The sequence below is a fragment of the Ochotona curzoniae genome, unplaced genomic scaffold (genome assembly GCF_017591425.1).
Source record: "Ochotona curzoniae isolate NIBS_2020 unplaced genomic scaffold, NIBS_Ocur_1.0 scaffold_4506, whole genome shotgun sequence".
Taxonomy (NCBI): domain Eukaryota; kingdom Metazoa; phylum Chordata; class Mammalia; order Lagomorpha; family Ochotonidae; genus Ochotona; species Ochotona curzoniae.
In genome coordinates this window covers 66,530,372-66,674,550 of record NW_024467119.1, presented here as the reverse complement: position 1 = coordinate 66,674,550, position 144,179 = coordinate 66,530,372, and the positions used below count along the sequence as shown (strand labels likewise).

Below are 144,179 nucleotides of genomic sequence, written 5' to 3'. Positions count from 1 at the left end.
AAATAATAAGTTATAGCAACAATTTACAATGTGTATACATTATACTATGTATTATAGTTAACCTAGAAATGACACAAAGTGTGTGGAAGGATGTGCGTAGGTTGTTAAATACTGCCATTTAATATAAGGGACTTGAACATTCAAGGAGTTTGATGTCTCTAAGGGATCCAGAATCAATCCCCCGTAGATTCCAGTGTATTCTCTGAACATTTATTTCTATACAAAAGATATTATAATATCTCTTCTAAAATATAGATAATGGGATAACTTCGAAGAATTTGCTTTGACTGATAGTTTGCCCTATTAAGACAATCGTATCAACTTTCAGGATTGTTATAAAATCTAGGAAAATATCCACAGCACATTCAAAATGGTATATATACTTCTTCAGTTTTATCAGGAATCAGTCCTTTATTTAAAGAATGTATTTATTTGAGAGGCAAATACATACATTAATATATTTTTGAAAGGCATGTATATATATACATACATATACACATATATATATATATAGAGAGAGAGAGAGATACAGAGACAGAGAGTAGAATGAGATAGATTTCCTACCTCCTAGCTCATGCTCCAAATGTGCGCAATAGCCAGGATGGAGTCAGTCTGACAGGAGCCAAAAACTCCATTCAAATCTCCCCTGTGGGTGGCAGAATAAGAAGCATTCAGATTGTCTGTAGGGAGCTGGATCAGAAGTGGGACAGTTGGGACTTGAAAAGGTGCTTTGATATGAGACAGTTGTGTGACAAACAGAGATGTAACGTGCTGTGCCGCAACACCAGTATTCCAAAAGAATTCTTTCTGACTAGGTGTGACTATGAATCAAATACTCTGCATGCAATTTAAACCCGTGCAATGACTGGAAAAGTTTTGCACCATGTAGTTTCTGGCTTTGTACAAATTATTTCCATTCGTGAGACCTGGTTTAAGCTCATACCTCTTGTTCCGGCTTGGCTCAGCTCCTGCTGTTGCAGGAACTTAGAGTTGATCAGCATACAGAATATCTCTCCGTGTCTGTCTTTCAGGCTTCCAAACAAAATAAATCCATTTTAAAAAGAAAAAGTTTCAGAAATGTCCTTTAGGATCATATTGGTTGATATGATACAGAAATTTCTGCATGCCCATGTTAGTATTCCATTTCATTTTTAATCATCTAGACCAAAAATTAAATCTTGAAATTACTTTTGGACCTCTGAAAATGTTATTGTCAAGATACTTAAATGGGCTGATAACACTTGCACTTGCAATTTTAAATGAAGGCAGCTTCTGAGGAGTCTCAGATTAAAATTCTGTTTCTTCATCCCATTAGGTTATGGGTGGAATACCAAAGTCAAAAGGACCTCTCTTTAAGTATGGGAATAAAATATTCCTCATCACACTGGTTTCTGTCATGGCTTATTTTTTATTTGCATTTTTGAATGTGTAATTTAAATAGTGATTACAGATAGACAGTTATGCAAATGTGTGTTGTATATTTGAAATGCATTTAAATGACTCCTATCTTTGAGGCATTTTAACAGAAACAATATCATTTCCCTGTTAGCCATAAATTGTCTTCCCTTATAATGGCATAAATAATAGCCACATTTAAAATAGGGAACAGTGATAGACTACTCATATTTAAGCTACAATTTGAGAAACAGATGCATATGAAATGAATTCTTTAAAACATGCCTACCAAGTTAAGGTCAGCTGCTTTTATTGTGATGTAAAAAATATCAAAGACAATGCTAGAATTAACACAGGAAGAGAAATTGGTATGCAGAGGATGTGCAGGGTAAATAATAATAACCAAATTACCTGTGATATAGGAGTGCTATGACAAGCGAATAAGGTAGAGTACATTAAAACACTTTGGAGAACACAAACTTCCATAGCTAAGCGTAATTACATTGTGTGTTACAATTTTATTTCTCTCTATTTAAATATAAATACTGACCCAATAATCTGTGCATGGCAGGAATTCTCATTTTTTAAAAAATCACCAACACATAAGAGGATTTTCTAAAAATGTCATGGGAACCTTACCGTTCTAATTATTCCCATTGAGTAGAATATAGTTTTCTAAAAATAGTTTTCTATAGAGCAATGCAGATTTTAGCAAATGGCAATAAGAACACTTTCTTCCCCAATGGGGGAAAATTCAAGTAAGACAAAGAAATAAAGGCATATTCCTGCTCAGGACCACGGCATAGTAAAAAGCAAGGCAAGAGTGGGGTTAGGCCTAGCAGTTCAGATGCTGATTAAGACAGCTCCATCCTATGCTGGAGTACTTGCTTCCATAGCACACCTGGCTTCCTAGTCTTTTGTGTTTTAGGAGATACACATGGGAGACAGTGGTGGTGGTTCAGGGATTTAGTTCCTATCACTTATATGCAAAACTTATATTGTGTTACTGACTCCAGGCTTGGTTTCCTATTTGTAGTTGTTTGGGCATTTAGGAAGTGAACTAACCAGTGAGAACTCTGTCTCCCTATCCTAGCTCTCTGTCAAGGAAAAGAGAGGAGAGGGGAGGGGAGGGGAGGGGAGGAAAGGGGAGGGGAGGGGAAGAGAAAGGAGGGGAGGAGAGGGGAGGAGAGGGGAGGGAAGGGAAGGGAAGGGAAGGGAAGGGAAGGGAAGGGAAGGGAAGGGAAGGGAAGGGAAGGGAAGGGAAGGGAAGGGAAGGGAAGGGAAGGGAAGGGAAGGGAAGAGAAAGGAAAGGAAAGGAAAGAAGAGGAATGGAATATAAAAGATCTACCCAGTAGTAGTTCCTGGGTCCTTTTCCTTTCCAAACTTTATTTCAACCTTTGAAAGTAAGTCAGTAGTACAGATATAAAAAAAAAAAAGTGCAAAAAGCAATCTCTTTCTGGTGATTATAAATGCCTGTTTGTGGCTTATTACTTATAAGTTTTTAACCTTTGTATTCAGGCAACAAACTTGGAATAAAAATTCAAAATCATATACTAGACATTAAGCCTTAGTTGTATGACATAACCAATATACATATAAGAGTGTATTTATATAACTAAAATATATGTAGTGTAGTGCGGCTGTGGTGTAGTGGGTAAGGCTGAGCCTGCAGTGCCACCATCCATATGCACCCTGGTTCGAGTCCTGGCTGCTTCATTTCTGATCTAGCTCCCAGCTTATAGCCTGGAAGAGCAGCACAAGATGACTTGAGGAGTGAGCTATCAAATGAAAGGTCTCTTTCTATCTGCCTTCTCTGTGATTCTGCCTTTTAAATGAAAATAAAATAGAATGAAATAAATCATTCAAAATTTTTATGTTTACATATACTTTTAAAAATATTGGTTCATAGAAGATTAGACATTTATTTCCTGTTTTATGGTGTGAACTCCCAATAACAATAATATAATTATAGATGAAGCATTTTGCTTATTGGATTATTAGAATTGTGAAAAAATAACATTCTTGCTTAAAAGATTTTGATTTTGCACCTGTAAATACTTTTATACCATAAAAAAATACTTAACACTTTAATTTACTCTGACAGATGGAAATCAAGGGTACATATGAAACCAAGAAACAGCCATAAAAACATCTGATTTTTCATTCTATCAGAACACAGGCCATATTCCAGTTTATGTCTTTGTAATTGATTTAGCAGATCTGACACTGAATAGCATATGCCAAAACCATTTTAACGAAGTGTGACCCATCCTGAGGTCACCGGGCAGCTTCAAAAGAGCTTTCAAATGTATTCCAAATTTTACAGCAACAACAAAATTTGACAATGTTATCTGCATATATATTAAATTAATTTTGTTATGTAATATCAAGGTTTAATCAAAGGGATATTTTTGTAATGAAAAGCAACATGTAAGAGACAAAAATCAAGGAATATTCATATTAGGAAATACTGCATCTTTATTACACTGTGTTAATGATTTTTGCATTTCATTAATGAAACAAAAATTGTTTTTCACTTTAAAATAAGGATGCATATAATTTACTTTAGCTCTGTAACATTCTGTAAGAAAAAAGTAAAGAAAGGTCAATCTCAGGAAAATAAGTGCAGTAGAGCCAACTGTAGATTTTCTTCTTACATTCCAGGGCTTGGATCTCCGCTCTGACATCCTCTTTGAAGGATAGTTTTCTTTAATATATTCTAAAAGAAATGATCAAGCTCATGTCAAGCACAAAACTGGCAGGATGAGACAGAACAACCCCAAAAAGGTAGTTGATGGATGCTGAGTATGGCATCTTATTCATTTAACTGTAAGAACGCAGTTCTGTCTATTTGTTAGCAAATTCCTTAGCAAGATAACTTCTGCATCTGTGTTAAAGTGGTTAGAAAGGAGGAGCTAACAATAATTTGATTGCCACTTTCCATATTTCTCTTCCATTGCAAAGAGCCATTAAAAGGAAAGAAATGTTTAAAGGCTCTTATTTGACTGACACTGGATAAGTAGCTGCATGCCTGCCAACACACAGCTGTGAGGCATCAGTACTGAGAGTATCCAGCAGATTAAATATTCAGTATTGCCCCAGATAAATTGTTTGTAATAAGTCCTTATTCACCACAGGCATCTTGGTCTATAATGTTGAATGGCTCTAAATATGCATTTTTAGCCTTGAGATTCATTTTTTAAAAATTTGTAAACTTATTATAAGGAGCACAGATTTTACGTATTTCACAGGTATAATTCTTTTTTAAAAAATATTTTATTTTAATTGGGAAGGTAGATCCACAGAGAGGAGAGACAGACAGAAAGAACTTCCATACACTGGTTTACTACTCAAGTGTCTGCAATGGCTCAAGCTGAGCCAACTTGAAACTAGGTACCAGGAGTTTCTTCTGTGTCACCCAAGCAGGTACAGGATCTGAAGGCTTTGGGTCATTCTCCACTTCATTTCCAGAGTAGTTTTAAATCTATAAAAAAATTCTGAAATATTAATATGCTCTTTTCTACAAAAATAAGGATAATGTTTATTGTAGAAATGTGCCATATAGCATGAATTGGGAAATTTTCAGAGTGGCATAGTATTTGCTAAATTTTATCAATAGGCTAGTGTTACAACACTTATTTTCAATGATAAAGTATCATTATGTTCATAGAGTGAATATAAAATATGACTAAATTAAATTACTCTTATGAATGATATTTTCTTATTCACTAAAAATACAAAGAATACTTCAGGTTTTATGTTTTATAGAATCTAAAACTAAGATTGTGTTGATCCCTTTCACAGATGAGAAAATTGAAACAAAAACAAAATAAACTGTTTAATATCCCAACATTATTTGGAACAGAATGTAAATAATTAGAGTTACTCTTCATCTACCACACTGATATTCTTGTACAAAAACTGTCCTAAAATCAATTAATATATATCAAATGCAAATCTAGTATCAGGAAAATGTTTTGTAGCCTCGTACTGAAAGTCTGTGTGATTTTTCATAGTCACTCTGATGTAAGTAAAATGGTTAGGGTTTTAATAAATATTTGGTTTCAAGGTACAATACTTTTTAAATTCCAAAGCAATTCCTCATTTGAACAGTATGAGCTCTTTGTATAATTGCTCCAAACTATGCTTCAGTTGTTACAGACCCAGCATACAATTTATTAATGGTTAGAAGGTACACTTTTGCTTTTGAACTTCTGAGCTGTAAAATCAGAAGAGAAAAGGGAGTACTTTGAGTTCAGGAAATATGCTTCATAATTTGGCAATAATTAATAGAGTTAGTAATTGAACTTGTAATTAAAATTTTGAAACACTCTTGTTTTGTTGCATGACAAACGTGCAAACAAAATTTAGTCATCTTTCCATAGGCATCCTTACATACTTACAACTTATGATAAATAAATGTAATAAACAACCGAGATTTCAGATAAGATTATTGCTTCCCTGGAATCCAAAACAGAGGAATTGATGTTCTTCTAAATATAATTTTTCAGGGAAAGAAAGAAAGAAATGAAGACTGTTTAGACTTACCAATGAAGAATATAAATTAAGAATAATGAAGAACTATATGAGCACAGATAGGTTAAAAAACTGAAAAAGGCTGGATAAACCTAAGCAAACTTACATAGATGAACCTTGAAACAAATGCATGAATACATACAATGCAATATGGTTTCCTGACCATTGTTCCAGAAAAAAGGTAAGTGGCAGTGGGACTCAGTGGTCAATGTGAAACAAGCAAGCCCGTGTCAGAGTGAGGATGAAACCGAATTTAGTGTGAAAAGAGATGAAAGGAGTAAAACTTCATGTGAGGAGAATTAGACCTTAAAAAGGTGTGTATTCCTCCTCTTGTGCATCAAGGTAGAGGTGCAGACAATAGTGTGATTTTACAAGCTCTGTAATTTAAACACTTTCTGTAACTGTAAAAATGTCAATAGTAACTTGGCTTCCTAAATGTTTAGCATTGACTAAATTCTTATATGATGTCAGGAATCAGGCACTTACATCTATAAGCTCTTCAGACATCAACATAACCCACTTGGGTAAGTTCTAATGTTCTTGTTATGAAGATAAAGTAGGCAGTTAAAAGCCAAGCACTTAAGTGAACATAGCAAGCACTCCAAAACGCCAGCAATTAGGATCATCTTAATGAGATGCTCTTTAAATTAAAGTGAACAGAACTTAATCAAGATCTAGTTACAGCATTGTTGGTAGTGATGTCATGAATGTCAAGAGAGTAAATGAACAGTTACAGGTGGAGTCATTTTAGTTCAAAACCCATTTTAGTATCCAGCAATCGCAATAGATTACCTTGTACATGTTGTGGTGCTTCATCTTTGCAGGCCAACTCTTTTCATTTGCTGCCTATCTTTCAGGGGGTGTCTCCTTGAGATCTATTATCTTATCGATATACTTTGAGAATAAGTTTCTCATGAACATACTTCTTTGTTTAGTCACCTAGTTCTGCTCAAGTTCACTACAACAAAATCCATTCAGTGTGGCAACTCTTCAGTTTCCAGCTAATTGCTAAAGAATGTCCACCCTTCACAGCAATTTGTTTCACTATGGCAAAGGTCACCAAAAAGTCTCACTCTTAGGGAGCTTTGGAAAGGTAGTTGGGCCCAAGTTTCTCCAGCTTGTTTAAGCAGATGCTGATTCTAAAGAATGGAGAATTAATTATTTTAGCTACAGCTGAAACTTGCCTTGACATCCCCCTTCTCTGTAAAATAGAGCCATTGGAGAAAAGCAAGACTTATATATTACTCAAATATGCCATTCATGAAGTGTTGCTCATGTCAATTGCAGTAAAAGGACAAAAGATCAATACGTTCTGCATGATGAGGAAATAGAACGATATTTTATGAGATTCCTGTTTTTTTTATTGAAGTTTAATTGTTACCTTCAAATCTCCAACTTTTCCTTGCTTTCAAACACTGTGTTTGTATATTGCAATTTAGACAATTAATGGATACAACTGGAAATTATTATTCTTGTGAAATACGCCACAGGCAAAAAAATCACATGTTTTCTCTGATCAATGGCAGTTAATACATGGAGTAATGCCCAAGCATAACCTATATGAAAGAAATTGAAACCTTGTTATTTCGATTATTGCTTGTAGCACTTGTCTATGCTCTTGTGAAACAGCACTCTCTCTATAATATGCTTATTGAACTCTTTGGAGGAACATTAAGCCTTTATTATAAAATAAATTTTAAATGCTATTGCTATAGGCAAATGATTGCTATTCCCTAGAAATATATATTTGGGAAAGGACCAGGGGCATTTGACAAAACTCTTTGAAAAATGAGAGAAGGATAGAACTGCCTTGCTGGTTCACTCTGTAGCTATCCATGGTAATGAGAGCCTGCTTAAATAGCGTTCTGGTCAAAGCAACAGGTGATGATCCAAGTACTCGGAATTCTGTACTTGTGTGATAAATGTGGATGAAACTCTTGGCCCCTGGCTTTGGTCTGGTCCAACCTTCCTCCAGTGGTCTTCTGAAGAGTGGACCAATGGTTGGAAAAGCTCTCTCTTTATAACTTTACCTTTCAAATAAACAAATGAATTTTTTTAAAAAAATGGAACTAAGTCGTACAGGCCTAAATCTGGGAATGGGAAACAGAATTTTGGTCTCTTCCATTGAAGGCCAAAGCTCACTTGAGTTATCCTATGTTTCCTCCCAGATTTAATAGCATGAAGTTGAAACTGGGGACCCGAGACAAGTATCAAGCCCATGCATTCCAGCTTGAGGCCAGAGTGTATTAATTGTATTAACTGTTAGGGTAAATAGCCACCTGTAAGACATATTTTAATGTTTCTTCTGATTGACTTGAAAGGCAAAAGAATAGTGAGAGACAGAGAGACAGAGACAGAGAGACAGCGAGCGACACAAAAAGAGAGAAAGAGAAAAATTCTATCTGCTAGTTCATTTCCTAAATACTTCCAAGAGTCATATCTGTGTCAGGTGAAAGCCAAGAGTCTGGAATTTCCTCTGAGTCTTCCATTTAGGTACCATAGGGTTTGAACACTGGTATATTAGCAGGAAACTGGATTGAAAGCGAAGCAGCTGAGTCTCGAACCAGCACTTTGATATAGGATGTGATAACGATGTCTACTCCCACAATGCAAGAACAATGCAAGCCTTCAACTATAAAATATTCTTGGAATTTATTTATGCTTTATATTTAATAAAACAGGTTTTTATTTTGGTATTTTTAAAAATCAGGATTGCATTGCAAATTTTCAGACATAACTGCTAATGATAATATGCTGATCTGAAGAAATTAAGGTGAAAATGCACGACTTGAGCTCTGGTACCTTTCAGATAGTGGAAGCAGGAGGAGTTAGATATAGATTTTGAAAAGTATTTATGAATCTAAAATAGCGTCAATAAAAATGCAAAAATAAAACATTGACTATGTTCCCACAACTTGACAAATCTCCTTGGCTAAGCTCCAAGTAATACTGTGTAAGCATGTATTGTTTAAGAAGATGCAAGATGTAAGTTGTTATGTCAGTAAAATGAGCCCCTCTAGGATCTGTTGAGGGCAGTTCGACTCTAAGTCTCGAAGTATTATTACTCATCCAGAATAATTTCTAATCTTAAATCATATGCAGAATGTTTTCTCCATTTTTTATCTTAACTTAAATGTTTTTCTCTGCTTCTATTGTTTTTCACGTCTGAGTTCTTTTGAAAGTGGCTCTTTGCTTTATTAGTCCACTTGGTAGTTTCTTTCCATACCTGACTTATATTTTGAGGGTATCCTGGCCATCCCTAAGCCATCAGCAGAAGTGATGCCTGACTTCTGTAAAGATAGCAAGGATATTTTGCTGCAAAGCTACTTTTGGAAGTTGAATGTATTATAAGGGACCTACTAGCATTTGTCTTCATGTAGAAGTTTTAGAAGGTAGAAACACTTTCTCACACATATTACAACTACTAATTTTTTTCCAGCCATCCAAGGGGAGAATATGAATACAGGTTTTAAGACTCATTGATGACAATCCGATTCTCCATAGAGGAAGATACAGTTCAGTATCGAGAATACAGACTTTGGAGGAACACACCTCCATGTTCCTCAAGTCACTCCATTTGGGAGTTAATAACCCTCTCCCAGATTGCTTAAACTCCCCCAGGCTTTGTTCCCTCATAGATAAAAGAAGAATGGTAATATATACCCAACAGCTTATCATGAGTATTAAATTGAACAGTATGATTAGCAGACTAAAACATCAATAATGTGAGGATTGTAAGGGGAGAAATTTTGTACCAAGTTACAGTGAGAAGCTCAGAAGTTCTTCCCATTTATATTTTCCAATCATATCTAGTTTTTCCCTATAATAATACAGAGATCAAGTATATGAGCCAAGAGCATACAAAAATAATCCTCTGACAACAGAGTGGTGGAGAGGAGCATGTATACAAGGCAATGTGCAAGAGAGTTATAATGAACTATGGGCCTCTTCTGCATCTACCTTATATGAAATAAAGTGAAAGTGTCAATATAAGTAAAGTTGTGATATCTCATATCTCTGTGGATCTGTTCTAGATAAGGGTGATACAACAATGAACAATGAGATAAAATATCCTGATTTCTTAGAGTTTATATAAGGGTTAAAGAGATAACAAAGAAAAGTGCGTACTTTATGACATGATTGAAAAGCCATGAATAAATCAATGAAAAATTAAGCAGAGAGCCATTGTCAGTGTTGTGTGGAGTAAAGACTATTTTATGCAGAGTGGCTAGGGAAGACCTTAGTGTTCACGACTTGAAAGTACGGAGTCAGGAGGGCTGGAGCAATGACTCCATTTGCCAATACTCTGCCTCAAGTGGCAGCATCCCATATGAGCACGTTTGTGTCCTTGCTGATCCACTTCCCATCCAGCTGCTTGCTGGTGACCTGGGAAAACAGCCAGGTGAGTACAGGGTCCAAAGGCTTGGCGCTATCCTCTGCTGTCTGCCCAGGTCACCACCAAGGAGCTGGAGGTGGCCCTTGGCTTCGGATTGGCTCAGCTCTAGTCTTTGTGGCCATTATGGGAGTGAACCACCAGGAGAAATATCTTTCTGTCTCTTCTCTCTGTAAATCTGCCTTTCCAATTAAAGTTAATAAATCCTAAGGAAAAAAAAGTAGGGAGTCAGCAAATTGTTGGGACTAATGCATTCTGGCAATCCCCAAGAACAGACTGACAGGCAGTGTAGGGACACTGTTTGAGGATTACTGGGGGAATTCCTAGGTTGTTTTAGTAGCTTCTGGTTGCACTTAGTGTCAGCTGATAAACCAGCGAGAAACCTGTTAGGATTTAGTATTTTATGTTCACTCTGGCATCTTCTGTATTGCTAGTTCTGAGTGATCTGTGAAGATTGGGAAGATAATTTGTTTAAAATATTAAAATGAGAAATTGAAAGATAAATACCACAAATTGTGGTGCCACCTTATATTTTGTGCTGCTGTAAGAAGAAGCTTGAGCTACCAGAGCCATGCTATAGCAGGCTAGGGGTCTGCATCCAGCATCCTATGTTGTGCAAGTTTGAGTCTCAACTACTAAACTTCTGATTCAGCTCCCTGTTTATGGCCTGGAATTACAGCAGAGGGCGTAATCCATGTGGAAGGCCTGGAGGAAGATCCAGCATCCTGCCTTTGGATAAGTTCAACTCTGGCTGTTGCAGCCATTTAGGGAGGTGAACCAATGGACAGACAATCTGTATCTTTGCCTCTCTCTCTCTGTAATTCCACCTTTCATATAACAATAAAAAAATGAATCTTAAAAAAAGAAGATGCTTGAGACTAACCAACTGTAAGAAAAAGAGATCAATGTCTTGCAATTTGAACTGGGCTGTCCATGGCCTATGGGCAAGAAAATGTCATCCCATGATGGAAGACAGATGGGCTACAAGGCACACATGAAATAGAGAAACAGATCAAACTTACAGCCTCAAGCACTTTCATAACTGTCATTAATTTGCTAATTAGACCCTCAGGACCTAAACACCTGCTTTTATGCCTCATCTCCCAACACTATTGTACTGAGGATTAGTATCCAGTGCAAGCTTTACTGATAGGGTGAACAAAGTGAAATCATAGCATTCTTTTGTAAAATCTCAAAAGTAAAGTCTTACAACATGAGAAATACATGATTCCCATCTTAATGGTCTCAAATTTTTAATTCATCCCAACACCAGGTCCAATTTCCAAAGTAGCTATAGGTGAATCAAACATGATTTATCCTGAGGCAAAGTCCCTCTGGATGTGACCCTATGAAATCAACCTCATTATCTAATTCCAAAATAAAATGGGCAGGCATAGAATATGCATTGCTATTCCAAAACAGAGACACAGTCAAGAAAATAGGGATAATTGATGTTAGTTAAGCCCAAAACTCAACCAGGAAGAGAATAAATCTCAACATTCCAGAATAGTCTATCTCAACTAGGTTGTGGGCTAGGCGGAACCCAATATTTCTTTCGTAGATTCTTATGTCTTACTTTAAAAGCATTTTAAGCACAGGTACCAATAAATTTATTTGAAAGGAGGGAAGATCTCTTCCAAGTTAATTGAAGATATTTCTTATTGTGCATTTAATTTACTGATATCCTATTTATCCTGTTCCTTCTTATATGCTGAATAATATCCTCTACATATGTCTATATGCTAATCCCTTAAATTTATGACTAATGCTTTATATACATGCTCCCCAACTTATAATAGGGTTCAATTCTGATAAATTCACGGTAAGTTGAAAAATGTCTTAGGTAATGCTTCTTCAAAATTTAATGCTCTGGACCTAGCGAACGTGATGGCTTAGTTGGAGTAACAAATATTTAGCCTCATGATCATGTGACTGGTTGGGAGCTGGAGCTTACTCTCCTTCTCAACACCGTGAGAAATTATTGTATGACATGTCGTCAGTCTGAGAAAAAAAATTCAAAATTTTGAATTTTTTGAAATAAAAAATTGAACAACTGCCAATTGAGTGCATATGCATTTGAGACTAGGAAATTATTTCTGTTTCATTGAGAAGACTCATAAAAGCATTTGAAGAGGGAAGCAGGACATCCGAGAAAGAACAAAGAAAGACTGTTGTCTCCTCAGACAATTATCAAGGCTCTTTTATCAACTCAATGTTAGGCACTGTGCTCAGTAATGTTTGTGCATTGTCATGTATTCATTAGCGCTTTATGCAAATTCATTAGCCTATGTTACAGATAGTGAAGACCTGAGCGAAGTGAATGTATTTGGTTTGTGCAATGTGGTGGAGAGAGCTGTTTAGAACTTTGGTTCCGGAGAGTGATAAATGGTCAAGAACTCACAAGGGAAATACAATCACAGTAGGACTGCTAATTCCAGCAGGAGAGAGTATGTGGAGAAACTGATGCAGGAATGTATTCACGTGAACAGGGTTGGTATGCGGGTACAGAAAAGTACTAACAGGCTAAGCATGTGTGTGAGCAGGGCTTGCTCAGAAAGTGAGCCAAGAGAGAAATGGTTACTTTGTAACCGTAACTCCTGGCTGTTCTCAACCATACCCTGGCTAAGGATTTGAGAAAAACAAACATTTGGATGACAGTTAAGTCTGTAAATAGAGGAGTGCTATGGAGTCAAGGGGACACCCCCATGTACAGAATGAAGATACCAGTTTTTAGCAAGAGTCGACAGCTGATTAGAAAGTCTACTGAGATGTGTAACTATTCTAAAAACATGAAATCTAAGCTACTTTCTCAAAGTAAACAAAGTGTGCTTTGAATACTTTCATGAGAACACAAATAACTCCGAACAACCAGTTTAGAAAAGCAAAGAAAGGTTTTCTAAATGTACCATGATTGATTTTCATGCAAAATACTCCTAAGAGGCTCAGGCTTGCTTCAGCCATTTGCATTTAGCATGGGTTTCTCAAATGAAATAGTTTTTTCAAATTTTTATAAAGAAACATAAAAATTTTGTTGAAAATGGATTACTGTTATGAATGAAGTAATTTAGTACAAAATGAAGTTTTCAGGAAAGTTAAAAAAATGGAAACCAAAACAAAAATATTGGCTTGCATAAGAAACGTATGATCAAATGATAACGTTTTTCTAATTTGTCGTTTTCTAAGTGCATCACTGAAAACACTCTCTTTGGAAGACTTCGCACGCCACAGATCGCCTTTCATCTTTTAAAACGACAAAAATGTTTTAGTCCTGTCAAAACCTTAAAAATGATTAGCTCCAATTTCTTTTTCTCATATTTTAAAAAAAAGGTGTCATACAAATAAGAGCTATTATAATTGGATGCTTTTCTCATGACACTTTTGATTTTTTGGGCAGTTATAAACAAATGTTGTAGGCCCTGCGGTTTATAAACAGCAGAGATTTTTTTTTCTCACAGTTCTGGAAACAGTGAACTCCAAGGTAAAGGGAAAGGCAGATCTGGTGTCGGGGGAATCTATTGCTTGGTTCATCGATTTAACCTTTTGGTGTCTCAAGTTGTGGAAAGGGCAAGGCAGCTCCCTGGGGCCTCTTTGAAAGAACATGTATCCTGTTCAGGAGCCTCCTGTCTCTCAAAGCCACACCCCATAATACCATCACACTGGTGATTAAGATTTCACTATAAGAAGTGTAGATATAGTTTCTGCCAAGTTGGTGTAGTGAGTTAAATTGGAGCCTACGGTGTAGGCATCTCATGGGGACTCCAGCTCCAGTTTCAGTTTGTGTTCCAGCTACTCTGCTTCCAATTCAGCTCTTGCTAATGCACCAGGAAGCCAAAGGAAGATGGTCCAAGTCCTGGGACCATGCACCTACATAGGAAACCAGAAGATGCTCTTGACTCCTGGCTTGGCCTAATTCCAGTTGTGTTCATTTAGGAATTGAGCAAGCTGAAAGACCTCTCTTCCTCTCTCTTTTTTTCTCAATATCAATAAACAAGGAAATAAATAAAATAAGAATAATTATTAGGGAAATAAGCATTCAGACTAGCTTCAAAAATCAAATTCCTTTCTTTCTTCCCTCCTGCTTCTTGCTTTCCATTTCCCTTTTCCTTTTTTCTTGTCTTTGTTCTTTCACTCTTCCCTCCTTTTTCTTAAGATGAAATTCAATGTGGTTGTAGTTTGTTAGAAAAACCTTTGTGACACAGTCATAATAAGAACTATCATTTCATTGGTATGATTAGCATCAATGTTTCAAAGCTATAACCTGCCCAGCCTACCATGATTATTATCAAGAAACCTAAGGCGCAGAAATGTGGTCAAATAATTATTTGTAGCAAACATGTTGAATACTGCAAAGAAAATGACAGCAGTCTGACTGGACAAGAGTAGAAGGAAATGCCCTTTATTCCAAATTGAAAACTCACTTCTAAAACCGAGAAGCTTGAGCAGTGTCAGTTTTTTTTTTTTAATATCAATTATATTAGACTAGGCAATCCTGAAATATAGCATAACTGCCTGGCTGTATCAAAATTTTGACCATCCTTTCTCTGAATCGTCTTATCATCTTGCCCATCTTTCTCAGCCTTCTCGCGAACAACTGTCAAGTCGTTTCCTCTTTAATTTCTTTTGCAAAATGTACGGCTTCCATATTCATTGACACTTTCTCAGAAAATGATGTAAGTTGTTGGTTAGCTCCAGGCTGACTGCTTTTTTTTGCTTCTTTCACAAGCTGTTGTACATTTGATCATTGGAATGTTGGAAAGGACAGACTGCTAGGTTTCAGTTTATTCATTTTCTTGGCAGCTTGACCAATTCATAATTTTAGCAGAAAGTAGAACAAATGTACACCACTGAGGTGTTTTGTCATTTCCAAGGCTACTTTAGGGACTCTCATCATTGAAAATTACGTCTCTACTTTTCCTGCTCAGTCCCTCCCTCCCAATCTCCAATAAACGTTCAATCCATTATATATTTGAGGTCACAACTACACCTGTGCTTCTGTGCTTTCTGTTATTGCTTGCCTGTTGGCAAACATCTTAAACGTTCCTTTCCCTCTGTCCTCACATTATAATATATCATATCTTGTAGTTTTTAATTTTTATCTCAGAAACTGATAAATACACATTCACAAGTTTGTATAGACTGATTAACACAATTAGTGAAGAGATTTCAGTTCCACTGCTTTTTACAAATATGGTGATTATGTGAAAGAACTTAAAACTTCTGAACTGTTTATTACAGTATATTTTATCTTTTGCTTCTGTATCTTCAAATTTTATCATTTTTCTAAATTTTTTTGTACAGTTATTCTTTTAAGACCATAATAGGGCCCAGCATAATGGCCTAGCTGCTGAAGTTCTCGTCTTGAATACACTGGGATCCCATATGGGCACCAGTTCTAATCCTGATAGCTCTGCTTCCTATCTAGCTCCTTACTTGTGGTTTAGTAAAGCAGTCGAGGACAGCCCAAAGCCTTGGGACCTTGCACCCACATGGCAGACCCACAAGAAGCTCCTGGCTCCTGGCTTCGGATTGGCTCAGCTCCAGCCACTGTGGCCACTTGGGGAGTGAACCATTGAATAAAAGATGTTCCTCTGTTTCTCTCCACCTCTCTGTATATCTGCCTTGCCAATAAAAATAAATAATATGTTTTTAAAATACTATAATAAAGAAAAAAAGAGAAACTGTTAGTTTATGTACTGGAAAATAATTTCTTTTAGGTGGAACATGAATTTTTTAGGATAAACACTATGCTGGGTTACTTGGCTTGTGGAATGATGTTTTTTCATTGTAGGAATAGGCTGACCAGGAGTGATGCAAAAGCAGACAGATGACTCTGGATGACAAAGAACAATTTGGCATTTCTCTAGGCGGTCCAAGAATGAGAGAGTAGGCAGCAACAAATGAGAAAGACCAGAAATTTAAGCAAAGGCATTATGTGTAGAAGAAGGGTGACCATGAAAGTCTCCTGTACCAAGAATGACTAAGAAACCATAAACACACAGGCCATGATTTGGATGTGGTTTGCCCCCAAAAGTTAACATGATGAGACTGGTTCCTGGTGTGGCTGAAACTTAGGTGGTGGTTAGTGGTTATTGGGGGGAAACTAGATCACGAGGACATCAGCCTAGTGAGGGGATTAACATTCCTCTCAAAGGAATGGTTTAGTTCCCCTGAGAGCACTTTGTTGCAGACAAGTAAGCCAAGCCCCCTGGTTTGTCTTGCTTGCTTGCTTGTTCACACAAGTGTCCCTTCTGCATTTGGCTGTTCTTCTGGCACATTAAAGTGCAACTAGGAGGATGACACCATCTTGTGTGGACCCTGCAACTACTAGAATCCAAATAAGCATGCAGTGGACTAATACAACCAATATATTTAATTTTTAACCTTAAATTGTTCTTGTGTTGTTCATGAGTGCAATCTCTCCTTTTCCACTCCTATTGCCAACCCCAAAGTCTCAGTAGTTTGTTGGGTACATGTAAATATATGACATTGAGAGGTTGGTTTTGGTTGTGCATTTAAAGGTTGGAGGCAGTGTCATTTGAGTGAAGAGATGAGTAAGCTCAGAACACAGGCAGGAACCAAGGGCACGGTGCTAATAGCCAAAATGCAGAGCCAACACCAACTGGTAGAAATCTTGGTGCCACTGGCTGTCCCCTCCACCTCTATCTCCCGTGCAAGAAGTGAGGGATGTCAGCTCTATGGAGCACATTTTGCAACCAGGGACTAGCATTTTCATTGCAGCATAATCTATCTTTATGAAGGAACACAAAGAATATCTCATGGTTTCTACTTTAGATTGTTGCATTTTTGAATGTGGATAGGCAAAGGAGATAAGAGCTCAACGAAGGATAAAAGGGGAGAAGAGAAAGAAAATAGAAACAGAGATGAAAAGTGTGTCAAGTTTCTCCTTTTATAGCTTATGAACTTTCCGCAGGTGCCCTCTCATGTCTTTCTTTCCATCTGATCCTTTGCATTGCCCCTCAGGTCCTTTGATTTCTTCCAGCTTTTCGTCCTTTTACTATCACTTTTTTCCTGTCCCTGAAAGAGAACAGATAACGATATTAGTCAAATACAAGAATTTATGGCAAAGGTATCTTTGAATCAGCAGTGACGGCCTTTGCATTACAAAGGGAAATAACTATTTGTGATGATTCATCATTCTCCACATTTAAAATGGAATAAAATATATTTACCTAAATATGGAGACCAAGGATGGGGTCCTTAATAAAGAGTTGATCAGGACATTGGAAGGAAGGAAGTAGGAGGGAACAAAAAGCTAATATGTCACCAAGGAATATGCTGTTGGTTTGGAGGGGAAAGCAGTATTGGATGGCAGTGGCAGCTGGAGGAGCAGTTAGTGAAAACTGCAATGTTCTTGTGCTTGCTCAGGACCACCAATGCTAACATTCAGATTTACTATTTACTCATTAATATGGTAAAATTTTTAGTTGCTTCTTCCTTACTTCACTGTACACTTCAAGAAGACAGATTGCCAGGCATGTAACTCCTATTTATTATTATTATATGTTGAACCTCTTTATGATAGTCTTTCATACATTCTACCCTCATGTAGTGACTGACACATGCTAGTTATGTTTGCTTGATGAAGAAAAAAATTTGCAGTATCTGTTCTGATTGAAGGACCAGTTGTCAGGTTGATATGACTTTATCATTTATATATCTTTAAAGGATGTTCATGAGCAAGGAAAATCTGCTTAGCAAAGTTAATTCGCATAATAATATCATGAACAGATTCAAAGCATAAACTTATTTCCACAAAGCACATTGCTTTGATTGTAGAATTTTTTAGACTTCTTGTAGATGCCTGCTGTAGAGAGTTCATTGTTTTAATAGACATTATTTGTAGTGAACCTTGGTCCTGAATTTCTTTCCTTTATTAAAAGATATATTTACTTTAATAAACTTATTTATTTGAAAGGGAAAATGACAGAAAGTGTCAGAAGAAAAAAGGGGGGGAAAGAGATCCTTCATTCATTTGTTCACACCCAAAATACCAGTGGCAGCCTGGGCTTGATTATGCCCAGGAGCGGAAAGCCAGGACTCCTATGTGACTGGTGGTAACCCAAGTACTTGGAACAGCACGTGCTGCCTCTCAGGCTCATTAGTGAGAAACTGGGTAAGAAGCACAGACCAGGATTCAAGCCATAGGATATGAACGTTAAACAGTGTTTTAATCCATGAGGCTCTAATAACTGACTCTCCAATTCATTTTTTTATACAGTACATTATTAAACTTAACTAGGTTTTAACTCAGAGCTTACAGCTGTGTGTAATAGATAAGGTTATGAATTGAGTTATATTACACACCAGAAGAATCTCCAACTCACCTCTTTTTACAAAATCTTTTTATTTTTGGTCTTACTGCCTTTGGAAAATTCCTTTATGAAGCACTTTGCCAGAACCAAGGGTGAAGTTAGGGCCTCTAGAAATTATTCCACTGAATGTTGGCATAAATAATTATTGAAGATACACTGTCAGTAGTAATAAAGGGTGTATCCTTTGGGAGATTATGAGATTTCCTGGCTTTAGAAAAGAAGTAGTGGAAATCCAAGCTGAAACTTGCTTATTGTTCTATTGTGATGACTCAGTATCATATTTGCAATCAAGCTTCACAAGTGTTAGGAGTTTTAATTTTTGAAATAGAAATATCCTAAGATATTTCAGAAGCGGGTAGAATTCATTTTTACACTTGTATTTATTTTTTCCTTGGTTCTATAAATTCATTTGTTTCTTGAGATTATATATCTTGTTTAGAAGTCATATTACAAAATAAAGATTTTAGTCATTCTATTTAATCTAGGTATTTTGGAATGCTCAGTTGTGAAAGGTTTTGGCTTTTTAGGTTCAACATGGCCTTAAGGACCTATTGCAAGGAGCACTTACAACTATTTCTTGACAGGGGATAAAGACGTGTATTATCCTCTTGTATGTCAGGAGTTAAGCTCAGCTGAGTGTAATGGTTACAGGCAAAATTGAACCCAGATAATTATCCCAAGACTTCCAGAGACTTCTTCGCTAATGTACATTATGGAGGGTTAGTGCTCAGTGGAAATTTACTGAGGTTTGAGATATGAGACTAGTTTGAATGAATGGCTCCATTCAATTGTATTGGTAAATAATCCAAATTTGTAGTTGAAAATAGAAAATAATGTGTCAAGCACAGGTTGTCCAACAAGGGTTAGCATATGTTATTGCCCCATGCTTTCTTGAACTCACACTTTATTTTTGCTCTGAAGAAAGGAACTATTGAGGACCTCAGGGTAGCCTTTTGCTTTTGGGCCCCTCCAGAATGGCCTGGACAGAGGTAACCGTGTTGGTACATTCCTATCTGCTTTATTCTTTCACTATGTATGGAAGAATACAAATGATATGCAAAAATTACGTTGTGTACTTTTAAACTTTACATGAATATATTCATACTGTTTATATCCTTCTGCCACTAGTTTTTGTCACTTAACCAAATATTTTTGAGATGTTAATACGTGCATATTTAGTTCATACATTTTACCAGTAAGAATAAGTTATGACTTACCCATTCCCCTGGGAGTTTTCCTCTTGAGGAACATTACTGTAATGGAACTTGTATGCTTTGGGCACTTGTAAGCATACAAGTTTGGGCACTTGTTTAAGCATTACTTAAAACAAACACATAGAAAACGTAGTAAAACTCTAAGAAATATTAGTAAGCTATATTGAACAATGCATTTACTTGATCAAATAACCTAATCAAGCCCAGTTGGAGAAAAAGATAATTTAATAGTTGAAATACTAATGTAATCCATTAATTATGCAATCACATGCAATCTAGGTGTATAAATATAAAATTTCAAAGTTATACCCTGAAATATACAGATGTAAAAATTTTAATTTTCTAATATTTTCAATTTTCTGTAAAGGATGCTGAAATTATAAATTTTGTATCTTTTATTCTTAATGCATTATATGTAAGAATGCATTTGAAGAGCACCTTTGCTAATGCATATTTTTCAATTTATTATTTAATCCCAATAGAAGTTTAAAAAATTTTAAATGAATAAACAATGTCACAGAAGACATTATAAGCATGAAGTCCAATAGAACCTATAAATAAACTACTTTCCAAAAATTTACCTGATATTGTCATTTCCAATCATCTGTAAAAATTTTATATTTTTATCATGCTTCTGGCCAATGGAAGTCCTAATTCTCTCATTTCTTACTTCTGAATTTTAAGATGTATTACATATCCTAGAGTGTAGCTCACTGGGGTTAACGTGTGTCTTAGAAGAATGTGTCTTTTACTCTGGTTCCGTCTTACATGAGGGTACAAGAGGAAAGCAGATGAGGTTCACTGTTCTTATGTAGCTGTGAGGTAGTATAACTAGTAATGAAATGTGGACTGCACGCTATTCAGATGGATGCACAAATCTGACCTGGAAAAAGTGATATTCACATACACAAATCATAGTGTTTATGCAGAATTCTTTAGCGTTATTTATGTCAAGCTCTGGAAAGATGTCTTGCTAATAGAAAGGCTGGGAGAATTCACTCATCGTGTTCGTATGTCATGGTCAGCCGTTGGTGAACGTGAACTGGATCTTTGTGTTGTATAGATTGCACTTGCTCCTTTTATACACTCTAACATAGTTAAATGCAATTTGATTTTCACAAGAAATGGTGATCTTCCAGTTAATGTTTATTATCCACAGTTGTCAGTAAGTGGTTTTGTAACAAATATGGTCACTAGTTCATATTTTCTGTCAATTTAGTTTTCTATGAATAATCTAATTAAATGCTTTGTCCTTTCCCTCCTGAGTTGTTGCTTTTCTTATATATTTGCATATGTATCTTTTACAATTGGGCTTTGAGATTTCCTCCCATGTAAAGCTAATATGATGTCTCAGCTACTTCTGATTTATATGTCTATACTGATTTTAAATGTATGCAAAGGTTTTCACAAATACTTGATTATATTTCGCCTGGCTCTAAGCTGTTTATAAAAACGAAACAAAACAAGAAAAAAAGGGAGAAAAATTGTGCTCTTAGGTTGTCCCTCTACTCCACACCCTGCGCCTGTTCCTTACCCTCTTCCTCCGTCTGCTCTCCTTCCCTACTACAAATCAGACGAGCTACAACAAACAGGCCAAGGCGTGTACGTAGTTTGCTGGATAAGATTTCTTCTATTCCTCAATCTTTGTTCAGGGAGCAAGACATGAACTGATGAATGGGTATTAATTACGTGTATAGTTCACCTAAATTAATTGATGGCGTCACCAGTTTTTATACACTTTTTCTAGGGCACTAGGTACCCAGACTTTTTAAAATGCAGACATCAGTATGAAGCGGTGATCATAGCTCCAGCCTTGGTCACTGTAAGGATGGGAAGCCAGTATCTTGCCAAGCCTGGTTAGCATTTGTAACCATTTTCTATTTGTACAAACTTTGTAAATATGTTTTAAAAAGTGTAATATTTTGTACAAGATACACTGGAGAACAAAGGGAATGCAAGACTTTCCCACCTGGCGTCATCTGAGTTAATTTTGTGGGGTGCAGCTGCCCATCCTGGCTCTTCCAGCCAGGGCTGCCCTGGCTTCCTGCACACTGGGGGACTGGCGGGGACAGATGGTCCTCTGGGGATTTTTGCTGTATAAACTTGTTAAAAAAAAATTCGTTGATGACCTTGCAAAAAAAAAAATATATAATCAAGTTTTTGTTAGGTGATATTAGAAAAACTTATCAGGTGAAGGAGCAAACCTGGTAAATATCTGTCTTATTTTTACACTATTCAGATAATATAAAATATACTTCCATACATTTCTGTAAATTATTTTAAAAATGAGTATTCAATGGTCAGACTTTAATCTGCCTAAAATACTTTTATTTGTAGTATGAGGTTAAGATCTAATTTCAACGTTGCCAGCTATTCTAGTATCGTGTATTAAGTTGGTCACTCTCCATCATTTTGTAGGGCTTCCTGTCATAAACTACTGACTCCATATGCAAGCCTACCTCCAAAATATTTGTGGGAAAATAATAAAAAGGAAAGCTTTGGAAATATATGCATAGTTTTTCACAATATTTAAAAACCATGCCTTTGGAATAGCTGAATCTTTTAAAATACATTTTGTATCCTACTACACTGGCCTATTTGTTTTAGAATCAACATCACACTCTTTAATTATTATGTAAGAAGTCTTGATTTCCTTTCAGTTGTGTCCTTTCTTTATTATATTTTTCTACTGCTTTTTCCTATTCTTAGCTTTTTACATCATCATATACATTTGAAAATTAACTTCTCAGAGTTTTATGAAAGGCTGCTTTGATTGAGGTTTGATGTATCAATTCATTGAAATGACTACTGTCATCATTAAGACTAAGCTTTATCATCCAATGAAAGAATATTTATTTGTATTTAAAGATTTAAGCTAGATTTTTGAGGTCTTTCAATAAACAGCAATAGTTTACTGCATTTGAGTTATTTCTCCTACGCTTATTGTATGACACCATTTGTGAGTAAACCGCATATATCATAACATTTGCGTATACACATTTTCACATACATCTCTAAAGAATAATGACATTCCGGCTCGGTGGCCAGTGGTTAAGGTCCTCGCCTTGCACGCCCGGGATCCCATATGGGCGCCGGTTCTAATCCCAGCAGCCCCGCTTCCCTTCCAGCTCCCTGCCTGCAGTCGAGGATGGCCCAGAGCTTTGGGACCCTGCACCCACGTGGGAGACCCGGAAGAGGCTCCTGGCTTCAGATCAGCATAGCATCAGCCGTTGAGCTCACTTGGGGAGTGAATCATCGGATGGGAGATCTTCCTCTCTGTCTCTCCTCTCTGTATATCCGCCTTTCCAATAAAAAAATAATAAAAATAAATCTTTAAAAAAAAGAATAATGACATTCTCACAAGAAATTTAATAATTCCATCTGTAATCTAAAACCCAGATTTTATTTGTGTTTTTTTCAACTTTCTCAAATATATCTTTAAAAATCTAATGTTCAATAAAATTTCACAAACTTTTCCTTTAATCATCCACACTATTAATTGTATTTCAGCTAATTGACAATTCCAACCTGAAAAAAAAAAAAACACAGTAAAAACAACAAAAACCTAGAAAGCACAGCAAATGGGCTTTGTTTAAGTTCAGAGATCGATTGCATATTTTTGTCAGTATATTGGAATATTTTAAATGTCTGTATTTTTATTTTCTTTGTATTTTCCTTTGAATCAATTGTAATAAGTTATTGGTTCTTTTATTACCAATGGGTAAAACATATTTGAAAAGTAAAAAGAAAAAGTTTCAGACTTTGGATGTCTCTTAAGTTTTTTTTTTTAAGTTTTATTTATTTATTTATTATTTCTGAAAGATGGAGTGACAGAGAGGAATAGACCGAAAGACATCTGGATCTGGATTGTCATGAGTGGAGTCCTGGGGAGCTCCTGGATTCTGCTTGACCTAAAGCAGTCACTGAAGTCATTTGGAGGATGAATCAGCAAAGGGGAGATTCATTCTCTTGCTTTTTCAGAGTTTCTCACACTCTCTGCAACTCTGTCTTCCAAATAAAAAAAATGACTCTTTAAAAGAGAGAGAGGGGGAGAAATATATTCCATTTGCTATTTTACTCCCCAAATGGGACCATGCTGAAACCAGGAGTCAATAACTGGATTCCTGCTTCCTTTATGGGTGGCAGAGATCTAAGGATTTGGTCTGTCATCCAAAACCTGCTGTATGGGATGCATGCTCTCACGTGCCACAAAGCCAGACCAACCGCCCCACCCCCTGCACGTTTTTTGGAAAACTTAAGCCAGTTATTGAATAGATTTTCTCGTATTCTGGATTTTTCTGGTTGCTTCATCACTACCGGATCCAGTACAAACGTGTTTGAATGAATTTCCCATAGGTGGGATTGAGCTATTGGTTGTGTCAATAGATTTTGCTGTCGGTAATTATTATTTTTTCGCTCAATTCAAGTGATATAAAAATACATATGATCTTTAATTAAGTTGATTCCCAGGAGGTATGGAGGTACTTGTTGCAAAGACAATTTTTCATCTTTGAAAATGTGTAAGCCAGGTCAGGATGAATAACTAAAATATGTGAATATGCTTTTTCAATAAGGTCTTACCTGTTGGTTTTGAACTGGTGAGCCTTGTTTGAAGCAGTTATTACACTGAATTTTTTGATTTATTTATTTACTTATTATTGGAAAGTCAGATATACAGAGAGACAGAAAGATCTTCTGCCTGATGATTAACTCCCCAAGTAGCTGCAATCACCAGAGCTACGCCAATCCAAAGCCAGTGGCCTGGAGCCTCTTCCAGGTCTCCCACATGGGTACAGGGTTCCAAGGCTTTGGGCTGGCCATGACTGCTTTCCCAGGACAGAAGCAGGGAGCTGGATGAGAAGCAGGGTGGCTGGGATTAGACCCATATGGGATTCTGACATGTGCATGGCAAGAACTTCAGCTGCTAGGCTACTGCGCTGGGCCCTATGTTGATTCTTAAAATTAGATTTTCTAAGTTTTTCATTCCATTTGTATCTATCAGCTGTGAGTGATTCTTTAAAGAATCTAAAATTTCTTCTTTCCCCTTTTTGCCTTCCCTCCTAAGTATACTACACTCACCAGTTTTTCTAAGTGTTTAAATCCTTGACAGTTATTATTTTATTTCTCAAATTATCCTGTTTGGCAAATAGATACTGCTTCAAAAAAAACTTCTCTTTTTGACAATAAAATTTCAATATTGAGCACATCCTTGATTTATAGAATTGCCTTAACCTAAATATTAGTACAAATTCTGGGAAGGATTTGTTAATATTACTTGTTCAGTTTTATTGATTTGCTTGTCGGCTATTGATTTGCAAGAAATGCTTATATTTAAAGAGACTAAAATTTCAACTGTGACTCTGATTTTTAAAAATTTTATTTTCCAGTTTTTTTTTTATGATTTCTGAAATTAGATAAACTTCATGCACACCAAACTCCAAGGAAATTTTGCCATTTTTTATTAATAGTATTTTCATAATTTCATTTTTAAATTCCTATCTTTTATCCACTTTGTTCCTATTGCAGGGTTTATATAATCAGTTAAAATTTATTTGCCAGACACCCACAATCCCGTGCTCCATGTCCCCACAAGCATGCACCTGGGTGGCCAGTGAGCTTTCCCAGGTGCCACTGGTGCCCCAGGCCACCTGACCAGGGCTCCTCAGGGCCCATCATCCCTGGGGCTCATGGACCTGGCACCCACCACACAGAGGGTTCAAGGGCCTTGACCAGGCATCCTGGGCCCCACTGGGCCTTCCCCTCTCCCCAGCCCTGAGGTTCATGGACTCAGCATTCACAGTGCGGCAGTTTCATTTTTTAGATTAAACAAACAAACAAACGAAACAAAAACAAAAAAATCTTATGTGTACCTAGAGAACTTCTTTTTACAGTTTCAAAGAAAATCGTTGCTGTGAATGATGTCCCAGTAGAGTGAGAGCCTCTTCTGACATCCATATCCATGTTGAGGTGTCAGCTGGAGTGTTGTTTGCGATGCTACTGAGACAATTTCCTGCTAGCACATCCTGGGAGGCAGCAGATACTGACTCAAATCTTTGTCCTCCGGCAACCAATCAGGGGGCCCCAGGTGGAGTTCCAGAAACCTGGCTATGACCTTACCTGCAAGCACCTGCTGTGGACATTTGGAGAGAGAATTTCTCCCTCTCTGTCTCTCAAAGCCTTTCAAGTAGATAGAAACAGCCAAGCATTCTACAGCAAGCAAACAAGAAAATTTCTCTTGGCACTTTTATGTGTATCATGTTCCACTTATAAAGAAGTGTGTGTGTAGTTCAGTGGTTAGCATCCTGCAGCTGTGTCGATCCCTAGCTCCAGCTCCAACTGCAGCTTCCTGATAACACAGGCCCTGGGAGGTAGCGATTACAGACACCTTGTGATTCCAAGGTGGGAGAGCTGGGGTGTGTTCCCTGCCCCACATCCAGCCTCAGACATTGAAGGCGATTTGTAGAGCGAGCTAGCAGATGGGAACATACTCTACCTATCCAGCTCTCTTTGGTCATATCTTAATGGACAGATTCAATCCATTAATTACATTTGAAAATAACTAAATTAAATTAGGAAAAGAGCAGCTCATAGCATTGGTGTTGTTAACGTAGCGTCTGGCCTACCTTTGTGCTTGATGAAAACATTTCTAAAAAACATTACCAATAATAAATATCTTGATAATTTTATCTTGTTTCAAAATGTTTGTTGTTGCTATTTCTAATAGCCTAACATCCTTTATTGTTTCATTTACTTTCTTATACATATATATAAATTTTGATTTTAAGAAGTGTTTACACTGAATTATTATCTCAAGAAAGTTAATTCGTTGCATTAGGGATTTTACTGGCATTTGATGCTTTTGATGTTTTTTTAGTGTAATTAACAATAATACAATGCGAATTTGCATTCTCTTTTTCAATTTTTCATGCTTAAATGCTTTTCCATTGTTGTTAAATTACAGAAGCCAGTTAGCGCATGAGTAATGTTAAATGGTGGTGGTGACAATAATGGATATCATTTTTTTTATCCTTGACTTTTCTGGCACTTAGGAATGCAAGAGGCTGTACAAGGAAGTGTATCTCTTTCCGTGTCTTACCCCAGTTCACCTGGGGTGAAAGTCTTAGTAGCTTCTATACAATAACCTGACAGAATCTGTCAAACTCTATTTACACATAGTGATGGGAGACCATGCACTGTTTGGTGAGTGAGTTGACTATGGATTCCTTTTATAGAGTCTGCATCCAGACTAGTTCCAGGTTAGTTATTGCAAGACCAGGCTCCCCTGCACAAGAGGAGAAATTGTAGGTAGGTGGTTTGCTAAAGAAGTGTATTTGTGAGTTCTGTTAGGAAGTGCAGGACACAGCCTGAGAAAAACCAACGTGAAGGCTCAGCCTGATGCTGCTGGAAGTGCTCTGAGGATAAAGCAAATCCTAGAGTTTGTCTCAGTGCTAGGTTGGTTGGACTTCCATGTCCTAAGACAGGAGACTCAGTAGCTAACAATCCATAAGAGCTATAAACTTGCAGGCATTTCCAATCCCTGCCTCTGTGGAAAAGGGGCTCCATTCCTTAGTTTAGGGATCGTACTTTGAGGAACGTGTAAGGTGTGCCCATTTAGAGCAAAATTACATGGTAGGAAATGCATACCCAGAAACAAGAAAAGTAATAGGGTGAAATGTAGCTAGAACATCAATAATTAGTTACAAAGCATTTCACTTCTTACTGATTTAGTAAATAGTGAGAGAAGTGAGTTGAATTTTCCAAAAATTATTGTGTATCAATGTGTTGTATTACACTGCCGTTGTTTTTCCCAAGTGGCTATCGTTATTCCATCTGTACCATCTTTGTCTTAAAGTTATCCATTTTAATTTCATATGTTTGCAAATATATTCTACCTGGATGTTGATATTTTAGAAAGCAATGTAAATTTCTTTTAATTGCAAATTGTAATCTATTTAAATGTACTGATAGTATTGATCTATTTCAACGCATTCCATGCCTTGTGTTGAACTTTTCCTTTTTTGCGTCCCCTTCTCCCAATACACACACCATTTCCCTGATTATAATTTGGAACAATCAAGGTTTTTTGTTCTATTTTGGTTACTGTGGGCTTTTGTTTATTTTAGATTCTTCTGATTTACAGATACACTTTTTCTTCCTTCCTCTGTTTTTATTCCTTTCCTTCCTGGTTTCCTTCTTCTCTCCTTCTCTCCCTCATCTGACCTTCTTTATCTCTCTCTCTTTTCTTTCTTCTTCCTCCCTTCTCTCTCCCCTTTTTTTCCAAGATACTAATACCAATGAATTCCAATGAATGCATGTGTCATACACTCAGCTTTGGTTTCCTATAATGAAACAGCAGAGGCAGTCCAACTTTATAGAGGGGGTTATTTAACTCAGCATTTTAAAGGTTGAAGGTCCATGACAAAGTGTCATAGCTCCAGCAGTGGAAATATCACCCAGTGAGTCAGACAGTAGAGAGGTGATCACAGGGCTCATACTCAGTCTCTCATAACATTTGATTTTCCTAAGAACTCATTTAGGTAACCAATGTTCTCTTCCGACGGCAACACACCAGTGACCTGGGGACCTTCCACTGTGCTCCATCTCTGCAAGTTTCTATCAGTTTCCACATCATCACCATAGGAAGAAAGCCTTTACTACCTGACACGTTGAGGAGACACTTGCAAACTGTATCTCCATCATAGCACTTCCTATTCTTAATTAAAGGAAACAGAAATATTACTTTTAGTGAGTTTTATTTTAAAAATCAGCATTTATTTGTTTTATTTTTTGAAAGTTAGAGAATGAGCGAGAGAGCGCGGTTTCTCATCCACTGTAACTCTAAATACCTGAAGGAGCTAGGGCTGAAACAAGCAAAAGCCAGGAGCCCAGAACTAAGTTGGGATTGGCCACATGGCTGGTAGGGATCCAAGTCCTTGAGTCATAATCTGGGGCTTCCAAGGATTCACACTAAGAGCAAAGAAGAGTTGAGAACACAGTAGGAACTTGAACCCAGCCATTCCATTATTGGATGCAGACATGTCAAGCCTTGATCCTGTGCTAAATGCCGTTGCAGACATTTTATATTTTGCATTACTTTATCTCAACTTTGTGAATAGATTGCCTAGTTTTTAAAACTTTTTTTTTTTAACAAGGAGCAAGGAATTGGCTTGAAAAATCAAGTTATTCTGTAAGTTTGATCACATGAGTAAGTGGTCATCTTAAAATATCCCCTGTATCTGGGCTGGATTCTTTTCCTTTCCATCTAGTTCTAGCACATTTTTCCTCTTACACTGATATTTCTGCTTTTTGGCCTATGTTACTCTATGGTTCTATACTGTAATTTCATAGTTCTTATTGTATGTAGTATATCGAGTTTCTGTTGTGAAGGCTTGCAACAGCTCTTTTGTTATCTCCAATTCACTCCTTTCACTTTCCTAACAAGGCTTCCTAACAGTATTGTTTCTATTAGTGGAAAATAGTCATTTTAAAATATGCTCAATATTTACTATTCAGTAATAAATCACAAGCTGATAATTTGGAATTATGAACTGAAAGTGCAACCCAAGATCAGGGTGCTCACACCTTGATGAGGGAGAGAGAAATTTGGTAGATACCCTTCAATGTAGTTATTATTATGATATTAATTTGAATGAGAGGCAAAAGAATGTTGTACATAGATGCTAAAACAACAGAATTTCAGGCAGAAGGAATAGTGACTTCAAAATGCCCAAAGGCTAAAAGATCAAACAGTGAGAATGCATGTAGAATTACTAGCAAGATAGAAAATGGATTGTCAGTTCCTGTGCATTTTCCACAGCCAGGATCAGCAAACCTTTTGTGAAAAGAGAAAGCTATTTTTTAATTCCACTTTGAAAACTATTTGGTTTCTTTTGCCACTACTCAACTCTGCCTTTGTGGTGTGTGAACTGCCAGAGAAAACATATAAATGAGTGGGCATAGTTGCAGTCTAATAAAACTTTATTTAAGAACACCTCAGCTGTAAGCCATTTCCATAACTTTGTATTTGTCTTATCATAATTGCAATCAAGGTATTACCAGACAAAGAATTGGCAAAGTATATTGGAGCTAAGAATTTTTGCATTTTTAAATGCTGTAATACAAACACAGGAAAAACACTGGGCAGAGACCAGGTATGGCTATAAATCTTAAAATATTTACTACCTGGCCTTTTACAGGAAATGGTTGCCAATTTCTGCACTAGACTCACCAAATGAGTTAGGCAGTTTTTCCTCTTTCTCTTTCATCCTCTGAAATAACTTCTCTTACCAAAAAAAAAAAAAAAAGGATAAGGGGGATATCTTTGACTCAGAACAGAAAATTAAATAATTTAGCTCACATTATGTAGTGCCACATTAGCTCACATTATGGTAGTGCCAACTTAATTTTTTGTAACATAATCCCTTTCCTGAAGAATCAGTTTCAGAGAATTAAAGTTCTAGCTCCATTTCAAGTATTGACAACCACCTGTGGTCATTGGTTATCACAGTGGGCAAACAGTTCTAGAAGTTTTATAATGATTTCTATTTAGCTCTACAACAGTGTAGTGTAGACAATGTACCTAAAAGGAAGCTAGGTAAGCTTATGCATTAAAACAAACAAACCAAAAACTTCATTATCCAGAGTCTCATAAGAATTAAAACACTAGAACTGTCTCAACATATCTTATTTATACATATTCCCTTTTCTCCATAAAGATTTTTGCAACATGGAAGGAGACATGTCCATCAGTTGTTTGGGAGTAACTTATTATTTTACATTTATTTTATTTATTTGAAAGGTTGAGTTACAGATTAAGAAGGTAGATCAAGTTAAAGGACGATCAAGTTAAAGGTTGAGTTACAGATCAAGAGGGAGAAAGAATGAAAGAGAGAGAGATTAAAAGGGAAAGGGAGACATAGAAAAAGAGAAAATGAATCTTCTGTCCTCTGGTTCACACCCCAAATAAAAGAAACAGCTGGGACTGGCCAGACCAGATCCAGGGATTGATCCAGGCCTCCCACATGGTTTCAGGATCCCAAGCATTTGTGCCATCTCATGCTGCTTCCCCAGGTGCATTAACAGTGAGCTGGGTTGGAAGTGGAACAATCGGATAAAAACTGAGTCTATATTAGATGCCAGTGTCCTAGGTAACAGCTCTACAGCTTGCAACTACGGAGAAAAGAGTATTTGAATCCTATTTAGCAATAGCCTAGCTTGGGACACATTGCTCCAGCCTGCAGTAAGAGCAATGATGATGATGATGACGATGATGATGATTTTGCCTAGACTGGTTTATCTGCCTGTATGGATGATTGCAATAAAAACGGTTATCAGAAAATGACAGCCAACAGAAAGCATCACATCTGTATCTGCTATTAAGAACTTTTAGCCCTGGCATATACCAGGTACCACATAAAATTTTTGAATAATGATGAATCACTTGATAAGAATTTTTAAAATAAGACTTAAGTAGAACGGAGAGTATAAATGCATTTACTTTGAATTCATTTTTATTATCTACATACTTTTGAAGGCCATCCAAATTCTCAGTTTACAAGTTTAGAACTGGTGATTATATAAAGTGTCCATTAACATTGAAACTAACACAACATTCTCTTTATAACTTCCATTTTCCCATTGAAATGGAGCAGAGGTATCCTGCTCTTGTATATGTAGCTGTTAATGAGCTGCATACGGTATTGTAGAATTTTGAATGTGACTCTCTATAACACTATCCTTTGACCATTATTCCAATTATAGCAACTTTTCCATAAAAACGTGTATTCTTTCATATTGCAAAAAAACAATGTTGTTTGATATTGAAAGAACATTTATTCTCTTTTAGGATTTATGTAAGTTCTTGTCAGAGGGCGTTTTAATCTTTACAGAGTGATTTAGTCATTTATAACAAAATTTGAAATTAAAGCCTGGAGTTTTATTGGAGACAGAATTTTCCTGAGTTTCCGAGGTTTCTATTTGACTCATTTTTCTTCAGAGAGGCTCACTTCCCCTTTCTGTGAAACAAAAGCTTCTTCTCTCCCCTTCTGTGCAATCAAGAGAACTCGGAGCATATTTTTCCTTTCACTTCATTTTTCTTTTTGTCTCTGGGAGTTTCAGCAATATTGAGTGCGACAAATCTTTCCATTTTTATTTTTCTGAAAGACATGACAGCTGAAAAGCAAAAGATTTATTTCATTCATAAAACCTTCGAATTTGCTATATCAAAACCAAATTCACATGTCTTAAATTACTCTTTTTTATTATTTAAAAAAATAAATCCTTTTAAAAAAATTATATGAAAATCAGGAGAGCGGAAAGGAGAGAAAGAGAGAGGGAGAGAAAGAGATTGTCCATCTCCTGGTTTACTTCTGATCGGCATAGCTACAGCCTTTGCAGCCGTTTGGGGAGTGAACCAGCCCACAGCAGATCTTTCTCTGTTTGTTTCCTTCTCTGTTTAAATCTGTCTTTCCACTAAAAATCAATAACTCTTAAAAAGTAAGCATTTTGATCTTAGCTTCAACTTTAATGCATTGTTAATGTATAAACATAATATAATAGGTCATGTAATTCAAAATAAATGCTTATGTATAGTTACCTGCTACAACTATTCTATGAATTCATTTTAGTGCTTTTGCTTTGTGCCTGTTGGTAAGTAATTGTAATCATTGCTTAGTTTTTAGAATGTTTCAGTAATTTGATGGAATATGTGTGAAGAGGAAATACCTTTCTTCTAGTTAGTTCAGGAAATCACCTAGTATGTCTATTTTTCCAGAGTCATTGTGAGTTTTCAATTTAACACACTCATCTGAGTGTGACTTTAAATACTGATTTACCATGACTCATCGGAAATAATTTTATCTTTAATGCTAGGTTGTTAGGTGTGTGTCAACAGGTAAAAGTGAAGAATCTTTCTGGTAATGTAAATATTAGATTCAACTGTTGCTAGGAAACTCAAAAGCAAAAAAGTGAAAATAAGAATGTTAAAAATTATGAAATCTCAATACCCTTGTTATAAACAATGCAGCTGTGAAGTTCTGTAAAGTATTTCCATAAGTGAGTTAAAGAGAAAAGAAACTCCTTAAAATGAAGGGATCATTTCCTGTTTCACTTTGTTTCCTGCTTGAAGAGCTTTTGTCCCTCACAGGAGTTGCTTTTAATCTTTGGGAAGGTCTGTTCTGAATTTACTCCTTTGGAATTGGTTAAGATCCCTTTTAAGTGTATGCTTTGTTTTCTAAAAAGCTTAGCTCAGTTGAGCAACCTGCTGCTACTGTTGAAAAAAAAAAAAAAAACCAAAAACACAAAACTGCTGAGTAATGCTAGAGTCTTCTCTTGTGGCTGATGCAAACCTGGAGAATTTGCATCATCATGAAGCTGGAGTAAGTTGGTGTGACAGCCAGGAGCTTAAATACAAGCCCATGAGGAAGCTGAGCTGGTTTGTAATGATAGGGCAGCAGCAATCGCAGCAACAACAGTGGTAGTGCAAGGACGTGGAGAACTGAGAGCGCCATGAACACACAGGTGTTCCTCAGTCGTAATTAGATAGTTGTGAAGGATAAAATACACCTGAGTTCTTACCTGTGCTCATAATAGCACTGAGGGAGAGACAGTTTGAAAGCCAAGAGGAGGAATCAGTCACACTGTAAGAGCCACTAAAGTTAAAAGTTTTTGTTTTCTTTCTCTTTGCGGTATTTTTCCCCTGGGTGTCACTACAATGGTCCGAAAACCTGGTGTGTCCACTATCTCCAAAGGGAATTATCTGCAGGGAAATGTGAGCGGGAGACTGCCTTCCATGGGCAGCAGTAAGGAACCCGCTGGGCAGGAGAAAGTGGTGCTCAAGAAGAAAATCACCTTACTGAGGGGAGTCTCCATCATCATTGGCACCGTCATCGGAGCGGGGATCTTCATCTCTCCCAAGGGCGTGCTCCGCAATACCGGCACCGTGGGCATGTCTCTGGTCGTCTGGACCGTCTGCGGGATCCTGTCCCTGTTCGGTGAGTGAGACTTCTGGGCTGGGAGGTGTGGCTGCGCGGCTGGAAAGTTTGCCGTCTGGGGAAAGTGCCGGCTAACTTTGAAGGAATAGCCAAGTCTGTTCCTCATTATCTGACTTGTACGTGGAGGTATGTGAGATGCCGCAAAGCCGTGCTCACTGCAGTCTTGGTCCTGAATTGCCCCAAATTGCTTCCTGCAGGCTACACTCTCTTTTCCTAACTCCGACTGTTTTCTGACTCTCCCCTGTGGTGATGAACTCAAAAGCAAACTTTGATGACCCAGGAAAATGCATGCATGCTTTCTACCTGGGCATTCGTGACTAGTTACCTCTGCTTTGGGCATTCAGGCAGCTGGCACTCTGCATGAGACACCTGTGAAGCAAAATGCGGAGTGGCCTCTTTAGACCCGGAACAGCAGTTCAGCACAAGCCAAAGTGACTGGATTAGCAAAAACAAATGGGGGCCAGTCTTTTCCTTCCTAGTTTTCTTAACACGCCTGCTTGTTAATTACTAATACTTTTTCTAAAGTCTTGCCCATAACTCAGTCGTTATCATCCCTGGGAACAAGGGAATGGCCTGAGCACGCGTCAAATGTTTTTCAACCTTTATCTCCTCTTAACATTTCTTGACTTCTGCAAGACAAGTTTTAAAACTACTTGTTAGCTTGCTGTGCTTGCCCAGATCTGTTTTCTTCATCTGTGTTTCCCATGGTTTCCGGAGACCCAAATAATTTGTCCATCTCTTTGCCAAGTTAATTTGGAAGGAAATGGTACAAGAAATATGATTACTATTTTTGAAAGATTTGGATCTCTTCTATTGATTATGAGTTATTGATAAGGAGGAAATAACTACTACTTAATGACACAGGCAAATTGTTAGAGGTTACCTGAGTTAGTTGGAAAGGTCACACAAACAAGAGCTATCAAAAATATTAAAGTTTGTTTATACAGTACAGTAGGAATGCCTACAATTATTTGCTCATCTCTGGAAATGTTTGTTTTGATTTTGAAATTCACTTTAAGTTACTGGCCTTTTTCTTATCTTTATGTGTAAGGATCGATTCTTGGTCCTACAGGTGCCAGTCCATTCACTCTTTCTATTTGAGTTTTGTGATGCTTTTATGCACTGGTTTGGGCAATCATCTAGAGCATCAAGCTTCTAGGTATTTTGAGTAAAACATGTTAAAACAGTCAAGAGGATTTTTCTAGGTTTTTAAGAGGAGTTTTTGGTATTATTCATGTGAAGGGTTTGTGTTTCATAAAATGTTTAGTAATGTTTGTGTGTCATTGTTTTCCAAGTGTATTCTTCATCCTTATACAACACTGTGCAGTAGTGTTACAACAAACTCTTACAGAAGTCTTAGCGATGGTTAGAACTGAGATAGCTCTATCATATATAGTTGTAGATAACCAGAGAGAACATTAATTGTTCATCATCATAATGACTGTTCCCTCAGCCTTTAATCTTCCTACAGCACTTGAATTGTCCAGAATCAATCATTATCTAATCATAAAAACCACAACCGGTTTCCTGGACTTTGCATTCTTACAACATGTACGCTGCTTCCACAACATGATTACATGTTTGCACATACTAAAATTTATTCATATGTGATCATCTAGAGTACTCTGAGTGTTGAACTAGCTAACGTGACATTGACTTCAGCTATGAAAATATGTGCATTAGTCTTTCACCTTGTGCTGGAGCTCGGAGGAAACAGAGGAGTGCAGTTAAGGTTACATGTGAGTTGGTATTCTTTGAGCATTAATTGCAGGGAGTGTACTCTTGTATTAATCTACTTCTCTGTATTTGCACTACGTTTGTCACTTAAAGTACTAGGAGCTTTATGATAGGAGCACCTCCCTAACGGGAAGCAAAGCAGAGTGTATGGAACATATTTTTATTTCCCTTAAAACCCTAGGACTCTGGAATTAAAAGTAAATAATCTATATACAAACAAACCCTAATTTAAGATTTTTGACTTGTGATTTTATAGTGGTGTATAATACTAATAATAATAATTCATCATTCACTAAATCACCTGCACTATTCAAAACTTTATTATAAAACAGAATTCATATGGATGATGTTGCCCAGCTCTAGGGTATTGCAAGTATTCTGAGCACATTTCAGTTAAACTGGGCCAAACTGATGTTCAGCAGATTAAGTGGACTAAATATATTCAGAAATTCATTATGTTTTTAATTACCATGATTCATCAGTATATAAACCCTTTATAAGTAGAGGAGTATCTCCAGTGGATTTACAAGTGAGAACCTAAACTATGTGTGGTGGAGAGTAGGTTTAGGCTGTGATCTTAGAGTCTGTTTTTCATTTATTTTCTACTTGAAAATTTGTTCTGAGAATGATGTTCCTGTTGTACTAGGTTAAGGACTCAAAAAGCGATAGTAAGATTCACCGAGTATTCAGATTTTGTTATTGTTAGGCAGTTTTACCAAAAGCATAACTGATTTGATTACTGACATTTGTCTGTTCTTTGAGTCTCTCATGAAACTAAGGCAAAAGTTTTGAGTTACATTTGAGTATGTAGCCATATAGATAACACTTTTCATAGAATGTTATGTTGCATTATTATAATCAATTGCTCAAATTGATAGAAATGGCTATAATCCATGCTGTCCCATTCTGAACTCCAACGGAAGTAAAGTAAAAATTGGATTCTCCATTTCACAGGAGATGAAATTGAGGTTTTAAAAATATATCTTTAAAGGTTATTTGTTAGAAAAAGTTACAGAGAGTGAGAGAGAGAAAAAGAGAGACAGACAGCGAGAGACGGAAACAGTGAGAGATTTTCATCCATTGGCATACTCTCCAAATGGCCACAACAGCCAGAGTCAAGTATGGCTGAATTTCTAAACCCGGAGCTTCTTCTGGATTGCCCGATGCCTGTGAGGGCCCACGTACTTGGACCTTCTTCTGTTGCTTTTCCAGGCCGTTTACTGGGAGATGGATCTGAAAAGCGGTAGTCAGAACTTGCAATAGTGCTCATATGGGGTGTCAGAGTCACACGTGGTACTTTAACCCAGTGGCTCACAAAGCTGGCCCCAAAACTGAAGTTTTAAGAGATAACATTTCTTGACCAATTGCACTGAAAGTTGAAGCCTAAATGTTTTTGTCTACAAGTGATTTTACCTCCTATACTTAGCTATACATTGTAGCATCTCTTTTTTTCTTAATTTTTATTTTTCATGATATAAATTTATAGGCTCGGGGATTTCCCCTTCCACCTTCTCCATTTCCCCTTCTACTCATTGTTTTCCCTGTTTTATTGCAATATTGTATTCTCTCAGCAATAGTCACTAGTCTATCATTCTGTTAGTGAAGTGTATCATGACATTGTGGGTATTGACAATGGTAGAAAGTTCTGCATCCTACTGTCCAAATATTTAAAAACATGTATATATACGTGTGTGTGTGTGTAGTTGTATGTGTGTGTATAGTTAGATAAGCGTGTGTGTGAGTATTCATCTAGAGGAACTGTATATGAAAAACTAGTTTGCCAAGAAGTGCAAAGTGCAGTATGCATGTCTACTCCCAAATGAAAGATGGATTCCCAATGAAATTGTTAAATATATCTTGGCAATAAAAGTTCTTTTCATTTGTAAAAGTATGTTCCTTCAACCACCCAGAGTATATACTTCAAAAACATGAAAATGACCTCTTCTAGAAACAAACAAGGCAGTCAGTTTGATTTCTATGATAGAGCGTATAATCTACAAATCAGTTCATAGGGTTCACGTCTTTCAGGATTACATCTTAAAATCCGTTTTTCTTTCTCTTTTTAAAAAATTTTCACTTGCCATAGAAATATTGTTAGAAGGATTCTCAGTGAGATCAGCTTGAGCTAACTATCTTTATGTGACATCGTGTTCTTCACAAGTCAGTGTTATTAATATCTACCTTCCAGTTTTCTCTGGTTCAACTCAAAGTTTTGAAATATATGACTATTTTAGAAGTTTGTCATTATTATTTTAAATAAGCTTTTGTTGCCCAAATACAATGAATTAGACCTCTAAGAGAGGAATTTAGAAGAGGAATTTGGTGGGTTTCAGCAAATGCAAAATGGTTATTTGTCTTGAAATAAGGACTCCATTCAGCCCAAAGGAAGTAAATGTAACTCGGGCAACATTTTCACTGCTTTTCGATGCAACTTCTGGGTAGCTTAAAATATGTATTAAATGTGTACTTTTTATTATAAATATTTCACAGGAGCCTTGTCCTATGCTGAACTGGGAACAAGTATAAAGAAATCTGGTGGTCATTACACATATATTCTGGAAGTCTTTGGTCCATTACTAGCTTTTGTGCGAGTTTGGGTCGAACTGCTCATAATACGGTAAGAGCACAGATAGAAAAATATTGAGAAAAAAGAAACCTATTTGTTATACCTTTGTGAAACATCTTGGTTGTCTTTAACAAGTTAGAAGCATGTACATCATGTGACTATGCTGTAAACAAAATATTTCAAGATTTAAAATCTGTTATAACACACACTTTTCTAAGCTAACATTTTTAAACTGAATTTGTCACTGGCAGCACTCCATATTGATACTAAAATTTTAAGGTTCTGCTTTTCTTTAATCTTCAATTACTTTTTTTGCCATTTTTAGGAAAGATGCTTACTTGGAAGGACGTGAAACATCAAAAATATTCCTTGATAAACTATATTTTTTGACTGATCCAACAGAATTAAATATGCTAGTTTTTTTTTGATCATAGGTTATATAATCTGGTTATTCATTCTATTGGATGCTTAAGAAATTTATATACCTAACAATTTGGTGTTTCATTTCCATGATAGTCCCACATTTTATAAAATATCAAATTTATATCCCATGAATGACTCAGTTCCTCATCTTAAACAAATCAATGGACTACAGTTGTGAAAACCTTGTTGACGTTATTGTAAACACGTGTTCCCTTCCTGATTGTCTTGGCATGAAATAGTGCAAAGTCACTCTGAATAGCATATTTCTTTCAACTTCATGCGGAGCCTGTGATGTTGGATGAGTGAGGTACTCTACCACAGCTCTGTAGGCTAACTAATTCTACCAAGTCTGAACTGTACACTTTTGCTGGCAGTTTGATAGAAACAAGCATGACAACTTGTGCTTTCTGTAAACTTCTCAGCATCACAAAGTTAATGGAAGGATGGAATTACAAAATAATGCAGGTTTTCCACGAATCTTTTGAAGGCTGCTTCTACAAAGCTCAGCATTCAAATGAGCTTTTATTCTGTTACTTACAGGTGGCAAACACTGAACTAATAAGTTTACCCATTGAACTCATCATAAATTTTATGGTAACTCTTTTCATGAGAAAGAACTTCTAATTTTTTAAAATTATTTTTCTTATACTATAATTTTATGTGGCAGTAGCAACATATCAATTTTTAAAGATTCACTATTTTAAAAAAATTTATTGGAAAGTCAGATATACAGAGAGGAGGAGGAAGGACAGTGAGAAAGATCTTCTATCCACTGATTTACTCCCTAAGTGGCAACAATGGCTAGAGCTAATGGCTCTAGCTGCTAGGCTTACCACATAGGCCCTGGAACTTCCAATGATAAACAATGCTGAATTGTTTAAACTCTTTTTTGAAATAATAATGAAAGATTTTTTTCTTTCTGTAAAATTCTTCATATTGGGATGTACTTCTGCTCCTTCTGCATTGTTTGATTCTTACATAATTCTCAGTGTTCAATTTTAATCCTGTCTTTTCCAATGTGAATTTCCTTGTTATTTTAGCCTATATATTTCTTTATTTTTGAAAAATTATCTCTGCACATTTATGTTGATAGGATCCTTTGTATTCTTAAAATCTGGATGTCTGAATTCCATTTCTCTTGAAAAATTAGAAGCAGTTTAATGCTTTGAGAGTAGGTCTAATAATTTTGTAAACATCTTAGACAACTGGCAGTGTATATTGTTATAAAAAGTAGTAGAGTTATCATTGAGTAAGTGAAAGTTCAGTTATATTTCGAGTACACCATGTTCAATATCCAGATGAGTGAGCTGCTTACGAACAGGACATCTTATCACACTCCTGAGCGTTAGAGCCTCGTGTGCTGAATTCAGCTTCTTCCATCTATTACGTATGGAAGTTTACCTAATTGCTTTATGTTATTATGAGCTTGATCATGCCGTTTGCAGTAGCACAGATGTGGTGCTCACTGATTAATTTATCCATTCAATAAAGTGCTACTGAATGTGAATGGCAAGGCAAACAAATCTAAATTGGAATGAGTCACAATTCCTGTTCAAATAACTGATAATCACATACTACCTTAACGCCAATAAAACTGCCTCATGATATGGCATTAGATTTGTATGTTTTTGTGTGTGTTAATACAGGATATTGCCTGCACATATTCTAAAAGCTTTTAAAAAGTCTTTATTTACACCTCTGTCATGACAGACTGTGCTGCTTATTTGGTTTTTGAAATAATGCAGAAGAACAAATTACTTGAAAAGAGATATGACATTGAAGTACTTCAACTTTTCTATTACCAACACCTATGAAAACTACTTCCCACTAAAATTTTATCACCAAATTAAGTCAAAGTTTCCAGAAACAATGTGTTAAGCCTATTTCAAGGGAAGACAAACTACCAATCAGGGCATAGCAAAGAGGAGATTCTTAACTTAAACTCACCATTCACTGTATATTCAATATGTATTGGATTTTTCCAATATGTAAGTCTGCACTAACCAATGGGGATATAACCATGGTTAAGTTGGGCACAGTCTTGTACCCCTGGAGTTCAGGATTCATTGGAACAAATAGTTATCAGTGAAAACATCACATCAGTGTGTGTAAAATTGTCCCTGTGATAAGTTCTGTAAACAGAAGTCTGTCAAATTCAGTCACAGTATACTCTTGCAGATCTGACCCACCAGGCCTTACCTGGGAAAAGGGACATGGAACCAAGACTTCAAGCTTTTAAAATAGTCAATGAGTTGAAAAAGCTTTGGGCAGAAAGGACTCCCATTCTTCCTATGGGAGGAAGCTGATTAAAAATATAGGGAGTACTTAGGACAAGACTTGAATGTGATGCAAAGGTCTTTCATATTCTGAGCATGATACGAAAGTGCCATGATGGTATAATCAGATTACAGTTTGTGCATCAAAGACTTTATAAATGGTGGAAAACAGGAAAAGCAGTCTTGTTTGGATAGGAGAAAGAAGAAAATCAAGAACTGAATGTCACAAGCCAAGACTGGCAACACGTGATGGTGGTTGGTTTTCTGATAATCTAGGAATTCAGCACACGGCATTAGGGAACATAAGAAAGCAGAAAAGCTGAAAAGGAGGTTTGTCATAGAGGCTGAGATGATGCCATGGATTTGCTTGCTTGTGTAAGGAACATACATTCATGTATCCATACATTTAAAATGCCAGAGGATAATGTTTTCATAAAAACACTTGAATAAGTAATTTAAGAGTTTATTCCCTGTGTTGCAGTTTACATGAAATTGTAAGAGTATTGTTAGTTGAAATTTATACTTTGCATCACAGTACTTTTTTAGAATTAAGAAAAATCACTTGTATTTGAGTTTTTATCTATACAGAAAACAAAGCATCAAGTATTTGGTTATATATCTTCCAGGGACACCTATCAAAAGCATTATGTTTTGTGTTATTTTCTAGACCACACCCTGACTCATTCTATCTGTGCCATTAATAAGTTTGTACCGTGGCTGGAGTTTAATGGTTGACTTGTTGAAAAAGAAGATAGCTTCTAATAAGGCCCAGCTTTGTCAGTACCTTCTGTAATCAACCAGATTTTTGATGAGAAAAAAGATCACATACAGTAGGAGAGGGGCAAAATTGATAGTATCGAGCCCTGCTTCTAGAACTATGTAAAGTTTAAAATGTAGCTACCAATTTTATAGGCAATATTTTGGAAGAAATGTCTATGGCAACCTAAACAAATATCGTGCTTTGAATATTACGAATTTTTATGCTTAAGGTGTCCCATATGCTATATAATAATACTTCAAAGTAGAAAAAGTTCAATAAAAATGTTTTTTTTAAATTTTTATCTTTCTATAGTTTACCTAAGTGTAAATAAACGCATTATTTTTTAGCCCTGCTGCAACTGCTGTGATATCCCTGGCATTTGGACGCTACATTCTGGAACCATTTTTTATTCACTGTGAAATTCCTGAACTTGCAATCAAGCTGATTACAGCTGTGGGAATAAGTGAGTATTACAGAGAAAAAAAATCAAAAAGAAAATAAATGACCGAAAATAAAATTCAATTTTTTTCATGGTTGTTTTGCTCCCCACCTTGCATTATTTTGTTTGTAATTCCTAAGTTGTGTTGGAAATTAAGGAGTACACAGATCTCTGATATTGCATTTCATGCCAGGTTTGCATTGAATCATCACATATATTGAGTACTATTTTTTAAAAGCAGGTAAAAAAATGACCTTATAAGTAAACATTATGGGTATTGTATGTACACAAGGATTTTGAAAGATGAAAACCCAGTTATTTTATGAGTTTTTGAATTGGAAATTATCCTACCTCTCAATAAGTTGAAATGTAAGTCATACTTCATTATAGAGCTGTGTTAATGTAGTCGGGGTATATCTTGTGTTCGTATGTTTTATATTATTTGCTCCTGTTACTCAGTGTTACAGTTTCAGCTCTCTATTGCTGCTCATGATTTAAATTCTCTTTTAAGATTTGATTGTTAGTAGTATTTTTCAACTAGAACTTTTTTATGATTTCCAAATTAGAAAATTGTTCACTTCTCAATCAATGAGAGTGGATATGAGGAACTGGGAAAATAAAAAGAACATGCACAAAGTGACGTAAGTGACAAAAGGACAAGTAAAACTCTAATTTTCTATAAGATTCTGAATAACAAACCCTTGAGTATGATGGGAAATGATAACACAATTCTTGGTGCTACTTAAATTACTGATTTTGAAATCAGTATGATCATATTTGATTAAGTTTTAACTGTTCATTAATGGAAAAGAATGAAGACATGGCCAACCTGTATGCTAATGGAGTTTTTGTCATGCACACCTTGTGTGTTTCAACAGGGAAATTAAGATAGACAGACTTTTGACCATAATAAGAAGAGTGATACTTTGTAGGCAGGCATCAGAAAACACACAAGATATCTCTGGTTCCAATAAATGTAGTTCATTCATCCCGGACTTCCCACATAACCACCAAATTTGTGCGTATAATATTCTTTCAGTGAAACCTCCTGAAAGTCAAAGAAAAATCCTGGAAATATATTTGAGTTTTAAAGAGGTGAGGTGTACTTAATTCATCTTGCCCTTGACACACCTTACAGAGCTGAGATTTTGAGGCATATCACTTAACTTTTCTTTTACATCTCATTATTCTTACTGTCAACCATGCTAGTTTATAAGATATTATGCAGACTGGATGATATTAAATGAGATTATACACACACACTCACTCAACGCTTTGAGTAATACCAAGAAGTTTTTAAGGTGCACTAGAAATGATAGCTGTTTATAGCTGTGTATGAAAATAATTGAGGGTCTGTAAGACTAGGAACTATGCATATTCACTGCTTTCTTTCTAGGCCATTTCACACCTCCTGATGCATTGCTTATTCTCAACAAATATTTGTTCACTGACTGATCCTATTATACAGTATATAAAAATGTAAAATCTTTTTCTCTGGCAGAAATGTGTGTATTTTACTTATACTTTAAGCTCAGAAGACTGGGATGTCTTCATTTTTTTTAAATATCAGGGAAATGTAGTAAAATGAAATACAGCTTGCTTGATATGATGTTCATATCTGACACCATGCATTTTTGTGGGCGGGACCATTTAGCATAATTGTTTATAGCGCAGGGTCTGGAGGCAAAGAAACAGATTGAAACAATGTCACAGCTTCTTAAATGTGTAATCATGAGATAGTTAACAAACTTCTTTAAGCTTTGTTTTTACTTATTGGTCAAATATCTCTGTAAAGAAAATTTGTCTTTAATGGCTGTGGCAAAGTAAAATTAATTCTGAAGTTTTAAAACCTTTGATAGAATACTTTGCCCATGGAAAGTTGTTGATAAATCTGGTTGTGCTGAATCTGGGCTAACATTTTTATATGCATCATAGTCTTTTCCCTTGAATGATTGATGTAGAATTTACTGAAATGATCATATTTTGAAAAAAAAATTAAAAAAAGGTTAGAGGTAGTATGTTTCAGAGCTGTGTAAGTCAATAAATGATCTTTGTTCAGAAGTTTAAATGAGGTGAACAATATGGCTCAACAGGTTAAGTCTCTATGTGTGACACCTGCCCGCACAACTCCCCTAATCAGAGTCTACTCCAATCTCAATCCAGCTTCCCGCTGCTGTACATGACAAAGCTGTGGAGGATGGCTTGTGTACATGGACCCCTACCATACACATGGGAGACTCAGAAATAGTTGGGCTCCTGGCTGCAGCCTGGCCCAGCCCCTGTCGTTGCATCCATTTGGATGTGAACCACCAGATGGAAGATCTGTCTCTTCTTCTCTCTTCTTTCCCCTGTCACTCTGCCTTTCAGATATGTAGCCTCTTAAAAATAAAACTGTAACTAGAAGACTTAAAATCAATGTGATGAAATCCTTTTAAAGATGGCACTTTGTTCTTATTTATCCCAATTTTATAAACTTCTAAAGAGAAAGCTTCTGTTCCAGAAGATGCAGTGGAAACACTTCAAACTAAAACTTTAACATAGCTATGAAAAAAGGTAAGTATGTTGGGGTTTACAAAATGCATATAGTACAGATTGGAGTGGATTAAGCAACAAAGAGTCCAAGTAAATGCTAGTTGAACCTTCAACATTTCCTGCTGTTTGCTGCTAGTTGTAGATTAATTTAAAAATTGGATGCTCCTTTCACAAGCTTGGCATTCTGAGAAGCAAATGTTTTTCCACAATCAGAATCATTGAAAGAGAACACTGAATATCCTATAACTCAGTGGGAGCAGTGTCAGTTGCTGGCCTAATTGGGAAAGCCAGACTTCTCCCAGTAAAAATTAACTTTGAGGGACCAGTAGGAGGTAGAGATTGAGAGCAAGGAGAAGAAATGTATCTAGGGGCAAATTTCTGACATCCTTCTTCCAAGTAAGGACAGGTGACTTTTCCCCTTGTTAAGGGTGAAGGGCTCCTACAAGGTAGAAAATTGAGTTTAATTGCATGAATAGCTTCCCTATGCTCTCTAAGAAATAGTTAGTGGTAGTTGAAAATCTCCAGTTAACTGTAGAAAAAGAATTTTGAAGTTGCTGAAGCATTAACCAACCATGTGAGGAACAATATGGGGTGTGGGAGAGGGGGTTGATCGACTGCTAGTTTGCCTCAGTTAAAAGAAAAATTCTACTTCCTTTTTGTCAGAATAATAAAGATGAAAAGTTTTTGCTTACTCAAAATCTTGTTGTGATAAACAAGTCAGGCGATAGAGCTTTATTTTCATGCTTGGCTGCTTTTTTATAGCCCTATACTAATCTTACTCCCTCTAACTTCTAAATAAGTCCACGAGTTTCCATTGCCATTGTAGTTTTCCATGTGCTGTACCATAGGTTCGGTATTTTGAATATTTAATCTATTTTTCTCATCACCTAAAGCTAGTCTCATACACTAGAATGTTAGAATATCCTCATAGAAATATGTTCTTTATGATATGAAATCTAGGCTCAGATTCATCTCTAACAAACTCTAAATCTCAATTGCCATGCTAACCTATTTTACAAACACGAGTTAGGAGCACGTCACTGCTTCTCAGGCCTGGTGGGAATAATTGTGAGTAGCAAACAAAATCATGTTTGGTTGTGCATTATGAGAAATAGATTGGTCAGTTCTCCAAATGTACTACGGTATTTTGCATTTCCGTACTTCATTCTCTCATCTTCATTAAACTACAGAAAATAATTTCTAGAACTAACTCTGCGCTGGTATTTCAAAGAAGCACAAGCATTGGCTCACTTTAAATATTCTGAAGTCGACTATATCTATATCTCTTTCACTAAAACTAAATGAACAATTCTTGGGCAGAAATCCCACCTAGGACAATGCTGAGCCTTTGCAGTGAGGAACAGTCATACGAAGTTTTAAAAAAAAGTGATGCCAATGAGATCGTAGATACTAAAGCTACTTCCTCCTTGTCTTACCTGTGAGCTAATGCTGGAAGTGTGAGCCCTAATATTGAACTATCTGGCTCTCAGCCTGTCTTCACGCTTACTGCTTATGTGAACAAAAACAAGGTAAATAATGTGCTGATTATCAGTTGCTTATCTGACAACCTAGGCCAGCAGTAGCAAACTGACAGGGGGATTAAATAACACCATCAGTGTCAGATCTTTACACTACATTGCCCATAAAATAATCATTTAGATTTCTTTAATTTTCATTACCAATATCAACAGATTAGTCGCAGACTGACTTTCTGCTTTCTAAAGGCATTCGTTGCTGCGCATCACTTCTGAAGTTAATGCATCCTCAGCATGAGTGCTTGCTAGCTCGTTAAGGCACAAGGAGAAGCAGGCAGCTGTTACAAGGTGGTGGCACCCACATGATCTCACCGCGGAGCATGCATGGGTAACATCCATTCATTTGATTAGTTCAAAGTAGTGAGAATCCCCAAAGAACCTGAATCTGCTAGAAAACCCTAAGGATCTGAACTGTGTAGTTTCTTCCAAACCAGAGCCCTGAATTGTGGAGAGTGCAGAAAGGAACATTTGCCAATGTAAAAATCACACTGTCAATCTTAAATGTTCCACAAAATATAGCTTCCGTCAAATATGTGTTTCTAATCTCCAAGATTTATAAGTGCCACTTTCGTTGCTATAATTGATTCTTAGGAAACTAACTAAAAAAATAAAAACTGCTTATCTCTAAAACATTTTTTAAAGATTTATTTATTTTTATTGGGAAGGCAGATATACAGAGAGGAGGAGAGACAGAGACGAAGATCTTCCATCTGATGATTCACTCCCCAAGTCAGTGCAATGGCCAATGCTATGCCGATCCGAAGACAGGATCCAGGAATTTCTTCTGGGTCTCCCACATGGATACAGGGTCCCAAAGCTCTGGGCTGTCCTCAACTGCTTTCCCAGACCACAAGCAGGGAGCTGGATGGGAAGTGGAACTGCCGGGATTAGAAACCAGCGCCCATTTGGGATCCCGGCGTGTTCAAGGTGAGGACTCTAGCTGCAAGGCCATGCCACCTGGCCCCTATCTCTAAATTTTAATTTAATATATTTTAAAAAAGATTTATTTTATTTTTACTGGAAAGTCAGATATACAGAGACAGGGAGACAGGGAGACTTTTTGTCTGATGATTCACTCCACAAGCGGCCACAAAGGCTGGAGCTGAGCCCATCCAAAGCTAGAAGCCAGGAGTTTCTTCTGGGTTTCCCACATGGGTGCAGGGTCCCAAGGCTTTGGGCCGTCCTCTACTGCTTTCCCAGACCACAAGCAGGAAGCTGGATGGGAAGCAAAGCAGCCGGGAATAGAACTGACACCGATATGGGGTCCCTGCACTTGCAAGGTGAGGGATCTAGCCGCCAGGCTACTGTGCCAGGTTCTAATTTGACATATTTAAAGAAGCAGAAAACCATGGAATAATTATTTTCTCATTGTGGAATTAACAATTATTGCTCAAAGGATGTAAAGTGAGAATCAAAGCAGTCTCGGATTGCTTCAGTATCAGCATGTGGGTAGACAGCAGATAGAAAGAAGACAGTATTTGTTTCAGAAGCCCCGAAAACTCTTGCATTTAGTGAGTCCCAAATCCCTTTTCAATATTGTTGGATAAGCAACATGTGTAGTCTTAAATATCACTGTAAAGACACATGATGAAACAGCAGTTCCAGCCACTTGAGAGCTGCTGCTGTGCATCGGTGCTGGCTGCCTGGTTGCTTGTTAAGCTATACCTGCAGGGTCATAGAATCCCTCTCAGCTGGAATTTGGTGTAACAAATAATGAGTGCGATGTCTGGATGCTCAGATAAAGCAGGATTTTGAGAAACCTTTGAGAAAAATCAGTCTGATCCAGAATTTTTGTTTCAGCTTTCTGAGAGGAAAGTGAGACGATCAGGTCATAACATTTGCTGGGTCGTGTCTTCCAATTCTCTAAGACTTTGCAATATATAAAGGAAAGATCCTAATGCTCACGTTTTTTAAATTTCAATATATATATAGTTAGCTGTTCCAATAAAAGTCTCTGCATCTCTCCTTTTCCTCTCCCTTCTTTTCTTGCTATCTTCTTCTGCCCCTGCTTGCCCTTCTCTCTTCCTTTCTATCCTCTGCCTTCCCACCGACTCACCTACTTTTTGCTTTTCTATCTTATTTTTTCTCATTGCTCTCTCTATAACAAATCTTTGCTATTGTCAGAACTTTCAAAAGTAGAGATTGCTTTGGGTTTTAAAAGCTCTATTTGGATGTAAACAATGCTCTTTTATTCCTAGTGAGAACATGAGATGATGTTTTTCACTTTCCTGTCAAAGTTGAACCTCCTTAATTAAAAAAAATAATTATTTTTCAGGATGTGTCATTTATCATAGTCTTTTGCATACAAACCGGAGTCACTGGGTAATGAAGAGTGCAGCAGAGTTGCCCTAAATTATTTTCAACACAAAGTGCTTTGGACTGGGGAGAGATAATAATTTTGTTTTATTTTTCATTCTTGATAAGTAGCAAACGTTGTTGTTGACAATGGACCTATCTGCTTTTCATGTTGTTTTCGCCTCTCCGTTAGGTCATGAAGCTTTTGACTGCCTAATAGTTTCCACCATGATTTATTCAAAATATTTCTAATTAGTAACCCTTCATTTGCCTTCACACGAGATCTTCTGGCCCTTTAGTTTTGCATCTTTGGCCTTTGTGAAATTTTCTATATTGCTTTGTTTATTTTTGAAACCATCAGCATATGGTGGCATATTTGACAAATAAAATCATGTTACTTTAAAGTATATTATGTGAGGATATGCATATATTTTGTGAAATGATGGATACAATCAATTTAGTTAACATATTCACTGCTTCATTTAATTAGCTTACCTAAATTTTGTTTATAAGACAATTCAAGCAAATTTCAAGTATGTGATTCACTTAACATATTTTCTACAATTATGATGTCATACAATAAAATGAATGAAAGAGGAAAAGAATTCCATATTGCCAATAATATCATTACAATACTATATATTCACTGTAAAATTTACCTAAATAGAACAGAAACATAAATATAAAAAGTGGAAAGTTGATATTCTGTCATCCATAGACATTTGATTTGATGGACTTTTATATCGTTACTCTTTCTCTCTTTGTGTCCATCTGTGCTGGTGCCATCCATGCATCCATGCATCCATGCATCCATCTATCCATCTATCCATCTCTGTAATCTGTTATATTGATCAGTAATATGTTGTGAACGTAATAATTATTTTGCTGCATTTTCATTTTAAATGTCTGTATGTGATTTATTAAAAGGGTAGATCTTAATCAAGTTTCCTTAAGGGGTATTGGTACATTTAAAATTTTTTCTATTTTGTTTTATGAGTTCCTAACATTTATCTACTTTAGAAGGAATAATCGGGGAAGGAGAGAGAGAGCTGGAGAGAGAAATTTTCCATCTGCTGGATCACTCTCTGTCATGCCCTCACCAGTCAGAGCTGGATCGGTGTGAGGGATCTGGAGCACAATCTGGGTCTCTTCCATGGATGGCAGGAAAGCAGCCACCCGAGTCATCGCCACTTACTCCAGAGTTTGTGCCTCCACAGGAAGTTGAAATAAAGGGTGGGACTGAGACTGGAATCCAGGCATTCTGTTATGGAATGCAGGCATTTCAAGGAATGGAAAGGCCCACCCCTGTGCTGGTTTTTAAATGGCAAAATGAGCTAGTGATTTTATCAGGCAATGGAAATAATGACAGCTGTTACTACAGCATGTAGGGAAAACCTAAGATTGCAATTTGAATTATAAAAATTCTGTGTTTAGTTTCATGTGCTGAGAAATATTTTTTATATAATTTTAATATTTGGAGAAAATAACTCCTTATAGAAAAATAAATATTGTGGGTAATATCTACATTGTCAGGAATGTGATAGCATGTTTTTTGGTGTAGTTGCATGTTTGGGATGTAGTTAAGCATAAGGTTTTGGGAAAGGCACAAGATTGTAATCGGCTATCTAGAATAGGCTCAGTCATACCAGGAGAAAGAAGAGGAAAATCTTACAATATCACTATACTCTTTCATGCCTTTTTTTTTTTAGAGGATTCAGTTCATTCCATCATTCAACAAAATGTGTCAATTGCCTACTTAGTATGATTTAGATACTAGCAATATATAAATGAATAACCTTTGTCCTAGTCTCAAGGTTTTCATGGTGCACAAGACAGGGAGGGTGAGTAATAATTACTGCTTGGGAAACTGTAGACAGTCTAATTAACTGTACACTTGTAGGGTAGACTAAAAGTCACCCTTTGATGTACTCATTAGGAAACCGGGAAGAAAACTAACAAGAAAAGTGCTGGGTAAGGTTAGATCTGAAGATGGAAAATAAAATCCCTGCCAACTTTCCTCTTTGTTTCATGTCTTGAGAGCGGTTCATACAACGTGTCCTATTATTGAGGTGCCATATCAAGCTAATGTGTCAAACTCAATCATCAGCTTGTATAGTATCTTAGCTTCAGGATTTGTTGAAGATAGATTTGTGACTGTTAGAGTACTACAAAACACAATCATTCCACTGCCATCTACAAGGATCACAAGAGAAATTCTCACTGCCTAGGAGCTTCATCCAAGCTTCTCAAACTGAATGGCCATGAGCATCACCAGGATGTTTTGTTGAAGTGAAATTTTCATTCATTAGGTCTGGGTCAGGGCCTGTGATTCTGTATTTCTAAGTGCTAATGATGCTGGCTCATAGACTGTGCTTGTTTGACCAGGACACAAGATGTCCTCATGTCTAGGAGAATTTGCCTTTGTAACTTCTTCTGTTTGTTTGCAGCTGCAGTGATGGTCCTAAATAGCATGAGTGTCAGCTGGAGTGCCCGGATCCAGATTTTTCTAACCTTTTGCAAGCTCACAGCAATTCTGATAATTATAGTCCCTGGAGTTATGCAGTTAATTAAAGGTATGGACTGAAAAGTAAATGATTTTTAAAACACGTATCTGCTTTTGGTCTCTTTCAACATTAACTTTTGCTTGTACTAGCAGAATCCTTAATTAGTCTCTGCTTGTAGAATTTAAACTCTACTGTCATCTAATTGATATGGAAGGCTGCTACATTAGGGATGATTTGGTATTTATAGTTGAATGGCAGCAAAGTGTTTAAGACTGGGCCAAACAACAAAATAAGGCAGTAGTGAATTCTCTTGGTAGAAAGTGTTGGAGTGAAAATTCAAACTGGGAAAAAAAATCTATCATTTGGTTTTAGCTAAAAAAAATTGTCCTTTTATTTCTACCTTAATGAATGTATTTTAAGTAGTATATCTTGAAACTCTTGCTAAAAGATGACCATTTCTATATTGTATGGTTATTATTTCTTTTATCTAGAGGATAGTATTCCTCTTTTAAGCTTTATTATATATTTTTTGCAAAGGAATATTTATGGAGAGAAGAAGAGACAGAGAATGATCCTCAATGCGCTGGTTCACTTTCCACTTGGCCACAACAGGCCTGGAACTGAGCCCATACAAAGCCGGGAGCCAGGTGCTTCTTCCAGTTCTTCCACGTGGGTGGAGGGTTCCAAGGATTTGGACTAGCCTCCACTGCTTTCCCAGGCCACTAGCAGGGAGTTGGTTGGAAAGTCGAGCAGCCAGGACACAAACAGGTGGCAAATGTGATCACAGAGCTTGCAGCTAGCATTATTAGAACTGAAGTGAGTAAGGGGGTAGTATTCTTAAGTACTACATAATATAATACAAGAGTTGTAAAGTAAAGTAGTTGCAATAAATAAAAATAATTGTAAAAAATGGGAATTCTATTATAGTATTTTTTTAAAGATTTATTTTTATTATTATTTTTTTTATTGGAAAGGCGGATATACAGAGAGGTGAGACAGAGAGGAAGATCTTCCGTCCAATGATTCACTCCCCAAGTGAGCACAACGGCCAATGCTATGCCTATCTGAAGCCAGGAGCCTCTTCCGGGTCTCCCATGCGGGTGCAGGGTCCCAAAGCTTTGGGCTGTCCTCGACTGCTTTCCCGGGCCACAGGCAGGGAGCTGGAAGGGAAGCGGGGCTGCTGGGATAGAACCGGCGCCCATATGGGATCCTGAGTGGGCAAGGCGAGGACCTTAACCACTGCGTCACTGCACCACCGCGCCGGGCCCTCATATAGTATTTTTAAAGTAGCATTTCTTTTCCTATAGGAATATAACATTAGTTGGAATTATTGAACTTACAGAGTATACTGTTGAATGAAAAGAAATTGTAGGGTGATTTTTTTTTAAAGGATTTTAATTGTTTTAGGGAAGAAGACACATGTAATTATTTGGCATAGAAAGAGATCCACATGAGTGACTCAGTTGGAAATAGGCACTACAGTAGGATATGGGAAAGTGAGAAGAAATTGTAAAGGCATGATGTATAGCTCTTGTTAAGTATCAGTGTTTCATTGACAGTGTCTGTTCCAACTAAAGGAATTTATAGGGAAATTTAATGACGTTGCGTGAGAAGAATTACACATGGCAAAAGGAAATGCCAAAGATCAGCCTAGTAATCACCATTGGTAGAGGCAGTAAGCAATAACAAACACTGAAAGATCATTGTCTCTGTAGCTGGGGAGAGGGAGCAGCTGTGGTCCATTTAATAAACCTTGGGGGAGATGTTAGGGGGCTTTCATCCAACCCAGCAACCTCAACCAGCTCAGAGAAAGCGCAATGGTTTGGAACACTAGAGCTCCCTTTGAAGGAGAGACCTGAGTTTGCTCTTTTAATTCGTCTTGGCTTCCACTGAACTGGCTGGCTTGCATTCTATCTTGTTCACGAGGAATGCTGGCAAAATAATTTATCTTAATAGTGCTTTCTTTTCTGGACTCACTATTTTGTCTTCCATAGAGAATTTCTAAGAATTTTAAGTGTAGAAACTTCTGACTCACTGGCTGTTCTTAATCCTAGTTTAGATTTCAAAAATTTTGATGTCCTATTTTTTGGAAACAGAAAATGCTTTCTACTTTTCTTCTTTCCTTGCTTCTACCTTTCTCTCTCCCTCTTCTTTTTCTTTTCTTTCCTTTTTTTCTTCTTTTTTCTTTCCTTTTCTCTTGTTTAAAGTAATACGACTCATAGGTGGCATCACAGACTAGAGTCAATTTTTACCACTTATTTATTATGTGTGTGAGTCAGGGTTTGGCTGCCCAACTGCTACTGTCATAAAAATTCCTTGAGAAGAGAGGTCATGATACATCTCCTGGATTTTTTGGCATTATAATAACATGATAATTAGCATTCATAATATCAGTGCTTAATGTGACCAGGATTCTCCACAGATCTCAATCAAGAGAAAAATTCCCTGAGAATCTTAGTATATTTAAAATGAGTTGTAACATTCTCAAGAGCTTTTTCATGGTTGTATTTACTGTATTACTGCAAGAATCATGATTTCCCTGGAGTATTTGGAGTGACGTTGTAGACGCCTGCATCGGAATACCTGCACCTGAGTCTCGGCTCCAGTTTCAGTCCCAGCTTCCTGCTGAGGCGTACTGGAGGCAGCGGGCATTGGGATTCCTGCCACCCACATGGGCGCCCTGAACTTAGTTCTGAGCTTCTGGCTTTGGTCCCAGTGAGCTGCTGTGGGCATTTGGGTAATGAATCAACACACGGAAGATCTCTCTTGCTCTCTCCTTCTGCCTTCCAAAGAAATACAAATATTTTTAAAAATTCCTTAGATTCTATTGAAATAACAGATATCTCACATTAGTCTAAAACTCTGGAAAGAGATGCTGCAGATACAAATTGTGCGTTTATTCCACTCTAATCAGAGAGTGAAAATAGTTATGTGCTATGTATTTACTTAGAGAATGTGATGAACTTTCTTTGAGCATTAAGACTTTAATCTACATAAGTCCTCTGATACACAGCCAAAATATTCAATTTTGAAATAAAAACCCGTTTTTTTCTTTCTTTTTTTTTTTTGCCATGTGATCTAAATGTCACTTTTGAAGAGCTGTTCTTGTGGCCACTTTTTTTTTTTAAAGATTTATTTATTTTTATTGGAAAGGCAGATATACAGAGAGGAGGAGAGACAGAAAGGAAGATCTCCCATCTGCTGATTCACTCCCTACGCATCTGCAATGGCTGGAGCTGAGTCAATCCGAAACCAGGAGCCAGGAGCTTCTTCCTGGTCTCCCACACAGGTGCAAGATCCCAAAGCTTTGGGCTTTCCTCCACTGCTTTCCCAGGCCACAAGCAGGGAACTAGATGGGAAGCAGGGCTTCTGGGATTAGAACTGGTATCCATATGGGATCCTGGTGCATGCAAGGTGAGGATTTCAGCCACTAGGCTACTTCACTGGTCACTGTTGAACAAGTTTCACTTCTTGATTATTTATGTTTGGACTCTGATCCTTTTAGGCCAAAGAGATCACGGGTCATGATTAAAGATTCTTAAAAAAAATTATCTCAATTTCAACATTTATATTTTCTTTCTGTAAGGATACAGAGTGTTTTTAGCAAATATGACATTTCTAACTTTATTATACCTTTTTAAGTAAAATTGTGATGATGTGTTTGTCAGAGTATAGAGTGAGAGTCTTTCTGTCCTCCATGTAATTCCCTAGATGGTTTCAATGGCTAGGGCTGGGCCAGGCTGAGGTCAGAAGTCAGGAATTTCATTAGGTCTTCCACATGGGTAGCAGGGGCCCGGACACCTGAGTCGTAGTCCTCTGCTTTGCCCTGCATTAGAAGGAGACTGGATCAGAAGTGAAGCTTCTAAGACATAAAGCAGTTGGCAACGTTGCCCCATAGCTTCAGATTTAAGGGTTCCATCACGCTCCCCAAATTTGCAGTTTACAGAAAATCTTTTAGTTTTAAAGATTTGTTTATGTGTTCATGGTGGCAATAGGGGGAAAAAAGCTTACTTATGTATTTGAAAGTCAATCTTAAACATAGAGAGGAAGAGGGTGAAGAGGAGGAGAGAGGGACAAAGAGAGATATGGAGAGAGGGAGAGAGAGAAAGAGAGAGAAAAGTATTTTTCCATTTGCTGGCTTAACCCCTGTGGTGGCAAAGACTGGGCTGGGACAGGCTGAGGCCAGGAGCTAGGAGTTTCTTCCAGGTCTCCCACACGTGTGGTAGAAATCTAAATACTTGTGATGCTTGCTGCAGTTTCCCGATGCTCACTAGCAGGGAGCTGAATTGGGAGTAGTGAAGCTACCATATGGGATAGAGCTATTGCAGGCAACAGCTTTACCCCTTGAAAGAGAGATGTGAAATAACATTTGTGGTGGCTAACACAATTTTGAGACTCCTTCTATAGAGTGGATATAGTATTAATAGATAATGTTGACATTGAATAAAACAATAAATCAAAACTAAAATGTTAATTTCCTGTCATTCCCTCTCATCCCTGTTTATGATTAAAGCATAAAAACAATAGTTATTTCTTTGGGTATCTCTAAAATGTTTCAATTGTAACTGCAGGTCAAACACAGCACTTTAAAGATGCCTTTTCAGGGAGAGATGCGAGTCTTATGGGGCTGCCCCTGGCTTTTTACTATGGAATGTATGCATATGCTGGCTGGTAAGTTCCTATGTTCAATTGGGCTCATTTGTATGCCTCATTAATTTCTTCCAGTTCTTTAAGTATAAAGCAGGTACAAATGTAGAGCCACCATCCATTGTCAGATACTTTACTCGAAAATGAGAAATAAGGTTTAACTTATTCCATGAGGCTAATTATGCACACATGACTTAGGACCAGCAACCCAGGTTTTTCCAGTGGTAGGTATAGAAACATTTTGCATTTTGAAAGGACTTGATAAGGTCTCAAAAATATTGACCACATCTAAAACCCAGATAAGCATCAGAGATGATTAAAAATTAAAGGCTTTGGATGTATTTCTTTTATGACATATGTATTTAAGGTGTTCGTTCACTCTGTAGATTGAGGCATTAGAACTCTGTTTACACTTTACCACATTCAGATACTTGAATAGAAATAATCATTTCCTGACTAAATTTTATAGACCTAATAAGATTTCATTGAAGTGACTGTGGTAAGGAAGCCTACCAGATTCAGAAGTTTGATTCAAGCATCAAAATCATTGAAGTAAGATGAACATGAATTTAAAAAAAAGATTAACATGAATTGTTTTGGAATAAATAATGACAATATTTCTTTTAATTACTTATGAAACTTCAGCTGGAAGAATGTTGTATGAGCCTCAGCATAATATCAGTAAACTATAATAGCTCAAGACTTATGCAAATATACTTTCAATACGGAAATATAATTCATGTTTTTCTTTCTAAAGTTTTTAGGCACTTCCAATCACTGTATGGAACATAAAGATGTACTTCATAATAAATGGAATGTGCACCTATTAATCTCATAGAATTGAGAAAATATAGCATCAGAAAAAACCTAGGAGGTTATGGGAACTTAACATTTTAACATGGCTTTGAAATGAAATATGTTTGAAAGCTGTTAGAAATGTGTGGCTCAAAGGAGACGATTGAAACATGTTTATATATTCCCAGAATATTTTGTTAGCCATTGTGTGTAAGCATTAGTTTTGAACCACTTAGTACTTTGAAGTCTTTTTGCTTCTGTCCAAAGCACAATGTGGTGCTGGACAGAGAAAAGAACCAAGTGCGATTACAGGGTGAGACACAGAATCAACTCCTCTGCGGCTGTTCAGTGGGAATCAGAGCTGCAGGCCCTGGGACAGCAGCCAAGCTGCAGGAGGGTCACTGGGAAACGCAGAGCAAAGTGGGAGGCAGCAAAAGCTTTAAGCGACAGCCAAACCTGGGGAGCCCAGTAATATTCATCTCAGGAATGTGGTATGTGCAGATAGTCACAAGGGAGATTTGATTAATTCTGTTGAATGAAGTCTCGTTTGCCTGCAAGTGCCATACATCTGTTCCCACGGAATCTTAAAATAATTTTAACCTCCTCAGTCCTCTGCTGCTCGGCACTGAATATTCAGGTCACTTGTTTTATTAAAGTAGAACAAGCTGGCTCCACTTCCGTTGGCTTTTGAGGACTGATAGATTTCTTGGAGCATGAAGAATACTCATTTTGAATTCTCTTACCAAGTTTTATTGATGCCGAACTCCAAATGTTATTCTGCTTACAAGTTAAAAGGAGTTTTTATGAACCTTTATTTATACATTTATCCTTATATTCCTTCAGTATAATCCCTACTTTAAGAATCAGGAAACCATTGGTTTTCTTATATTGAAAGTTCAATCACAATTTTGGAGCTTATGTCCGATATTTTAGTGGAAGGTTATTGGATACAACTGACTTTTGTAGAAGTCAGAAAAGTAGGTGTGATTTCAGAACAGGTTGTTGTACTACCTGAATGCAGCTCTGTGAAGAAGAGGAAATAATCTCGTTGCTAATCTATGGTCATTGGTTTTAGAAAAAAAAAAACTGTGTTTAGAAAAGGTAGTCAGTTGCTTTGGAGTTCCAGAAAAGATATTATCTGGCTGTAAGTTAAACAAGAAGGACGATAAAGAATTCCCAAGGAAAGGAGCGTTTATTCACTTTCTTAATGTTATCTTTGTTTTTCTGACCACGTTCTCTTTCACCGTTTAACTGAAAGATGGGACTTTAGAATTATAAATGGAGGCTTGCAAAAGTACCTACATTCCCAGAGCTGCTGGGGACAAAATTTAACAAAATGATAATAGCAGTAATAATAATAATAATAATAATAAATGCAGAGTCTTTGCTAATGATATTACAGCTGTGAGGCAGAGCAGCTCATCAGAACTTACTGCCTGGCCAGTTTGCCTGTAAGTGAAAGTGGCAAGACCACGGTTGTCCTGGAGACCAAGCCCAGGAGCCATTCAACTCCTCAGAAAAAGACACCAGCAAGCCTTGGGAATAGAGAAAGTTTTTGGCTCTGAGGAGCACAGAACCTTTCTAGAATGATGAAAGCTCCTTCACTGAAACATGATTAAGGGGAAAGAAATCATTAACAAAGCCAGGTCACAGAGTGTGTCAGGACAACTTTCATATTATCACCAGTGTCTGCATTAAGAGAAATCCATTCACCATTCCCCCACTGGCCCTAGGGAGCACAACCAATTTCAGCCCCTTATACTGATCCAAAGCTAAATATTGCTTGGAGAGATTTTCATTTATTTATTTATTTATTTATTTGAACTGTGTGATAGAAAATAGTTTTTTAGTGGTTTTTTTCCCCCTCCCTTTTTAAATCCTATCCTCAATGGATTTTGTCTTTCTAAAGCACCTGCTGGGATTATTTTGCACCATTGTGTCGAATCTAATATAAAGAATAAGCTTCTTTTAAAAATAAGTCACATAGTCTGGTATTGGAATGCATTGCCAGCATCCCGGTACCTTTTGTGTACAATCATGGAAAAGCTGGAACAATAGAGCCTGTGGCCATTCTCCAGAGGCCTTGAGGAGTTGTAAACCAAAGACAGTACTATGGACTCATTGCTAGAGACTAGAAGATCATAAAGGTGTATTTCCCACAGGATCTGAATGTTTGGACTAAAATAAAAAGCTTTCTCCTTCCTCTCCCCCACCCAGCCCCAAACCCTTTCCTTTGCACTGTTCTCTGGAGCAAAGGGAAATATTTGAAATTGTGTCCTTTCTTCATGCACATATTTCCTTTCTTGCTTTAACGTTGTTGGAAAGGAACAGTTTCTAAATGAACACTTATGAAAGAACTGGCTATTTTGGAGATGAGAAGCATAGAAGTACAAGGAGTCTTCAATCAGTTCACACACACACACACACACGCACATAAAACACATGATAAAATGATCCTGGATTATATTTAGTTATTTTTTGCACCAAAATGCGTATCTTTTAATTTGATTTATTATGCAAACTTACTGAAGCACCCTCATATTTCTTAGTATGTGTGATTTTTTAAAAATTTCTTCCAGTATTTCCCATTATCTCAGAGTTATAACAAATTTCTCTCACAGTGCATATTCCAGATAAAAATAATGGTTGTCGCCTGCTCTCCTTGTATAACCACAACCTCTGTTTTTAGAAACTTTAGTTTCTAGTCATTAAAAAAAATCATTGTCTGCTAACATTTTAGATATCTTTATTGGTATTGTGTTCCAATTTTATTCAAATGTTTTGCCCAAATCACAGTGCTTAAAATTATGGCCACCTTCACCTTCAGCATCAATTGCACGTTTGTGAATTCAGATGAGGTTTTTATGAAGACAGGAAGACAGGTTTCCTTATCTGAGTCTGAGGATGTGACATGCTTTAATATCTTATGATTTTATGGATTAACATTCCACCCATTTTGTTAAACTGTGGAGAAGTTATTCCCATACAACTACTCCCTGTGAATCTATATAAAAGGTTATGCTACCTTCTAGAAAATAGTTATACAAACACATATATATATATATACATTGAAATTTACTATGTTAGAATTCCCAAAATAGGTGAAATGAGGAGGTTGTAAGGTCTTTGTTTTTATGTATTTAGCTCTTGCTCATGATGTTTGTTAGTTTTCTCATTTTTATGAGTGGAGTATCTGCAAATGTGTTTTGAAGATCAAGTCATCCTCAATGTTTCACATTATGGAAACTTAAGAGAAAATTACAGGGATCTTAAAAGAAGCTTCAGTGGATCCTTAAATTTGAACAAAGTTGAGGCTGCCAGACGGGACTGGTATAGCAACAAAATGAAAGATAAGCTTCTGATTTTTTCTGTTATTTTGATTTTAGGACAATATTTGCAATCCCATGGAATTTGAGGCTTAGAATGCGTCTTGTCACATAAAATGTCCAATAAAGTGCTCCATATAAAGGACATGTTGAAAATTTCTGGAGCTTTTATTGCCAAATTGTGGTTTAATGAATAACAAAGTACCTGCATATACAAGAAAAAAACACAGAAATGATAACATTTTTATTTATGACATGAAGTTACTTGGGCTATACTCTAGAAAAAAAAATCCTTCAAAGAATGAGGTGCAAAGCCAAAACTCATTACATTTTAAAAATGTTATACTGTTTGAGTTGTCAAATCACAGTATATGTATTTTTGACTCATAAATAAAATGCGAAATAATTAAATCAAACTAACTGATACACACACATATGTGTCAGCTCAAATATTTCTTGCTCTTCCTGGCAAGAACATTCAAAATGTATCTTTTTAGCAATTTTGAAAAGTACAATGCAATATTTTTATGCTGTTTTGCTTCCTATTTGTATACTGTGTTTATAGCTAGGAAGCCATTAACAGTTTCCTAAAGCTGAGAAATGCTGCTGGCACACTGTAGGCTTTGATTGAGTTGGTTCTGCTACTAAAATTTGAATGCTCAAGAAACATGGATCACTCTGCATTTACATTTTTGTTCCCACTTCCTTGGCCGTATTTGTCCCAGAGAATTCCAACTTGTTGCTTGTATTCCTGGCACGACCCCTCCCACACAGTTCTGTGCTTACACTTTTATGTGGACAAATGTGTGGACTTTTAGTTCCTTGAGGAGAGTCTATGGACTTATTATTCTCATAGTCCATGTGTCTGACACACGGTAAGCATCCGCCAACTGTGGTTTAATGTGACAATGATTGGTGGGGGTTTGGATTGTTGAAGACTTTCATCACACTGAAAGTTTTAAATGAAATTTTCATGATTTTGAATTGAATTTTAACTACTTAAAATTTGTAATTTTGTACTTCCATAATAAAATATACTAATAGTCTGTGATTCATTTTATATTTTTAGGTTTTATCTAAATTTTGTTACTGAAGAAGTAGAAAACCCAGAGAAGTAAGTAGCCACACTTACTCAGTAATTTTTGCAAAAAATATTTATGATACACAGTTGAAAAAGTAGATCTAAAGAAGGAATTCAGTATGGGGTATTCAAATGTAATGTCATTATAATTATTCACTACTGCAGTGAAAACTATCCGGTATGCTGTAAAACATATAGACCTGTTATTTATATAGTCCATGTTTATTACTAAAGTGCTGATAACCAGAAAGCAGAAAAAAATAGTCATGTTTTAGTCCAACTTTCATGTATACACATGTATGTAAAGCTTAGCCTGGGATCCTATAAATGTAGGTGAAACAATTAGTTTAATGTTTCTGATAAATTATTTTTTCATAACTAATTCAAGTATCGATATAATCTATAAGTAGTTAGTCCTAAGAACCTAAAAATATTCACAGAATATTCTGCAACTTGTATGTTTTTGCAGTTAAATCATTTTGCTTTTTTTCCCCGTAAAGAATAATTTGCTAATTGGATTATTTGATTATATTTTCATAACATTTCTGAGATATATTAACTTAGAAAATTAAATTATTTTAATTTATGCCTAAACAAAATGCTTGATTTTGTAAAGAAAAGTAATGTGATAGGACAGAATATGAAGAAGTATAGAATAAAAGAAATTATAAAGCTATTTAATCCAATTCACTTTTATTGAGAATCTTCTGTATTCTAACAATTGTGCTGGCAGCATCTTACATGATAAACAAAGTTTGTCTTCAATTATTTTGGTGTCTAGTCAATGAGTTCAATGTATAAACAAATAAATATAACATTGTAATTAAACTATTGTTGGTTATACACTTTAGCAAAAAAGAAAGGAGAAGATGTTTTAATCCTATTTAAGGACATAGTGCTAAAATAGTGTTTCAAATGAAATGTTTTGGGGGACAGTGAGAAGGAAGGACAGAAAAGGGGAGAAAAGGAGAGAGAAAAGGAACAGTCCAAAAGAACATGAAGTAATGTAAACTACCTGGACATCAGAGGTGAATGCCTGACTCTCGACACTTCAAAGTAAAATAGACTAAGACATTCTGGCCACAGGTGTACTGGAAAACACTCAGCTGATTAGATTTGGTTAAGTACCAGCTTGTCGGGGTTTAGAATACACAAGCCAGCAACTATTTAAAATGATGTCTTAGTGTCTGATGCAATAGTTATTCAAATTGACATGCAATATAATATGTGAAAATGTGTTTGCAGTTGGAATTATAGGTAGAGAACAAATATTTGCTAGGAACTAGTGCTGTTACAAGTTTTTTAAATTATTGTTATTACTTGGAGATGATCTAGATCCATAACATTTGTTATCATTTATTATATGTTACACCAGTAGTGTAGATATATTTTTGTGTTAGTACTGTTGAACAATTTAAGCATAGTAACTGTGTTATATCATTATAGCCCAACCTGAATTTCTGGTGTATGCTAGCAGAGTGACATGTGAATCACAGATTATTTTCCGTGCCTGTCTCCCTTTCCTAAATTGAGGGTCGTAGTTTTGCACACTAATATGGTCACAATGATTCAGGGTTTAAAAATGTTGAGAATTTAAAAATATGATGGTGATGGATTGACTCAGTGATTTTTATCTGTAGTTAACAAATTTCCTTATCTCAAAAAGGAAAAATAATAATAGCAACACATAGCTGAAACGGATTGTATTAAACCAATAAGTATAAAATACTTATAGCCATTATTGTCACTTTCTATTTGGTTACTGTTACCTCTATTATATCCAAGGCAAAATGTTACTTATAATTGGTGTTTTCTAGGTTTCAGTATCCTAGGCAATTATCTTTTCAGGGCTATAGGAAGAAATCTGAGTATTTATTAGAGATATTGAAGCCTACATTCTTAAGTCTTCAGTGCTGAAGTTAATGTGTACTTACGATCTCTTTCATTTTTGTATATGGACTTTATTGAAGTTTTGTATCTGGAGAAAATAATGCTTCATTTTAAATATAAGAAGCATTACATGTAAGAGCTTTATAATAATATAAATGTAATTATTGATAGTAACATTATTACTTGTGATATTGGATGAAAAATGTTTAATTTTTAAAAATATTGATTCTGCACACTTCACTAAATATATCTGTGGTACATGAGTACAGCATATCATTTAAAATCCTAAAGTAAGAAACTTCTCAGGAAAGCTTACGACTCTCTAGGCTTTTGAGATCAATGTCATAAGTGACTGCTAATACATTGGGTGTAGAAAGAAATCTCTGATGTATTTTTGTTCTTTCACTGTAGATATTCAAATATTTAATTCTTCCATGGGGGGATACTGTGTAAAATGCCAACACATTTATCTCTTCAAAATTAAAATATGCAAAAGCCACAAAAACTCGTCCATGTAAAAGTTAATATTATTATGCACATTTTAATCAAAGAAAAGTTAGGGCTTTGAGCAATTTCATCAATGTCTTAAGTTTTTTCAATGCCAATTTATTTAATGTTGACCATCACCCAGGCTAATTCCAAGCTGAATTTTATTTGCTAAATACAAAGAATGCTTTAGGAAATTTTAAGGATTGAATATCAAGAACAAATGGCAAAATTATGTGGCTCTATTTTAGATGTATGGTTTGTATTATTCTGTAGGTAGGCATGCCTCCAAAATACAGAGTTTCAAAATACCTTCAATACATGGGAGAGTAATGATGATTGCGTTTTCTTTGTGATGTGCCAAGAAAAAAAATCTATTTTCCAATCAGTCACAGGTGTATATGTCTAGGTGTGCTCTAACATGCAACTTGCTGGCAGCTGGTGAAATGATTGTTGGACAAACATACAGTATCTTTTACTGTCCTCATCCACTTAAGCAATACAAATTTCTAAAATTGTGACCTAATCAGAAAGGTGGATATTAATTTGGATAGTAGAAAATAACAAGGTGACCTACAATATGTAAAAAACAAACAGTAAATGTTTTCATCATCTTGTTGACTACTGCTCACATGCAATTTCAGGTTTATAAATGTCTGTTTACTTATTTGAAAGTCAGAACTCCAGAGTGGGAGAGACAGAGTTATCTTCTATCCACTGGCTAACTCTCAGATGGCTGCAGTGGCCAGGATTGGGCCAGATGAAGTCAGAGCCAGGAGCATCCTCCAGAACTCTCATGTGGGTCGAAGCAGCACTTTCTCTTACTTTTTCCTGGCCATCAACAGACACCTGGAGCAGAAGTGGAGCAAGAGGGACACAAAATAGTGCCCCGATGAGATCCTGGCATCGGAGGCAGGAACTTTGCCCAGTATGCCATAACATCAGCCCCCATATACTTTCATTGAAAAAAAAAACTTTCATACTACCTAAAGATACTCTGAAAAATAATTTGATCTGCTAACATAATCACAGGTTATAGAACAGATCCTTAAATGTAACAAATCAGAGACAAACGTACACAATTTCTGCTGAAGTGGTTACATTAATAATGTTAAGAAATTTAAACATGATCCTTCTTATAATGTTTTCTTTTCCAAAAATCATTTTGGATATCTGGAAGAAGCAACTTTCCAATTCGTTAATTTATACTGAACATTTATAGTAACGTAAGAAAATTGTGTTTGATAAGCATTCATCATATGGCAGCTGAATCCATTTCTTAACATATTAAAGAAAGAATAGTATGGTTAGGATTAAGTGTTTAAATTTTTGGACCATGAAGGTGATAGACTCTGAAAGGCCTGAATTTAAAATGTTATTTTCTTTTGTGTAGTTATAATGGCTGATAACATATGCATTTCTTTTAGAACTCAAAAGTTATTTTTTGCAAATAAAATGGGTGTTGCCTTGTGACATTACTTTTGTGGGAACTGTGCAATCTGTCATTGTTTAAAAAGTTCTACAGTGCAAAGAACCTATCATTGAGATGTATAATGTTTGTAATCCTGTGCTTAGATTGATAAATCATGTCTTGTGTTGATGAAAGCCAAGAAATGAATTGCTTTGCTTTGACCTTGAAGGTCTGAGATTAGTCAGTTTGTCTATTAGATTTGTTCCAGTGTTCTTCTCACTTCATTTATTCCTTCTGTTCAAAAGAGTTGGAAATAGTAGACTTACACAAAGTCAGTAAGGCTTGATATCATCAGTCATCTTTGAGAACAGGCTATCAACATGCTCTGAATCATCAACTTTAATAGAAGGTTTAAATAATCAGAGTGTCATCATTAATTAATACTCTTCCAGCCTCCAATTTATATTAATTGATGCCTCAAAGTCATGACACTGAGTATCAATGATAACTTAGAAGAGAAACTGGGTTTAGGAAAAATACTTGGAGATTTCCAAGGAAATGTGATTGATTGGACTGGTCCATATATGGCCCCAAATAATGAGGTGATTTGCATTCAGTTCAGGCATTGTAGTCTTATATATTCTCAGTATATTTGTGTGTGTATGTTTTAATTAGGTAAATTTATACTTATTCAAATTTTAAAATAACTGAATGAGTTAAGTGCATCATCTTTTTAAGGTTAATTTTTTTTTTGCCTTTCAGTTTTTTTTTTTTTAATAATCTTACTTAGGTGATTAGGGTAGAAAGGGACAAGGACTACAGGAAAGTGGGTAAAACCATTGTTTCCAAACTAATATATTCATTTTCCCCCTATATCTGGGGTTAGGGGTAAAACAAAGGGAGAAACCGCACCCAGCCTCCCACCCATCCCATGTCCCTGATGTGAGGCATGCTCCAAGGATCCTGCTCAAGTAAATTTGATAGAGCAACAGGTTTGAATTGCTGCCAATCTCGCCATTCTAAACAGGATGAAATCTATTCAGAATCCACTTGCTGACATAGTCTCTTCGTGGTTGTGGCTCTGAGACCAGCAGTTCAGTTGGACAGATCTCCAAAGAAACTTTGAGGTGATCCCAGACTGATTCTTGTGTGTGCTTGACAGTACAGGGTCCGGCACCATCCTTTGCCACAATCAGCTTATGCACATGCTGGTCATTGCAATTGCTGGGTCAGTTCTGTTTCCAGCCCTGTCTTCCATTTGAACCAATGGGTATTGTAGTCCAGTCTGATCCTTCCCACTTCATACTCGGTCCTTATGCAAACCAGCAGGAGCTGCTATCTAGGAGGGTAAACTCCCCATAACTCCCACAGGCCTGCCCCTACCCTAGTTCCCATGCTTGCCACTATGTACCACAGACTTGTTCAGTCTGTCCCATATCCCATTTAGCTCTCATACATGTCAGTGGGCAATGAAGCCTAGTTCAACCAAACCAGCAATACTATCCAGCCCACACACATGCTGGAATGTGCATTTGTGTCTATCCACTCCTGCCCCTGTCCTGGTTTTTGTGCTCTACAGTGGCAGTGGTAACCCAAGAGGGAGGTGCCCACTATGTCCCTCCTAGGCCATTCCCACTCCTGGATTATGCACTCTCCAGGTGGTTCTGGGGTTTAACTTGACAGATTTAGCCCCCAGTGCCAGCCTCTGCCAGCTGATGCTACTACAAAGCCCAACTAATCCTGACACACTCTCATTTTTGCTTGCACCATTCAGAACAGTAAGCCCAGCCTGGTTTTTCCTGATCTAGGTCACATGAGACCCACAGGTGTTGTAGCCCTGTCTGGTCTGATCTGCCTCCATTCCAACTCACACTTTCCAGTGAGAGTGGTTGTCCAGCAGGGGAGCCCACATTCTCCCTGCCGGCTTTGCCCCCTTCCTCCCTGGTTTTCACATGTGCTGTTTGTGTGCTGAGGACACATCTGGTATGGATCACCTTACCTTGGCATTTTGTAATGTGCATTGATTTGTGCTGTGACCGAACCTGGCCTGACCCACACTCTATTCTGGTGCTTGGATTTGCCAGCCAGGGTGGTCTCTTGATGCTTCCTCAGGGGCCTTAGTTGAGGGGATAATGCCCTGGGGGTGTTATTTGAATGATGATTGTATAAGGGGTGACACATTCTATCTGTCCTCACAGGGGCCCTTCCTTGGACTCTCTGTGTAAGTTCTATGGCTTGTTGGTTGTCCATGTCTACCTCAGAGTGTCCATGGTCTCAGGTGCTTTCCCCAGAGCTTGGCCGAAGTGTTGTGCCACTAGCATTTCTGTCTGCTCTTTGAAGATGTGCTTGAGGTCTTTTGTTAGATTTAGAGGAGCCAGTTGTCTTTCATGTGCCTCTGGGCATGTTTTTGATCCTTCCTGTGGAGTCAGGAACTAGTTAGCGCAGTCCCACAATATATGCTGTGGCTAAACCACCATCTGTGGGGTGCTCGTGAGATCGGGGAATCTGTCAATTTTAGGTACTCCTGCAGATCAGGAGGCCCACCTCTGACCAGGTCACTCTACTGGCCCACCCCCAGGCCTGTTTCTCTTGCTGTTGGGCAAGTGTTGCATCTTAGTCAGGACCACTGCCTGCCGTATTTCACATACATATATGTGGGTGTGTCACCTGGTTGGGGTTGAGGTGCTACCGCAGCACTGCCAACAGGCTGGTCCCTAGCCCCAGATGCTGTGAGTACCAGTGGGTACAATGGGCAGACCCCCAGCACCATCTCCCACTCGTACCAGCAGCCACTGTGGCCCAGTTGGGGAGATGCCTAACCTTCTACTGGGTCATTTTCTAGACCCAGCTCTCACTTGTGCCAGTGGGTGCTGTAGCCCAGCCTGGCCTGCCTGCAGACATAGTATATGTGGTTTAATTCTTTGTTGACTGTGAACTCATTATTATACTGTTTAATGAACCCTATTGTTTATAAAATATATAATAATGTTCATATGTTCTGAAGTTCAGTGGGAAAAAACAGCAGAATCTTCCCCAAATGTATTTAGTGAAATGCATAACAAACCATGGATGAACAATTTAAAGTCTTTTATCTTGCTTCTTAATATATAGCGATGTAGCTTTTCATGAGAGAAATTTTCCTCTTTACATGGGTTATAGTGTTCTAACTTATGAGATGTTAGAAAATAGTATTGGAAACGTCTTCAAAAGTTTATGGACAATGATTATTGAAAAGAATAGATTTCAGTAACGATTTGCACCACAATACAAATTCCTTTAATTCAATTTTTTCTATAAGCTTCTTGAAGCTCCCTTATATAATGCCTTGATTTCAACTAGACACTGAAAAATTGGTGGAAAATTCAGTTGAAACATACACATGCTCAGGTGCAAAAAAAAAGAAAAGGAATCCTCGTAGGATTTTTAAATGTTCATAGAAAATGTGAATTATCAATAAACTCTGCATGGCTTATGACAAAATTTTTCACCAAAAAACAAATTTTAATTTGATTTTCCATGAAGTTTTTGAAGTATACTTGTATGTGCCAATTAAAGAAATAGTATATTTTGTGAATGTTTTATTGTAAGGTAATATTGTCCTTGTTATTAAAACATTTACAGTTTCTGTTACATTCAACTAACATTTATTCTTAAATTATAAAAATGTTTCATAGGACCATATCTCGATGTAAAATCTATGCAGGAAAATCTTGATTATTAAACACTCAATTTATTAAAGTATTTGCTAAATGAATATCTTTACAAATGATGTCTCTTAATAGAATTAAGTTTTGAAGTTTATTTTACATTCAATAAAGATCTTTCCTTTGACAAAATGTATCATCTCTACTAAATGACAAGAAGGCATCATTTGAATTGTCTTAAAATGTGGTACTGTTTTTCTTAAATTGTTGAAAATTAATATCTAAATTTAATAATTTCAGTTTATGTTCTTCAGGGAATATACATACATTTTGCTGGATCATTTCTTAAATATGTTTTGCCCTAGGTTGGTAATTATCCTTGTTGATCCAGTTAAGCAGACAAAGCTAGTGTCTGATGATTCTTTATTCAGAGAACAAGGCCACCAAGCTGCTCTTCCCTATTTGCACTCAGTCTAAATTTTCTCACTAATGGAACATGTGGTTGGTGTTCCTTGAGATCAAGATTCTTGCATTTCTCTGTCTCACATTTGCATAAAAATACACATGGCCCAGACAATTTGCTCATGTAAGGCTGAAGTGTCAAGTAAGCAGTGCAGAAATCATAGGATTACTTACATTTTATCATGAGCTAATCAAAGAACATAAATATTAATCCTCCAAGTGCTTTGTGGAAGCCAGTTAGCTTTTATTTTTTCCCTTTCTTGAATTTTAAAGATTCTTACTGTTTATGAAATGAAAGTTGAAGGGCAGTGCTTTTGAATGCTTTACTTCCTTTCCATGTTAATTGTTTCTAACTTCTAATTTTAGTCTTCTGAAGTTTATCTTTTGATTTTTAGAATAATAAGCTCATTTTTTAGCAACAATAGCAGTGGTTGATTTAAGTTTATCAAAAATTTCTGTTCCTTTTAGCCAAAAATGATAGACCAAAAGCAGCATGATATACAGAAAGCATTACAGAATTTTAAAATTAGAAATGACCTTGGAGATTATTTTACACTGTAACTTTCTTATTAATGCACAATTCTCTGTAATGCTTTTCAACAGCATGATTCAGCTGAGAAAAGAATAGCAACTGGCTATAATATCGTTCAACTGAGTTGGTAGTATTTTTGCTTTGCTTATGCTGAATATCAATCTGCTAGTTGCCATGACCATTTCAAACAAAAAGAAGTTGTTGCTTAGGTCGCATGTGTAAGGTTGCTTAAATATCTTGATTATAACACGTATGTACAACTCATGTGAGGAATTAAATAATTCTCAGCAGGAGTTAGAGGGTGCTTGTGGCAGAGTGGGATAAGTCACCTTTTGGAATGTCTGTGTGCCTGTTTGAGTCCAGTTGCCTGCTCATGTGCGAGCTTATATATCCATTATCACCTGATGGGAAGTATTTTCCATTATTGGGAGCAATAGCCAGTCATCAGTGTGTCTCTTAACTCTGAGATCACATTTTTGGAGTTGCCTTAAACCATATTCTTGTGACCCTCATGTCTTTTTAGAGGTACATATTTAAAAGTTAGAGGAGTGTATCTAAAATGTGATCTATAAATACATTTTACATTCTAGGTTATATTTGGTGAAAAACTTTTTAAGCCACTAATACCTATCTATGGCCTGCTGCAGGGCCAATGTGTAACATTCTCAGCGACACGTGTCATGTCACATTGCTGTTCATTATGGGCAAAATGAGGATATATCTGGGTCATTGTGTTTACATGTATTATGCATTAAAATTCTTTTAATAATTTTGTTCTAGTTACACTCAGATATTGATCCAGCCTATTGATCTTAGGAAAATGAGCAATATTTGAATTTGAATTGCCAGAAGCAAAATTGTATTGTCAATATAAACATCTAAAGTGAACTAAATGAAGTTGAAGATGAGATTTTCTTCTCTCTTATGAATTATAGAAATAATTGCCTACTGAGTTTTGAAAACTGTGCTGCTTCAGGAAATCATAATTCTAATCCTGTCTCTTGCCAGCTAGCTGTTTGACCTTCAACAGACCTCTAGATTGCTTCTGATTCTTTGTTTACCCCTTTTAAATTGAGGGTAATAATCCCTATATTGCGGTTCTCATGAGTTGTACATATAAAATGCATGAAATTCAAACCTGTTAATCAGCTTGACGAGTAATGTACAAATACCATCTGCAACCAAAACCTGTATTCTTCAAAGATTAGAATATTTCATAAACTTTGAAAAAAATAGAAGATTAACATAACTGTTTTATGAACAATGGGTCTAGAAATCAGCTTGAAAAGTTGCTCTCCATCATGATCGAAGTACTCAATTATTAATCGTCAAAAGGGCCGGATGATTATGGGAATTGCTCTTTATTTTATAGCATCTAACTTTGCTCAGTCACCAATATGCTCATGCAACACAAGCAGAATGAAATTTTTTGGCTGATGTTTTTCTCTTGTGAACACAATTTATGTATGCTGATATATATGTATATCTGTAGAGTCTGTCATCCTGTTGGCTGACTGCATCTGGATAATGGATGAGCTGTTTGCCCTTTTTTTGCAGGCACCTATTTTTAGGTTCACTGTCTTTATGAGATGCCTTTATGAAATCTGACAAACAAGATCTTGATCTGAGTGACTGATGTTACATAGCTCAACATTTTATTTTTACGTTCCCCCTAAAAGGCACTATTGAGTTGGTATTGAACAGGGGAATATAAGTACACATTCACACTCAGATGGCTTTTATGAATTATTGCCCAATTTCAAAGCATTGATTTTATTTAAAATACAAATGATATATGTTGAATCATGGGGTAGAGATAGCACTGAGTTGGTATTTTTGGTGAATGCCAATATCTTTGATAAGTTAATTGTTTCTTATCCTTGCTCTGTTGCTAAAGTTGGGCAAGATTCCAGATCATGTGGCAGGAATTCTGACATACAGCATCGTAATTTCACACTCTATGGGCCCAAAGATATGGATTAACTACTTATAGGAAACAGATGAGTCAACATACTGTGCGTTTGTTGTCATTTAAAAACTAAAATGACAATGTTTATCCTCTATTTCAATGGAAGAGAGAGTGGTATTGAGCAAACGGGAAGATGAATCTTTTAAATTCTGTATTCCTTTTTTTGTAACTGAATTTCAAACTTCATTCGCATTTCCTTAACTTTCACTGACTCTGTTCCAACAATTCAGGCTACTAAGTTCTCTTTAGAATCAGGCCTCCTTAGTTTCTTCTTGACTGTGAGACTTTTTCTAAACTCTTTGCCCTGGATCTCTTTGACATTTTGAGGGGTTTTGCTCAGGTGTTTTGTAAATGTTCCTCTTTGGGGATTTGTCTGATATTCCTTCTTGCTTATATTACACATATGTTTTCATGGAAAAGGTCACAGAATTGAAGTGCCATTTTCATCACCATTGAATGTGGTCACTAATATGTTTCCTTTTGTTTTTCTTCCTGAAGGCAAGTTATCAAACAAATGTAGAAGAATAATGGTACATTAGAATAATGGGGCTGCAAAAAAAGAAAAACTTCAAAAATTGTGTTTCTTGTGCACTGATGGATATAGACTAAAATTTTCTGAAGTGTTGAGATCAGAGAGTTTGGCTAGCCACTGAAATTCTCAAAGTAGAGATAACAAAATAACATTTATTCAAGAAATTCTAAATACTTTGGTTGAAAAATGAATTAGTCACCTAAATTTGACTCTGGATTTAAGATACCATGGTTCTATTCTTAGATTTGTGCATTCATAGGCAATCATGTATGGTGGCAAATATTGCTCTATGAGTCTATATTATTGGCGGGACTTAGGGGAGGTGTCACATCTAGCAAGATAAAGAAAATGCCTTAGATTTGGAGATGACGTAGAGGTTCGAGTTCAGGGATTGGAGATACTATTGATAGGAATATGTTAACCTCTTATTCATTTGTGTCAGCATAGGAGTCCCACTGAGGACATTGCTACCACAAGGTACAGTGCAGTTCACCCCGGTATTGAGGAGATGAATCTGAACTTGTAATCAAGTGGCTCAGGTTTCTCATTTTGACTTGAGATATCTAATTTTGTGAGCTTTTCTTTTTCAACCCCTCATTTATCAGCTACAAAAAACAAACAATAGAATAGCAATGCTGCGTTTCTTTTCTGTCAACATGTTTGCTGTTCATCTTTTAGATGTTCATTTCATAGATGATATGCAAATACTTCATTGGACAGGTAGGGGAAATCTTCCTACAAGCATGACCAAGAAGAAGAAAAGGAAACAGTTTAAGAAAAAAAAAATATCAAGTGTAGTTTAAGAAACAAGTATCAAAAACAGTTTAAGCAAAAGCAGTTCAACAAAAAGTGTCAAGGATGTTGATAAAGAAAAAATGAATCAGTGGCCCATATTGAGAGGTTAAATGGTGACTAGATTAGGCAGCGTCCCAGTATCCTGGAGTGTTTTGAAGAATGCTTAGAAATCCACATGAATAATTGGAAGTTTGGGTACCATGCAAGTGCTCCAAGCAAGATTGGAACTCAGTTACTATACTCAGGTTTTCAGTCTAATTCAGTGCAGTCACCTTGAAGTACAGGGTTTTCTGATTATGTGATTCCTAAGTGTTAGATGACAAATCCCTATGTCTGTTTAGTATTTTAATGGTTTTGAAGCCTTTCATGTCCAAAGGCTTTTACATTATGGTTCATTACTTTTCTTGACTGTATAAACATGTAAGGAATTGCCTTTGTAGTGAGCAATTTTCTCTGACAAATGTGCTGTGTAGAAGTATTCAACATTCCCGATGTCTCAGTAAGGATTGTATTGGCTTATTGATACTTCTGTGCAGTCTACACAAAGAAAGAAGAGATGTTTTGCTAACTTCCTCTCACCTGTGCTCATTAACATATTAAAGATGTTTTAGTGGGACAGGTGTTGCGGAGTAGCAGGCTTAGTTACCATTTAGGATATCCACATGGCATTTTGAGTCCTGGTTACTTCCCTTCTGATCTAGCTTCATATAATGCACCCTGGGAGAAAAAGGATGCTTGCTTGAGTGGATGAGGCACCCACAGGGACACTGAAGAGTAGTTCCAGGCTTGTTGCTTTGGCCCTGTTCTGCCCTGCTTAGCCTCTGTGGAGGGAACTGGTGGATGCCTATTTCTGTCTGACTCTTGCTCAGCTGGACATAGTGATTGTCAAAGTAGATGAAAATTAGCTTTTTAAAAAGTGGCTTACTTGGCAGTATGTGTACATTTTTATTCCCAATTCTGAAGTTGGTACTCTGCAGGGTTTTGTGAAAATAAGAAGTAATAATGCCTATGCTTATAGTATCACCCATTTAATGCTAGACTCTTTATGTTTTATTCTTGTTATTAAACAGTGTGTCATTAGCCTACTTTTAACATCGCAGAGGTGATCAGAGCATGAGGGCACGGTTTGTGAGCATATGTAACTGCTTTTTGTTTCGTTTTGTTTTTATTGTCTGAGTGTTCAAGTTGATATTCATTTTCACAAGGCAAAAGGCACCCTTGTTTACAGTGTTTTACCCTGGGAAACAGAAATTATCTCAATCACAAAGATAGCTGTTTCTAATCTGCTGACATTGGAGGTTGTTTTTACAAAAATACATAATATTTTTACAATTGGAATTCTGAGGAATCAGGCCCCTATGTTTTAAAAACCTTGAATGTTTTTCCTGGCTAGCTATTTACTGTTGTGTCATATTTTCTTTTATTCCATTTTTCTTGTGTTCTCTCTCTTAATATTATAGAAATGAAGCATATTTTTGTAGTATATATGCTGCTGAAATGAATGCATGAAATCGATTTTTTACAAAAGCTTGTCAGTAATGAAAAGCTGTGAATATAATGATCAAATACAAAGGCCACCGTTTCATATGTTAAGTAAGAGTATACAGAAAATAGTTTATGAAATTAAATTTATGGGATTGAACTTGAATATACCACAATATGTTAAAAAAACAGGTTTTTAATATATAGTAACATAACAAACTGAGAGTTTGTGGATTAGAGTGGATGATTTTATGAGCAAAATTGCTTCTGGAATCTGGACAATCATCCACGGCACTGTGCTTTTTCTATTATTTTATCTTACTTGATAAGGAATGAGAGAGAAAGAAAGAGGGGGAAATTGAGAGTGATGAGGGAGGGGTGGAGTGTGCGGCAGCTGCAGAGTGAGTGCCTGTTAGCTGGTTCATTCCCAAAGAAGCGAAACATCTGGAGCAGGGCCAGAACTGAAGCTAGAAGACAGCAACTTAATCCAGGTCTCCAACGGGGATTAAAATCTCAAAATTGTTTCGATTTCCATAATACTTGTGAGTAACATGTTCTTTTCTACCAATTTACATTCTTCTATCAACATATGACATGATCAAGTTCACTAAACAACTTATTGTCATAGTTAATAACTTTGAGAGAATCAATTATAAAGGCTCAGAAGAAGGGAGGTCACATTTTCCAAAATTTTCTTTATAATGGTGAAGAAACTGAAAAATTGGATTAATTCATCTGTATTTACAAGTTAATATTCTCATTCCTTTCTAGTACTCATTCCAAACATATATACGGGAGACAGCTATGCTAAGATTTTAGCAGTGAAAAAAAAATACATCTTGGAAAGGACCTTAATATCATATGAGAAAAGGACAAAACTATCTCAAAATATGTATAAAAAGCACTAACATTTGCTTATTGTCATCTTTCTAAAGTGGTTATTCACGCATATAATGAAAGGGAGATTTCAGCGAGTTGATTTAAGAAGTCTATTTCCAGTAGTTTACTGAAAGCCATTTGGTTGCAAGATTAAAACAGAAGCTTTATGGTTAGGAAATGCTGATATGTTAGGATATGATAAGGTGATAGTGTGATCTGTAACATCTTTATAGATATTCTGGCTCTCAGAAGAGGTCTGATATCTCTTTGGGGCAATGCTTAATATTTCTGTTATTGGTATTGTCAAACAATCATAATCTCACATCCTATTTTCTGGCCTGAGGCAGAAAAAGAGAAATTGATATAGAAAGCACGATGAACTTTTGTTTTCTGCCAGAAAAAATGACAAAACAAATGAGTGAGATGAATAGCCAGGGCAGGGCATGTTTTTGAGATAATGTTTTGTAGATGCTCAGGGCCTTCCAGAAGAAAGGTTAAATATGTTTTAATATATGTAAAGGCTTAGCTATTTGATCCTCAAGATGCACTGTCCTGTTGCCAAGGAGAAGTGATCAAGTGGCAGATACTGGGGAAAATCATCTGCAAGTTGAGCTCAGGAATGTCTCCCTCTGAGCCTGGCGGCTGTTTGTCAATACGCCAAGCCACCGCTGAACTCTGAACTGCAGCTGGGCGGAAAGCTTCAGTTCTGTACGTATGTGCTTTTCAAATCATTGAGTTTATGAGGCAGGTCTGTGACTGGACAGAGCAGGTATTTCCTGTTCTCTAGGCGAATGCTCCTGTTGTAGCTATTGCTATAGCAACACCTGCCTGGAATTCCTGCCCACTTCTGATCCCAGGGCAGGACGTCCTGACTGTATGGTTCTATATCTCTCCTAAGGAGCACGCCTTGTCCTTGTTTATTTCAGTTTTAAATGGCTCAGGAACAAATCCCCAACCAGTAGTTGTGATCCACTAAAGTACTTCAAAGGTTTGTGGCAAATGGAACTTAAAGATAGCAATCATTTCAGCGCAAAAATAGTTTTTCAATCCATGTGTAGTATTTTTATCTTTTTCATTGTATATGTATTTGAAAGAATCCTCCTGTGCATGGATTTCAAAAATTTCTGTGCCAAAATAAACATATTTAAGTCTATTTTCTTCTAACTTTTTGTAGTATCCTTATATTTAGCTAAATGCTGGAGAACAAAAATTCTATGTATTTGGTACCCAACTAAAAGTTAAACTTGATGATTTTTCTAGTGCTGACAACATCAATATGTATTTTCTTCTTTGCCTGAACTATAGTAGTCAAATTTTAAAGTCTCTGCAAGTTATGCAGAAAACACTTAAAAATCATATTTAAGCATGCAAGCATACCAAATAACAGTAGTCACACTTATCAGTTTGACCTCTTGCTTCCCTGTTGTGTGTTGTATGCATGCCATTGCTCAGGTAAATGTGCATACAGAGTTTTCCTCACAACTTTGGGCTCATGAGATGGATTTGCTTATCTGCTTACATAGGCCATGGCTTGATCTGTGTTGTAACTGCTGTATTTCTAGCAGCTTCATAATACCTGGAAATATGCGTGGACAGCTGGATTTGTTGTATCTCAATCTTGATTCTAATTCTTCCAATTCATATAACTCATTCATTTCATCTCATTGTATACATTTTTCATATTTCACTAAAGTCTTAATAAACACCATGTTTGGTGTTGGCATGGTATTTCTTTGTATGACTGTACCAATGTATATTCATTTGTTAGGCCTTGAAAATATTTTCAATTTTTTAATATATAATGCTGGTTTAAATTTCATGAATGTCTTTACGCAATCAATAATTTTCTTAAGTTATTATGAGAAAAGTACTGTGTTCTAAGGTCATGTTTTTTTTTAAATGTTTCTTTTTATGTTACCAAAAAGCTTTCCAAAGTGGGTATACCCTTGTCCTCTCCTAATAGCAGTGGTTGAAAATATCTACGAGCAACAAAAAAGCTGGTCAACTTAAAAACTACAGCTAACTGTATTTCTTTATGTATTCTTAATTCATTTGAAAAGGAGAGGGGGTGGGAAGGAGAGCTCCCATCATTTCACTTATGTCACAGATACTTGCAAAGACCAGGTTGAAAACAAGGCTGAAGCATGGGACCCCAGCTGGGTGGCAGGAACTCCATCACTTGAGCCACCATTGCTGAGACTGGAAGGAACCTGCAGTCAGGAGGCAGAGCTAGTTATCAAATCCAAATACTTCCATATGGGATGTAGAAATCTTAATCAGGATCTTAGGTGTGAGGGTATATATTCATGCCTCTCTATTATAAAAAAAATACATTCTTTGATCACCAGGAATGTTCAGCACTTCCCTCATGTTCGGTAGTAATACATGGTGGTCATTTTTTAAGCATGAGTGCTGGTGATGAGAAAAAAAATTGTTTTCTCACAGCATAAATCTTACATTGTTTATGACACGTTATCCCTAATTTTTCAAGTCATTCAGATTTTTCTTTTTGTGATTACAGCTTATGGGACTTTGAATTTGTAGTTAAATATAATACTTCTTAATCTTAGCACATTGTTTTTATCATGATACATTTTCTGCATTTCCTAGATCATTTTTAATTCATACATGTCTTTCGATTTGACTGATTATTTTTTCTTACCTTGCTTTGCGACGTGTAGGCTGTTGGCTCAACCAACCCTACCCCCCAATTTCTCAGTCTCAGCGCCATTGAACTGTTATATTATCACTTGGTTAATGAGATTCATACAATAAGTAAATGAAGTTATTCAATTTTAATACAATTTAGTCCAAGAATCTGTTTTACTTATGTTACAATTGTTGTATAAATTCACTATTTAAAGTTACTTATGCCCATTCTCTTACCTAGAAAGAAAGGTAACCTCAACTGTTACTATTTGTTTCTGAATAAACCAATATTAAGTACAACCTGCATTTCTAGTTTCTCCTCTTAGCTTTTCTAGAATATAAAGAGAATCCACGTAGTGCTTTGAAATGTAAAACTCAATTATTTTCAAATTATTTTGATAGTAATTTTCTTTTACAGTGAAAGCTCTCTGTGGCAGAGTTCTTTATGATGTAGAAATTAATTTTTATATGTACCATGGCTAATTATTAACATGGCTTCTTTTTTTAATTTTCAGATTCAAGAAATATTAACTAATTAAAGTAATGTCCCAAAGCCTTTTAAAAATACTTTTCTCTTTCTTTGGAATCATTTTTAACAAAATGACAAATGACAAAATTCCAACAAGTTAGTGGAAACATACAAAAATATGTCCTTATGGGCCTCTTGACTATTTAAACTGTATTGTAAGGGAATAAAATGCTAATAGATTTAGTATGTATATATATATACATATTCATACTTAATTAGTTAGATTTATGATCCTGAGAATTGATGATTATTACCTGTGATAACACAAAATAAACACATGTCCTTAGCAATATTTTGAGAGTTCAAAAAAATAGTAGGGTAATGAAATTAAAATATAAGGTTATTTACAACCAAAAAATGAAATTCACAACTATGCTTTATGAACTTTATGAAATGCAATCAAATGTGTTAGAAAGAATAAGATGACTTTTCCTTCCTGACATCTTCCTCTATTTGATCCAAATTACCCATAGGAAAATATTTGAGTCTTGTATTTCTGAGTCCCATATATGACTGCCACTTTTATATATGAGAATATCAATGTTAGCTTACTTCATGACTAGCCTTTGTTTTCCCTAGGGATTTTACATCACTTGATAGAATTTAAATTATGCATTAAAGCAAGACACAAAACACAGTTGCATTACTCTTTCATATTTCTTTGTCACTAAGGAAGTGTAATATTTTGGTGGGGCGTGTAAGCTGGTTGCTGGAGTCTGTTTAGCCATGCAGTCTGCTTAAGACAGTTCTTAGTGTTGACATTTCAGTCTGTGGTTCTTTGCTGTGGCTACTTCCTGTAGATTTGTTAGTCCAGATCCCTTGCGAGGGCCTGAGACTCTTCTGTTCCTGTTGACTCCCCATCGAGGGCTGCCAGCTGATTGCACTGCGCTGTTTACGTGTTTTATTGAGAAATATTCATGTGTGGCTGCTGTGTTTGATATTAAATTTGAGATGAACTTCAGGAGGTTTCCTGCTTTTTATTAAAAATGATTTTGGCTAGGGGCAGTGTTATCCTGTTCATAAATCAGGTGTTCTCAGAGATTTAATAATTTAGAATTCACATGAGGATTTTGTGGAATAAACATTTCCTTTCTCTGTTAGAGCCGCCTCTTAAGTTACTTTTTAATTTTTTTTCTCTTCATGGATCTCATCTATTTTTTAAATTCATATTTTGGGAGGTTTATACGGATTTATATCATGGCTGTGAAAAAGAATGTCAAAGGAAGAACCAAAATGATAGTTTTATTTTGTTGAGGTAGTATGATTTGATAAGTCTTGTGTCTTCCTATCACTGTGGGAACATACTTGTATTTGAATTGTCCATTTTTAATTCTGATTTCTATTTCCCCAAGTACTTATAACTCTCCCTGTTGTAGGGAACTATTTCTTTTAGAAATGTACATGACAGTGAAAGAAAATTAGCAGAAGCCAAAGGGTACATAACCCTGCCTATGACAGTGCTCTCCTCTGCATGGAGTTGTCCTTGAAGGTGAAAAGCAGTCCTGAGGGATCCTCTAAGACATGTCTGTACTACAGATCCAGGAGAAATACCTCCTCAGGGCTGCCTTTGAGTACTCAGTGGATAGTTATAGCGCCTTCGTAGGGCTCGGGGCGTTTGAATACATAAATAAACATATTTGAAAAGAACATCAGCAGCCGAAAGAAAAGTTTCTTTTTCCCAAATAACGAGTTGGGAATGGCAAGTACTTAGTTGGGAGGCCTGTCTAGGCAAAGAAGGAAGATTTCTGTGCGGGGGAGATTTTGACCAGGGCTATTTTGATACTGGGATATCTTTTTAAAGATTTGGGCTGGAGAAATATTGAAGGGAGAAAGTTCCTCATCCCTCATGGCTGGTCCTGTTGGATTTATATTCCAAGAAAGGATGGATTTTTGTGTGTGTGTGTGGCTGATGTCTTTGCCATTTTTTCTACAATAAATTCTAGCATATAGAAAACATTTTATAAATATTGGATAAATTAATAAATTTTATATGAAGGATGCAGATAGATACAATTGATATTATCTTTAATCATGTTCCCACAAATGACCTCTTGAAATTCAGATGATTTTTTTTTTTTGCAATAAAGGAGTATTATATTATTGTGATATATACACTAATTATTGTGATTTATGAAGGTACTCTGTGAGTATGTACAATCATTGATCCTATGGCCTTGGAGAGATCTGATTTGATCTACACAAAATCCTGTTTGTAGAACTTTGTGGTGGGGATAGACCTTTCATCCCTTAAACTATCTTCTGAAATGATCCCTTTTTTCCCAGCCAGGCTGACACTTTGATGTTCTAGTGATGGGTTGAGCTTTGAAGCACTGTCTTTCTGGTTGAGGAGAGGATCGCATCTTCAGAAGACAGGAGAGCGTATAATGTTAGCCTCTTATTCTCTCCTCTGAATGACAGAACAAAGAGAAGGAAGGAATTTCCCTAGGATGATCTGGTCTATGAGCAAGTGTTCAATCAAGCTTCCAAAGCATTTGGTTTTAAAAACTCTTGTGGATTAACTTTATTTGCAGTCCTTTTGCATAATAAGTTTTCAAGGGAATGAACTCTGTGCTTTGCTAATTCAAGATCCTCTTTAACCGGTGAGAAAATATAAGCTCAGATATACCCAGTGCCACTGACTAGACCCAGCCTTCAGACTGGAGTCGGAGACATTTTCATAATTCTATGAATTCAACTTAGAACAAATAGCAAAATAAAAACTCCCTGAAAAGATGGTGTCAGAAATGATCATTTACGTCATGTGGCAACTACAGGAATAAAGTTGAGGAAAAGTAGCTAAAGGAAGAAAAACTAAGGAAGGGGTGGCTGAATGTGGTTACAGCTTCAGCTTCCCCTGGGAGTTGCTTCCAGAGCTGTTAGGTGGCATGTTTGGGAAAAACAGCCCTAGAGAATTTGGCTTCTGAATTTATGGTGACTGTGGAAAGGCATTAGTAAATATGAATGAAGGCAGAAAAGATTGTTTTTCCGAAAGTTTAACTTGCGAGCTCAAAGAGAAAGGATCAAGCATTTTCATTTCTGCTGGGAATATGAATCTTTCTTTAGAAATGGACAGCCTGAGGAGAAGAGGGGGGACGTGCGGGAGGCTCTGCCATTCTCTGGGCCTTTGTAACCTTTTCAGAGGGCTGTCAACTCGTCCAGCTGGGAGTCTTCAACATCACTTTCTTGACATAGACGTATTATCTCTCTACACTGGCAGGGCACTCAGCCCATCAACTCTGTATTTTTTTTCCCTTTCCCTCACCTTTCTGTCTGTTTCCTTAAACTGTTGTCATGTCCTCTGTAACCCTGCCTGGGATTTGCCACTTTGACTGTAGCCAGCCAACAGTTCTTGGATACCTTGTCAACATCACAAGTTTCTCGCCAAGATTAGCTTTATTTGCAAAAAGTAATTTTTTTAATTACCCAAGAATACAAATGGGGATTTGTTGCAATGGAGAGCTATCTTCAACTTTATAGGATGAAACAGATACTTATATGTATACCTATATAATATTCATGTTAGGGTACGTTATACAGCTAATTCATACGTCTTCATAAACTATAGAAAGCCAACATAGGGTGCTGTTTGATAAATATGACTTTGAGGTCTGCAGGGATGACCTTAAAGTTGGCTTGAAATGTTGGAGTACACAATTTCTTTTATGTAATATTAATAATACATCAAAATAGTAAGAGACAACTGATTAACACAATAATGTCACCTAAAATTTTATTCATTCTACTCCCAGTTTGAAAGCTAGCTGTCTGCTTGACCATCAGACACTAAAGCAAAAATGATTCCCATTAATTAGATCTTCGTCGGCCATAAGTTTTGAAGAAAACTTTGGAGACAGAAATACTTGTTCATTTGTCATGACTGATGCCTTTCTGTTTACATGTTCCATTTCTTATCATACAACTATCAAAAATGAGCGTGGACCTGGCTTCTGCCTTTGTGGTACAAGTGTTATCAGTTCCTTGTAAGACACATGTTTGCAGCCTGAGGGAGAATGTCGGCTCTTATTCCCATGTAGCTTGCCAAAGTAGTGTGTTTAAGTTGCCTTGTTCTCAGCCTAAGAGTATATGTATTTAGCATTTTATGTCTTATGATGAGTCCTCGGGCAAGATAGGAGGCAATTTTGCTTTGATTTTTTTGTGTTGGTGGCAATTTTTAGAAACAGAGAAATTTTCTATTTCAAAATAATGAACAATGAGGTCTTTCTGTTTTGGGGGAAGTTTTAATAAAAATTCATAATTTATTTTTCTTTATTTTAGCTTTTCCAGATGATAATTCATTTTTATTTGTTATTATGATTTGGGATATTAATTAAATATCTTATGCCATACATCTGTCTCTTTTAAAACAACTATTATACTATAGAATAAATCTCAATGAAGATCCATTTTAGTTATTCTATATAGACTATCAGCCTCCCACAATTCCTTAAATAATGAGGCTTCTCATTTTTTATTAGTTAGGGAAATGCTAACTGCTACCATATGTAAGTCACAGCATTTAAATATAAATAGTTAAAAACTTTTTTCTGTAATTATTTTATTTTGATCATCTTTACATAGTTGATTAGGGCACAAAGGGTCAAGGGCTACAGGAAAATGGATAAAACCATTGTTTCCACATATTATTAATTTTTTTCTTTTTCTGGAGTAAGGGGATAGATAAAGGGAGAATTCCTCCCCAGCCTCCCAACCATTCCAGATCCCCGATGTGGGACATGCTCTGAGGGTCCCGCTCAACTGGTTTTGTTCAACAGTTCTGAATTGCTGCCAATTTTGTGATTTCAAGCACGATAAAATCTCTCCAGAATTCACTGGCTGACATAATTCACCTTAGAGTCTCCATTTACCCAGATTTTCACTGCCAACATATGGCTGGGGTAGATGATCGGTTTGTTCTATCCTTGGTCCTCTCTTGTGGTACCAGGTGTCCTCTGCAGACTCCAATGAGCTGCCATGCCCTCCATGTACACCTGGATATGCTGTCCACTGCTCCATCTGAGCTTCTGAGAAGGCCCAGGTCTGACACTTGCACTCAATGGTCAGACCATGGAACCTGAACTTCTCTTCATGATTGGGCTCTTACACCTACTGTTCTGGGTGTGCCAGGGATGCTAGGCCACAGCATCTAAGTCAAAGGCTTCTTGCTTAAATTGTGTAACAACAGTTCTTTGTTGGTGTGCCTTATTGGCTGGTAGACTTTTTCCCACTTTTTGATCTTGTGAGCTGGATTCCTTCCACAGTGTGGCTTTTTCTTGTAACAGATTCTTCACAACTGATCCCCATCAGGGAAATATAGTGACAGGTCACCTGCTTCTGAACCTATTTGGTCCCAAATGGACACATCGACTCCACAGGTCACATTGCTTACAGAGATAATAGACAGTCTCTCTGAGTAGTGACTTCAGTTGCAACTCATATTCTGGAAAGTGGAATACAAACTTTGGTAGGTAGTTAATAACCTCAGTTATAAATCCTAATTCTAAAAAATTCAAAAACACTGTTGGGATGGCTATTACAGAGCTTTTGGGAGTGAACCAGTAGCTTCAGGCTCTCTCTTTGTGTCTCTGTCTTTCAGCTTTTACATTTCAAAACCAAAATACTAACATAAGAGAGATATTTTATTAGCTCAGTATGGTTACAACTAACAGTAAGAGAAATGTCATTTAAACATACACGTTTCTTAAAGCACCATGACAAAATTAACAACTGAACAGCAATGCAAAATTTATGAATATTAAAATGTTTTATCTCCCTAATTATTTAATTGCCAGCATTTTTGCTTTTGAATACTAGAATCTGCCTAAAAATAGTTTTGTGCTTAAGCATGATAAATATAGAAGATTGTAATATATATGGGAGACATACTTTAAATCTTTAGAAAATGAGAATATATAAGATGCAAACAATGCAAATTTTTTGTTTGTGTGAAATGCAAGCAAATGAAAACTTATTCTTGAGCTCTGTTTTGCTGAATAATTTGGTTTAGTCATGAATTTATTCTAATGGTATGATAAAAATATCTATGGGATAAAAATGCTTATATTTATGTTTCTGATTGCTTATGTCCTTAGTTTTGAGGTATAAGATTCAATTTTAGTAATTTTTCTCTACAGTCTTAATTAAAAGTAATCCTATAAGCTGTTCTTTTCTGTTTTTTTCTGCAGTTTTCCCCCCTCCTTTATGCATTCCTGCACATTTTTCAAGTGCCTTCTGCAACCCTGTCATCTTAATCCAAGTCTGTGCATTTCTTCCATCTCTCTACAGATCTTGCTTCTATTTTTGTCCTTTGCTTCATAAGTGGAGAATTGCAAATCTAGACTAGACATTGTTGATACTGAAATTTGAAATGTTTCCTAAAAATGCCGATAGATATGGCATGAGTCAGTAAAAGGAACAGGACAGGATTTAGTGCTAGAAATGCATGGAATCGTTGTGCACATTCATGGGACAAAACACTTATGACCTCACTCTGTACAGCCTTAGCTTAGAATTATCACTGAGCAAAACCATGAACCATGAACTTTCAAGAATATTCACAAATAGGTTTATTAAATGTTTTCTTCCTTATGTACAAGTAATCTTTCTTTCTTTAAAAACCTATGCCTTCCCACCACTTACTATATTCAAATACATTTATTTTTTAATGCTCTTAATAACCCAATTCCTATTCATAAGGGAGCACTAGAGATTTAGTCAAATAACAATGAGGCCAACTCGTGGAGAATCCATAGGGAAATATGTATGACTCCAGTCACTCAAAGTCTAATTTTTTCAAGTCTAGGAAACTATCAAGAAAAGTTACTTGTAATTCAATCTCTGTTCGAAATGTCAGACATCATATAGCCAGACAGGACAGTTCCATGTCTTGGGTCTCTAGAGAGTCTAGTCTGAATAAGAGTTAGGAAAGTGTATAAAAAATGAATAGAGGAAATATGTGAATAAAAAAATATGGGATAGCTTTTTTTGAAATAGTCGGTTTTTTTTCCCCCTGCATTGTATTCCTGGAGATTGGAGGGTGTAATAAAATTAGCAGTAGTGGTAATAAACAGCAGTTCAGCAAAAAGCAAGTTGATGGATTTAAAAAAATTGGCAGAGATGTTTAAGTCACTGTAGGATCGTTTCTATAGCAAAGTGATCAAGGACTCCATGGGGTCACTATGAGGAAAATGTGAAACAAACATGATTCTAAAATAAATACTTGGAATCAAAAGATACTTAATATAATTATAAATACTTTATGTTGAGATTAATCATGGTTGGCTTCAATTATATAGAGCAAATAGTTCCTAGTTTGCCAGCAGAATAAAAAAATAATCCTTGAAAACCCCTGGTTTTTCTTTCATTTTTGCATTTCACAAAATAAGAAGTTTGTCTTGTGTTTGCCCTTCTTAATGTTTTCTTTTTTCTCCTCCCTCCTTTTTTTCTGTATGCCTAATATGTGTGTTAAAATATTGATGCTTTTTAAACAGAAAATGTGAAACATCAACTCTTTCCCATACAAGATTACAGCACAGAGGAATATGTTTAAACAGAATTGACTGAGATTGTGCCCAAATCCATTGTTCAAAAGTTTAGTTGCACTAGGATTTCTGATTTGTGTGGCCCCAGTGTGTAGAGCCAACACAGGGGATTGCATGAGACCTATTTTGGCTTTCCCAAGTCTCAGAAGATTTTGTTAGAGTTATAAAACAATCTTGGACTATTCTAAATTTAAGTAATTAGGAAATTACTCATGTGTTCTGAGTTTTAGAAATCCCTTTAACCTTCAGATTTCCTTGACTCTGGAGAATCAAGCCGGATTTATTCATTCTGTTGTCATAGCAGGACTCATTTTAACCAAAATGGAGCAATAGAAACAATAATCATTTTTCATGTTCTATCATAGAATTACAAAGCTCATTAGAAGAATGCGTCCCATGTTGCATTTTTGCAACTTTATTTTTAGTGACTCTTACATGCAAAGAGAAATGTGTTTGGCTTAGAATATGACACTCTGCAGCAATGAGTCTTCTGTTAAATATGTCATTTATATAGAATAGAACACATGTTTGTTGAGTGTCAGGATCTTGGCAACTTGTTTGTAGGCTTAAAGCAGGCATATTACAACAGTAAGTGCCCAGTGTGTGGAACTCTGACCTGGAAGAACTGAGTTCAAGTTCTAGTCTTTTCATTGCTTTTGTGGCCTTAGTTATGTGAGCTAACCTCTCTGATATTTGGTTTTCTTCTTTAGGAAATGAAGATATTATTTCCTATTTCAGTGAACTGTTGTGAATTTTGTTTGCTTGTTTGTTTAAATTCTATCTAATTTCACAAAGGAATAGCACGTATATATTTAAGATAGCTTAAAATGTATGTCAGAGACTTCTATTTAACAATTTCTCACAACGAAAACACTTATTCAACTTCAACATAGATTTGTTAACCATGCCAACTAAACATATTGTATATACGTATATATATAATATAAATTATTACATAGACATATCCCTATAGGAAGGAGTACACATTTGGTGTAGTGGTTAAGATGCCTTTTGGAATATTGATGTTTCTGATCTGAGTGTCTAGGTTTGAGTTCAGTCTGTAAATTCAAAATCTAACTTCCTACTGAGCTGTACTCTGGTAGGCGGCAGGTAACAGATCAATTAATTAGTTCCCTGCTAACCATGCTGCAAACCTGGAAGGAGTTTCTGGCTTCTGATTTTGGGCCGGATCAGCCCCAGCTGTTGCAGTCATTTGGGCAATGAAGCTGTGGATTGGAGATGTATTTATTTGAAAGGCATAGTAACACAGAGACACTGAGAGACAGAAGAAAGAGAGATAGAGAGAGAAAGAGAAAGTCAGTGCTTTGATTTGCCATCCACTCCCCCAAATGGACACTGTGGCTTGGCCTGGACATGGCTGAAGCCAGAAACCATGAATTCCACCTGGATTGCCCATGCTGTGGTAGGGGCCCTTGGGCCATCATCTGCTCTTTCCCGGATGCGTGAGCATAGGGCTGGGTGGGGAGCAGAGGCAGTGGCTCTGCTCTGGAACCTGAGTCCCTGTAGGAGATGCTGGCGATGTCACAAGAGGTGAGTTAACCCTCTGTGTCACAGCCGCAGCTCCCCACTCATGTTTTTGGTTGGAGATCATCTGCAACTATTAGAACATTCTGACTGATACAATTAGTTAATTGAAAACAACACAGATAATGGGAAAAATCTCTCAAGGGTTAAATAATTCTTTTCAATAACATTGTGTTCTGTTAGACAATCTGCCTGCGTAAACATTTGAGAAAGAGGAATTTACTGATGAGTCATTTTTGTTCAGCTGAAAGTCAAGGCTTTGTTTTGTCCTTAAGATTGCAAGATACCTCACGGTAACACAGAGGCTTTGAAACACTGGCGCTGAACTGGTTCTTTCCTCTAATTCCTTTTATTTTCCTGTGCCATTTATCTTAATCTTGGGTTCCTAACCATGCCTATCTGCTCTCTGCATCTAAAGCCTCCACAAAGATTGCTGTAGCATGGCCTAATAGCTTTTTATCAGCTCACCCAGTTGCTCTTATTTCTTGATGCTTGAAACCTAGGAGTTAACCATGCAGCGTGAAGCTCTTGTGAACCACTCAACTGTTCCCCTCTGTAAACGATGCAGTTTATGCCAGGGTTGCTGAGGGAGCCTCCCGCCCTCTTCCGTTTGTTGACAGAAGTCGAATGCAAGCACAAAAGCTAGTTGCTATTTTACTACACCTACGCAGATTCTCATGACTTAATTTTGCCCAATTAGAGAGAAATTACTGAGTATGTTGTGTGTCACCATGGTGAGACCTCTCATTTTGAAGTTTCTGTGATCCTCCCACCCATCTCAGATCCATGTAGTATATTTGCCTAATCGTAAAGGTGCTAATGACCTATTTCATCTTGACAAGCATACTTACTTGATATTTTCTATAAGCGTTATCTATATCTAGAATTTTTAAGAAGCTTTTTTTTTCTTAATGGGTATTAGAAATACCTATTTTCTGAACAGCAAAACTATGAGAAATATCACTTAATGCTAGAGTCATGTTATCCAGAAAAATGATTAGAATCATGACATAAGTTATTTCCCTCCTTTGTGGAATAAATACGTACAGCATACAGTCTTCACAGGAGCTTTATACCAAACGTTACATTCTGTAACTATGATTTGTCTAAGTTTAGGCATTCACATGCATATGTGACCGAAATGCCCTAATTTCAAAATAGGATTTATGTGCAAATGAATTCGGATTTTCAGTTCACCAGGTGTGTATTTTTTAACAACTATTTAAACTTTCACTTTATCTCCTCATTTGTAAAATGGTGCTGACATTTGTTCTACATTTTTAAATTTCATTTTTAAAGGGTTTCTTTTTATTGAAAAGTCAGATATACAGAGAGGAGGAGAGACAGAGAGGAAGATCTGTCTGATGATTCACTCCCCAAGTGGCCGCATTGACCAAGCTGAACCAATCTGAATCCAGGAGCCCGGATCCTCTTCTGGGCCTCCCACTCATATGGAGGGTCCCAAGGCTTTGGGCTGTCCTTGACTGCTTTCTCGGGCCACAAGCAGGGAGCTGGATGGGAAGCAAGGCTGCCAGGACAGAAATCGGCAGCCATATGAGGTACTGGTGCATGCAAGGAGAAGAGTTTAGCCTCTAGATTACTGCACTGGGCCCTAAATTTCTTTTATTTAAAAGAGAGAAAGAGAGAGAAAGAGAGAATATCTTGCATCCTCTGATTCACTCCAGACTGCCTGCAATAGCAAAGCTGGCTGGCATCTAGGCAACTAGGAGCAGGCCTCTCACGTGGGTTTGCCACATGGATAACTGGGACCCATGTATTTGAGCCACCATTTGGTGTCTCCCACAGTGTTCATTAGTGGGACTCTGTACTGGGAGTGGAGATAGGACTGCAACCTTGGCCCTTCTTTACAGGCTACAGGTGTTCAAGCAGCATCTTAGTGGCCACAGCCAACATCTGCTGGAGTGGCGATGCTTATTTCTTAGAGCTTTTCCAAAGACAAAATGAGACCAATATGGAAAATGCCTCCTAAAAAGTTGGACACATAGCAACTTACTAGCAGTGGTTGCTGTTGTTGATTTTGTCTCTAACAAAGTGAGAGAGAAGGGAATGTTGGCATTTTTACGATCCCTTCTGCCAAGATCCACTTAGGTAATCATCCTCAGCACAACCATGAGGTTTAGGCAAAGAGCAAGCAGGGAAGCCGTCATGGAAGAATTTGGTTGGAAGGCCCCATTCTAGGCTGTGAGGACCACAAACCAAATTCCTGTTTCTCTCCCCTGTTTTGCATCATTGTGCGATATAACAGTGCTCCCTATCCTGGATAGGTCAAACAGCTTCACTTAAGTTCATATTCAGTCCTCTAGTCTAATCCTTTTTATAAGAATATTTATGTATCTTAGTCATATACTTTCTAGGATCCCTGTGTTTCTTCCACTCGGGAAAGGGTGATGGTGGTGGTGGGGGGGGGGGGAAGGTTCCTCCTCTGGGAATATTATAAAAACTGAAGACATTCAAGTTCAAAAAGATACAGTGATGGATTGATTGATTGATTGCAAAACTGTACTTGCACTTTCCTGGTTTTCCTCTTGCCCTTTGGCATTTGCATAGAGCCTTTTTTTCAAGGAAACAGAATTTGTCTTTCATCTGCTTTCTGTCATTTACCCTTTTGTATTGAACTAGCCCCGTGACTTGCTTTGCTTCAATCCAGCATTTATCAATCACAAGTAGCAGTGCTTATTATGATGCTAGCAGGATGTCCCACGAGACCTTCTTCACACTAGAGCATCTGCTACTTTCCTATCAGGATGCTGGGATTTAGAGGTCAATGTGATTCCCCACCAAGGCTTAAGACTTTGGGGATCAGGGGAAGTGTCAAGCCCCACACAAAATAATGAATGGCAGCCTCTGACTGGCTGTGCTTGCCTGTTCTCAACGGGGGATGTTGCTGTTAGGCATAATGAGCTGGGACTTGGTGTTCTAAACACACTCGGCCTGGCAGTGAGGCGGTCTGTGCCTTTTTCTTTCCCCCTGGTTTTGAACTGTGTTTTCACCTTGGAAGAAATTATATTGAGGTCTTCATTAGTGGCACCCAGCAGGGTGAGGGCTCCGCGAAGGCTGATAAGCACGACGGCTGAAAACGGATCTGCCTCTGTGCAGGGTGTTGAAGGTTTAAGTTGCCTGAGCCTCAAAGAGTCTGAAGTGGCGATTATGTTAAGCAAGCAATGTGTATCGGTAACATGGAATCAAATTATTAGGGTCAGTAACTTCCTGGCTTTCCAAGTGCATTAAATGAAGATGTAATATTGCGTGTGTGCTGGGTACCTCTTGATGCTAAGTAATATCAGCACTGTTTGGTCATCTGTACTTCACAGCACATCACCTCTCATTTCATGGGATTATCTGTGCTGTTGCTTTATTAGATACTTATGATCTTGAGCTTCCTTTGAACTCACAGCAGGGTGATGCATAGTTGTGACTGTGAACACTCCTGTGCTTCTTCTATTTTACATACAAAAATATTATTGACTTCACTTAGAAAGGTAGAAGTATTCCACGACTCTGCTTCTTACTTGCTGATAAGGGAATCTCCTGGAGGGGAAAGCATTGAATGTGGGAAATGATTTTGAGACTAGCATTAGAAAAGTGTCAAGGTTCTCCATTGCTGTTAGGAAGTTATAAGAGGCTGCTGGCTTCTAAAGCACTGTTTTCCTGCTCAGCAATCTCAGAATCACAGCTTTCTGGGAGATGCAAAGCTGGCTGAAATGGAAACTGGATAGGGTTCAGCATTCTATGGTTTTCCAGATTTATTAATTTATCTGAAAGGCAGTTATTGATGGAGAAGGGATCAAAGACAGAGAAAGAGATAGAGGTGTTCCACCAGCGGTTCACTCTGCAAATGGCCACAATGTCTGGGTCTGGGCCAAGCCAAATCCAAAAGCCTGGAACTGCCTCTGAGTCTCACACATGGGTGGCAAAGAATCAAATATTTGAACCATTTTCTGATGCTTTCTCAGGACATTAGCAAGATGCTGAATCAGAAATGAAGTATCTGGGACTCAAACCAGCACTCATGTTGCATGCTGGCATTGCACATGGGGGCTTCTGCTGCTGACCCCAGCAGTGTTTTGACAAGGTTTCCAGGTGATGTTGATGAATGCTGAAGTTTGTGAAACATTGCTATGACGTGTATAGAGTACAAACAGGAAATAGCTCCGTGTGTTCCATGGAAGGAGCAGCAGAGTAAAAAGAAAAACCTGTTCCCAGGAACATTACAGAGGAATATGTGGAACTCCACCCTGGTGAGATGCTTGCCTAGACCCAACGGGGTCACTCATGATCGTGGATCCCATGTTGTAACCTGTGATTTTCTTTGGTGCCTGTGCTTTTGAATAGTATAGCTAATAAGTGATTTCTTTGTGCATTTCAGAAATGTCCCCCTTGCAATCTGCATATCCATGGCCATTGTCACCATTGGCTATGTGCTCACAAATGTGGCCTACTTTACAACCATCAGTGCTGAGGAGCTGTTGCTTTCAAAGGCAGTGGCGGTGGTAAGTCCAAGCTGGGAAAGTGCCAATTTGAATTTAGGTTAATGAGTTGATGCCGTGTTGTAGTAGTTCCCTCCAGCAGAAAGTGTTTTGAAATTCAGTAATCTTTTCTTGACCTGAATGAAAATGAATATTTTAAATATTTAGAGCATACCTTAGCATATTCCATTTTACCAATACAGCTAAAATCCTTACGTCTCCTTAATTTTAGTTTCTTGCACAGCATTTCCACATATTGATACTTGTTCCACATTTCATCCTTAAAACCCTGTCAAGATATGTAGGGAAGAAAACCTTATTGTTTTAACAGGTCTTAAGGGCAACTTGGTAGTTTCTGAATCTCAATGAATGTCTTTTCTGGTATGAAAATAACAATTTATTATGCATCCTTTCCTATTTATGGACTTGTCAAACAATCACTTCAAAGCCTTAAGGCATCACTTAAGAATATTCATGTGGATCTTACATTTACATGTTCATAGCCATGGACCATTTTGGATATTCTTTGAGGAAATGAATAAATTGAGGGACCACTCAGTTATTCTAAATTAAACAGTTCCTATGGTATTTTCTGGAATATTAAAGATGCTAGTGTATGTTTTTAACTCCACAGGGCATGGGTATGCATAGCTTTACAGCATTTTCTAGCATTTACTTGACTCAGGATTATCTTTGCTGCCATGGAGCACTTCTTAGGGCTGCTATTACAGGTCACAGACTTTTTGTTTTGCATTTAAAAAAATCACTTTCCATGATATGTTTTTCTAGGTATAGGGATTCCCCCCTCCATCTCTCTTATCTCCCTTCCTTATCCGCCTCTTTCTGCCACTGTCTCTCCCCATGTTATAACAGTAGGGAAGTCCTACAGTAATAATCACAAGTGCAACATTTTGCTATTTAAGTTTTTTATGGCATTATAGGCATAGGTAATGGTAGAAAAGTCTAGTATCCTGTTGTCAAGGTACATTTAATAGTTTCAATGGGAGTCTTCCTTTTACTCAGGTCCTTCCAGTATAGTAGTCTCCACTTTATAGTTCATCCATGAGAATGTATGTATATACATGTTTATATATATATGTATATATATATATATGTATTTGCATGAATGCTGCCATTTGTCAGAAAGGACATATGATATTTGTCCTTTTGGGATCGACTCTTTTCACTGAGCACAATGGTCTCTACTTGGGACAATTTTGTTGCAAATTGTAGAGTTTCATTTTTTTAAAAGATTTATTTTATTTTTTCACAAAGTCAAATACACAGAGAGGAGGAGAGACAGAGACGAAGATCTTCCATCCGATGAGTCACTCCCCAAGTGACCGCAATGGCCGGTGCTCTGCTGATCTGAAGCCAGAATCCTGGAACTTCCTCCAGATATCCCACATGGGTGCAGGGTCCCAAGGCTTTGGGCCATTCTTGACTGCTTTCCCAGGCCACCAGCAGGGAGCTGGATGGGAAGTGGAGCTGCCGGGATTAGAACCAGGGCCCATATGGGATCCTCGTGCATTCAAGGCGAGGACTTTAGCTGCTAGGCCACTGTGCTGGGCCCATGTTTCATTTTTTATGGCTGAGCTTTATTCCATGGAGTAGCTACATCTTAATTTCTTTATCCATTGCTCTTTCAACAAACATCTGGGCTATTTCCTTGTCTTTGTCGTTGTGGATTGTGCTGCTATAAATAAAGGGTTCTGGGTCACTTTCTCATATGCAGATTTCACTTTCTTTGGTTATGTTTCCATGAGTGAGATACTGGGTGATATGGTAGATTCATTGTCAGTTTTCTGAGTACCATCCATAATGACTTCCACAGTGGCTACACTGGCCTACACTTCCACCAACAGTGGAGTATGGTACCTTTTACCCCACATCCAGGCCAGAATATGTTGTTGGTAAATGTCTGAATGTAGGCCAATTTCGCTGGAGTTACATGACACTCTTATGTGGTCTTTTTTTTTTTTCTCATTTCCTTAAGTCAGAGAGCCTGAGCCTTTATCTGGAAACACTAGAGGCCAGGGATAGTCACAGCTATTCTGAAGAATAAAAAGTAAAGCTGAAGGAATCACAGTCCAGACCTGGAGACGCAGTACAGGGCAGTGGTCATTCAAACCATCTGGTGCTGGTCCAGAAACAGAGATCAATAGAACAGACTAAAAACACCACAAGTGAACTCACATATGTACAACCATGTAATGTTTGGCATGAGAACTGAAAATCATCCATGGAAACGTTTGATCTCTTCAACAAATGCTGTTGGTACATTTGCATGTACGTTTTAATTTGTATAAAAACTTAGCTAGTAAGAGAGCATTCACTCATGACCTGAGCAATGAATGTCCCATCACTGGATGTTAGTTCTTTTTAACATAGTGTTACCTCATATCAGCAGCATCCACTAAGAATAAGTTATCTCGTTTCATGTGAACCTCTGTGTGAGTTCGCTATGTTACAATAAGTCTGTCCACTGCTCTAAGTCACATCAGACGATCAAATGTAAGAAGCTTGTTGCTGTCAGGTCAGTCATTCTGTCTCTCCAGACAAAGGGCATCACTTACACCTCAGCCATAATGCATTGCATTGGTTATATACAGCAGCAGCCCCACCAAGGGCAGCCTCACAATCCCACATGCCTCAGACCATACTTTCTTCAGGGCATTCTGTAGAGTTGCCATGACAGAAAGAGGAATTTCAGAAGTTTTATCTCTTGCACTTTCTGTGGTTTGCTGGGCTTGTCTGTGCTATAACTTTTATATAGGAAACCACAGAAGAACTGATAGGACCCCGGGGGGGGGGGTTAGTGATTCTATACACAAGTGTGGTTAGTGTGATTTTGTTTGGGAAAAAAGATATCCAGAGCTACTCATGTATAAGATGTAAATGATTATATCATCAGTTGATTCATTTATCCCTTGACAGTGGATCGTTGCATGAAACAAGTGCCTATGAATACTTGCTGGTGTACATTTGTGCATCAGTCTAAAAATGGGATTTTCTCACTGAAGGGAAGGAAGGTGTTGTGCAGTAGCATTTCTGTCTGAGTGTCAAATGTTTGAATTGCAATTTTTCCGCTTACCAGGGTCAGAGATGATTCACATCATAGTTGATAAAGATTCAGAAAATGGATCATTGCTTTTTAAAAGCAGAGAGAAGATGTTTGTTTAGACCTTTGCCCATAGTTTTACAACAAGCACTGCTGTGGCACCTGCCTTTGATTATTGTCTGTGGACTCAGTCTGACCCTCACTGCAGAGAAGGAATATAAAATGTATAGGTATCAGCAGGCAAAGAGAAAGTCATAGAGCAAGTTTGAACTAAATTGTTTTCATTTTATTCCACTTTCTGCCAAAGTATTAATTTGCTTCTTCTTCTTCTTTTCCTTTTGCTAGACATTTTCTGAGCGGCTCCTGGGAAATTTCTCATTAGCAGTTCCGATCTTTGTGGCCCTCTCCTGCTTTGGTTCCATGAATGGTGGTGTGTTTGCTGTCTCGAGGTGAGAGAGTTCACAAAATTCCAGAAACACATTTCTGTTTTTTGAAATTGAATGTGATAAGGATAGCTTTAAAAAGAAAAGAAATAGTGTCTCCAAACCAGTTGCTTTTTAAAGGAACATGCAAGATTGTGGATGCATCCTGTTGCAAGTACCAACAGCTTAGTTTCCTGCGCCCATTAGAGGGCGCTGTGTGCCTCCTCCTAGCCTGTTTGGAAGCTGGGCAGGTGGCTTTTTGCTTTTAAATAGTGTTATCTACAGAGTATGGCAATAGCATTTATTTCTACTGACAAAACCTTTTGTTTCTCTAAGTTACTAAGAGACACTAGAAATCACCACCCACTAACTGTATTCCCTTTGTTTTGTTTGATGCGAAATTCTTTTTATTATAGTATAAGATTAAAACCTAGCCAAACCAATATGAATGCTATATGGGTATACACCTGTGTGTGGGGGGGGTGGAGCGTATGCTTGCTGGATTGAACTGATAACATGCATATATGTATATATTGATGGGATTTAAAACTAAATTTACCATCATCTATGTGTATGTAGGGCAATCTATGATTAGACAGATGCTGCTATTACTTCTTCTTAAAGGTTAATGTAATGGTAGATATTTTAAAGTGCAAAGTCACATTTTTTGTGGCATTATTTTATCTGAAAAGTGAAACCTAAGTAATCACTGAAATAGCGCCCAACCATGTGGTATGCAAAAGATGCTAATTTTCTCTGGGTTTTCTGCCTTTTCCCCTTTGAAATAATCAACGTTGCAGTCAACTCCACCCACATTTTTCTCCCATCAGGTTATTCTACGTCGCGTCTCGAGAGGGTCACCTTCCAGAAATCCTCTCCATGATCCATGTCCACAAGCACACTCCTCTGCCAGCTGTTATTGTTTTGGTAATGCATATTCACAAGTATATCCAGATGTAAGCGGGAATAATGAGTCAGTAAAGAAGAATTTGTAGCAGACTTCTAGACAAGGTGTTACTTTCTCATTCATGACCAAATCAGCACTCTAAGCGTATGTTTTTGTTACTTTCTTTACTCAGTATTTCTATTCAGTTATTAGAGGCTTGGAGGGTAGTGGGGAGGTGAGGGACAGTCACATCATTTCCCTTTTGCCTCTGTAGAAATCTATATGGACTCAGGAACATGATCAGCTGGATGCTGTCTGGTCATAGAGCCTCACAGAAAAGGCTGTAGTTATAAATTGCAGCTACCTACTTGTGCAAGTAGAGCTGGAAGCCACAGACAAGTTATCCATGTGCCATGGGTCCCTTGTAATGAAATGCATGCAGGCTATTCAAAGAATCAGTGAAATCCTAGGAATATAATGATTCTGTGATTAAAAGTGAAATGTTAGAGAGCAATCCTACAGAAGCAGAAATTAAAGCTTCAAAACTTAAATCTGAGTTGTAGAATTCTTACAAAGAACAGTGTTTGTGAAATGTGGGGACACAAAAGACTACAGAAGGTGTAAAGGTCCCCCGATACTCACTGGCAATGTTACATTGTATTCTTTCCTACGTTTGTGCACCATTTTTCTCTATGAGAATCTGCTGTCAGGAGAACTATATAATATCTTGAACATTTCTCTCCCATGCATTTAATTTGTTTCAGGAGGTTTCCTTGAAATTTCTTTTTAAAGTCCGCACACTCTCTGTGCAGATTTGGAAGTTAACGTCACTTGTGGGAACAGAATGCATTATTCCACGAAGAGGGCTTTCCTTTTAAGCCTCTATATCAGTCATGCTGTCCTTGGCAGTGTGCAGCTGCAGGGGCTTAGTCTGCTGATCTCCGCACTTCCCTCATCTCCACAATCTTCAGGGTCACACATGGCAAGCACGCGGGGAGAGCAAATGTGGGGGAAGAGAAGGTCACTGTTTAGCATTCAAAAACCGCCAGGGTCAGCTAGAAGTGGCCGTGTTTTGTGTGTGTAAAGAGCAGAGCTCTTCAGGAAGGTCTCAGAGTCTTCTGTATGTTTTTCGATGGTGTGCATTTTCCATTTTTATTACTAGTGACCTCCTAATCTCAGTCTCTGGGACTTTAAATTTTGAGTCATTGGATCCTGTCTTTTACTCTTTGAATACCTGTTCTGTTCTTCCGATTGCAAAAGGAACTGGGAAACAAAGCAGGGTGGTTCTTTTACAATTCCACTTGTAGGAAGGGTAACAGGGATGGTTCTCTCATAAGGTCACTTGCGTACTGGGGTTGTGAGAGCAGGATGGAGAAAATAGGCTAATGGAATGCGGACTCTAACCTCGGGGAGTTTTTCAGCATGAATCATCATACGAGAAAGATAATAAGTATGCAGTGTGGATGCTGTTGTTATCAATGCGCTCTCCTGTAATTCTCCCGTTATGTTTTTTCCCCCTTTTCTCTCCAGCATCCTTTAACAATGATCATGCTTTTCTCTGGAGATCTCAACAGTCTTCTGAATTTCCTCAGTTTTGCCAGGTGGCTTTTTATTGGGCTGGCAGTTGCAGGACTGATTTATCTGCGCTACAAACGCCCAGATATGCATCGTCCTTTCAAGGTAACCTCAGGCATCTTGATGAGTTTTCATAAATCTTATTCCTAATGCCCAGTCCTCCTTTTGTCATAACTGCATGATGGAGAGTTTGGGCAAGGGGTGGAATCCCATGGGATAAAATGTTTAACTCTTACAGGGAGTGCCTTCATACCGGATTTATTTTAACTTGGAAAATTCATCACATTTTTATGTGATTTACTGAACATTTGATGTCATATTTTTGAAAAGAGAAAGCATGTGAGGGATGTGAGGGATGTTGATACTGCATGAATGTGTCCAGTGACCTAATCCATTCAAAATGTGCAGAATGTCTGTATGCTGAGTAGTTTGATAAAGCCATGATAAGAGTGAGGCAGACATTTATTAATGAAAAGTTCTAAAGGATACTGTTTTACAAAATAGTCAATGTTAAACATTTAAATGTGATGTCTTGTTGCTTTGCTTTTTCTCTATATTATATACTTTAAAAGTAATTTATGTGTCATGTGTTTAAGAAATAAGTGCATAGGAAAGGCAAAGATCCATGAATGTATCACTTAGTAGAATGCCCATATGTAGAATATGCTCATCATCTCCTTCAGCCTTAGACATTCATGGATTGATTTGAGCTCACTGTTCATTTGCTTTTAAGAAATAGCTCAGATAAGGTTGTCAGTCATGTTGACAGAATTTGTTTCTAATTATATTCATTGCCTAATGCTGGTGGCATCTTCATTAGCGGTTGAATAGGAGTTGGCCTGTTTCATTGCTGTCAGTTCTGATTGTGACTCCCAACAGAAAATCGATGCATACTGAAAGGCTTTCACATGCAACAAGCAGCCAGTGCTCTTGATTCCACATGAAAGTGGATTCTAGTCACCATCACCAGAGCCAATCTATTAAAATCAAAAGCATAAATCATAATGGCATAAAGGTAGTAAAATAGCTCAAGGACAGCATCTCTAACGAAATGCCCTTTGTTATCCTTAGATTTTGTTCTGTCCAAAGATTTAAAAATAAATCAATTTACGTATAGGAGAGAGTGTTTAATGCATTCTCTGTGCCCCAGACCAGAGTCTTTGCTGAGGTAGGTTGGTGCCTGTCATCTGATCATGTGACTAAAGCCTGCCTGTTGTATAGATCTTGAACCCTCCTTCTATCTCTTGAATTAAGTTTGAAGTGACTTATTTCTGTTCCAGGTACCACTGTTCATCCCAGCTTTATTCTCATTCACCTGTCTCTTCATGGTGGCGCTTTCCCTTTATTCGGATCCGTTTAGTACAGGAATAGGTTTTGTCATCACTCTGACCGGCGTCCCTGCCTACTATCTCTTTATAATATGGGACAAGAAACCCAAGTGGTTTAGAAAAATGTCAGGTAAGATTTTTTTTTTTGATTCTTTAATCTTGTTTACTTTTTTCTAATCATTTGTTTAATCATTATTTGTTATAAACTTTTAATCTTTGTTTAGTTTTTCATCATTTAACCATTTATTTCTTTGAAAGAGAAACAGAAAGAGCAACAGAGAGATAGTTCTCATGGACTGCCCACAATAGTTGTAACTGAGCCAGGCCAAAGCCATGAGCCTGTAACTGAATCCAAGTCTCCCATGTGGGTGGCACCTATCCAACCACTTAAACGATCACCTGATACTTTCCAAGATTAACGCCTGCAGGAAGCTGAAATCCTAACCGTAGTGAGGACTTGAACAGTCAGCCTGACATGGGATGAATATAACAAGCTGTGTTTTAACCACTGTGACAAATGCCAGTCTCTGTTAAGTAAACCTTTTAAGTGGCTTCAGGAGCTTGTTAGAGACAATGATATGAAGCGGTCGCCATTGGGGAACAGCAGGTAAAGCTACAGCCTCCAAAGACAACATCCCGCATGAGCTCTGGTTCATGTTCTGACTGCTCCACTTGTGAGCCAGATCTCTGCTAATGGCCTGGAAAAAAAATGGATGACATCCCAAGGGCTTGGGCCACTGCCACCCATGTGAGAGCAGAAAGAAGCTCCTGGCTTCTAGTTTCATCCAGGCGCAATCCTGGATATTGCAGTCGGCTGGGGAATAAGCCAGTCTGTGGAAGATTCTTTTACTCTTTCTTCCTGTCTCTGTATTACTGATTTTCAACTAAATAAACACACAACTAACTAAATAAATAATTCTTCTTAATGAATAGAACATGCTGTAGAAAACACATGAGGTGCATATCAGTGACACATCTATTTTAAACTTTAAAAATGTAAGTGGCACCATTGCTAGTGTGAGTTCATTATTGCATTTTAATTGGTGCGGAGAGAAGAAAAAGCAGGAAAGATATTTAGGATACAAACATTTAATCTTCTCTGTATATGTAGTTGGGGCTATAATCACTTAAGATAATAGGTTTTTAAGAATTTAATTGGTAGTTCCATAGAAGAATTATTTGCTCTGCAATATCTTTTAAACTAGTTGTTTTCTTTCTGGTTTGGACAGTGTTTAGTGATTCTGTATCACAACATATAATTTGATGTGTGACAATGAGATTTCTTGTGAAGTTGAAAACATCTTGAATATCATGATTATAGCATTACCTTAATGGAAAATTAGAAAATGTAACATAGAAAGGTGTTAACAGTAGCCAAAATGATTGAAGAAGGAAGAGTAGCTCAATTTATGGTTAATTTCTATGTGTTTTCATGTGTATGGGCTTACTAGTGCACATGACACTCTACTGATATTGGATAAATGATTATCCCCACTCTATAGATATTGAGTTCTAGCTTCGGTGAATCCACATCACTTATTCCAAATCAAACAACTATGAACAGAAAAGTTGGAATTATCACTGGGGCAGCTTCCTATTTTAGAAAAACCATGCTAGGATAGACAAGACAGGGCTGAAGCTGCAGACAATCTGCTAGCTCCTGCAGCATTCCTCATGAGAATCCAAGCAGGTCTGAATACACCCTTCTCTGCAGTGTCTGAGACAATGGAAACAATACCAAGAAAAGGAAAAATGTTAAGGACTAAAATCCTGCAGGATTAGGTCAATTTAGGATGAAGGAGGAGAACATGAAGTCGATCTGCGGGCAGCAAAGATGCTTCTGGAAAGTCTGTGTTGAAAGCTTAATCTCTCTGGCCGGGAGTACCCTGCATCTGCTTCCGTCTATCACCACCACCATCTCAATCTTCAACAAGATTAAATGCAAAATTGAGAGTTTAAGAATTTGGAGCATTTAGTTTTGACTACACAGATCTCAAGCTGTAGCGGTAACATTGGAACACACAAGTGATAGAACTCTAAGTTGCATTCTTTCTAGCTTGGGGGTTCCTGGTAGAAAACAGAGGGAGAGAGAGAAAGAGAGGGAGAGAGAGAGAGAGAGAGAGAGATAGAGAGAGAATCAGATAACTCCTTGCTCTTGAACTTGGTAAGTTTAGATTACAATTTTTGTATTTCTCCTTTGTACTTAGTTCACCATAATTAATTAAAAAAAATCCTAGTTAAAAGTTCAGAGATTCCTGGTAAAATGTTTAATAAGTAATGCCAGTGTTGCTGAAAAATACACACACAATAAAAGTCATATATTCTGAATCTCTACTGCATTACACAAAATTATTTAGAAGGCGTCCTTTCATTAGATTTGCTTTCTATTTTTTAAAAGCTTCTAACTGCATATGATATCTTTATATATTATCCTGCCCTCTATACCCAGATTTCATTCCATAGGTAACAGCCTTATTCTATAAAGCATGTATTTTATCTGTGTCTTCTAAGATTTTCTGGGAAATGCATATTATGAAAATATTTTGCATGAGTTTCACAATACTTTTGCACCAAAAATAAACTTATTTTTAATTCCATTTTATGCATGCACAAACACATGCACAAACACACACACGAGTGCTCACATGTGCACAAGAAGAGAGAATCAGTCTTCCATTCATTGGCTTGCCCCCCAAATGGCTACACCAACAGGGAGCCAGGAATTCCATCTGGGTCACTCATGTGGGCAATATGTACCCAAGTACTATCTGCTCTCCTACCCCAAGAACACACTGATGGCCTCAACCAAATATTCAATCTTTGTTTCTTATTGGCTCACAATAGTCTGTATAGAACCTTTTTAGTTATGCTTTCTCAGTCATACACACTAAGTATAGAACCTTGTCTTAAGGAGAGGAAATGTTTCTAGAATTGCTTTATTCATTGATAATGTTTTTGATAGAAAAGCCATTCAACACCATGAAGTCTACATCCATTTCTGATTCTAGACAGAGGAAGTTCAAACTTTTGAGTACACCAGAAGATCAAGAGAAGTTTTGAAGAAACCAGCTGAATCTGATTTTGTAGCAAGACAAGGATAATGATGACAGTTCATTTCTCCATCCCACTTGTTTTGTTCTTTATGTTGGTAGACTCTGAAAGTTCTTTCCCTTCGGTGATATGTGAGCATGTTGGAACAGTAACTTCTCAGTGCATGGCAACAAGCGGTTTCCCTGCTTGATGCTTGTAGCCCATGAACATGCCATTTGAAATTATTTTATGATTTTTCTGCTTTTCATGATGTTTTGAACATCTCCAAGGCCTCCAAATTTAGTGCTAGCCATTTGTGAAACTAGCAGCAATGGAGTAGTCCCATAATGATTTTTTGGTTTTCAAAAATGCCATTAAATCTTACCAGGGAGCATGGCAATTCTGTCTGTCAACTGCCATCACTGTAACTCTTTATTTTTATAGCTGTCTAAAAAGTGAGTGGCAAAAAGCAACAATCCTTTACAATCTTGGTTGATTTTCCTCTTAGGTCCCATTCTTGTAGTAAAATAAAGAAAATTCATAATATTTATAGCTGCAGCAGCAAATATTTTCTTAGTCTTTGGCCCCAAATAAAGCGCTTGTACACAGATGTACAAAACACCAGAGGTCTGAACCCACCACCCCTCACCATTCTTCAGGGATGTCCTTTTTGATGGAAAGAAACTCACCATGAACTTGAAAGCCAAAGAGAGCCTCTACTTGGAGTGGTTTGTTTAGTAATTTTGTATCATATTCTTTTGTTCAGTAAAATTCCTTAGCTTTTATGTTCTCATTTATTTTACTCTCTATATGAGCAGATGAGCTCTGTGAAAATGACAGTCTATCAAAATGCATCTTACTGTGGCTGTGTTCCTGAAAAATGAAACGGCATTCAGAAAATGGTGTCAGGCTGCTTAGGTCTGTCATCCACAGAATGCTCAGAACTCAAGGAGCTGAGCTTTTCAGAATATTTTTCTGGCCACAAGATGCCAGTATTGAACCATTTTTTTGTGTGTGACTGCATTTCCAGGGTGTAAAGAAAGTGTGCTCTTAAGGGGATAGTCAGATTCGCAGAGAACTTTTGCCTGCCATCCATTTTGGTTATTTGTATTATCTATTTACTTACAGAACCACAAGTTTCTCATGTGAGAAAAAGGCATAGACACGTCTGCTGACATATGCCAACACACAGAAGAGGCAAACCTGGCAAACTCAGGCAAGGGCTAGCTCAGCTTTGCCAGAACTTGTAGAAGCTGTTTTACTTGTCGACCTATATCTTGCCAAACTGCCTTGCAGCTGAAAGTGAGTGGGGTGACTGGAAATTGGTGCCATGCACTTAGGGAGAGATATGGAGGGCAACCTTGTTAAGGAAAAAACTTTGAATTCAAAAAATGATCTGGGCCACACCAGCAGAATTACTATAATCCATCTTTTGATCAGTGACTTGGCAACATGAATCCTAAAAGCATATGCTGCAGATGGTGAATCAGAGTAACTTCGTTTATATCACTGAAACTTGGCTATTGCACTTGGCAAAAGTTTCACGAAGCCTATGGTATGGCATTTTCTGTAACTTCAGCTCACCTATAGTTCCTAGGGGCCTAGACTATCTTCACTCTATGGGTAGAATGAGATAATGCACAGGAAAATTTTGGGAAAAAATCCTGTTGTTCCCAAGATGGTTTTCCAGGCAGACTGATTTTGTATCGCTTCTCAAACTTTCCACTTGGGTGGTAGTTCTCATGGTGACAGGTGTGGTTGAGTAAAGCAGATTGTGTAAGTTTAGTTTTTATCTAAGTTGTTTCAGGAATAACTACTAAACATGAAAAGGAAAGCTAAAAACACTGCCATTGCCATTTGTTTCTGTACCTTACGTGGCTGAAAATCAGCAATGTAAACTCACTGGCTCACCTTTGTTTGAAGAAGTAATATCAGGGAATTTATCCACAAAGCTGAAAACCTTACACAGGGTATGAATGTAGGCTTGAAGATCAAATGTCACATGTTCTGCTACTTTCCAGGGCAAACAGGAAGCTTCCATATAGGCTTATCCGATCCTGTTGAACAGGCCTATCTGATTCCACTCCTGAAAAACCACCTAATCTGGACCAAGTTGTTGTGATTCCAACGCATACTCATTGCAAAAACCAACACTCTGTAGAAACCTTCATTTGTAATGATAGTTGTTAATCAACTGTTAAAACTATAGAAGACAGTGTAAGAAAGCAACGGACAAGACTATTCACCAGGGAGATTGAATGTAGAGGAAGAGCAAGAACTGGGAGTGTATGATGAGCAGCAGGGAGATTATTTGGCTTCTCTCTGCTGTTGCAGAGGACAAACTGGACTATAGGGAGGAGAATGGCAGAAGCAGGATGCAACATGGCCTTCATTGCTCCCCATCTGTTTGTGATGAATACAGTGTGACATGGAAGAGCAAGGTTTTTTTAAAAAAGTTAGAGTCAAAAAGCATAAAAATACACTTTTGGAAAAGGCTTTGTGTTAGGAGCGAAGCAACAGAGAAGAAGCAAAATGGGCCTTGTGCGGCTAAGCTTAGGAGGCTGCGGTAGGACCTCTTGTGGGAAGAAGGACTGCAGGTGACACGGCTTTAGCCCCACTGCTTTCCAAGTGGCCTTTGCTGATGCCTTGTCCATTGTGCTTTCTCAGTCTACCAGAGAGCCCTTGCCCTTTCTCTCCCAACAAGAGCTGCAACTGCCTGTTCATGGGTTGCTTACTTTTCTTTCCCGAATCTGTTCAGTATTACGAATTGAGCCATTGTAGACAAGGAGCCATTCAGCAGATGGAAGTTCTATCTCTCTGTTTCTCCTTGTTTTACTGTAACATTAACTTTCCAATACATAAATCACTCTCTAAAAAATATGTGGGATATAAATAGTGCTTTCACATTCTGATTTCATTTTTTGTTTGTTGGTTTGTTTTGGGTGAATTCCAAGTGGTGGGCTGGCTAATTCCTGTGATTGATCAATGTTCTGCTATTTGAGAAATCTCTATTGTCTTCTGTAGTTATTGTGCTAGTTACCTTCCCACTAACGGGGTATTGGGTTTCCTTTTTTTGCACATCCTTGCCAGCATTTGCTTGTTTCTGATGTATGGGTGATGACTGTTCTAACTGGGGTAGGGTGAAACCTCATTTTAGTTTTAATGTTTATTTCCCTGAAGGCGAATGATGCTGAGCATTTTTTTCATGTATCTGTTGGACATTTGCGTTTCATGCTCTGAAAAATTTCTGTCCATGTCCTTTGCTCATTTGCTAAGTGGATTGTTTTACTGTTGTTGAGATTCTTGTGCTTCTTAAATACTTTTGCATAGCAATCTGCATTTATTTTTGGATATTAATTCTTTATCAAATATATAGATCACAAATATTTTCTACCTTTCTGTCAGTTGCCTCTTGGTTGAGTAACACACAGCAAATTTGAGTCTGCATAGTGTGTTCTGATTTTTCTCTTAATTCCTGGGAAGGATTGTTTATAATCTCTTGGGTGTCAAGAGAATAAGCCAATTTTAAATTAAATAGCACTTTTTGGACACTTTTTATATCTTGGCTTTATTATCAAAATTATGTTTGGGCTTCTAGTCATGAATAAAAGTTTCTATTTGAATATAAAATATTCATGTGTTCTTCCTGAGAGGCTGTCAAGAGGAAGTTACAGAAGTGGCAAATAAACTAATCAAGTGTGATAGGAGTACAATGAAGTAAATAATTCTTGAAAGTACTCTTTGAGATACTCGAAATGTGTGGTTTCTGTATACAACCTAAAATAACTCATACTTACTGCTTTATGTATTTCTAATTTCCATCCATTTTTAATTTTTTTATTTTATTTCTTTGTAGACAAAATGACCAGAACATTACAGGTACTGCTGGAGGTTGTACCTGAAGAAGACTGCCACAAAGAATGATTTAATGCAGTTGAAATCTTGGCAATCTGCACATGTGTAAAGATACGACATGGGATAGTTGTTACATTTTATGAAAATCCAGAAAATTGAAAGTTGATAAGGATCTGAAAGATTCAGTTGTTTTATTCTTTTATGTTACTGTATCAAAACTAATGTCTAAGAAATTTTGTAATGACTCCACATAGTTATAGAAAACTAATAGACAACTGACTCATGAGTTCACTTAATTCTTAGGGTAAAAAAAAAAAGGTTAAGAGAATGACCAGTTACTTGAATGCTCATTTTCTGCATTATATCTTATTAAGCACCATCAATTTGAAGACTGAAATATTTTCTATATATATGAATTTATAAACATTTTATATATTATAGTAGACTATACTGGCAAGTGTTTTTCAAGACTTCTAAAAACAGTATGTACCATTATTATGACAAAGAGAGTAAAATAGATTTTTTTCACTGGAATTTCATTGCTGTCTTTTAGATCATCTTTTAAGTAATTATACCTAGAGCATTTTGAACAAAGAACAGCAACAGATGGAGTATGTTTTTCTTTATTACATTAAAAGAGAGCTTATGAGAAATGTAGCAGTTAGTTTTTAGTAAAAATTTTTAAGAATTTATTGTGTTAAGTATTTTTATATCATTATCAGGAAGTTTAGTGGTTATGTGCCATTTAGTTGGTTTGGTCATGAGAGTTGGTAATGCTTGTTAAAGCAAATGTAATTGTGATGTTAAATCCTTTTAATAGTACCACCTATGTCACTAATAATGTATCCTTGATGAATATATATGTATGATTGTGTATCTATATGTTTATATAATTATGGAAGCAACAAAGGAGAAATAATCAATGAGGGACATATCCAAAATGGCCAGCCCATGCTTATAATCATACCATCTACAGTAAATAACTCAAAATTCTTCTTAATCTCATAGATTACTTTTATATGGTGATGGGTTTTAATTATCTGTGCATTTTCTTTATATGTCTTACATGCTGCTAAAACATTTCTTTGGATAAAATTGTTCAAATTAATTAAGAAAAGGCATATATTTACATAAAAACTGAAGGAGAAATGTCATAGCTAAATAAGACTTATAATTGATGTTCCTAGAGATTTCCCATTTCCGTTCTAGGCCTTGTCAGTAATTTCCTCACTTTAATCATCACTCAACTCGCAAGAGATAACTGATATTAAGATTATTGCAAGAAGAAAAAATTCATAGATGTTTGTGTGATGACATGTACAGTGTACTACTGTACAATTTTTGAAGGACGCTAGCTTGGTGATGAAATATTTTACCTGCAATTTACATCTACCTAATTAAATGGTTAATCATAGCCATCTTTTAAAATTTTGTCAGTTCCAAATTGGAATTTTTAAAGTAATTGCACTGATTAAAATCACAAAGAATAGACATTGAGTTCAGGGACAATTACAAAAAAATTGAAATGGTGATTTATAATTTGAAGCAATTCCAATTTATTGATTTCAGTTTTGATCCTGATGACATTTAATATATACCATAAATTGATGATTTTCAGGACAAATTTGTTACTTTATAGCAATTTATTTTTAATAGACATAAGTATATTTGAAAAGCACAGAGAGTGAGAGAGATGTTTTATATGCTAATTCGTTTCTCAAATGAGTGCATCAGCCGAGTCTGCACCAGACTGAAACCAGAAGCCGGGAAAAACGCTTTGATTTCCCACATAGGTGCCAGGTATCCAAGCACTTGGACCAGCTTCTGCTGCTTTCCATTTGCGGTAGCAGGATCTGGTTCAGACATGAAGTAGCTAAGACTTGACCTAGGATGCTGGTGTTGCAAGTGATGGCTTAACCATCTGCACCATGACTCCTACCTGAACAGTTTGATTTTATTTTATTCTATTAATCTTATCTCATCCTACCATGCCTTATCTTATCTTACCTTATCTTGATTTGCTTTTAGGTCCAGGTTTTCAGAGTTTATCTCTAGTCTATTTAAAATATGCATTTTTAATTTCTCATCATCTGTATGTTGCTGGGGATATATATATATTAAAATTAATAAGGAAAAGCAGAGAAAAATAATTTTTGAAGAAATAAAATTTAAAAATGTATATCAGAGCACATGAGGTGTAGCAAAAACAATATTAAAAAGAACATTTATAATGTCTCCCTCCAATATCTCCTGTGTTTCATAGTAAAATAATCTATCAAGTGTAGAGTAGTCCAACTTTCAGCTCCTTACGTGGGTCATGACAGTGTTGGCATAGGCAATGGTAGAAAGTTTAATATTCTGTTGTCTAGGTATATTTAGAAGTTTCACTGGGGGTCTATTTTTATCTAATTGTAAAAATGCCTTCTGTCAATTTTCTTTGATTCCTGGCAATCCTGTCTCCGTTATATCCTTAGTTTGTGAGATGACAAGTGCGTGTTTCTTTATATAAGTTTTCATTTTGCATTCTCGATGGAGGTTGCCTTGTATTAGAGCAAACATTTAATATTTGTCCTTTTGGAACTGGCTCATTTCACTGAACAAAATGATTTCCAATTGGGACCAGTAGGTTGCAAATGGTAAAATTTCGTTCTTTTTAGTAGCTGAATATTTTTCCATAAAATAGATTATCATGGTTTCTTTATCCATTCCTCCTTTAATGGGTATCTAGATTGTTTCAATGTTTTTGTGATTTTTGATTGTGCTTTAATGATATAGGGGTATACATTGCTTTCTCATGTGTATGTATCAATTGTTTTGAATATACTTGCAGGGATGGGATTGCTGGGTTATTTGGTATTTGCCTGTGTAGTCTCCATACCAACATCCTTAGTGGCTGCACCAATTAGCAATCCCTCCAGCAGTGTAGTAGGGTTGTTTTGTGCCCATATCCTCGCCAGCGGGTGTTGGTAGTTTTCTGTATGTGTGCATTTTCACTGGGGTAAAATGAAACCTCATTGTGGTTTCTATTTGAATTTCTCTTATTGCTAGGGAACTTGAACTTTTTTTCATATATCTGTTAGCCATTTGAATATATTCCTTTGAAAAGTGTATTCTCATTTCCTTTGCCCATTTCTTAACTGGTTTGCTTGTTTTGTTGTTATTGTGTTTTTGGAATTCTTTATATATTCTGCATGTTAACCCCCTATCTGTAGTGTAATATGCAAAGATTTTCTCCCTCTCTGTTGGTTAATTTTCACTTTGTTGGTTATTTCATTTTCAAGCACAAATGAGAGCTTGCTGGATGTATTATTCTGGGTTGACAACTTTTTGTTTGTTTTAGGATCTGGAAAATGTCACTCCATTCTCATTCTCTTCTTGCTTGAAAGGTTTCTTCTGAGAAGTTGATAGTTGGTTTTCCTCTATATGCTATCTGATCATTATATATATAATCATATATATAATTGTTTCAGTATTCTTTGTGTTCAGTTGAGAAAAGCTTCTCAACGTTGTGTCTGGGTGAGGATCTTTTTGGGTTGAGTCTGTTTGGGGTTCTCTGCCCTTCCTGTATGTGGCTTCCCCTTATGTTCCCAATGTTTTGAAAGTTCTCTTTTACATTTGAATTGAATGCTTTCTGCATTCATACCTCTTTTCCCATTTCTTCAGAAAACTTAAGATTCTGATATTCTATTCTCTAATAGTGTCATTCAGTTCTTGGATCATTTCTTCACTTTATTCAGCTTCTCATCCGTGTGTCTTTTTATTTGCATGTCCTGGGATAGGTTATCTTTCAGTTTTGATATTCTTTCTTCTGCCTCATTTATTCTATTGGTGAGGTTTTCTGTGTTTTAATTTTGCCCGGTTGTATTCTTCAGTTCAGATGTTTCAGTTTGGTTCTGTTTTATAGCTTGCATCTTTATAGTTTGTTGTGATATATGCTTTAAGTTCGTTGAGTTTTTGCTTTTATTTCTCATCTGAAGAGTTTTATAATTTTTTGGGGGGGGGCATCCTCAATGTCTTAATCCTACAGCTCTAAGATTGGGATGATCTTTTGCTCCTTTTTTAGAGAAACACGATCTTACTCATTTTTATAACTTGCTCTACTGTTGCTCTTTCCCATGGCCTTTCAGATCTATGGATCTTCTTTCAAACAAATTTTTTTGTTTGAAAAAATTCTATGTTGTACTTATGGCTTCTGAATTTGTGGGTAGCGAAGCTTCAGCCTCAGTCTCTGCACTCTGTGCTGTCCTGGCTGTTTCCCTCATCTGCCTGGGCAGTGTCCCTCCTGTCTAGTGCTACCCACAGTCTGTGGAACAAGGGGGTTTGCAAATTTATTGCTAATGTCGCTGCTAAAATTGCTGTTCTGTTCTGAAAGTTCACTTTGCCAGTAGATTCCCATCTATAGTTACCTGGGATTGCTCAAGCATGCCACCAGGAGGTTCCTGCCACAGGTGTGCATACCCCTGCAGATCTCCATGCCCCAATATTGGGTATTGGGCCTTGACTGCTGGGTCTTAATGCTCACCCAGGCAAATTAGTTTGAGCTTTCCTTGTGTTTCACTCCAGGATTCATGCCCTTTGGATGTGGGATGGGTACTCTCTTCCTTCCCTGAGTGCTGCCCTTGTCCAGATCACCCTCCAGTAGCTCACTTCCCAATGGCTGGCTCACCAGCGGCATGTCTGCCATTCTCTGGGGTGTGATAGGTCAGGTGGGCCTATGAGCTTTAACTCAACCTTGCCTCCCCTCACCAGAGTTTTGTCCTAAGGCTTTTTGCCTTGCAGTGTCTCTTTTAGAGTAGGCAAGGGGCTTCCACTGGGAGCTCCCTTTGGGCTGGCTCCATATTCATCAGTCCTTTGTACAGTGGGTTGACCTCCCATAGCTCCCAGAGTTCCCTGGGTCCACTTTCCTCCTGGGCTGCTGGCTGCAACCTTGTGCGACTTCAACAGCTGTTCTTTACACATCTATGTGTCTCTTCATTGGTCTCCAAGGAGCTTCAGTCACGCAGGCTGACAACTTTCTTTTACCAGCTCCCCGTTCCACCTGACTTTATCTTAAGTCTCTCTTTGCACTTTTGGCTACACTTCCTACCTCGATTGGCCATCTTTCAACTCAGTATTCTCAAATTTTTGGTGCCTAAAAATAAATGCTCTACTTTTAGGTTGGTATAGATGCACAAAAATGTGAATCATGCCTTCAGAAACAGTTCACCAATTGTCTGTATATCATGAGATACCATCCTTGTCTATAATCTAATAACTATTAATTTGGTTTTGGTCTAATCTCCACTTTTTGAATTAATGATAACATTAGCTTTAATTTTGACATTATGTCTTTTTTTTTTTTTTAATTGTTGCTTACATTGTATTATGTAGTACAGTTTTATAGGCGCTGGGGATTCCCTCCACCCCTCCCATACCCATCCCCCCATGGTGGATTCCTCCACCTTGTTGCATAACCATAGATCAAGTTCAGTTGAGATTCATTGCTTGCAAACACATGCCTAGCATGAAGTTCAGCGTCTTATTGTCCAGATAAGTTCAGTGGCCTCTTGGGGAGACCTTCTATGGTCTGAAGATAGGTCTAACAGAGTAAAGATCCGGTCAGTTAAAAGCCCCAACAAGGCCTCAGTATCAATATACAACATTATGGAATTAATTGACATAGTATTGGGTAAACAATATGTTAAAAATAATGCAAGTTCCATTCTTCGAAACATCTGGGTTGAGACAGTATCAATGACAGGTTCAAAAAATAACAAACAACCATACAAAAATTACAGGTTAAATATGTCTTAAAAAAAAAGGAATGGATGTTGATTAGAATTTATGCAGTTCCTTAGATTAACTTAATGAGATTTGCTTAATTCAGACTGGTTTAAATCAGAGCTTCCCCCACCCCAGTCTTCATTACCATAAACTTTAAAATGCACAGAGGATGCTTTCACCTCCAAATAACTGCCAGGTGCAGGTTTACCTTCTGGTGTATTTGGATTAAGGGTACATTTCTATTAGTAATAATTGCTTTCATGCTTTTGTAAGTCATAATTCTCTTAAGAAACTGTGGAGCATTGGGTATCTGAGAGCCATACAGATGGCTACCGTGGTCTGAACACGAACCTTTCCCTCTACTTACACAGTATTGAGTAAAAGAAATAAAGGATATCTTTGAAGTGATTTTATTTATTTATTAGTAAGCCTCCTTACTATGTCCTTGTCACCTCCTGTTGAAACCTTTGCTGAAAGCTAGACTACTAAAACAAGGAAGGAAGGAAGGAAGGAAAAAAAGGAGAGAAGGAAGGAAAGAAGGAAGGAAGAAAGGAAGGGAAGGAGGATGGAAAAGAAATAAAGAAGGAAAGAAAAAGAAAGAAAGAAAGAAAGAAAGAAAGAAAGAAAGAAAGAAAGAAAGAAAGAAAGGAAAGAAGGAAGGAAGGAAAGAAGAAAGAAAGGAAGAAAGAAAGGAAGAAAGAAAGGAAGGAAGGAAGGAAGGAAGGAAGAAAGAAAGAAAGAAAGAAAGAAAGAAAGAAAGAAAGAAAGAAAGAAAGAAAGAAAGAAAGAAAGAAAAGGAAAGAAAGAAGGAAAGAAAAAGAAAAAAAGAAGGCAGGCTGCTCTACAGTTACCTATGTTTCTGGAATGGTTGTATTTTGAGCAGTATGTGCAGTGGGAGATTTGTAAGGCACTTTTGGGAAAAGATGTTAGTCTTGGGAAGGCAAAGCTGTATAATTGAGTCAGGCTATAAATGACCAGATTTAGATATGGATTGTGAAGTTAGACCTCTCACATTACTCATAATCAACCTTATTAGGTACAGGCTTGTAAGTACTGCCGTGTAACACCAGGAAAAATACAGTATGATCCTCACAAGTTGTAGGTTTCAGTCGTCTTATTTTAAACATATAATTTATTCCAAATTACTTATTTTTATTCAAAATATGAAGAATGTTAAAGCAGAAAAATTATTTAGAGCAATAAAACATTGTTTGAAATGACTGTGAGCTTATAACAGAATAGGAACAGTCTACCTCCAACAACTACGTATATTAATTATTTCAAACACTAATCTTTAGTACTTTAATGCAATGAAGCCAACAATCAATATACATGACTATGGTTATTGCACAAACCACCAGAATCCTCCAGCAACCTTAAATGATTGAATGCTCTCCTTGGAGAAACTTGTAGTGAACAGTTTTGCCCTGTGACTATTATTGCTATACATCTGGAATTAAACTTTTAATACCTCTCAAAACTGTCTTCGTCTTTGATATTATCTGTGTTTTGAGAGTGGAATAACACTTTACCCTTTTAAGATAGCCCCAAGAATATATAGAATACATCAGAATATATTTTACTTCCCAAACTAGGTTACTTTAAACAGTTATTGGCTCCAAATTTCTCTCTCCATACAATAGCAGTGAGTTGTCAATATCGTTTCTCGAATGTTTGGAGACACCAAGTTTAAGCCGCAGACATGTTATAAATGTATCAGTTACTGCTGTCAAGTACATTGTCTTCTCCCTATGGCCAACAGAGTAGCAAACATGGACCAAAAATGTGTTTTTCTGATGTTGACTGTTGGGTACCTGTGTGGCATCTCTTGGGTATCTGTCAGATACTTGGGGTTTCTGACATAATAAACATATGTTGAGATAAAGAAAAAGACAAATGATATGAATGTTTGATGAACTTAATTTATCTTTTGTTTCTGACAGGAGTGGGACTGTAGATTTGACAGAGATTTTTTTTTATGATTGAGTGATTTACATGGTAGTGATGCACTGGTCGAAAAAGTTTTAGTTATTGACTCCAAATTCAGTTTATGACATCTATCATGTGTTTTTCTTGTAAGTATATCTGGAATCACTTTGTGAAAGTGAGTTTTGAGAGCTTTGTCTAGAATTTTGACTTAATATCTTTTTTTCCTTTGTGAAGGAATGAAAACATCATGTGTGTGTTCATACTAATATATCTTAGGTACCATATATGGATGGACTCCTTTAAAATATTATGTTCTGTGGCGAATTTCAGTCATATGTAGCAATGGAATCAGGTGGTGGCAGATTACTCATGTGGGTTTTGCTGGCAGTCATCTCTTTGATGTAGCCTTGAATTACAGTTCACAGAGAAGCCAAATTTCTAACCTGGGTCTGGAATTCATTTATCATGACTGTGGACCATCGTCCAAATTGCAGGGTCATGATAGTTTTGGCCTCATGAGCTAAAATACAGGGACATATATCCAGGTGGATAAGAGTGATCTGCAAATTCCTAACTGGTCTTCATCTCTGGCAGGGTTTCTCCACTGTGGCATTTTGGTAACAAAACTTTGTAGGTGTTTTGGGTGCTTTATAAAATTGTAACACAATGTCTTTTGTCAATTGGTAAACTCTTAAAGAGAAAAATTACTTTTCTGCATCTACATTCCAAGCATAGTTGGGGCTGTAAGGTATTAAACTATGAAACACAGTTGGAGCAAAGGGACTTTCATTTGTGGATTTTGTTGTGATTCTTAGGGTTCCTTGGCACTGATGCATATACCAGCATGAGCTTTGTGAAATAAAATGGATTCTTCCACGCCTAAATGATTTCCCTCTGGGGAGAGTTCTGGTGTAGCAATCCCACTGCCAGATGGTGTTTATGGGCTATTTGTGTAAGTGGGAAAATGCTATGAAGTGAGTGTGCTTTCATCTGATGGAACCTCTTGATGCATATGATTTGTATGGAATACATTTTGGTGCAATATGATATCATTCAATTTTGTCCTAATCCAAGTTCATCATGTGTTTTTATGTATATATATCATGCTTCTAGTTGCTCCCACCTTTGTATATCTGTTTTGTAGATATTTTTACTTAAAATGCTTTAAATGGAAGTTTAAATAAAATTTTGATAGTTTCCATAATAAAAATTATGGTTTGCTTGTTTGTTGAGCAAAATTTTGTTGAGCATTGTTCTTTAAATAGATGAGTAACATTGTTGCAATTAAACTTACCTTGTGCTAATTCTTTATGTTTTTGGGAGCACACCATTTTATCTCAGTGTCCTATACTACAGACTGGTGGCAGAGGATGAGGCCTATAGACACTCTGCTTCTTCAACATCTACAAACATCTCTGGTCTGAAATATCGATCTCTACCTTTGTGTTCACTTGTGTACTTTCAAAGCACTCTCAAGCTCTTGCTTTTAACTGATCTTGTCTCTTTTCTGTTTTTAATTCAGCCTTCCATATATATCCCCAGCAAGCTCTTCCTGGAGCACAAACAAGGTAAAAAGTGCTTTCCCATTGACTTCTGAATGGAGAAATTCAAACTTTTCCAAATAACACAGCTTTTTATAACTTCTCACCCTTATTTCTTCAGATTTCCACATTCTCTGTACATATTTTAAATGTCATATTAGAAGCTCCATAAAGGAATGATGCCATTGTTTCTTTTTACACACTGTAAATCTTACAGGAAAATTATATTTCTTCACAATTCTCTGTCTTCTTACTCCACACAGAGTAAACGTTTATGTAACACTCATCGCTGAGGGCAAAATAAGTTCTAGAAGTTTCCTTCTCCTCCACCGAGGACCTGGCATTTGAGCTTCCTTATCATATGGGCATATCTTTTGGTGAAACTCCTTGTACACTATAGTCTAACTCACTGGTCTCCTCTGCCTAGGGATGTGCAGCTTTTGTCTTTCACTGACAGAGGCACAGTGGATGTGCAAGTAATGCTTATTAAAGGTATACATCCAACAAATGAATGCATATATGAGTGACTTATTCATCAGGCTTCATGATCTGCTTCTCTTTGAAGCAGTTTTGTTGCCTTTACATGTAAATAATTCATTAGATTCCATAAAAATACAAATTCTATGGGATACGTTACCTTCTGTACTAAAGTAAGCTGGGAAACTGGGCTGTTTGAGTCTTCTTCTATCTCTTTCTCTACCACCAGCTGTAACACTTCTAGAGATAAAGGCAGGTCTTGTTGGAAAAAATTCTGTTATTTCAACTGTGACATTCTTCCTTTTAAAAGGTATATTTAGGTGCTTGACTTTCTTATAAGGTATTTTTCCACAATAATGTCTTCAGAAAACGTATTGTCTAAAATGGATGAAAAATGTCTGATTTGAAGTGTAGAGCAAACAGAAGATAGTCTACATTTTTTTCAATCAAACTTCACTTTGAAACACACATAGGAAATTAATTAGTGCTTTTGCCTACTAAAATGTCTCAGGAAAACATGACAAAGAAAACTAATAACTCTGGTACCTATTAAATTAATATAACCTTCAAAACAATTGCAAACCATATAATATGGATGTGTGCTTATTTTTAAATTAATGAACATAGCCAAACATGCATTTAATGAAAATGTGTACTTGGGTGGTCATCTGTTTTTGAACTATCATTAAGGCATTTAAACTTATAGGTTCAGGTTCACTGAGATTTTTTTTGCAGCTGTAATACATCTAGTAATTTTCTACTTGAATTTGTAGGCAATAATTTGCCAAGATCTGACATGATTATGTGTACCATGCTGTTGCTTTTGTTGCCAAATGCCCTAAAAAACTCTGTTTGCTGGCTCCCTGGAGATCTGACTTCGAAGGTCAGGCCTTCAGAACCCTCTAGCTGTTTTTATACTCTTAAATTTCAGAACACCTGGCTGCCAGCAGGCACTGGCTAAAAGTACACTTTGAAAAATGTTTGATGCTTGGAAGAATTCATAAATAAAAAATATAATTAGGACTCAATGTACTTAGCTTTAGTAAACTCTTAAAGACATGTAATAAGATTTTGGAGGCGTGAATGCAGGATAAACATTATCAAAACATCAAAATACTCTCTAGTAATAATGAAATAATGTAGAACATAATTGAGCAAACATGCCCTTAACATATAAACATAATTAAATACAATTGAAGAAATGCATAGCAAGTCAATTATTTATTTCTTATTATAACTTTTTTGCTTCTTTATCAAAAGTGATGTAATAGGACAAAATATAATATATAAAATTGAATCAAATAGTTACATTTATTTTAACATACTTAAATTTTGTGTTCCCATTAAACATTTTGACTAGAGGTCATTTTTTAAATGAAGAAATTAAAGGTGAACAAAGCAGAGTAAAAAGTATTGCTATGTAAAGTGTACTCATAACCATCATTTGTGTTATGGAAATTAGAACATGGAAATATAAAGAAAAAAGTGTTAGGGCCCAGTGCCTTAGCTAGTGGCTAAAGTCCTTGCCTGGCATGCACCAGGATCCCATATGGGCATTGGTTCTAATCTCATCAGTCTCACTTCCCATCCAGCTCTCCACCTGTGGCCTGGGAAAGCAGGGAGAACGGCCCAAAGCCTTTGCGCTCTGCACCCACGGGGCGACCTGGAAGAAACTCATGGCTTCTGGCTACAGATCAGCTCAGCTCTGGCCTTTGCAGCAGTGGACAGAGCTCTTTCTCTCTGTCTCCTCTGTGTAAATCTGACTTTGCAATCAAATCAATAAGTATTTTGGAAAATTTCAACAGATTTAAGATAAATTCATGTACTGTAGAAGTACAGCAAGCTATCTATATCTTTGTAGAGACCCAAGTTAAAAATTCCCATAAATTGCTTTATTATTGGATTCTAACTTTTTAAAAGGACACTGAGCTATTTTACCTTCAGAATAGTAGAAAACATCAAAATCATGTAATATCATTATTAAAAAAATTTCTATTCATGAATCTAAACACCATGCATACTTCTTTTTTTTGGTCTGAATTATGACTTAAAATTGTTCTTGCTTACTATTCATTCAAAATGATATTACAGGTTTAACGCTTAGTAACTAACTGAGGATAAGTTGACACATTAAAAGGTCAAACATGTTTCTTGTGCCAATCAGTGTGGTGAGCGCTAGAAATACAATAGCGAGCAATTTGGGTATTGCCTCTTCTTCATGAACCTGCTATTCCATTGATCTTACAGGGATTTTTCCCTAGTTATTCAAATGTGTTTAGTCTGAGTAAAATGATCTCAGAACTCCTAGAAGCACCAAAATTCACAGATGATCAATTCCATGATATATCAGAACGTTTTCATGTAACCTAAATCCTTCTTCCTGCATACCCTAAATCAAGATTACCTATATACCTAAAATGATGCAGCTTCGATGTTAATAATCATTATGCTGCATTGTTTCAGAAATATGACTAAGAGGCACATTTTGTACACATCAGTACAGTTACAAATTTTCTCTTAATCATAGGTTTTTGTCCATGGTTGGCAGAATCCAGGAATGCAGAATCTGTGCAGACTGAGGTTTTACTAGCTAAAAATTAGAATTTTTAATCAAATGCTATAGGACAGGTTAACTAAATAGACAATCTATTCTGGGAAGTTATAAAAGGGTTTCCAGATGGTATACTATTAGTAAGCATTAAAGGATGGGTGCACATTAGTCAGGTACAAAACAGGTAAGCAGAAAGGTGCTATAAGCAAAGTAAACTAGGTAATGAAGGCCTAAGTCAGAAAAAGCCAATGTCACAATACATCTGGAGAATGGCACTTGTAACACTCCTACTAGGCAATGGTTTAAAAGTATGTGGTAAAAAGGGTATGTGTATATATTTATATTTAATTTATTATAAATATATATAATATAGTATGCACACAATTTTCATACATAATATAATTTGATTTCATAATAATAATTGAACTTACCAAAATTCAAATCATTCCCTCTTCTAACACCTTGAAATAGGGTTTGTACAAAATAATGAAATGATTCAAGTTTTGAATCTCATTTATATTTATTATCCAAATAATAAACTAACACCACTTTTTCAACTTTTCATAACTCACATTCAAGGAAGAGTGGCTCTCTAGAAAAAAAAAAACTTTTGCTTAAGGGAATTTGGGAAATAAAGAAAATAAATATTACAGAGTATTTCTATGATAAATGAAATTCTCTGATTCATTTTTCAATACTCAAACTTTCCCCATCTACAGTCCCATTGCCAGAGTTTTTTCTATGCATTTATAGTGATATATTGATTTCTTTAAAAGAATCATTTGATATCATCCAGGTCTGCCTAATGATAAGAAAAGGTTAATGCTAAAAGTCTATGAATATTAGTAAAACACTTCCTCAATTAAGGCTCTCAGATCTCAGTGAGAGAATATTGAATCAAGGACTGAAAGGGCAGAAGAAATTAAACAATGGTTCAATTTTGTAATAGAAGTTGTTTATCATTTTTTATTAAACTTTGTATTAGCCATGTGCTTTGCATTGAGTGAGACACTCTTCCCTACCCTCCATGTATAAAACAGATGACAAGGCCTACTTCCATTTTTGGATCAGGAAGTCATAACCAAATAGCTACAATGGCTTGCCCAGAGCAACAGGGAAAGTTAAAGAGGTCAGAATAAAGTCTGTAATTATTAAATCACTCTTGTGCTTCAGATTATGGAATCAAACCATCTCTTAGGTGAAGAAAATCAATTTTCTTTATACACAGGTCAAACAGTCATTAATTTCTTCTATCTGCACTTTGATGTATAATGGATTTTATGATGTAAAAGAAATTGTTATGATTCTTTAGTCCTAGGAACTCACAGCTCTCTGGTTTTGGGTAAAATTAATCTATTATAAAACCAGAAACACACAATTTAGTACATTGTGCAGCTAACTGTGGAATTGTATGTGCTCACATTATATGCACTCAAGGATAGAAGACATTGGATTTTACATTAATCCTTAAATATTCACAGGAGATAGGATGGAGAGTACAAGTTGAGTTTTGAGGCAGATATTCATGTATTTTTCATTTCCATCTATGGAAGACATAGAAACCAGGAAAAATAATTTGAAGATGCAGAAATTGAAAGGCATTTTTTGAAGGAATGATCTGGTTCAAGTGATAACTAACAAAGTTATATTTTCTGCCATCTTGGAGAATATATAAGGAAAAATCTACGATAAACAAAGGGAGATGATGAGCTCTTGCAACAGGTGTGGAGAAGTCTCCAGTATGGTGGACACACAGGAAAAAACAGACGATAATTCTGGAGAATAAACAACAAAATTATTTTCCTCCATTGTCAAGGAAAAATAATTATTACTGATTTAATATTTGAAGCTTGAATGAGTTGATGGATAAGGGAGAATATGAACATTTGGGATACACTTTCTTTTTATGGGGTGATGGGAGACTGAGCTACATTTCCACATGCAAAGAGCTGCATCAAAGGTGGAGAAAATTCCATACAGGCATACCAGCTGATTATTAGAATACAGAGCAAGAACTCTGAGTAGGTGATAGCATTTTAGATTCACATCAATGTCCTTGAAGAGGCTTGTAAATTAACACACATTCTCATTTGAAACATAATTGAATTAAGGCATAAATCAAAATCAGCACACAGAACAAAATAGTACCCCTACTGTAGGTGCCCCTTCGTTGTAACGAAGTGGACTTTCTAACAACAACCTCAGGGTTAGAAAATGTTGTCCATCCCACAGCAGATGGCCTTGTTCCAGTGAAGGCTTTTTACCATAGATCTTTGATCTTATAAAATTGAAGGTAGGACCTTGCACAAATGTAGCATAACTAGAAGAATCTGTTAGCCTCAGATCAACTCAGTTCTAACCACCGAAGCCAAATGGGGAGTGAACCAGTGGAACGATGAAGGATCTTTCTCTCTGTCTCCGTCCCTCTGTAAAAAAATACAAGTAAATACATCTTAAACAGACTACTTTCACAGAGCTAAGAAAACAATGGTTAAACAACTAAGGGGACCTGAGAAACAATGCCTGTTCAAATATGAAGTAAATATTTGGAAGCTAAAATTGAAAGGAGGGAGAACAGGAGGATTCATGTGCTCTGTGGCCAGTTGGCTTCCAGGAAGATGTACAATCTGTATTGGAATGAAGGCTCCTCTCTTCTAGGGAGAAACCAACACTATTTCGGTAGTATTTCCACAGGGAAGCAAACATCTGCTATAGGACAGATTATCTTCTGCTCCTTCGAATTCATCACATTTAAGGGTGCCCTACAGAGAAATGTCTGGTTTGGAAACCATGTTCTCTTCATTCTCTATCTGCAACCTTCCTCAAGTGCGGTGCCTGATGAATGTTATTTACTCAACCAATATTTTTTTAAGTTAAATGAGTAGATAAGCTAGCAGTAGAGAATAATCTGCACTGATGACTCTCCATGGGATTGTGGGAGGGTTAACAATAAAAGAGCACAGACCCATGCAAAGAACTTGCATGAATTAAGTAGGCAGCAGAGGAGATGGGCTAACCGAGAGGGCAACAGATCGTAGTTGGTGCCCACTCTGATCTCAGATTCTGAGATGAACTCTTCCTAAAGGGATGACAAAAATTCTTGCAATTTCAGAGTACTTTCATTGATGGAATCCTTGGTTTCTCACATATGTTCAAATCGGATGTATAACAATAGCCAGTGCTTCGTGGTTCAGGTGTGAAGTGGATAAAAGGGTGTAAAACAGTAATGACTGTATCTTCTTCAACTCCCAGAAGAAGCCAAAGACAAAGTTTACAACCCTATCATGTTTGCTGTAAGATATTATATTGTAGTTTTTAAGATTCTTTTAAAGGCAAATAACTGAAAATAATTAAATCAATTAAAGCAGAGGAGGGGGTTTGATAGATAAAGCTATAGATTGTCTTCAAAATTGTTTAGCAAAAATTAAGGCTGGTAGGGTTGGGGCAAAAGCAGCTCCCTGCAGTGTGATGGCTGTGGGGGGTACCCAGCCAGGCTGGACCCAATGCTGGGGACTCAGGCCAAACTGGTGACTGGCTTCTAGTCTTTCCGCGGCCAGCACACCAAGTGGTGCCAGGCTTTGCCTGCTGGTCACCCTATGGCAATTTCTGGGATTTTTAGGATATGTAATTGCTGCCTAAGGTCCATGGATAAGGTCAGTGTGTGTGTAGGTGAGGGATAAATTCTTAGTGAGTTCCAGCAACAGGAACATAGAACTTTCTGACAAGTGTGGGGATTGAGACCTGGTGGTTTGGAGGGGACAGTCCACAAGATCTATTTCAGACTGATTCACCAGCCCAGATCAGAATCCTGAGATGGGCTGTCAGCGTAGAGCATCACTGTCTGCCACAGACCAGTTCACACGAAAGCTATGAATGGGGCCCTGTCTGACAGGGCTAGGTACCGCTACCTGACTGAGTGGTAAACCACTGGACGGGTCACACTTGGCAGGGTCAGGAAACTAACCAGCACACAAGAGAACCAGGTCTGGGGGTAAATTCTGTAGGGAAAGTGTGGGCCAAACTTTGTGGAAATACAAGTCCCATTGGTTAGCTCACAAGCTGGGGTGGTGATGGGCTGAGCTAGGTGTGACTATGGAACCTGCCATCACTTATGGGTAAAAGAACCGACAACAGTCTGGGAAGGTCAAGGCAGCAGCACTCGAATGTGCATCCTAAAATAGGATGTGAGGTGGGCCAAACTGTAACTGGAAAGGGGTGGACCAGTCAGAGCTGAGCAAAATTCAACTCACAAGGAAGAACAGAAATGAGGTTGAAGCATAGGTCATACCAAGTTAGGCTCTTACACCAACTGGTCTGCATGAGCTAGGGATACTAGGCCACAGCATCTAAGGCAAAGGCTGAGACAGGTGAGGGGCTATGCTAACTGGATCAGAGCAACCACTGGCATGCACGTAATCTAGAGCTGGGAATAGGCTTGGTTGGGGAGCTGTGAGAGTACAACATTGCTGGGTTGGGGTTCCCACGGGAGAGGGCAAGGGCCAGAGTAGGGGCTGCGTTCTGGTCTGGATATGGCTGCAATCTCCCTTGGCACAAGTGTGAACTGAGCCTGGGTACACCTAGCTGGGCCAGAAGCCAGCACTATCTGGTACTCTGGAGAACCTGGATAAATGTAGGACAGACTAGAAGAGAAGAGAGAGAAGAGAAGAGAAGAAAGGATAGGTCACTGCCCTTACTGAGCCATGTGAGAGCAGTGTCTTGGTATAGACAAGCCTTGGCTGGGCTGAAACATCCAACAGTAAGAACCGGGATGGATTGAAAGCCAGAAAGGAGATCTGGCTCATGGACCCACCAGTATGCTCAAGGTCTGGCACAAAGAGAGGTTCTGATGGAGGAGTTTGGGAAACATCTCTGTTGGGACACAGTCACTTTAGGTGAGCATAAGAACCACGATAGGGAGCAACTCAGGGCAGGCCAGAGGAAGATACCCACCAGCATACATTTGGCATAGGTCAGGGGCATACTAGGCTGAACCAGTTCACATCACCCGCTGGCAAATCCAAGCACCAGAATAGAGTGTGGGTCAGGCCAGGTTCGGTCACAGCACAAATCAATGCACATTACAAAATGCCAAGGTAAGTTGAGCCATACTAGATGTAGCCTCAGCACTCAAACAGCACATGTGAAAACCAGGGAGGAAGAGGGCAAAGCCGGCAGGGAGAATGTGGGCTCCCCTCCTGGACAACCACTCCCATTAGAGAGCATGAGTTGAGATGGGGGCAGATCAGGCCAGGCAGGGCTACAACACCTGTGGGTTTCATGTGAGCTAGATTAGGGAAAAGCCAGGCTGGACTTACTGTTCTGAATGGTGCAAGCAAAAATGAGAGTGGATGAGGGTTGGTTTTGCTTTGCAGCATCATCAGCTGGCAGATGCTGGCACTGGGGGCTAAATCTGTCAAGTTAAACCCCAGAACCACCTGGAGAGTGCATAATCCAGGAGTGGGAGTGGCCTAGGAGGGACATAGTGGGCACCTCCCTCTTTGGTTACCACTGCCACTGGAGAGCACAAAAACCAGGACAGGGGCAGGAGTGGCTAGACAGAAACGCACCTGCCAGCATTTTTGTGGGCTGGATAGTAGGTTGGTTTGGTTCAACTAGGTTTCATTGCCCACTGACACGTATGAGAGCTAAATGGGATGTAGGACAGACTGAGTAAGTCTGTGGTACATAGTGGCAAGCATGGGAACCACGGTAAGGGCAGGCCTGTGGGAGTTATGGGGAGTCTCCCCTCCTAGGTAGCAGCTCCCACTGGTTTGCTTGAGGACCGAGTATGACGTGGGAAGGATCAGGCTGCACTGCAATACCCATTGGTTCACATGGAAGACAGGGCTGGAAACAGAACTGACCCAGCAATTGCAATGACCAGCATGTGAGGATTGTGGCGAAGGAAGGTGCCGGACCCTGTACTGTCAAGCACAGACACGAATCAGGTCTGGGATCATCTCAAAGTTTCTGTGTAGATCCCTCCAACTGAACTGCTGATCTTATAACCACAACCATGAAGAGATTATGTCAGCCAGTGGATTCTGAATAGATTTCATCATGCTTGGAGTGGCGAGATTGTCAGCAATTCAGAACTGTTGCTCTATCAACTAGCCTAAAATTTGCAAAGTTCAGTATAAATCACGCTTGAATGCTATAAACTGCTAAATATAAAAATAAAAATAGACATGAGACAGTTGAAAAGTACCTTATAACCATTTTAAGGTGTATAGCAGCTGGTTATGTACAAACTAAAATTGAAATGTCAATGAAATAGTCACAGAACGTGGTTAAGAACTTGCATTTTCTAACATATTGGTCACTCAATACCATGTCAATTCATTTCACGATGTTGTAAATTGTTAAAGTTGTGTAGTTGCCTTTCATTGGAGATGATATTCTGCTAGCTCTACTTTCAGACCAAGGATGGCCTCCCAATGAAACTGCTGAATTTATCTGGACAATAAGATGCTGGACTCTGCACGGTCCATGCCCGCAAAGAAGGAATCATGACTGGATACGAATTGTACTATTGTAACAATATGGAGTAATCCAATATGGGGGGAGGGCTTTTTGGAGGGGTTGGTGGAATCCCAGAGCCTATGAAACCGTGTCATAAAATGAAATAATAAAAAAGATTACATTTTTAGTGCTTCTGTGGTACTGACAAACTCAAAGACAGAGCTGCATTTCTGTTCACAATCAGTAGTACATTCTTATCAGAGCTGTTAATTGATGAATGCATCAATTTCAAATCATTGAACACATTACTGGAATAGTGGCTACTTAGATTTAAATTAATTAAACACTTTCAATATTAATAATCCAGTTTATTGTTTGCCTAACCACATTTCAAATTTTAGCAGCTCCATGTGGCAATGGGATTCTATGGACAAGATGATTACAGGACAATTTTATAATTAAAGAAAATTCTATTGATCAGAGGTTAGGGAATCATTGAATGACATTAATTATGAAGAGGACTTTGTTTTATATTAGAATATCATAATACATGGTGTTGGGGTGACAGAGATGAAGGGAGGGATAGAATGTTCCTTATTCTTGAGAGATGTAGAAAAAACAAGTAAAGAGGCAAAGAGAGAGAGAGATGGGAGAAACTTGTGCAGTTATGTAATTCTGCCTGTATTCCAGAGCACTTAATTGTTCATTACATTTTAAAACTGGAGCACAGGTATGCTTGTAGGTGTGAGGGTGCATAGTCATGCATGGGATTATTGTTAAAAGGATAGATGATCTTTACAAATGAATCTGGAGTGTGTGGCACCAAGATAAAGTTGAAGTTTGGAATCATGAAAACTGATGTGAAAGCTTAGAGTTTGTAAACATTTTAGAATTCTGAAATTTAAGCCAAAAAACTGACTCTATGAAAGATGAAGATGGGGTCTGGCAGCATGCCTCAATGGCTAAATTTTCACATCGCAAGTGCTAGGATTTCATATGGAAGCCTCTTTATTTCCTGGTTGCTCTACTTCACATCCGATTCCCTGATATGGCCTGAGAAAGCAGCAGATGATGGCCTGTGCCCATGTGGGAAATCCTAGCTTCAGATTGGCTCAGTTCCTTATAAAAGGGGCTGGTGCAATGGCTCTACTTCTGTTTCCTTCAGCTGGAATCCCATATGAGAGCTGATTTGTGTCTATGCTGCTGCTTTTGCCATCCAGCTCCCTGCTTTTGGCCTGGGAAAAGAGCAGAAGATGACCCAAAGCCTTGGGACCTTGTACCGTCATGGGAGACCCAAAGGAAGCTCTCGGCTCCTGGTTTTGATTCCGCTCATCTCCAGCAGTTTGAGTCACTTGGTAAGTGAAACAGTTGACAGAATGTGTTTCTTTCCATCTCACTTTCTCTCTGTAAATCTGCTCTGCCTTTCCAATAGAGTAATGTTAGCAAAAAAGAGATGATGCACTTGATAAGTGGAAGATTTTAATAAATGCAATGATGACTGAACTGAACTAGATTCTTCATAGAAATGGTCAAGTGGATGAGCAGAACCAATGTCAACTCACTTCCCTGAACCAAGTTTTGTTCATAAGCAACTGTTGGAATTTGGAGAGTTAATGCACCACTATCTTTGGTTTGATGTACAATGAGAATGCACATGTAGATCAATCACAGTTCAGATAATAGTGCTTTTAGAAGCCAAAAGTAGACAAGCTTGTACTAGAATTGACTTTAACTTTTAAAAGTTCACAAGTATCTTTAAATTTATTAGAACATTCAAAGGTTTGAACTGGTTCAACAGGTGTTCATCTGTTGCATTATGTCTTTCAATGATGACATAAATCTATTAAGTTTAGAAAGAATGTTTAGAGAGCATCAGAATGGAAAAAAAATAGAAAAAGCAGATCATGTAAGACCATTGACACTTTTAGCTCTTACTCATGATGCTGATTCTCAGAAGGCATCTCAGTATGGATGCCAGCAAATCAGTCCTGAGGTCTGACTTAAGTGCTGAAACTGTCTTGTCTGCAAACTGGTTTAAATTCAGTGTTGCTGAACTGTACAAAAAGACTTCATTAAGTTGGCTTTCATTCTATTTATGCCTTTATCGTTTCCTTCAGTGTTTAAGTGAAAATAACACATAAGAAATCATTGCTGACAAGCCCAGAATTTGGTTTTTTTTAGTGTTTATTGTGATCCTCCTCTCTCCACTCACCATTACACTCACAAGCCAAGTGTCAGTTAAAGGCAAACTTAGCAATTCTTTCAGTTACATATGTTTAAGACCCAGTATTGCACAGCGTGGTATCTATTTCGACTATATTTATTGGCCAGCACTTACTCCAAATGAGTTGAAGCATGTTATTGTGTAACTGTTTATGATCACTACATTATTGTCTTGGTTACGCATTGTTCTATTCCCCCTCTGTGTTTCTGATCTTTTTTTAAGTTTAAATTACAGAATGCAACTAGCCAATGAACAGAATCAGGTACTGTATCAACCAGTTTGAATAGTGCAGAAAATTATCTCCACCTTAGCAGATGGATGTACACTCTTGGTCTTAGTTTTTTTTTTTTTTTTTCTTTAGAAGCGCATGTCTACATGAGACTTTTCCACTTCATGTAATGTTAAGTTTCCCTCCCTTACAGAATAGCATGATTGTTCTTGCTGTTTTAACCAGAAGTTTGATTTTCATTCTTAAACATCCTCCACCACTCCCACCTTGTATAAACAAAACACTTACTGAATTTAGAAGCTGACAGTGTAGATTGCAAAATAATTTGAATGAAGTTTAGTTCTGTCATCTTATCTTCATTTATACTTACATAGAGTGTCTATGTGGATGTGTAGCATCTGTTGTTGAGTATTTATACAGACTTAGCAATTCTTTCAGTTACATTATTTATCCGCTACATCTGCTTTGCTGAATATGATCGGAAATGGGATCTGGATTAATTAAATCTGGGTTTTTTTCCTCCACATATTCCTTAAAGTGTCTTTTAAATACCGCTAATGAAGGCCTGGCCATTGATATCACATGTAGGATAAAGTTATAATACTAGAATTAACCTTTCTATATTTAGCAATGTAAAGATTTATGTAGTTAGATGATGTGTGTTGCAACTGTCTTTCAGAAGCTGTTGTACAATCTAGACTTTTATATCTATAAGTCTGATTGAAAGATTTTTATTAGTTTTTCCATTGCTTTAGTGACACATTGGTCATAGAGTAGCGTGTTATTTAACTTCATTTTATTGTTCACTTTTTATTTTTCTGCCTGTTTTTGATTGTTTAAATGTCTTTTCATTTAAGAGGATGCATAGCAACTGTATAATAGAGACGATCATCCGGATGTAAAGATACAATGTACTATGCATCTCTATTTTAAAATCAAAGAATGGACTACCAATGAAACTGTTAAATATATCTTGAAAATAGGATGTTGGATTGTGCCACTATCCATACCTATAATGACAGGATATACTTAAATAGCAGAATGATGGACTTATGACTGATTATGAAGCACTATAATATTGTAATGATAAAGGGGAAATCATTAGGAAGGTGGAGGTTTGAGGAGAGGGGAAAGGAAAATCCCAGAGCCCCATGAACTGTACCATAAAATAATAAAATAAAATTTAAATTAAAAAACAAAAATCAAATCAAAGCAAAGCAAAAACTAAATGTGTTTATAACACACTGGTTGGCTAACTAGTTACAATGATGATTCATTTGTTCACTGAAATGTATTGAGATAAAACAATAATAAATATGATATCAGTACATAAGGATCTACAAATAAATGCATGTAATGATGGAAAAATCAAATTCATACAGATACCGTGTATCAACAAAAGGGTCTTTGGAACTAATAAGCAAATTATGCAAAGTTACAGAGTACGAAGTCAATGTGCAAATATCTACACCAACGGTGAATCATCTGAAAAAGAAATCACATTTCCAATAATTATATGACAAATGTGATATTTGGGCATAAACTTAACCCACAAAATGTGAAAGATATACACAGAAGACAGTAAAAAACATTTAGAAAGGAAACTGCAGAATGCAAAGTAGAAACACATTCCACTTTCATTGATTTGGACAATCCATATGATTAAATTGTGCATACTATAAAAGCAATTTATACCTTCAATGCAATACCTATCAAAAATTCCAGCTTTTTCAACAGAACTAGAAAAAAATCATTACTAATGCTTCATGGGATCATAAAAATCCCCATATGGTCAGAGTGTAGAGGAAAAAAAAGAACAAAGCAAGAGACACAGCACTATGTTTAAATATACATTACAAAAGTACAGTAATGAAAATCGTAAGCACTGGCATAAAAGTAGTTATTTAATCAATGGAATAAATGGATGTTCTAGAAGTAAATCCACGTATGTACAGTCAAATGACTTTTGACAAAGTTGTTCAGAATATGCTTTGGAAAATGATGCATTTTTAATAAATTGCAACTGAACATTTGGATATTTATATTCCACGAAAGAAACTAGACTTCTAACTCACAATTTGGAAATATCTGCTTAAAATGGATTAAACACTTAAATGTAGGACCTGAGACTAATAATACTCAAAGAAGACATGAAAAAATATGCAAATTGAGATTAGGCAAGGGTTTTTTTTTTTTTTTGGTTGACCCCAAAAGCACCTGAAACAAAAACAAAAATACAAAATGAAATTTCTTCAAATTAAAGGATTTGTACAGGAAAATAAAAACTCATAAAACTATGAAGGCAATCAACAGAATTAGAGAAAATTTTTGCAAGCTATACACTAACAAAGGTTAATATCCAATTATGCAGGAAATTCCAATATCTTAATAACATAAAACAAATACTCCATTGTAAAAATAGGTCTAAATAGAAAGTTTCAGAGGTTACATACACATGGGCAACAAACACATGAAAAAATGCTCAACTTTATCAATCATCAAGAAACTGCAAATCGAAAGCACTATGAGTTATCACTGCAGTACGATGGTTTATTACTAAAATGTCAAAATGTAGTAAGAATTTGGAAGGCTGTTGAGAAAAGGGAATCTTATACCTTATTGGGGAGTATCTAAGTTGGAAGAGCCATTGTCTACATCAGTATGGGCATACCTGAACAATCTAGAAATAGAATTAGCATATGATGGAGTAGTCACAATTCTGTATATATTCACAAGAGAAATAAAATCTATCTATCTAGATAGAGAAATTGTGGTATAGACACACAATGGAATATTATCCAGCAGAAAGAAAGAAAAAAAGAAAGGAAGGAAGGAAGGAAGGAAGGAAGGAAGGAAGGAAGGAAGGAAGAAAGGAAGAAAGGAAGGAAGGAAGGAAGGAAGGAAGGAAGGAAGAAAGGAAGAAAGAAAGAAAGAAAGAAAGAAGGAAAGAAAAAGAAAGAAAGAAGAAAAATCTTTATCAATTGCAGTGACATATATGGAAGTAGAGGTAGTTATGTTAGGTGAACTAAGGCAAGCACAGAAAGGCAGATATTATTCATGTGAATAATAATAGATATGTGAAATAGAAGTAAAAAAAAAAGTAATAGTGGTAACCAAAACCTAAAGAGGACAGTGGGGAGAGAATACTGAGGAAGGGCTAGTTGCCGGAAGCTAACATACACCCCAACAGGAATAAGAACTTTCTTGCTCCTATTGCCCAGCAAAATGATAAGGATACTGCTACCACACTATGTTTTTGCCTACTAAAGAAAAACCTAGAGAAATAATTTTGAATATTCTTAGTATAGTAGAAAAGCCAAATGCTTTAAAGGAAAGTGTATTTCCTCTGATTAGATTCATGCAGTGCATACATGTGATGAAAAATTAAAGATTACCCCATAAAATGCAGTTTAGATTTTTGTTAAAATTGTATAAAGTAAGATCGATAGTCAAAGTTATAAAATTATGTACTCAGAATTTGAATATCAAGATGAGGTCATTTCTATAATTTCATTCCTAATGATAATGAGAGGCAAACTAAATTCTAATGGCAGAAGCAAGTAAATGGATAAAACACAGTCTTTGAAAAATCTGCTCTCCAGGAATGTGAACAAAATAAACAATGACCCGAGTATTCTTTTGACTAAAGATGAAAATTTAAGAATCAAAATAACAGGGCCCGGTGTGATAGTCTTGTTGCAAAATTCTCACCTTGCAAGCATCCCATACGAATGTGCTTTTTCTTCCTTTCCCAGCTACTCCGCTTCCATCCAGCTCCCTGCTTGTCGCCTGGGAAAGCAGTAAATGATGACCCACAGCCTTGGGACCCTGCACCGCGTGGGAGACCTTGGAGATAGTCGTGGCTTCAGATTGTCTCAGCTCCAGCCATTGCAGCCACTTGGGGAGTGAACCAGTGAATGGAAGATCTTTCTCTTTGTAGCTCATTAAGTATATCTGCCTTGCCAATAATAATAATAAAAAAAAAGGAATCAAAATAATCTATGCAATAAAGTTAAAAAGAAATTACCTTTTCAGCTTGCAAAGAAAAGTAAGTCTCTTGAGGTTCAGTTCTCACAGCTGTATTGTGCTCTGCCACTTTTTATTGGTGTACATCAGTCCAAGAAACCACTGTTACGTGGCTTAAATCTATTAAAATAGGCTGCATTACTGGACCCAACAAAATGGCTCATTGGCTAAATCTTTGCCTTATAAGTGCTTGGATCCCATCTGAGCGCTGGTTTGTGTCCTGGATGCTCCACTTACCATCCAGCTTCCTACTTGTGTCCCGGGAAAGCAATGGATGATGACCGAAAGCCTTGGGATCCTGTACTTGTTTGGGAGACAAATGAAGCTCCAAGCTCACTGCATCAGATCGCCTCAGCTCCAGCCATTGTGGCCACTTTGGGTGTAAACCAGTTAATGGAAGGTCTTTCTTTCTGTCTCTCCTTCTCTCTGTAACTCTGCCTTTCCAATAAAAGTAATGAATCTTATAAAAAGATAAAAAATAGGATACATTACACTGTGGCGATAGACAACTCAAAAATCTTGGCATATAATGCCATAGGTATGGTTGTCTTTCATGCCAATTTATCCATGTGTGAGTTTTTGCATTACTTCTTTCATTTCCTCTTAAATTCAGAAAATGGAGTCATTTTTCTCTGGATCTTTTTAACTGCAAAGATCAAAAAGACATAGCAAAACATAAAAAAGATTTTAATGTTTCTACTTATCAACTCACCTCATTTCATGCACATCTCATTGGACAAAAACATACCACTTGGTGGGATTTGAAAGAAGAGAAATAAAGCTTGATTTTACACCAAACAACCCTGCCCCCATCTCTGATTTCCATCAGTACCTTACATTACAGAATTTCCAATACCTCTCCACCTCAATTACCCATACTTATGTCACATCCTATTCTATGATTTCTGTGTCTGAGAGAGCTCACATTCTATTTAATCAAATAACTTGCTGACTCTTTGAGAAAATAAAGGTGTATTATAATCCACTTGTCAACAGCTATGGCCTTTTCCGTGCTGACTAAGTTGTTCAGCACCCTTTATAGATGAAGTTTCTTCATCTCCATAGTTTCTCTGACTTTGGATTTACCCCATCTCAGCCTTTAGGATTCTTATCCACACACCAAGGTAGGATGTGTAAGTAAGATGGGGATTAGACATTTGAGCGGCTATATTCTTAAATCTTGAGGGTATTTTCCATACTGTGTCTTTTTACACTAATAATATTTTCTTCCATTGAACAAGCAAATCATGTGATCTTCTCTGGGTTTTGTCTAAAAGTAGAGCTTTGCTGCTTAACTCTAACTTTCCAGAGCTTTTAGATTAAAACAAAAAGTAGATTCATTTCCAAACAAATGACAGTTCTTTCTGCCTTAACAGGACTTGTCAGTTTTTAATTATTTTTCTAGATTCCCAAGTATTTATTTTAAGTTAGGAATTTTGACTTACAAGTCACAAAAATCCAATAAAATTCCTTTCCAAAGCCATGTAAGAAAAAGGAAGAAGTAAAGAGAATGACTAGGGAAGACTGGCTGCTTAAAAGTCAAGGATAGACCCAAATCGTTTCAGTGTCTGTAAAATGCCTTCTTCACACTTCTACTTCTCATCATTCTTGTGTTGAAAGGTGTTTCTGTTAGCTTAACTGTGGTCTTAGTCCTAGTGAGACACAAATGCTTATAATCTCTGCTCTAAAATTTAGGCTTTTTTTTCTTCAGGTCTGGGCAAAAATGAACACAGAAAAGAACACTATAAAAAGAGACACTTCAGGCTCTCACTCCCATGGAATATTCTTGTGGATTATTCTGAGCCAAAAGAACAGAGCCTTTCAGAGGGAGTTCAGCATTTTGGGTTTCATGTACATTCCATTGGACAAAGACATCACATACCAACTAATAGGTTTAATACGTATGGACCCAGAAGAAAATAGCGCTGCATGTCCTGTCTGTAATTTTCTTACTGAAAGTACAATTATGTTTCAGGACTTCTAATTCAGACATGTTTACATGTAAGAATAGTGGGAGGAAAAAAAGATACTTTCATTCTCCATGTCTTGGCTGCTTGTTTTGAGCATTGTTCTTTGCTTAACATATGCCAAATGAGGGAAGATGGAATCAATAAAGTAATAGACAGAGAGAGAGAGAGGGAGAGAGAGAGATGATAGTGATGATGATGCTAGAAACATAAGTTTAGAATAACTATAAACATACGCATCCAATAGCAAAGTGTTGATAATATGACCTAGAATTTCAGTATTTCAGCACAATGTTCCTGTCTTCTCTGAAGAAAAGGAAATTAATTCTCAGCATTTTTAGCTAATTTCTGAAAAAAATTGCAGAAGCTAGTCCTTTCTTGTTGAAATGCATATGTTAGGATTCACGAATCTTCTAATAAATCAAATGGAGCAGAGGAATTATTTAAAATATTATTTTTATATGTAATCTACATCTTTTATTACTTACTATAAAGAATGTCTTTATGTCAACCAAGAAGAGAATCTATTATGTTGTTTGTATCTGTAAACTTTGTGAATAACATTTATACACCTTAACATATATGAAACATCCTAAGAAACTTGTGTCTGAATTATCAAATTAATGATCACAAAATGAACAATGACACACTTCAGATAGGCAATTCTCTATCACATTGAAAAAATGTATAGATCATTGCATAGTTTTATAAACATCATTTCCAGACATTTGGGTATATTGGGGCAATATATTTTTGCCATCATGGCTTCCTTTTTTAGAGATTAATTCATTGATTTAAAAGGCAGAGTTACAGAGAGGGAGAAGGAAAATCAGAAGTCTCTCACCCTCTAATTCACTTTCCAAATGGCCGCAAGAGTGGAGGTTGTGCCAAGCTGAGCCAGGAGCTTCTTCCAGGTTTCCCATGTAGACAGCAAGTGCCCAAGGACTCTAGCCATCGTTTGCTACTTTTTCCAGGTTATTAATAGAGAGCTAAATCTAAGTGGAGGAGCAGGGACTTACCAGTGCTTTCCACAGGATGCTGGCACTGCAGGCAGACTTAAGTTGCTGCAGCTTAGTGCCGCAGCATGACTTCTGTAACTGTTAGAAAAATCCAATTTTAAAAAATTTAAGAGTATATTTCTTATTTAAAAATATCACAGGTGGGGCCCGGCGCGGTGGCGCAAGTGGTTAAAGGTCCTCGCCTTGCACGCCCGGGATCCCATATGGGCGCCGGTTCTAATCCCGCCAGCCCCGCTTCCCTTCCAGCTCCCTGCCTGTGGCCCCGGGAAAGCAGTCGAGGACGGCCCAAAGCTTTGGGAACCTGCACCCGCGTGGGAGACCCGGAAGAGGCTCCTGGCTTCTGATCGGCATAGTATCGGCCCGTTGCGCTCACTTGGGGAGTGAATCATCGGACGGAAGATCTTCCTCTCTGTCTCTCCTCTCTGTATATCTGCCTTTCCAATGAAAAAATAATAAAAATAAATCTTTAAAAAAAAAAATATCACAGGTGAAGTTGTCAGAGCAAATGGTGAAAATCACATACAAAAAAGTCACATAATTCCAAAATTAAACCTGACAAGAAGCAAAATTCAGGATAAAAAGAAAATTAAAGAAGTGTTTATGTTTTTAAAATAAATGTATATGGAAAAATAATTCTTAATTGCCTTAATCTATTATTAAAATGACCATTCATCCTTAGTTATCATGTACATTTGTGGATGAAAACTTAGTTCTGTATGTGTGAATTGGAAGTGAACTTATCAGTGTTTTAGTCCATCACGTCTGATAAAATCCTGAATCCATTTCAGTTAAGTTTCTATTGATCCACTTAAGGGATCAATTTGAACTTGTTCAATTCTTTTGTCAAGGGATTTCATTTGGCTTGAATTCAACATTATGAAATACATGTGATTTAGTTATGTAAGAAGAAATGAAAAAGATTCCTAATGAGTATTGACAATTATGTGAATTCATATTTTTTGCATTTGAGCTTTTGGTGATTTATTGCCATTTCTGCCAGCAATTGTGTGCTCTGTATCATTTAATAACTTGAAATATGTTGCTTAAAATATAGTTTTCATTTCAAATATTTCCATATATCATATACACTTTTAAAGTTCATGGACATGGAATGAAAGTTGTAATTTTAGCTCAAAATTCTCTTGAAAATTTATACCTATATATTTTTTCACAATAAACCTTTTATGACCTTCTAAAGGAGTGCTTATGTGCACAGATTTCAGTTTTTTCTTTCTTACACCAAAATAAAATATTCTTTGGATTCCCTTGTCCATAAATATTTTAAAGTACCTGGCACATGAAGAATGTTATCAAAGAAGTCAACTTCTGAAAAGAAGAGTGGGAACACCACAAAAATTGTTACCACAATATCATGCAAGACAAATTGAGTTGTTTGGACAAATCCAAGAATTCAAGCAAGCCCAGCAGCGTAAGTGGGATTATCACCTTGCAGCACGTATACTCACAACAAAAGGTAGAGAAAAAAAAAGTGATCTGGACAGTTCTTGATCAGGATTTTTGTTTTAATTATTACTGTTAAATACTTGTTAACATTTAAAGATTTTTGTTGTATATTTCATTTTTGTTGGTTTACTAAATGAGAGATCATAGCTTAGTAAAATGATTCATGACATACACAGAATTTTGGATATTCAACTCGTTTCATGTTACCTGTGAGTAAATTGTGACTGTGAATTCAAGGGGCCCAGTCAAAGAAAAGAGAATCATGAGACACAGTACAACATAAAACACTGTGAGTCAACATCTATCTTCATGTTTTTTCTGTCATGCATTTTGTTCCTTAAAGAGAAATTCTGACTTAATCTGCTGGCCAAACCTCATGCTTGAAAATGCTTTTTTGTCCCATAAGTTGTCCTGTTGGTGTTCACCTTGGCCAATCTACTTTTCAAGGCTTGATGCTGAGGGTTGCCTGAGACACAATGTAGCAAGTGGTGTGTGAGAAAATACAATTCACTGTATCCTTATAATATTCTTATATTATAATTATTTACCCACAATTTTGAGAACTTCCTATCTTGAATTAGACCATATGAAAAAGCGGAAAAGAGATCAGAAAGACTTCTCAGCTTTAGCATGCCATCAGTTCCGGTAACTCTACTGATACATCCTGATATCTCATGCCACATTCAGCTAACTTCACATCAGCTTTTAACGACTGAAAATGCTTGGGAAAGTGCAAAAATTAACATTCAGCTAAAATTTATCCCATAGGCAGAAAAATAAGAAAGTGTGAAAAAGATTAAAATAAAGCAATTTTTTCAACGATGCGTGAGTATTGAAAGCATTTACAGCAATTGCAGGGATGTTTTCATATAATAATTTTTTAGAAATGTAGAATATGTTATGAGCTAAAGTTAATCCTAAATTTCTCAATTGAACATCAAAGTGTACTGGTACAATAATAATAACAATCAGAATAACTAGATTTCTATGACACCTGATTATTGTGCTTGCCTTTAATATTGCCGGATTTAGGTCATCCTAAAATGACCTAGCCAAATTACAGCCAAATTTAGTTGTGCCTGTTGGTTTTCACTATCAGCTTGTTTTTTATATGCAGAACATCAAGTTGTTAATGTGGATAGATACAGCAGTACTTGGGAACATAATCATTTTTCAAAATTATTTTGTGCACAGTTTACAACTTTGGTCAGTAGAGATTTTTTCTTTTCAAACATTTAATGTGATACAACAGTTGCTTTTCTCATTCTGGTGTTAGGCTTTCTGGAAAGGGTCCACAGGGATGGATTATTGTCAGCTTTACTGAAGATGGAAGCTGTTTCAGAAGGCTATAGGCCAGTCTGCCCTCCTGTTCCTTTTACCAAGAGTAAACTGGGACCAAAAGATATTTGGGAAAATAAAACATAACTAATCAAAGTGATACAGCGCTGATTTCTAGGGAGTGTTTAATGAAGAATAAGTGAGTTTGGAGGAAGAATATAATTCACGAGTGTGGAACCCCACACAATTCCGCGATAGATTGCCACATTTCTACTTGAATTTTTCTTTTTCCTGTGATCGAAAACTCTTCACAACACCTCTCTGCTCTTAACTGCTCTCCAACAACACTTCCAAGTTTTCACTTGGCAACTAAATTACCCTGCTTTTTGTCTTGCAGTTTGAATCCAGGGGTCTACTCTTAGAACATTAAGAAACCCAATCCACAGAACCTGGGCATTTTACCCTCTGGCTGTAGTCCCCATTCTTTCAAAACTCTTGGACAGTTTTTCTGCAGAAAGTTAAAGATTCAAGCAACCTTATGAAGTCCACTGTCTATTGGCTTGTCTCATTGACTTTCTTGTTGTTCAAGTGTGTGGAGTAGGAGGACAAAATCCAAGGATGACCTGCTCCAGGTTTGACAGCACTTCCGTGTGGAGAGCGCCCATTGAATTAAACTAAGAAAATCTGCAAATGGTTAAAGAAGGGCCTGAAAGACAATAGAAATGATAAGGACAGGAATTCATGAGAAAATATATTTACAAAAGCTGAATCTTTTCTCATAAACAAATGAAATAAGAGCAGAGATTGTGAACGTATGGTGACAAAAATTCTATCCAACACAATGCCTGGAATGAAAACATGAATCACCTGAAATATTCATGGGATGACACTTCTAGCCCTGAATTTGGTTAATGTATCTATGGTTGCTGAAGAAAATGTACTAACATCATATTATGCATATTGAATTTATATTATTTTTCACAGTCATATTTTTAAGTTTGCAATTAATCATAATTATGGGGAATAATGAAATGTCTCAGGCTAATGTATACACTATGGAAAAATTTTAAAAAATAATTTGATATATCCATCACTTCCTAAACTCATTATTATTGTGAAAGAAACATTAAAATCTATCTTTAAATAAATGTGAATGAAGTAATACAATATTGTTAACTATGGTCACTATGCAATGCTTTGAATTACTAAAATGTATTCCTCTAGCCCAACTGAAACTTTGTGCTTTTGAATTAACATCTCCTTACTCATCGCCGACCTCTGCTAACAATACTTTAGTATGTTTCCTTCAGATTGACTTTCTCAGATTCTGTGTGTCAGTGGGATTATATAGAAATTGTCTTTTGTGTTTTTTTTTTAAATTGCTTATGTGATTTAGTACAGCATCCTCCAAGGAGATCCGTGCTGTTGCAAATAACATTTGTTTTTTTCGTTTTAAGGCTGAATAAATTTCATTTGCATACATAGTACCATATTTTCATTATCCTTTCATCTGATCTTAGACTCTTACGTTGATCCTGTCTTTACCATTATGTCTTCAACAAGGGACAACTAATATTTCTTTTACTTTAAAATTTCAGTTTGTTTGGGTATATACAAAAAGGTGGATTCAGTAACAACTTCTTAAACCCCCCTTATGAAGTCACTTCTTTCATGAAGTCTTCTTTTTCTTGATAGTTTAAACTTCTATCGTATACATTTTAATACATTTCTCTCTTTTATTGTATCTAAAACCTACCCTCTTAACAATAATTTTTATTTAGTTATATTGCTTTCACAGTGAATTTCATGCAAAACCTGGGTTTCTTGAAAAACATAAATCATGCTCTTTTGGTTGTTTTTATTAGAACTCGATCACAAGGCTTTATGTATACTTAACTGTTCAATACATATTTTAATTAAAAATTCTAAAGAAGTTGGTTAGTGAAGTATATGGCTTGATTTTTGGAAATAAAGACCAGCACAATAGGTTGAACATGCAGGCATTTCTATGGAGTATCAAACAAACGGAAATCCATGTGCCATATTGGGTTGCAGCTCTGAGCCCCTACCTTCTTGTCTTTTTCCATCTTTTCCATTTTTACAATTCTTAACAATTCTAATCAGCTATGAATGCTTACACGTATTAAGCAAAATGAGCTAAAATCAAAGTTTCAAGACCTCGGAGTATGAAAGTAAACAAGGTCATTGAAGAAGCTCCCTCTCATTCACCCAATCAATGATTGATTTTTTAATAGAATCTAGGACACCAGATGGATTTATTGAATGAGCTGAAAACTGAATGAACAAGAAAACTGAGACACAGCAATATTTGTGATTCTGGGAACAAAATAGTAGTAAGAATGTACTTACTGATGGAAATTGGCTCTCAGGATAGGAAGAATCCATTTACTCAATAATCATTGACTGACTATATGTAGTTATAATGGACTTATATGAGTGGTGGTTACTAACCTAAACATTCAGAAATAGCTCTCCAGTCTTTATGGTAAGGGCATGTAGTATGTGTAGCATTTAAGCAAAAATAAAACCAGAAACAAAATGCTGGCCATCTGCCTTGCTTTTGACACTTGAATGTTGGTTATTTTTCCAATTTTCTCCCATTGCTGCCAATTTTTTCTTCTTGTATTTCTGCTATATGTAATACAGTACTTTTTCATAAAATACTCTATTTTTATGCAGAAAAATTTCATACATCTTTTTCAAGGACTTTGTGGAATAAAGTAAGAAATTAGGACTTTAAAGCTGAGGTAGGCATTGTATAATAGAGAGGAATACAGAAGTTAAACTAAAAACATCATTTCTACTTCTTCTAAAAAAAAAAAAAGAACAGAGAAGGGAACAATTCATTGTGTTGTAGTGACAAGCCCACCTAATAATTATGAACTATAAGTCTGTAGATAGCTGTCTATTCTTTTTTTTGTTTTTAGCTTTAAATATTTTTTAATTATATTTTTGACAGATGGTTGTCTATTTTTTATACTAAGCTACCCATGACATTTACCAGCAGAGGATAGTAAACAGAACTTTTAAAGGTTTCATGTATCTATTTGGAACGAAAGAAGAGAGAGAAGGAAAGAGAACTCCATGTACTGATATATTATCAATTGTCTGCAACATCTGGGCTAGGCCCAGGCCAAAAATGGGGACAAAGCATGCAAGCTACATCTGTCATAGGAGTGGCAGGGCCTCAGTTACTTCAAACATCTCTGCAACGTCCTAGTATAAGAGGCTGGGGAAAGCAATCCGAGCTAAGTCTCAGCCTACTACTCTGTCATGGGATGCAGACATCTCAACTACTGGGCTAAATGTCCACTCCAGTTAACAGAATTTGGAAGTAGTTGCCCAAGTTTAATGGTTGATTCAGTATCTTCAATTCTGAGTTTCATAACGAAGTTTTTTATGTGTTTTTTATCCTAACTACATGAAGTGATGAACACTGCACATTGGATAAATAAGCTCTTTGTGTTCTAAATGAATAGACTATTGACCTCTACTGCTTCCAGCAGGGAGGTTGAGCAGAATGGTAGAGATGACTTATGAGGCAGGACTACCACATTAATTTAGGTGACATACTCTTCCCTTCAAAAATAGCTTCAACACTCTGCCCACACAGCAAGTGCCTTCTTTTGAGTCAGCAGTAACATTTGCTCACTTCCACACACTTGAAAAGGCAGTTCATAAGAAACCACTTAGTTTGTTAGGACATGTTAAAACCAGAATGGATTTCATGCTTGTGAAACTTCACAGTTTGCACAAGACTTTCTATACTTGCACTTAGTTCAAATATCAAGCTTAGAACATTTGACTTGGTGATAAAATATGCAAACAAAAATAACAGATAAATATGTTGTATGCACATAAATTTATATATTTAGTAATATTGCTACAAATGTAAAATGTATGGCAATATTCATACAAACCTGCATTATGTTTTCAATGATGCTGCAATTCATCATCTTTCAATCCTTTTTTCACTTTTATTTTAATGAAAGAACAGTATATTTTAGACTGCACTTTTCAAGAAGTATTTTTGGAGTTCTTAATGGTCAGTGATACAGCATATTTATTTCTTTCGTCCACTCCTGTAGGCTTGGAGAACAAACTTTAGTGAATATAATTGCTCTACATGTATTATCATCTTCTAGGTCTCTACATACTGAAAAGGATTTTAAAAATTAAGATTTCCCAGTTTTAAAATTTTATTATATTATTTTATGGTTCAGGTCCATAGGCTTTCATATTTTCCATAGCCTCTCAGTAATTTTCAGCTGCCCACTGATTTCCCCTAAATAATTTCAAAAGTATAGTCCTTTATAATCAGCTATAATTCCATAATTTTGCTATTTAAGTGTATCCTGACATTACTGGTTTGGACAATGACAGAGAGTCCAGCATTCTATTTTCAAGATATAGTTAACAGTTTCATTGGGAGTCCTTCTTTAGTCTGGAAGTAGAGATGAATACTGCATTGTATCCTCACATCTGGATATGACAGTCTCCATTTCACAGTTACTCTACATCCCCTTAAATGAAAAGCCACAATGCAAAATCAACAACAGAAATAAAAAAGAAATTAACAACAACATGAAGTTCAATAACATGCTACTGAATAACTAATGTGTTGCTGAAGAAATAAAAAAGAAAATTAAGAACCTTCTTGAAGAAAATGATGCTTATACCAGCACCATTGATTTGTATTAACTAACTGTGCATTCTGCTATGCTGACAAAGTCTCCTATCGGTTCTTGTGGGTCCTTGACTGAGTCTTTTGGTTTTCCTAAGTAGAGAACATGCCATCTGCAAACAGAGATTATTTCAATTCTTCATTTCTGATTTGAATTCCTTTAATGTTTTTCCTTATAGCTCTGGAAAGGACTTTGAATACTATATTGAGTAGCAGTGGTAAGAGTGGATATCTTTGTCTAGTTCCAGATCTCAGTGGAAAAGTTTCCAGTGTTTCCCCATATGTAATGATGCTGGCATTGGGTTTTTTGTATATTGTTTCGATTGTGTTATAGAATGTTCATTCTATGCCTATCTTGCTTAAGGTTTTTAGCATGACACAGAATCCATGAGTAATCTTGTTCACTAGGAATATGAGGTACACTCCAGAGATCTGTGGAACACAGATGCTTTTAACTGGAACATTGAGAAAATAATTTAAGTTCTAGTGATACAATGGGAGATTTTAACTAAAGAGTACCTGTTTAATTTAGCTCTAACTCTAAGTTTTGTGTGAGAGAATGTGTATCTTCTATCATTCTTACAGAAAAAGGGATAGGGTCTAGGAGGTTTCATTGTGTGGTGCCAATTGTGGAGCACAATTGTGTGCTCAAGAAAAGAGACTGTGGATATGATTGAAAATCACTGCACTTCACAATGCTTTGTTCATAAAGTTAGGTTTATGCATTTTTGGATGCCTGGGAAATATATTGCATATCAAGAAGTAAGTAGACAAGTCCAGGAAGAGTGGAACTGTCTGTTTACCCTATGTTAGACTTGAGTTTTAACTGGCAAAGGCTAGATGGAAACTGAAACAAATCTTAGAGATTCATGCTTTGCTGGCAACAGAGATGTGGTTCACTTAGTGTTTAGTCGAGTGTTTAAGAGATGTTGAAACTCTTCCAGTTTACAGTACATTTGGCACTTCTCTGTTGGATAATCTTTTTTATGTGTATTCTGTTTGGAAATGAACTCTATGCCAGTTATTTTAAGAGCTTTTTTTTAATGTGTTGCTGTGTTAATTATGGCAGGGACTGCAGCAATGCAGTCATAGCCTGATATGAATGCTTTATCCAATGAACCAAGGAAATACCCACCAGGGCTTTATAGAAATTGCAGGGGACTGAAAATAATAAAATATGAATGGGTTTAGGAGGCCGATGGCCCTGACAGCTTATGAAGCTGAACACCAGAGTTTTTTCTTCTGCTGTAGTTTATGCGAGAGTCACTAAAGAAACAAACCCTTGGCATGATTGTGCTTTTTGTGGAATGTAACTAATTTCACAGTGGAATACTTCTGAGAAGATTTTTTAGTTTCCTTTCATGTTTTATTTCGCTTTCTTGAAAGGGAGGTCCTTGACTTGGCACTTGAAAGTGCAGGAAAACTAGGAAAACTTTTTTTTTTTTTTTGCACTCAACAGATACACACAGACAAAAAGAATGCAAGTCATGGCGAGCTGCTCACATGCAATCGAATGCCAGAAGAGGCAAGTCAACCACAAAATGTGTGAGGGGCTGAACTGTTTCTTCATCAAGAACTGAACCAAAGGGAAAACCAAACAACCAATCAACAAGCCCGATGAATTTCTAAGTGTGGAGTTTTCCACTTTCCTGCTTATCAGGTGGACATTAACATTCACTTGAAACATAGGTGAAAAGCCACTGTGTTTTGTTCAACTACAGAAGCACTTGAGAAATAATAGCATTTATTAAAAAAAATGGCTGATGTTCTAGAAAATGAAATGTTTTCTTTTTTCCTATTAAAAACTATCCTAAAATTTGAATGCAAAATGTGTAAATAAGAAAATCAAGAAGACACAGAAGTAGTGTCCCAACTTAAACTCTGAGCAACTCAAATACCTTTATCTTAGTTGTTTCTGCTTCAAAGCCCTGGGTTTTGAAAGCACCTGCTGTTTCTGAGAGTTGTGTTCTATAATGTCCCTGGGAGAGACCACGAGACTCCCTGTAGCTGGTGCAAACGTCGCCACTGTGCAGATGGGCCAGGAGTGTCTACAAATCACTCTGACTAATTTAAAGCTGTGATTCCCACCCTTGGAGGAGCTTAAGCCTCAATACCAAGCCATGTGATGCATTTGAGCCTGTTTCCACAATACACCTGCATGAGTCTGCTTCCAATTGTAATGATAAAACGTGCCCCTTTGAGGATTCATTTCCCTCCTCCAGTAAAGGATACCTGCTTTCCTTGCTCAGAGAGCCGTGGCTTTGGAAATGATTCCCTATGGTCTCCTTATTTTGCAAATAAAAATTAAATTGTGTGTGTTGAGAATTATTCTTGATGAAGATTTTGATTTTTTCTCATCAAAAAGTAAAGTGAGCTTAGGCTGGTACTGACTAATGTTGGATTTTTTTTTTTTTTGATTGGGAGGTCCTTCATTTCCGTGAAGTTTTCCATTCATTTGTTCCAAAGGCATTATTGGTAAGTAGCTTTCAGGGATTACAAAAGTTGCCACAAAAATACATGAGCTCTAGGAGGATTTTACTTTGTTATTTAGTTATTTTATAGACTTAAGAAAAAAACTTAGATCCCGAGATGATTTCCTGAGCTTACTTCCTTCACCTGAAACTGTACACAGGTACACACGGACACACAACTACACATCCAGGTTTTCTTGCTGGTATTTAAAATATTATGCTTCAAAATAGTAACAAATCTATTAAATTATTTTTGCCTATCTTTGAGGAGGAGCAATATGCTTTTTCTATTTTCCTAGTTCTTAGAA

General features: G+C 36.9%; 1 protein-coding gene across 1 annotated transcript; it reads left to right on the top strand.

The window, feature by feature from the left end:
- Positions 1 to 33,302: 33,302 nt before the first annotated feature.
- On the top strand, positions 33,303 to 105,834 carry SLC7A11 (solute carrier family 7 member 11). The gene is made up of 12 exons (XM_040967389.1): positions 33,303 to 33,862; positions 38,090 to 38,216; positions 41,972 to 42,087; positions 50,873 to 50,998; positions 55,501 to 55,600; positions 60,767 to 60,811; positions 91,509 to 91,632; positions 95,015 to 95,118; positions 95,922 to 96,018; positions 97,508 to 97,657; positions 98,833 to 99,010; positions 105,767 to 105,834. The coding sequence occupies exons 1-12, from the start codon at positions 33,583 to 33,585 to the stop codon at positions 105,832 to 105,834; spliced, it is 1,515 nt and encodes a 504-aa protein (XP_040823323.1). The 5' UTR covers positions 33,303 to 33,582.
- Positions 105,835 to 144,179: the final 38,345 nt, after the last annotated feature.

Bases quoted from the DNA above. Each gene is read 5' to 3' on its own strand.
- SLC7A11 (XM_040967389.1), top strand. From the start codon at position 33,583: ATGGTCCGAAAACCTGGTGTGTCCACTATCTCCAAAGGGAATTATCTG. The intron at 50,999-55,500 runs GTATGGACTGAA...TTGTAACTGCAG, and splicing joins AGTTATGCAGTTAATTAAAG to GTCAAACACAGCACTTTAAA. The intron at 96,019-97,507 runs GTAATGCATATT...TTTTCTCTCCAG, and splicing joins TGCCAGCTGTTATTGTTTTG to CATCCTTTAACAATGATCAT.